The sequence below is a fragment of the Electrona antarctica genome, assembly GCF_951216825.1.
Source record: "Electrona antarctica genome assembly, chromosome: 21".
Lineage (NCBI taxonomy): Eukaryota > Metazoa > Chordata > Actinopteri > Myctophiformes > Myctophidae > Electrona > Electrona antarctica.
Window position 1 is genome coordinate 9430573 of NC_136802.1, and position 144179 is coordinate 9574751.

The window sequence follows — 144179 nt, forward strand, 5'->3', positions numbered from 1 at the left end:
AATGTCCCTCACTTCTGGTCTGGCCCATGGACTATATAAGTACATATTGAGAGGATTCTTTTTATACATAGGGTAAAAAAAAGCAAGTTATTTTACTCTTACTTGAGTAACATGTTGACTGAGCTACTTGTAGTGGAGTAAATTTGACCAGGTTGTATTTGTACTCAAGTACTGGGGTCGAGTACCCTGAAGCACACATACTCACAGGTGCTTAGAGCATAATGCCATGCTGTCGAGCAGCTATCAGGCTGGTCGTGACTCGTGACAAAGAGCTGATTATATTTTTGTGTGTTTTGGAACAGGAAGAACTTGCCAAGTTAGTTGTGCGCAGCATCAAAAAAGCTGCATTGCATTTCGAGGTAAGTTGCATCTCTTGAACCCCCAAATAAAAATAAAACGCATATATTAACGACACCCCCAAGTGTCTTATTGCCCCTTTTTCTGGGCCAAATTTCACATTATGACTCAACACACTGTGAACTTGTAGATCTGCTTTGTTTACAAGCTCACTGCATCGCAGCATGATGCGTTGTGAACTTGTAGATCTGCTATTTTCAGCAGTGTCAAATCTCTCATTACAGGAACAGCAGAATGAGATGAGGAAGCTTGAGCTGCTGTGGTTGGACAACATGGAGGAGCAGTTGAAGCAGAGGAAGGCGTGTCTGACTGAGCTGCAGAGGCAGATGGCGATGGAGTTGGATATCGTGAAACATGATAAGATGAACACCAAAGAGGAACTGTTTGTGCTGATGGTCACGCATGAGCAGAACAGGCTTGATAGGACGCTCTCTCTGGCCGCGCTAGAGAGCATACTTGATCGGACGTCGGTGACGAAGGAACATCAGGATATCAAGTCAAAGTTGGATAAATTGTCTATGAAGTATGAATCTGAGACGAATACCGAGGACAGGAACATGGCTCTCGCTATGCAGGACAGCAACCTGGAGATGATCGAGGAGAAGGATGGGAAGGAATATATCAAAGGTCTCCAAACGTTGGAGGAGATGAGGGTACATAATCAGTTTGAGGAGATGAGGGAGCAGGAGTGGTGGATGGAGACACCGGATGAGAAGAACACGAAGATGATGGAGATTTCGGAGAGGATAATGGAGAAGCTGAGGGGGTTGGCCCTAAAGGAGGAGGTGGAGAAATTGACGAGTACTGAGATTAAGCAGTTGGATACGATGTCGACGATAACTAAGGACGACATGGACCAGATGGAGATGTGTATAATCACAAAGTTGGAGGCGTATATGAATAACATACTCCAGGACAGGAGGTCCTCGGTAGATGATGGCATGTCTGAGGTGACAGAGGTGATAGAGAAGAGGTTAGCGAGTCATACTCGCAGGGTGATATCTAGGCTGACTAAGAACACAACGGAGTTTCAGAGGCAGATTGAGGAGATGAACATGCAGAAGATGTATCCGAAGCAGGCGGAGAAGAGGAGGGAGACTGAGAAGATAGAAATGCAGATGCAGCGGAAGAAGATGGAGAAGGAGCATGAGCATGAGCGTGAGAAACGTCAGATGGAGGAGCATGAGCGTGAGGAACATCAGATGAAGATGGAGCATGAGCTTAAGGAACGTCAGATGAAGATAGAGCATGAGCGTGATGAACGTCAGATGAAGTTTTGGCATGAGTTTGGGGAAAGTCAGATGGAGGAGCATGGGCGTGAGGAACGTCAGATGAAGATGGAGCATAAGGGTGAGGAACGTCAGATGAAGATGGAGCATGAGCGTAAGAAATGTCAGATGAAGATGGATCATGAGTGTGAGGAACGTCAGATGAAGATGGAGCATGAGCTTGAGGAAAGTCAGATGGAGGAGCATGAGCGTGAGAAACGTCAGATGAAGATGGAGCTTGAGAAAAGTCAGATGAAGGAGCATAAGCATGAGGAACGTCAGATGAAGATTAACCATGAGCGTGAGGAACGTCGGATGATAAGGTTGAATAAGAATGATTTGGAGAGGGAGAATAATCAGACACCGGCGATGAAGAAGAGGATCATTTGGCTGCACAAGATGGAGATGAAGATGACGCAGGAGATGAACAAGATCGAGCTGAGCATGATGGAATGCATGTATAAGAAGAAGAAGAAGATGATGGACCTGTATCAGAACGGGCTTATGACGAAGGATAAGGTGAAGGATGAGCTGAAGAAGAAGATGGAAGAGATCCTTGATTCGATGGTTGTGGTTGTACATTATACGGAGAAGAAGGTGGTGAGGTGCATGGGGATGAGTGAGGCAACGATAACGCTGGAGATGTGCCACATAAAGTCAGAGATGAAGCGGAGCATGATGTCGGGGATAACGAAGCAGATGAAAAAGATGCTGGGTGTGTACTGTGTAGCACTTGACCTAGCCTTGTCAACCTTACTGTACATGTGTATGCAAAGGCTAAACGTATGTAATTTAGATAGCATTATGTAATTTAGATGGCATAGCATATTTCTCCTAGTTTATTGAAATAATGTCATGTCCAGTGCATAGCCTGCTGCAGGCCTGGTTGAATAGATTCAAAATACATTTTAAAGCTCTTGCTACTGAAATGAATTATTTATATGGAGAAATCCCGTCATTTAACATGCATCTCAAGTGAAGGGCTAATTGTTAAAAGCACAGGTAGAACAGTCAAAGGTTATGCTAAAAGGATGACAATCCCCAGTGGCTTATCCAGGCCGTTCACTAACCTATTGCTGTGTTATTGTCCTGTAGGTGACCAAATCCTGCAGAAAATTAAGCCGGGACAGCAGGAGAAGATCAAAGACATGGTGGACACTTTGAGCAACACTTTGAGCAACTTTGAGCTGCTCCAAATGCTGGTATCTCCAGTGTTGCTCACTAGTAAGGTGATTATGATGATGCATTTTATTCATTAATGAACACAAGGTTCAAGGTTCACTTTATTTGTCATTTCACATGTTTGCACATGAAAATCGTACTCAGGACCAGCAGTGTATATTAAAACCTATAAATAAAATAAGCATAAAATCCTAAAGTGCAGTGCATTAAAACTGAGCAGCATATTAAGAAATATTAATAACAGCTTTATGAACAGGGGGAGGGGAGGGAGTAGTGCTCACTCCATCATCATCCACGAGGTGCCGTGGATTTTGACGGACTGTGGCCGGTGAGTCAGGAAGTTCAGGAACCCAGTTGCAGAGGTTTGGTGTTAAAACCTCTTGAGCCCCATTGCCCCCGCCGGCGGGGGCAGCGGCTATCCATCTCATCAACAGCTTTCAGGGGGTAAATGGAGACCCAATTGGTCTCCGGTTCCAACTCCGATGTTTTTGATTTTCCCCCCCTGGACTCCCCTGGGGTTTAAGAGGTTAATCCGAGCAGCAGCAGTCTGCGGAATAATGGTGTTAAACGAAGAACTGAAATCCAGAAACGGCAGCCTGACATATGAGTCCCCCCCACTCCAAATGGGTGAGAGTGATATGTATGACAGACGACACTGCATCTGAAGTAGAGCGCCTCTTCCTGTAGGCATATTGGTGTGGGTCCACATTACTGTCGATGGTATTCCTTATGTGGGCCATGACCAGCTGCTCAAAGCATTTCATAACTATCTGTGTGGGAGCCACTGGCCGAAAGTCATTCATGCTCTTTGCTGCTGCATTTTTGGGCACCGGGATGATGGTACTAGTCTTTTTTTCACCCAGTGTCAATTATCTAATGTAATCCTGGGCGCTACACTTCCTCTGCCAACCTTGGGGGGCAGCGGACTGACCTCATGCTTCCTTCTATGCATGAGTAGTCCAAGCTGCTCACCTGACAGGGGAGAGTTTCACCGGCCGGACGTAGCACGTGGAAGGAACACGTTATTCTGACCAGTTCCTTTCCCCTCCATCAGGTGCCCCGGCTGCCCAGGGGGAGGTAGTTTAGAGACCATGATTACTGCATGTTTGTTGTGAGGGTACCTACCCTAGGGGACACAGGGAGAACATGCAAACTCCACACAGAAAGGCCCTAGTCAGAATGGTACTAGTCTTAAAGGCGTAGTGAAACGGAAATGGTGGACATTTTATTTTGAAGTTTCAGACGGTCTCAAGTTGAAACACCGCTATGAAGTTTCTGAACCAATCAGAGCGTCGCATCCCTTCAGGCGATGGGACGGTAGCTAGGGAATGTTGCTATGCTATACGCAGCAGCGTGGTGTGTGTTTGTTTACAAATCAAATAGACAGCCAGCTGTACCAGTTTACTGTTATGTGGCTTATTTCTACCCTATAATGTTTTCAGATACATATTTTAGCGTGATGATTAAGTTGAAACCGAGTAATACACTGTCTGGATGTTATCTGGAATGGGAATAAAAACGGAGGATTTCTGTAATCAATAGCAGCTGTGCTGCACGGATGCGCACATATTGGAGAGGATACGGGTGAGCTTCATTTTTATTGGCTTTTATCGATGTTGGCCACGACACGTCATCACGCAGCACGTTTTCGTTTTCAGGAAGTAATAAAAAATATATTTTTATGGACTTTTGATATAAAAACACACAAAAATGAGAATTTTCCCATTTTTTTTGGCATCCATTGTTAGGTATGCTCATATGATGACCACGGAGATGGTCTAAAAGTGTGAAAAACGTATTTTTCATTTCACTACACCTTTAAGACACACCGGTAGCACCGCATGGGAGAGTGAGATATTTACAAATATCTGTCCAGACTTCTGAGAGTCTGTGCCTGAGCACAGACTCTCAACACCCTACCTTCTGAGAGTCTGTGCCTGAGCACAGTCCCTCAACACCCTACCTTCTGAGAGTCTGTGCCTGAGCACAGTCCCTCAACACCCTACCTTCTGAGAGTCTGTGCCTGAGCACAGTCCCTCAACACCCTACCTTCTGAGAGTCTGTGCCTGAGCACAGTCCCTCAACACCCTACCTTCTGAGAGTCTGTGCCTGAGCACAGTCCCTCAACACCCTACCTTCTGAGAGTCTGTGCCTGAGCACAGTCCCTCAACACCCTACCCTAACCCTGAGCACAGTCCCTCAACACCCTACCCTAACCCTGAGCACAGTCCCTCAACACCCTACCCTAACCCCGAGCACAGTCCCTCAACACCCTACCTTCTGAGAGTCTGTGCCTGAGCACAGTCCCTCAACACCCTACACCCTACCCTACACCCTACCCTGAGCACAGTCCCTCAACACCCTACACCCTACCCTACACCCTACCCTGAGCACAGTCCCCCTACACCCTACCCTGAGCACAGTCCCTCAACACCCTACCTTCTGAGAGTCTGTGCCTGAGCACAGTCCCTCAACACCCTACCTTCTGAGAGTCTGTGCCTGAGCACAGTCCCCCAACACCCTACCAAGAGTCTGTGCCTGAGCACAGTCCCTCAACACCCTACCAAGAGTCTGTGCCTGAGCACAGTCCCTCAACACCCTAACCCTGAGCACAGTCCCTCAACACCCTACCTTCTGAGAGTCTGTGCCTGAGCACAGTCCCTCAACACCCTACCTTCTGAGAGTCTGTGCCTGAGCACAGTCCCTCAACACCCTAACCCTAACCCTGAGCACAGTCCCTCAACACCCTACCTTCTGAGAGTCTGTGCCTGAGCACAGTCTCTCAACACCCTACCTTCTGAGAGTCTGTGCCTGAGCACAGTCCCTCAACACCCTACCTTCTGAGAGTCTGTGCCTGAGCACAGTCCCTCAACACCCTACCTTCTGAGAGTCTGTGCCTGAGCACAGTCCCTCAACACCCTACCTTCTGAGAGTCTGTGCCTGAGCACAGTCCCTCAACACCCTACCTTCTGAGAGTCTGTGCCTGAGCACAGTCCCTCAACACCCTACCAGGATGAGAGTCTGTGCCTGAGCACAGTCCCTCAACACCCTACCAGGATGAGAGTCTGTGCCTGAGCACAGTCCCTCAACACCCTACCTTCTGAGAGTCTGTGCCTGAGCACAGTCCCTCAACACCCTACCAGGGATATTATCTGGGCCTTCTGAGAGTCTGTGCCTGAGCACAGTCCCTCAACACCCTACCCTACACCCTACACCCTACCCTGAGCACAGTCCCTCAACACCCTACCTTCTGAGAGTCTGTGCCTGAGCACAGTCCCTCAACACCCTACCTTCTGAGAGTCTGTGCCTGAGCACAGTCCCTCAACACCCTACCAAGGATATTATCTGTCCAGACTTCTGAGAGTCTGTGCCTGAGCACAGTCCCTCAACACCCTACCAAGGATATTATCTGTCCAGACTTCTGAGAGTCTGTGCCTGAGCACAGTCCCTCAACACCCTACCAGGGATATTATCTGTCCAGACTTCTGAGAGTCTGTGCCTGAGCACAGACTCTCAACACCCTACCTTCTGAGAGTCTGTGCCTGAGCACAGTCCCTCAACACCCTACCTTCTGAGAGTCTGTGCCTGAGCACAGTCCCTCAACACCCTACCAGGGATATAGTCTGTGCCTGAGCACAGTCCCTCAACACCCTACCAGGGATATTATCTGAGAGTCTGTGCCTGAGCACAGTCCCTCAACACCCTACCAGGGATATTATCTGGGCCCGTTGCTTTTCAGGGATGTATGCGCTGTAAGGTCCTCCTCACCACCTCAGCAGACACGGTGAGCGGCAGCTGATCCGGTGGAACACTGAGCCTGGTGCTAGGGGAGGTGGTGTTGGCAGCCTCGAACCGGGCATAAAACGTATCGAGGGCATCTGGGAGAGATGCAGCTGAGCCGGGGCATTCAACATCCCTCTTGCCGTAGTCAGTGATGTTTTTTATTCCCCTCAACATGCCCCGTGTTTTTTTTTTAGAGTAGTGTCCCTGAATTCTTTGAGCATACTCCTCTTTTTCTCTCTTAATTCCAGCATCCAAATTCCTCCTTGCTGCCCTCAGGGCTGGCGCATCCTCAAATCTGTAGGCTGCATCCCGCTCCTTCAGAAGGTGCCTCGCCTCTCCATTAAACCAGGGTTTCTGATTGGGGTGGATGGTGATCCTCTTGGCAACTGTGATGTCATCGATGCATTTACTGATTTAACCACAAACGGTTGAGGCATATTCCTCTTGCTCAATCCTGCCCTCTTTTGTTGCAGCCTCCTTAAAGATCTGCCAGTTCTCTCAAAGCAGTCTTGGAGCATGGGAACATGTGCATTGTGCTGTACTAGGCCACACAGTGATTTCCTTTTGTGTGGGCTTATTTTGGAAAGAGTCCCAGTTGGGGGCAGGGCAATACTCTGTATGCCCTCTGTTTATTGGTATACACTTGGTCCAGCGTGTTGTTACCTCTGGTTGCTATGGCAACCTGAACCTGTTGCCATAGAACTGAAGAAGAAGAAGAAAAATAAACACAAAAACAATAAGTGACCAAAGTCACTGCGTGACTTCTTGGTCCCTTAACTAGGAGTGTGTGTGATGTTTGTTGCAAAAAAATAAACACCATCATGATGCTGATTTGACAAATGTCAAGTGGCATTGCTTCCTCAGCGTAATGGGAATATGTCAATGTGTGCACCATTTCACGGCACTCGGGAGCTGCAGTCATGATTTGCAGCATTTTGTACGAAATGGGCCACTCCTGAGAACTTTGGAAGGCAATCTTAGCCAATCAGTGTAGAATCTGAGAAATCCAACACATCTTGATCACATGATTACAGAGATCATGGGCTCCGTTTTCGTCACCGCTAAACCCCTTATTCATAAACTTCTTTGCCTTTTTTTTTTACTTTTTTGAAAAGTTCAACTAGCCAATCTACATTGACACGTTGTGAGCTTGTAGACTGGCCATTTTAACGATTCAAAAATGTTTTGCAAAATAGTAAAAAAGGCAAAGAAGTTTAGGGTTAAGGGGTTTAGCGGTGACGAAACTACAACTATAAAGTTGTACACAGATTGATGCAGTTGTTGGTACAAATCAGGAATTGCCCGGTTGTAGCGCCACTGTAACGAAGACTCTGACTAGGACGTTGGGCTATATGATATATGACATGTTTAGTATGACAATCCCTATATTTGGGCCCGAGCCGACCTAGTGCTGATATCGATAGATATGGTAGAACCATATATGGATAGAACCATATATGGATAGATCTAACTGGCTTAGTCATCGTGACAAGCCTGGTCGGAGAATATATATAGGGTCGGCTTCAGGGAGAAGGCAGAAGTCAAAGCATCCTGGTTTAAGTTCTAACCGGACACCACTGCGGGGGTCCTAAGCTAAGTAATCAGCAATACAGGCAGCCTTGAGCTATTTTATATGGTCCTTCTTGAGTACGGATTAGGGCTTACCGCAGTAACGGGATGCTGAAGTCTTCCAGACACATACGAACCAAGGTGTCTGGCTTTACAACCCATATACCTTGAATAGCTTATATGACTCAGTGGCAAGATTCTAACCAGATGGTAACCCAGTTGCTGCCAGAGTCTGAACACTCTGGCAGTCCTGGCTGCTCCGCAGGTGAGCAGCAGTATCTCGAAGTTGTGAGATCCACTCTGTTGCCGCCAGAGCATGAACGCTCTGGTGGTCCTGGCTGCTTCTTAGGTGAGCAGCAGCGTCTCGAAGCTGTGAGATCCACTCTGTTGCCGCCAGAGCATGAACGCTCTGGCGGTCCTGGCTGCTCCTTAGGTGAGCAGCAGCGTCTCGAAGCTGTGAGATCCACTCTGTTGCCGCCAGAGCATGAACGCTCTGGCAGTCCTGGCTGCTCCTTAGGTGAGCAGCAGCGTCTCGAAGCTGTGAGACCCACCCAGTTGTCGCCGTCAGAGCACGAACGCTCTGTCGGTCCTGGCTGCTCCGTAGGTGAGCAGCAGCGTCTCGAAGCTGTGAGACACACCCGGTTACCAGAATCTGGATGCCTGAATCTCGGAGCCGTGAGACCTCCCCGGCCCTTAGAGTCAGAGAGCACTGGTGATGTGCAGGAGAGATAGAGCACTGGTGATGTGCAGGAGAGATAGAGCACTGGTGATGTGCAGGAGAGAAACTATCGGTCTTAGAGGGAGAGAACTGGTGATGCAGGAGAGAGAGAGAGAGAGCACTGGACATGATCACCTCCCTGAAAGTAGCCAGGGATGAAGTGATGGCGTGGTGTTGTAGACGCCAGGGTTGAAGTGATGGCGTCGTGTTGTAGACGCCAGGGTTGACGTGATGGCGTCGTGTTGTAAACGCCAGGGTTGAAGTGATGGCGTCGTGTTGTAGACGCCATGGTCGAAGTGGTGGCGTGGTGTTGTAGAAGCCTGGGTCCGAAGTTGTGAACCACCTTTGATACGATCAAGAGGGCGTTACTTCAAACTGGAACTGCATGTGTTGGCTGACTCTGACCCATTGACAGGGAACGCCCGTAATGGGTGGCATGTGATTTGATCTTGAGGTTTTTATGACCCACCGTAACATCAAAGGAAGAAAGCGGGAAGCTTGGACGCCCTCAATGGGGTGGCTTGAATGGCTGACGTTTGCTGTTCAAGCCTCAGTATTCTTGTATTGGGGTGGCCTGAGGGGTCTACTGTTCAAGCCTTCTTGATATGGTACAGATTTCCATGGGAAATCTGGGGGTGGCAATGAATGTAACGAAGGCTTTCACCTAGAGCTTAACGAAGGCTTTCACCTAGAGCTTCATGTGTCATCGTGTAACGAAGGCTTTCACCTAGAGCTTCTGGTGGATATCATGAGAGCATTGTCTGGACAGCATGATGATGCAAGGGCATCGGAGCTATATCAACCCTCCCATAGATGTTGGAGCAGTCGGAGGACGGCAGAGGCTTCGTTCACCGATAGGATATCGAGATGAAAGTGCAAGCTGACAGACCAGAAGTCCAGGTTCATAGGGACCGAAGTAGTCCAGCAAGGAGGCTGGACGGTCACTCTTGCAGAAATGACCATGAGCATAACCGGAGACGAACAGTCATCATGCATGGTACGGTAGTAGCACCCAATTCTGCCGATCGTACACCAAGTAACCAGCAAGACGGCAAGAAGCCGTATGTCAGTACTGTAATAGCGGCACACACCATCTTGGGGTATGCGGCAGGTTCAAACGACTGAGTTTAATGGCGAAACGAGATTTGATATGACAGATGAAGCTGTGTTATCAGCAATGGACATCGTCATGCAGGCAAGAAACTGTAAACTACAGACTAGGAGTGAAATGTGGTGGAAGGCACCCTCTGGCTCTTCACAGTATTAATAGGAGCCGGACCCGGTTGAACCGGAGAGCAGATGAACCTTTGCGGAACCCTAGGACACCTAAGATCGAGACAGGACAGGATTTACAAGAGGAATTACCACAGCCAGCAATCTTGACTATAGCAGGAGAGTCCTTGCATGTGGGCTATCCACCGCCTAAAGGGAGAAATGTCATGTTAAAGGTGTGCAAAGTTCTAATTTGCAATTGTGGCAAAGTAATGGAAGTATATGCAGTTCTGGATGATGGTTCGGGGCGAACCATTTTGTTACACACAGTTGCCAAGCAGGTCGGATTGAGGGGTCAACCTGAAGAGTTGCGTATCAGAATCATGAGAGATCTTCAAGTTTTGCACGGGGTGGCTGTATCTTCCGAGGTATCTCCTGCCGTACAGCCAAACCAAGTCAATAATATTGAGGGAGCATTGATCGCCAAATAGCTTGGATTGTGAGCATACACAGATCGTCAGCAGACTAATGGAGAGAGATTAACATCTTCGAGAGCCTCCCTTGCTGGATAACTACCAGGCCTGGCCTGTTGGAACCTAGCCGAAAGAAAGGACAATTGTCTGAGTCTTCTGGATGCGGTATAGATTTCAACGTGAAATCTGGGGTGGCTGTAACGAAGACTCTGACTAGGACGTTGGGCTATATGATATATGACATGTTTAGTATGACAATCCCTATATTTGGGCCCGAGCCGACCTAGTGCTGATATCGATAGATATGGATAGAACCATATATGGATAGATCTAACTGGCTTAGTCATCGTGACAAGCCTGGTCGGAGAATATATAGAGGGTCGGCTTCAGGGAGAAGGCAGAAGTCAAAGCATCCTGGTTTAAGTTCTAACCGGACACCACTGCGGGGGTCCTAAGCTAAGTAATCAGCAATACAGCCTTGAGCTATTTTATAGCCACCATGAGGCTGTTTTGGAAAAAAGTAAGTGGCATGGCATCCTCGGCCTAGTGGAAATGTGCGTCTATAATTTCATGGAAATTGCACACAGTGTGTGATTTGTGGCATTTTGTTTGAAACGGACCAATCATGCGAGCTTTGGAAGCCAATCTTAGCCAATGAGTATGGAATATGGGAAATGGTGCAGAATCCATGTTGATCACATGACTAAGGAGATAGTGTATACCGAATTGCGTGATGTATGGATGAAATGTGTACGAGTAATCAACAGAAATGTGTTTTGCCCAAATGGGCCTCATGGTGAGACTAAAAAAACAGCAGAAACTGCAGAAAAGGCAGTGAATAAGTCAAAACAGTGAGGACATGAATAACAACACAGAATTCAAAATCAACTAAAAGCAAGTGTGAATAAATAGGTCTTGAGCTTTAAAGCTGTCTACATAGAGGCTGATTGTCTTTAGGTGTAATGGGAGTTTATTCCAAGCCGTCGGGCCGTAGAAGCAGAATTTCTGCTCCACCGTGTTTTTTACTGTGTTTTTTTCTCCATACATGACCCTTTGTGTTAACTGTACTGGACGATAAATGTCTTTGTTATTGGTTGTGACTGATGTGTTGTTTTTTTTCCAGCTGAAAGAAATAGGTGCTGTGTTTGAAGAACAACTGGCTATACAGTGGATCTAAAGAAGTCTAAAGAAGTAAAGAACTGAACCCCTTCAGGTTAGCTCTAACATCTAAATCAACATTATTAAGGGACCAAGAAGTCACGAAGTGACTTTGGTCACTTATTGTTTTTGTGTTTATTTTTCTTCTTCTCCTTCTTCTTCTGCCAAAAATAGCTGTTCTGGCTGAACCGTGCAGTCGGTTTTCGCGAAACCCGGTAATCTGATAGAGGGCCATGCCAAACGGTGACTATGCGAAACCCATCAAGATTGGCCTAATGGTGGCGCTATAGCACTCAATTGATGCAAAACTTGCAAACTTTGAACGTGCATATCTCATGAACCGTTTGACCGTTGTCAATGACACTTTTATACCCATATGTGTCTCCTCATGCCGAACAACTTGCATATGCGGACTTTTGACCTCTGACCTTTAAATCACCTGCCATTTTGAATTATATGAAAAACAGTTAAAACGTATCTCCTCCCAGGATCTTTGACCAGTACAGTAGTACATTTTCTTTAAGTGAAAAAATGAAGTTTTTATGGGCTAATGAAAATTGCTGTTTTGTGAAACCTAATACCTACATGAATACTGGATGATGTTACTGTTAAGAATGAGTCAACTGACTGTGTCTGCATAGCTCAGTCGGTAGAGCTCTCACCTTTGGACCACAGGGTCACTGGTTCAAATCCAGGTAGCGACAATTCAGCCTGTGATTCGTATTTGTGCATATTGTTCTTATTGCGCATTGTTCTTCTTCTATCTTGGTCCCGCTTTATCGCTGCTTGCAGCTATATTTATTATTATTATTATTAAAGAACTGAACCCCTTCAGGTTAGCTCTAACATCTAAATCAACATTATTATTATTATTATTATTATTATTATTAAAGAACTGAACCCCTTCAGGTTAGCTCTATCTAAATCAACATTATTATTAAAGAACTGAACCCCTTCAGGTTAGCTATCTAAATCAACATTATTATTATTATTATTTAATAATAATAATAATAATAATAATATTAAAGAACTGAACCCCTTCAGGTTAGTGCTAACATCATAACCAACATTATTATTATCATTATTATTATCATAGAACTGATTTACAGGCAAAACTAAGAAGCATTTACAATTCTGACGTCCATTGTCTTCAAAAATCACACCCGTGTGAACTGAGTGGTGCAATTCCCCCCCCCCCCCCCCCTCTCTCTCTCATTAGCTGGAAACAGTGCATCTCTCTGTCTCCGTTTCTGGCACAACAGCGCCCCTACTGGTATTCATGAGTCACACACAAACATAGTCACACACAAACATGTCACAGGTCACATACATTGCTGACACCACTCAAAAATGAGACGATTCATCTCAAGGGGTTATTCCAATTTCCCAATAAAGAATTTCAAATATAAAGTATCTTGGCTTTTTAGGGAAAAGCATGCACCGTTTCAAAGAGATATAAGGCCGTTTTACAAGGGCTAAAACGAAAAGGTTCTGAATTTTGTATTTGGTAGCTTATTCATAACATTTGTCTGCTTGCTTCTTGGCACTAAATTGAGTGCCAAGAAGTCCACCAAACGAGTCAATAGCAACCAACAGCAGAATAAGCTGTTTGGGTTAGTGAATGTTTGGCACATTTTTCATGGGTACGACCCCTAACAATGATGTTAACATGACCCCTAACAACCCCTTCCAACCGTATGAAAGTTATTGCCTAGAAGCATTTTTACTACAGGGAAATAACTACCGGTATCCACCAAACACACATTCTCTAACTTTGTGTTATGGATTAGAGGAGTTCTCAGTCGCCACGACTGATTTCAGTCATTTGGAATGGATTCCATAATAGTCTGCATAACTTCTATAGAAGCTTGTCAATCACTGCAAATATGCAATCTACAAGCTTGTATTTGCATGCATACTTTCGGTTATTTGTTATTTTAACAGACATTGAATCGAACATTTTCCATCAGTTTTAGTCAACGAAATGAACACTGGTACAGTACACAGAACAGAAAGGCTAAACCTTTGATTTTTCTTACAGGACTCATCATCCTGCGGGAAACAGATTTTCTGAAGGAGGAAAAGAGAAAAAAGGAACAAAAATAGTTGACCCTTTTTGGTAATTAGCCATTTCATTAATGAGTAATAAAACGTTTTGTTGTAAAGTGGTGTGATTTTGGAAAAAAAGGAAAGAAAATGTTTTTTCTTTTTTTTTGGAGAAAATAAACGTTTTGAAATGAAGTTCATTCAACCTGTCTTTGTCGCATTTATTATCCCACACAAAAGTACATTTCAACTCGCTGCCAAATACTGTAGGCCTACCATTATTTGAACCATCCACCAATAGTTTAATCCAGTGGTCCTCAAACTTTTTCACTTCACTTCACTTTCATACCCCCAAAATATGTATTTGGCCATGGACCCCCCTTTGAAAATAATTTGTTCCAGGGACCACCCAGAAGCAAAGACTTGAGTTAAAAATGTTCGCTTTAAAAATGTATACATTCAATGATTTGCACCAATTCTTTTTTCTTCTAAATAGCAGAGGTACAAGCTCATAGTGCAGCGGTGGGCAACTTTGACAATGGAGAGGGCCACTATATTTCAACACTCACTCCCTAGGGCCATATATTACGGTCGTCGCAAAAATAGCCGATCTACAAGCTCAAAACGCGTCGCGCTGCGACGCGTTTTGAGCTTGTAGATCGGCTATTTTTGCTATATTCGAATTGAAATCTTTTTGCTATTTTTTTAATCAGAATCCTGAAAATTAATATTTTTCATTTCAAATGCCTTTAATTATACTTGTGTTGAAGCATTGAGCTACTAGTTTTGACTGAAGTAATTAAAGCGGGTCATGTTTGCATGTTGTGGAATTGTAATCAGCTGAAACCAATATTATATCAGAATTCTGACATTAACCTGAGGGCCGCATTAAGTGAAGGTGGGGGCCGCATGTGGCCCCCACCGGGCGCTGACGCGCCCGGTGGAGATGGACAGAGATGCCTGGAGATCGCTTGTTGACGGCCTATGCCCCAGAAGGGGCAGAAGGCGTAAGTAAGTAAGTAAGTAAGTGATGTTGGCCGATGGTGGCCGTTTTTTTGTAATTTTTGTCAGTTTGAGAACCACTGCTGACTGCTCTGAAGGACTAAAAACGCATACAAAGCACAACAGAGTGCATGTGTTCATTTGTGTGTTAATTTCGTCAACTAAAACCATGACGAAAAATGTTCGTTGACTACCTTTTTCATCACTAAAATGAAATAAAAATGAAATAAAAACTAAGCCATGATGTAAACTAAGACTAAGTATGCTGTCAATTTCGTCAACAAATAATAGTTTTGGCGCCGCTCTATAACAATGACTGATAGCGCTAGCGCTCCACCTCCAATTTACATGTCTCACCTATACTGGAATTTTGCTTGTCTGTCCTTCAAAGCAGCAAACTTATCAATGACACTTTCATTGAAATCCGGAAAGTTCTGAATGAGTTCCCTCTCCATGGAAAGCATGGCCAGTGCATTCAAATGTTCCTGTCCCATTGTGTTTCTCAGAAATGCCTTGATTCTCTTTAAGGTGGGGAAACGTCTCTCAGCTTCAGCTGTTGTCATGGAAGTGGCTATGAGGATGTTCAACAGAGCCACAGTCTCCTGCAGGTCATACACCAGGAGAAGCTGATAGAGCGCCATAGCAGCCTTTGAATTCGGGACTATCGTATATCACAGGGGTTCTCAACGTTTTTGGCCGGGGACCCCCGGAAATGCTTTGGCAATATCTCGGGACCCCCGCCCCGCCCCCTCCCGAACCCCAATATAAATTGACTGCTACAATAACCTTAACGCATTTTGGGCGGGAACCCCTTTTGGTGTTTTAAGCATTATGTTATAATTTAGCTATTGAAAAATAGCAGATCTACAAGCTCATAGCGCGCCACCGAGTGGCGCGCTACGAGCTTGTAGGTCTGCTATTTTTGAAAGATCGTGAAAATAAAATTTAAAAAAAATCTCTCTTTTATTTTTTTTGGAAATAATTTGGGGACCCCCCAAAATAATTTGGCGACCCCCCGAGGGGTCGCTACCCACGGGTTGAGAACCCCTGGTATATCAGGGACAGTTCAGTCTTGAGTTGGGCCGTGTTCAGCATGGGGTAGGCTATGCTCTTGCGGCGATGTTCAGAGCCTCAACAGGGAATCTACGGCGGTGGTCTTTAAACATGTGTCCTTGGAGCAGTGTGGCACTTACAAGGTGGTCAGTGAAGGAGAACCTTTGTGTGGCGTGGGTCAGGATAGTGTCGCAGACCTGTCAAAAATAATAAAAAATATATATGAATTAGAATTATATACATTTTAAAATGTTTAATATATATATATATATATATATATATATATATATATATATATTGTAACCTCTGTGCCCAGAGTCACATTGTTTCTATGTATTTTTTGTTTGCTATGCTCCATTTTGATGTACTTTATTATTTTCTACCAATCCACTACTCTGAGATTTATCCGCTGGACTATAGGCTACAAGAGGCCAGTGAGATGCATGTGTTGCTATGGCAACAAGCAGTGATTGAGAGACCCCGCCCACAGCTCACCTGGCTGATTGAGTGATGGGCCGTCACAATGTTTGGGCCACCTGGAGAGTTTGACTCTGTCAGTCCAGAGTGGAGGTGAACAGAGAGTGAGACAGTCTACTGAGAAGCAAGAGTTTTCCCAAGTCTTGGTATATTATTGTATTTGGATCGTTTGGATATCTACCATTGGATATAGAGACCTTTCTTTCCTTTTTGGAGTATTTTTCCCTGGATATTGGATTTCTAAAGGACCAGACTTTGCGAAGGAGTTTAAGGATGGCCAGAGGAGACTGGCCACACTCCGTGCATACTACAGACTGGTTTGGATTTTGATTTATTTTTGGACACATGAGTTTAGTTTTGGACAGTGCCAGGACACTTGGAATTTACACCCATCCCTTTTGAGGCAGTTTTATTTTATTTTGATTTGATTAAGTGAACATTTTGTTATTAAACTTTATTTTGCTTGCTTTTAATAAATTACAATTAAACTTATTTACTGATTCTTTGTTATTCTTATTCTGAACTGACCCACCACCTCCCTCATTTTGCTATAATACATTTTTATCATTTCAAAACGAACACACACACACACACACACACACACATAAATTCTGTAAATTATGACCGTTAGTGATTGATCATTCTACCGGTATTTACTATTTATAGGATCAAAGTAGGCCTCTTTCTGCAGCCTGCACCAACTCACACAATGGCAATTTTGTTGCTGCTGCAAGATGCTCAAAGTGTGGTCCTGGGGACCTCAAGGGGTCCTTGAGGAAGTTCCAGGCAGTCCACAGCAAAATATGGGACATTTTTACTACTTTAATCCCATTTTATACTTTGAAAATAGCCAATCTACAAGCTCACAACACGTCCCATTACTGCCTATTTTGAGCATGTACAGTCTGGTTCCCTTCCTTCCTTCCAGAGAGGTACCTATGGATGTCACTAGCTCGTAGGTACCTTTGGGGGCCACTCCCCCGAGGGGTGTGGTTTTGCCTTAAGGGGTGTGGTTAACCCTTCTTTTTTTCACGCACTGTGTAATATAGTAGGTGGACAGTAGGTGTCAGACCAGAGCTCTTTACTCTATACTACTCTATTCTTATAGCTGGCATATAGCAAATTGTAATTTGCACTGTTCATTCCACTACATGTGTTTACATGTAATACATGCAAACACATGTATGTACTACTCCACTACATCTCATAGGCATGGAGTAAATTACTTTTACTACACTACAATTATTTTAAAACTTGTTTTGTTACTTTGTAGATTTTTGATCACATCACAAACACCCACATTCATTTTAGCCATATAGCTACACAAGCTTGTGAGCTTGTACATCTGCTATTTTCCAAAAGATTTATATATATTTGAAAATTTGAAATGATACATTATGCATAAAGTGTCATTTCTACTTGTTACTTTTGTACTTTTACTCAAGTAAATGTTGCATTACAAACTTTTACTTGTATTTACCAAAGTAGTACTTTTAGTGCTTTTTCCAGGGGTATTTGTTTTCTCTTTAAAACATTTCTGGGGTCTACTCAGGTTTTTAAGTGAGTTAATTCTTAAGGTGCTAAATTAATTACATTAATTACATGTCTGTCTTGCAAGGCAGTTTGTAATCCCCCAAACCCCACCAAACAAAGAGTTAATTTGGCCTAGTATTATTGCTGGGGGGGGGCAGCAAGGCTGTGCTCACTGTCAGCATCTAGTTAACATTTTTTCTTGTTCTGAGCAGTGCTCAGTGTATTCTCTGTTTAGGGCCAGATAGCATTCTAGTTTACTATGCTTTAGTGTTGCTTTTTTCCAATGTGTCAATAGCTTTCCCGTCTTATTTGTTTTAGTACAGTGGATTTTCTATCTGGTGGCTCTTGCAGAGTTCCAAGGCCAGCTGGCTGAGGGGGCATCTCTCTAGAGTTTTGCTGTGTGCCTTGTTATGGAGTGCATCTGGGTCACTTTCTTTTAGGGGGTTGTAAAATTAATAATCCTGCCCTGCATGCATTATTTAATTAATCATATCCACGTTGACAACGTTTGTAATAAACCAACCCGTTTTTAAATCCGTCAAGATTTGAGCGAGTTATGACTGTTTTTGTTTGAGCTGCCATTGAACATACTGTACTGTCGTCCCGAAGCAAGATGGCCGCCGAGTGAACTACGTCAGAGACTCCACCTTGAGCCATATAGCCTTTATACATGTCTATGGTCTCTATAGCTGTATGTAGGAGGGGCCTTTTATATATGTCTATGGTCTCTATAGCTGTATGTAGAGGGGTCTTTTTTGCCACATCACAGAAATTGCATTTCCATTCATGCCAATGGACTCTGGTTATGGGACTACAGCGTTGACAGACAGCCCCTTCAACCAATCAGAGACTCTGGTTGTTCAGATTATAGCTATCTACGATTTAACTTGCTAAGTTGATAGCATCGTGGTTCATAGCTATCCCTACTGAAAGGGTCACAACTGCACAAAGAGTAATGTCTTTACTCAAACTGTCTAAATAATATAACTCAAGTGTCTTTTATACTTTTATTGTCGTTTAACAAACATACATTTAAACACATGAACTAATTATCTAGGATTGGTTTAAGGGTTAGTTTTAACCCAGTTTAGGTTAGACGTTTAGTTAGGTTTAGTTAGGTAAATAACCTGCATAAATGAGACGGAGATACACATAGCATTCGTCAATTACAGGCAGGTTACAACACATGGATAACACATTATTCATTGATTATTAATAGTTTGCATTATGTATCAATAATTACCATTGGTCTATGTGAGCTGTGTTGTTCATCGTACGGTTGGCACGAGGTGTGGACTCCTGTTGATGTTACTAGAATCTGAGCTACTAGAGTCCTCGCAGGGTTTATAAAAACTCTGTTCGGTGGAGACCGCCCTGTAGGCGGTTCCGTACCAGCTTGGCATCATTGGCTGCTGAGCACATTGTAACAGCCTTTCTATTGGTTGAAAGACCAGGAAGTATTTCCCCACTGACATGTGATAGCCATGAGGTCTGGCTGTCCTCTCTCTTCCCTTGGGAGGCGGAGGTGTCACATTTCACACCTTCCTGTTAACTTGCTTTGCCAGCAGTAATGGTGACCTCTTGTCGAGTCAACTCTGGTATAGTACCTTCATTATTGAACAATATCAATATCATGGATATTTCCACACTGGTTATGGGACTACAGCATTGACAGACAGCCCCTTCAGCCAATCAGAGACTCTGGTTATGGGACTACAGCATTGACAGACAGCCCCTTCAGCCAATCAGAGACTCTGGTTATGGGACTACAGCATTGACAGACAGCCCCTTCAACCAATCAGAGACTCTGGTTATGGGACTACAGTGTTGACAGACAGCCCCTTCAACCAATCAGAGACTCTGGTTATGGGACTACAGCATTGACAGACAGCCCCTTCAGCCAATCCGAGACTCTGGTTATGGGACTACAGCGTTGACAGACAGCCCCTTCAACCAATCAGAGACTCTGGTTATGGGACTACAATGTTGACAGACAGCCCCTTCAACCAATCAGAGACTGGTTATGGGACTACATCGTTGACAGACAGCCCCTTTAGCCAATCAGCCTCACCAAAACAACCACAACAACCACACAGGAATGACCAATAGGGTCTGAGCAGGTTGGAGCTGACCAATAGGGTCTGAGCAGGTTGGAGCTGACCAATAGGGTCTGAGCAGGTTGGATCTGGGTAGAATCTAATAAAAACCCACATGGGAATTAAAGCCCATTTGTGATTTTTTTCATAGCCTGAGCACAGAACGTGATGAGAGCGTGTGATTTGTATTTATTACTTGTCAAATTATTTCAGTCATCAATGTTTATCGCTCATTGTGTTTATTGTGTATAGCTTTTTTCTTTGTTTTTGGGCTTGACCCCGGGGATCCTATAGCTGCTTGCAGCTATATTTATTATTATTATAGAATATGGATAATTGCTATGGACTTGGATGGTTTTAATTACTATGGACTTAGACTTAGATGTTTTTTATTACTATGGACTTAGACTTAGATGGTTTTTATTACTATGGACTTAGACTTAGATGTTTTTGAGTGGTGTAAACCACTCCTACAACTGGCTTTGTTAGTTTACGTGTCTGTCTGTCTGTGCTCAAAAAATGAGCATGGTTGATGCTGATTGGTTGATGCTGATTTCATTACGTCAGACATTACGTCAGACCACAGCTGATCAGGCTATATAATACCTTACACAACTCAGTTCACACAGGTGTGATTTTTTTATTACTATGGACTTAGACTTAGATGGTTTTTATTACTATGGACTTAGATGGTTTTTCATCTCAACTGCTCATTATGGCTTCCCAGCAGCACCGCAATGCCCAAATATGGGGTTCCTGACATACATACTTATGTACTGTGACCTCACTGGTATGATACGACCAATCACAGCCAGTATGATAAAAAGCACTGGAGCCTCAGAGAGAGTTCAGATTGAATCAACTTCTCCAAGACTCAACTCTTCACCTGAGATCTCTACCAGGCTGTTATCTTCAAGACTCTTTCCACCAAGACTCAACTCTTCACCACAGATCTCTACCAGGCTGTTATCTTCAAGACTCTTTCCACCAAGACTCAACTCTTCACCTGAGATCTCTACCAGGCTGTTATCTTCAAGACTCTTTCCACCAAGACTCAACTCTTCACCACAGATCTCTACCAGGCTGTTATCTTCAAGACTCTTTCCACCAAGACTCAACTCTTCACCACAGATCTCTACCAGACTGTTATCTTCAAGACTCTTTCCACCAAGACTCAACTCTTCACCACAGATCTCTACCAGACTGTTATCTTCAAGACTCTTTCCACCAAGACTCAACTCTTCACCACAGATCTCTACCAGACTGTTATCTTCAAGACTTTTTCCACCAAGACTCTAGAATCTAGAAGCGTACTTACTCTATAAGGGTGACCGGGCTCTCCTTTTCTTTGGCTCTTGAGCTCTTCGTTCTTCTACAGAGCAGGAAACCAACAGGTTTACTTAAATTCACCATTAACTGTTAAAACATGCTTTCCTGGACGTTGCATCATAAAGGATCACCAAAGGAAGATGGTGCTGCTGTAGCATTGAGACACCAGCTGTACTACTTTGGAATGATCAATGACGAGAACCACAAGGATGAGGTTGGTGTGCAGGCCTTCAACACACTGACTTTACTCTGGAGGCAGTTGGCCCCAGTGACCTCTGGAAGAGGAGTACCTCACTTTGAGGTTCCCTCGCGCTGGGGCCACACAGCTGTGCTGATTGAAGATATTGTCTACCTCTGGGGAGGGTGTCAGTTTCTGTACTTCTCAGACGAGCACAACAACGTGCTTTATGCATTTGATGTTGACACCCACACATGGTTCAAACCACAGGTTTCTGGGTCAGTTCCAGAGGAGAGGTGGAACCACTCAGCCTGTGTGTTGGGGAAGGTCATGTTTATCCATGGAGGAAAAACCAAGCTGACTGGAGAGACTAATGACATCTACAAGTTGGACACCAGCACGATGGTCTGGTCTGTAATTAACACCAGAGGAACTCCACCTCCTGAGTCATCAGGTCACTCTGCAAGCATCATTGGGACAAAGATGTTTGTATTTGGAGGCTGCTGGTTTCAGTACTACAACACCATCAGAGTGTTTGACACAGAGACCAACTACTGGGTGACAACACCTTCTGCACAGCCTCTTCGAGAAGGACGTTGTAATCATTCAGCCTTTACCTACAATGGAGAGCTGTACATATTTGGTGGTTACTGTGAGGAAGGAGACCTCAATGATGTGTGGAAATTCAGTCCAGAGACCTTCTCCTGGAAGAAGGTTGAGCCCAAGGGGAAAGGCCCGTCTCCGACGTTTAATATGTGCTGTTGCATGGTGGGAGATCGTGCCATCCTCTTTGGAGGATACCCCACCTCTGATGACCTGTCTGTCTTAGACTTCAGTCCTAGCCTCAAGACATTATGTAAGCTAGCAGTTATTCAGTACGGTCTGGAGCAGTCTGGACTCCCACACAACATCAGGTGGGAACTGGCAGCCATGACTAGCAACAGCAACGGAAAGAATAAAACATGAAAACAAAACAAAACAAAAAACAAACAAACACTAAATCAAAGTTAGTGAGCTGGTAGTAATGACTACCATCTTCCACAACAGACGTTTTGTAATAATCCAAAGATAAATGATGACAGGAGATGCAGTCAAATAGACCCCTGACTGAAACCCTGTCTGTTAGCCATGGGTCAAATATGCCTTTATCCAGGCCCGTTCCCAGGCCTTATCAGGAAGGAATCATGCTGCTGAAATATGTTTCCCACTGAGTTTTTTAGCGGTCTAGGCCTTACATTAGACGTCGAAACAACGTCATTTCAACGTCTATGTTTAGGCCTCCCAGCAGGTCAGTCATGCCCAAATATGGAGTCCCTGATACGTCATACTTATACTGTACCTGTGAGTGTCCAAATAAGTCAGAACTATAATTCATGATTAATTTATTAAATTATTTTTAATTCATATTCAGCATTTTCTTTCTCTCCCTGAATTTGTGCACGTGTCTCATATGCATGGCTATGTGCGTGCATGTGCGTGCGCACACACATGCACACGCGTGCCTGCAATACGTGCATGCCCATACACACGCCCTGCATGGCTATGTGCGTGCATGTGCGTGCGCACACACATGCACACGCGTGCCTGCAATACGTGCATGCCGGGAAGCAGTTTTCTGTCTGGTGGTTGTGCTTGTTAGTCCCAGAACTAGCTGGCTGAGGGGAACCCAACCTAGTAATTTGAGAAATTCTAGTAAGATTAAAAGTATTTTAGCAACTTAGTTGTAGTGTTACTTTTAGTAGCAAATTCTGATTTAAGCTCAGTCTTTGAACAATCCATTGAACTTTAGGCCTGCCTAGGCTACTTAAACTATCTAGTCTTAGCCAACTAAAAATTAACACTGGCATAAAATAAACTAAAACATAGTTACTATTGCAAACCAGCACTATAGGCGAGAGAGAGAGAGAGGGGCACTTAAAATGTTTGCCTGAGAGATGTAGTAAAGAGATGTAGTAAAAGTTAAAATGAAATCAAATTTTAACTCAGTAAATGCATAGTTACTTCAGTTCTGACCACTGATAGAAAAAGAAAAGAAAAAACATTTCCCCACCCCCACCATGCAGGCACATCTGGCTGGAGGACCATGTGTCCCAGACTGTTGCGTTCCCCAGGTTCTATGTTCCCCACCATGCAAAAAAGGTTCTTTGTTCCCCACTTAGAATACACCTAAACCTAAACCAGAAATCTAACCTAGTAATTTTAGTAATTCTAGTAAGACTAAAAGTATTTTAGCGACTTTTCAAGATGGCGGCAAGCTAGACGGACGTGTGTCTCTCAACTCCGCAGCTTGTTACAAATTATTTAACAAAAAAAAACAGACTAATGGAAAAGTGAGCAGTTTTATTTAAGCAACCTGATGAATAACAAAAGAATGCCCAAACGAGGTGGCAAAAACCAAGCCAAGTTGAGCTTTGGTTCCGCTGGGTCCAAGGAAAGCGGGGAAGCTTGATGATTTGAACATGGTGGACCCTATTGGAAACAAGTGTAATGCTTAATTGGGTCGTCCACTCACAGTTAACAGCCTTTGTATTGAGTTTGTGCTTGAAATGTACTGTAATTCTGCAAACTGTTAATAAATTCTTCAATCAATCAATCAATCAAAGCTAATGCTAGCAACATGGCTGGGGCTGAGAGCTCGGGAGCTGAGGTGGAAGACACGGGCCGTCACTCAGAGAGTGCAAGTTGCTCTATTCTCGAGGCTATCAAGGAGATGAAATCCGAATTCTCACAAAAGTTAGATTCAGTCATGTCGGCGATTGAAGGTATGAAGAAAGAGGTCGGAGATTGCAAAGAACGAGTCAAAGGTGCGGAGACTCGCATCTCTGGCACTGAGGACATTGTTGCTAGCTTACAGACTAAGGTCCAGGACCTGGAAAAGAAATACAAGCAAATGGAGCTAAAGGTTCTGAGCGGAGAAACAAGGTCCAGAAGATCCAATGTGAGATTGGTAAATTTGCCAGAGAAGACAGAGGGTTCTGATGCTTGTGACTTTCTCGAGCAGTGGCTGGTAAAAACATTGGACTTAACGTCGAAGCTAACCATTGAAGTGGCCCACAGGATTGGGCCGAGAAGAGAAGACAACGCTCCTCCGAGGACTCTCATCATGAAATTCCTGGACAATAGAGACAAGGTGAAGGTGATGAGGGCTGCTCGAAGGGCCAAATCAAGTACGGGGATACATCTATAAAACTCTACCCGGACATGGGACTCGGGCAATCAATTAATACAGTTGCAACCACTATATTAATGGCAATTATTTCATACAACTTAAGTTAAAAAAATCTGAACTATCCCTTTAAAGGGAAACTTAGCTGATGTTGAACCTAAATCCGATTGCTTTAATCGTCATATGAGGTGATTGTGACGTGAGAAAATGTGTCATTTTCCAAAGCGGCGTGTATAAAACCCCAGTCTGTAGATCTATCTTCATGTTTACCTACCACTCTCTTTCTGGAAGTCTTGCTTGTACTTAACCTTAACCTCAATCTACATCGTTTCATCAACTCGTCTCCGCTTCGGCCTGCCCATCTCATCTCTCCATCTTTGTGTTGTTTTCAATTCAGAGGACGACCCCTTCCTCCTGTACGCAGCATTGCATTCTGGGAACCACTGTCACACCTAACAGAAGAGTCCACTTCCAGGTGAGAGGAGAGGAGACTGAAGAGGGGGAAATGGAGCTAGTTGACTGTCATTCAAATCAATGTTAATTTTGTCAACTAAAAACTATGATAAAAATATCCGTCGATTACCTTTTTTCATTGACGAAAATGTAATAAAAACTAAGCTATATATATAATGACTAAGCCTATTCACATATAAGGTTATATATTATATATTGTTTCGTCAACAAATAAAAACTAGACTAAAGTGTTAGGGATGGAGATCTCTGACAATTTGAAGTCAACTTTACACTTAGTCGACTAAAGTCTTATGATATTTAGTCGACTAAAGTCTTGTGATATTTAGTCGAAAAAACTACAACCTTTCAGATGACTAAAATATGACTAACACCATACATTTCAGGGGTAGAGTGGCCGGATCGTAACCGCAAGGTTGCCAGTTCGAAATTGCAAAGTGTGGTTGCCTACATCGCACCGACTCCATTGGGGACCTTCAAACCTCCATAAATCGGACTCCAGGATCGCTGTCCTTGGTGGATATTCTGCCAGTACAAGTATACAGTATAAGCCCATGACATATATGTTCATAATATAGACATGAATGAACAAAGTCAGTCAGGATCGGGATGTATTATTGAGAATTCCACTCTTCAAAGTCGGCGCTCGTAGTCTCGTAAAGGCAGTGACGTCCCTTAAAAGCGACAGGTTCTCTGTCTGCCGTCTCCCTCTGCTCTGTTAACATTATGGGTAACTCATTCAAGTGGTAAATTAAATGTGAAATAGATCCTCTATTGAGAAAACAACAATATATGTTGACAAAGACATACATTTGGAAACATATTTTTATTCAATATAGTCTTCAGTTCATGTCGTATTCTTTTAAAAGTAGGCTAACTACAGTTGAATTTCAATGGACTTCTATGGGCCAGAAGTGGGGCCGCTGTCTCATTTGGGTGCGTGAAATTTAGTCCCTGTGTGTCTATGCATAGGGTTCCCATTCCAAGGAAGCTCTGAGAAGGAAGAGAGTCACGTGACTGGGCTGTGCCATGATACTTTCATGGACACTTTCATGGGAGCCAAACTCACACCGGAAGTGCAATGAATACATGGCAGTGAATGGAGCCAGCTGGACCAGCTCATAACAAACATTATTTATGAACAATTGAGACCTTTTGTAAAGTAATAACGTCTGGAAAATAACAGAAGACATATTATTGTCTGCTGTGTTGTTATTCGATGTGTACACTGTGTAATTTTTTATAGAGGTATGGTATCTAAAGAGCACAAAGTACCTTTCTGAACGCACCAAGTATCGCAAGACTTCCCACCGTTTCCTGTCTGGCAGCCAAATCTCGTGATACTTCGGAGCCAGAAACGATACCTGCTGCTGTTTAGATCCTCAGATAAAATTATATACTGTGCACTCTGTGCACATCGAAAAGTAAGTGATTAGAAAACAACCTGTGATTTGTCTTCTGTTATTTTCCAGAAGTGATTACTTTACAAAAGGTCTCAATTGTTCATAAATAATGTTTGTGATAATTTCAGAGCTGCCAAAACGGTCAAGCAAAGATTAAAAATACTCAACGGTTTCTGCGCCAAAGGAAACTTCGCCGAGGTTTCCGTTGTCTCCTATGCCCGATATATGCTTCTTTTGGAAAAAATCACTATCACACACACAGCGCAGCAAAGGGGTTTGCGTCGGTTTGTATTCTATAATTACCATATAGATTAAGACACATGGGAAGGGACCCTATGTACAGTGTAGTGTAAACAAACAGAGGGTCCCGAGAGGGGCTAATACATTGTGTGAACAAAAGGCTATTAGCCCCATCTGGTGACCTGGGGTGACACCAATACATGTGAACATGATTGACTAGAATACATAGAACATGATTGACATCTCAACTCTGATTGTATACCCATGATTCTGATTAAATACATGATTCGCATGATTAGAGGCAATGCCAGAGATTATTTACAGCATGATTTGACGATTATATAAAAATAGAGAAAAGTAGAAAAAGTTTAAAAACATTTTGACAATATTGAAAGCAGCTATAAGTAGAACCCCAAATAGCCCTATAAGGGCTGTAAATGGTCACCTTAAAGGACGGTAATAGTGTCTACACCAATTTCCAAAATCTGTCTTATTTATAAAAGACAGAACCAGAAAAAAGAGAGAAAACAAAAATACACATGAACTCTATACAATCCTCTATTGGCAATATTTAAATAAATGGCCTAATGTCAAACTCTTCATTGCACGGGTGCCATAGTTTTAAGGTAGTGGATTCACCATAATTCTCTTTAAGAGGAGATTGTCCATATCGCCACCTCATCTTGGAAGGCGTACTTTTTCTATACCCAGGTATCTTAAAGATGAAACATTTTCATCCCCATTTCTGATGGTACTGATGTGTTGTGCAATGCGCATTTTCAATGCACGTTTTGTTTTCCCGACATATGTCCCACAGGGACATCTGAGCAAATAAATTACATGAGTAGTTGTACATGTTATTTTGCCCCTTAGTTTTCCTGTTGATGGGTGATAGAAAAAATGACATTTCTCTGTGAAGTGACATTGAGCACACGGCCCACAGGCACTCTTTGAAGAATGCCGGCTCACTGCATGAACGGCCTGTTCGCGCGGGCTCACGCTGCTGCTTGCAAAACTCCTGAACTGAGCTTGTGCCACATCATGAGTCCTGGCAATGTCTATTGCTCTATCCAAAGTTAGATCGGACCCGACATTGAGCAGCTTCTCTCACACTTGGTGAATTAATCCCAAAGACCACACGTCTCGTACCATCTCTTCACTGTCGTGATAGTTACAGTCCTTAACAAGCAGTCTCAATTCTGTCACAAACTGTTCAAAAGGCTTGTTAGCTCCCTGTACTTTCTCTTGGAACTGGTATCTAGCGAAAGTCACATTCACTTTGGTCTCTACATATGCTTTGAAGCGGTCATAGTATGTTTTCAATACTTTACGTTCCTCCTCTGTAAGTGTCCATGTATTGTAGACATCCCGGCCTTTATCTCCAATCCAGAGAAGCAAGTAGCTGCACTTTTCCTCTTCACTCTTCTTTTTGAAAGGAGCAAAGGACCAGAACATAGGGAGACATATAGCCCCTTTCAGGACCCTCGGTTACCTTTTCTGAATTTTGGACGTACGGTACCCTAGGGTCCCTGACAGCTTATTCCACCCTCCATAGGATGGAGATGTACATACACTCTGTTCACGGAGTTGAGTGTTGGTGAGATGTTTCAAAGATGCATAACGCAGCTATAGGAGACAACGGAAACGTGGGCGAAACTGCATTAACCGCCGAAGCCGTTAAGTATTTTTAATTTTTTTGAAGTTTTGGCTTCTCTGAAATTCTCTCCTCTTCCTTGACTTCCTTATTGACTTCTTGTACCGCCTCCCGCACCAGGGCAGGGTGGTCGGTGCAGAGATGTCGCCGCTCAGGAGGCGGTACAATGGGAAGTCAATAAGGAAGTCAAGGAAGAGAGAGGAGAGAGAAGTTCAGCGAAGCAAAACTTTAAAAAAAGATTAAAAATACTTAACGGCATCGGCGGTTATGCAGTTTCGCCCACGTTTCCGTTGTCTCCTATAGCTGCTGTTGTGAATTATATCCATGCTGTCAGAATGGCAGCCTCTGGTGGACATTCCCCATTCCCTGCATCCACAATCACACATGTGTTTGCCATCACACCACTCAACTCATTAGCCAACCAGTTTAGGTGTGCCCTATATAACCAGCAACTCACCCCACACTCCTCACTCTCCAGCCTTCACACAGGCAACATGCAGCACCTGCAGATCTCCCTGAGTCTACCCACTACTCCAGCCATGCGTACTTGAGCCTTTGTTCTGCTTTGACTTTAATATATTATTTGTATACAACATGTTGATCGGTTATTGCTCACTTTGCCATAACGTTTAGATAATGCTGTATTCTGAGTACTTTGCCATTGCACTAGTATAGTTGCTAATGTATTCCTTTGTTTGTAGAAACCATGGTGAACGGAGAATAAACTGCCACATTGTTAAGCTATACTTTGGTGTCACAATCTCTCTGACCGGGGATACTTGGGTGGTCAGCTCATAGCCCACAAACACAACCAGAGAATATTTAATAGCTGCGTTATGTATCTTTGAAACATCTCACCAACACTCAAGCGGCGCCGCCGCTCTCCGTGAACAGAGTGTATGTACATCTGCATCCTATGGAGGGTGGAAGAAGCTGTCGGGGACCCTAGGGTACCGTATGTCCAAAATTCAGAAAAGGTAACCGACTCCTGAAAGGGGCTAGGAGACATATCACTTCGTCATATGGTTATTATTGTATTTGTCAAACCGCAAATACAATTTGTCTAATAAAAAAGCAATGGAAGTATTAATTTCTTTCAAAAGTATTTTAGGGGAAAAAAGTTGTATTGTTAGTGTTTTTTGTATATATTGTTGTGTGGTCATTAGTGGTGTTTTATTTTTGTTTGTGATTAGTGCTGTCCAGCGATTATATTATATGCTACTCTATGCATATATGGGACAAGAGTGAGAGTTAAAAAAAAACACTGGTCCATAGTACCAGAGCTAGCCGCAGCCCTCATTAAATCGAATGCCATATTGACCATGCTTGCACCTTCTCCATCCCTATTCTCTATATCACTAAAGACTACGCTTCAGACCTCCCAAAACAATCTGATTCGAGTCATTCGACTACTTCTCGCCTCGGCCTGGGGGATGACTCACCATTCCATTTGGCTAGTTTGGGACGGCTCAGGGTAGAAGGTAGGCCTACTGGTGGCCTAGACTCTCGTATCGTTTTTCATTTTCCCATATTTAAACAAGTCTCAGTGCTTTTCAGTTTATTTTCCTCGTAGAAGTTTTTGTATTGACTTGTGCTTTCGTTTGAAGTGTACCCATTCTACATAGGAAATACAATTTCCAATCTCTCTCTCTCTCTCACACAAAATATTTGAGTTCAATGAGTTGAGCTTGGAAGTTGGAACTATTTTTCTTAATACTAGAACGCAATATCACTCCGCCTTCTACAACGCTTTGCATGCACGGTGTGGATGTAGATGTAGATGTAGACTAGAGCCTCAGCCTCGTATCACTCCGCCTCACCTTCCCATCCCCGGGAAATTGCCAATTTCAAGAAGCTGGAAGCACAGACGCACATTTGGTCGTACAACAAGTAAGTTATAATTGTGAATAATGTTTTACAGCAAATGTTTTTATAGTTTAAGTGTGAGTGTTGTGTTGGGGTTGTATTTGAGTACATTTAGCGAATTCAGAGATATAATTTCCATATTTTCCGTCACACAAGAGATTGTAGGCTACAAGCTACATCTTTTAGCTGCTTGCTAACGGCTAACTTTATTTGATGTCATCTTCTAGCCTATAGGCTAATAAACAAGACTTAAAATAGTGGCTGATTTCAACGGTGCACGTTAGTCAACAGTGTTGTTCATGCGGCGCGAAGCGAAGCGTTGTGAGCTTGCAGATCAGCCATTTTCACTAGTTAGTATGGTAGTTTGGGTCCCAGATACACGGTGACAGGTAGGTCGCCCTTTCCATCTCCCCCGCTTTTTTCCGCCGACCTCACGCTGACCGCTCGGTGCGGCCGTACTTCAAGTTCTTGTATTCTTTATTTTGCTTTACTGAGAAAAAGGCGAAAAATCCTGCTTGGGGCGCCAGATTGCTCAGGACCGGCCCTGCTCTCGTCTCTCTGGTCTCTCTCTCTCTCTCTCTCTCTCTCTCTCTCTCTCTGGTCGCTGCAGCTCAGAGGCGAGACTCGTACCTGAGCAAGGAGCAGGAGAGCCGTCTTCCCGGACACTGGCTGAAGAGTAAAGGAGCTTACAGCACCATGGCCGACGCGCTGTGGCGCCTCCGAGACTTGATGCTCCGAGACTCTCTGAACATCCGACAGTCCTACCACCAACTGTAGACTAGTGGTGGGGGGGGGGGAACCCCGAACCCCGAACCCCAGGGGTCCTTGAGGGAGTTCCTGGGGAGTCCCCACTCCCCAGCTATCAAGTGTGGAACCAAATGGACCCTTATGGGTCTGTAACTCTGAGAGTGTACAAATATGTACACTCTCAGAGTTAAATTAACGTTGATTTTACAATATAAGTTGGGGGTCCCAGAGATAGAAATGCCATTTAAATGGGGGGGTCCGTATAGACTAATGCATGTCAAACTGGGGGGTCCTTGAAATTAAACGGGTTGAGAATCACTGCTAGAGCCGTACAAAAAAACTTCTCTTATGGGGGGTCCCTGGCATTATCTCTTCAAATGGGGGTCCGCTCCGCGGGGCTGATTTGTGTCAAGAAATGGAACAGTTTGGTAACCATGCACTGCTGTAGATCTGTAGACCTGATGCTCAGAGACTCCCTGAGCATCTGGACAGTCTTACCACTTGTAGATCAGTTGATTCTCAGCCACGGGTTGAGAGATGCATTAAAGCCACGGATTCACGGATCCCCGTTTTTTGTATACCGTTTTTTATTGACTTTCTTGGGACTTCAGTCTACACTGTAATAGATTACAGTAGACTTCAGTCTACACTGTAAAATCCTCAGTGTTCATTTAAACCGCAGGCTCGTTAAGGGTCCCATTTAGGCCTGACCTCAAAATTTAAAACAATTCTTCTAAATCCTCCAGTTTTCTGAAATCAATATTTTCACGATTTTTCAAAAATAGCAGACCTACAAGCTCGTAGCGCGCCACTCGGTGGCGCGCTACGAGCTTGTAGATCTGCTATTTTTCAATAGCTAAATTACAACATAATGTTTAAAACACCAAAAGGGGTTCCCGCCCCAGAATGGGTTAATTGGGTCCGTTTGAACCCTCGAGAGTTCACAGGGATGTTTCACGTTCAAATGGAATAAAGTATAAAAGAAAACCCACAAAATAAATGTAAAAAGTCATAGAAAACCACGTATTAGAACAATATCAGTCACCTGAACTACGGATGGATGTCTTCAATGAAGCTATCATGGTTCAAAATGGAATTTGAAGTTACAAACATGTTGTGAAATGTATTTATTTTTAAAGGACCATTCACACTGACCACTAGAAATATAGACATTTAGTTTTACGAATCCTTCTCAAGTGTCAAGTGGACGGCAGAATTCACACACCGACTATAAAATAAAAATACAATATAGTTACAGGCTTTTCTCATCAAGGTCCATTATTCATTAATTCGGCATTTGAGCCACCGACCGCCATTTGTTGAGATTTAGCCTCTCGGACCCAAAACTAAAGAATTAATATTTTGTCCTACAGTTCCATGCTGTATTGATGTTGGTACCATTAGGAGAGAACAGGCTGTATTGATGTTGGTACCATTAGGAGAGATAACAGGCTGTATTGATGTTGGTACCATTAGGAGAGATAACAGGCTGTATTGATGTTGGTACCATTAGGAGAGATAACAGGCTGCATTGATGTCGGTACCATTAGGAGAGATAACAGGCTGTATTGATGTTGGTACCATTAGGAGAGATAACAGGCTGTATTGATGTTGGTACCATTAGGAGAGAACAGGCTGTATTGATGTCGGTACCATTAGGAGAGATAACAGGCTGTATTGATGTTGGTACCATTAGGAGAGATAACAGGCTGCATTGATGTCGGTACCATTAGGAGAGATAACAGGCTGTATTGATGTCGGTACCATTAGGAGAGATGACAGGCTGTATTGATGTCGGTACCATTAGGAGAGATAACAGGCTGTATTGATGTCGGTACCATTAGGAGAGATGACAGGCTGTATTGATGTTGGTACCATTAGGAGAGATAACAGGCTGTATTGATGTTGGTACCATTAGGAGAGATGACAGGCTGTATTGATGTTGGTACCATTAGGAGAGATAACAGGCTGTATTGATGTCGGTACCATTAGGAGAGATAACAGGCTGTATTGATGTTGGTACCATTAGGAGAGATAACAGGCTGTATTGATGTCGGTACCATTAGGAGAGATAACAGGCTGTATTGATGTTGGTACCATTAGGAGAGATAACAGGCTGTATTGATGTTGGTACCATTAGGAGAGATGACAGGCTGTATTGATGTTGGTACCATTAGGAGAGATGACAGGCTGTATTGATGTTGGTACCATTAGGAGAGATAACAGGCTGTATTGATGTCGGTACCATCAGGAGAGATAACAGGCTGTATTGATGTCGGTACCATTAGGAGAGATAACAGGCTGTATTGATGTTGGTACCATTAGGAGAGATAACAGGCTGTATTGATGTTGGTACCATTAGGAGAGATAACAGGCTGTATTGATGTTGGTACCATTAGGAGAGATAACAGGCTGTATTGATGTTGGTACCATTAGGAGAGATAACAGGCTGTATTGATGTTGGTACCATTAGGAGAGATAACAGGCTGTATTGATGTCGGTACCATTAGGAGAGATAACAGGCAAACGTTGATCAAAAAACTATTCTTCTACATTCTCTTAATTGAGAGTTAAATGTCTAATAAGGGTCCATTTGGTTACCCCCCTCATGGACCCCTGGTGGTCCCCGGACCACTGAGGTATAGTTCTAGTGCTCGGTGTGACCCGTTAAGTGTCCCATTTGGACCCCCGGGTGGTCCCCGGAGCCGACCGTTGAGAACCTTTTGCTGTAGAACCCTGAACACTGTTCCCTTCCTGTGCACACGTACCTGTTCACTGTTAACGCTGACCGCAATATGCTCTTTAGAAAGGATGAGATGCCATAGCACCATAGAGTCCAGCCTCATTCATAGTCTGGATTTAGAAAGGATGAGATGCCATAGCACCATAGAGTCCAGCCTCATTCATAGTCTGGATTTAGAAAGGATGAGATGCCATAGCACCATAGAGTCCAGCCTCATTCATAGTGGTGAGGTGACCACCGAACTACAACATGACGTCACTGAGCCGCGGTGAAGAGCAAACCACCGCCCCCAGCCCTTCTCTCTGTTTTTACTCACCACCGTTCAGCGTTATTTCAGCTTCGGTGGTCACCTCACCACCGGAGAGAGGTGGTCACCTCACCAGCGGAGCGGTGGTCACCTCACCACCGGACAGAGGTGGTCACCTCACCAGCGGTCACCTCACCAGCGGAGCGGTGGTCACCTCACCACCGAAAATCCAGACTTAAGGCCTATTCATAGTCTGGATTTTCGGTGGTGAGGTGACCACCTCTCTCCGGTGGTGAGGTGACCGCTGGTGAGGTGACCACCGGAGCTGAAATAACGTTGAGTGGCGGTGAGTAAAAACAGAGAGAAGGGCTGGGGGCGGTGGCGGTGGTTTGCTCTTCACCGCGGCTCGTGACGTCATGTTGTAGTTCGGTGGTCACCTCACCACCGAAAATCCAGACTATGAATGAGCCTTTATACATGACTCTATGCCATAGAACCAATACTTTTATAGTGAACCAATAATTTTATACAGTATTTAATAATAGCAAAAATAAGCTTGATCTAGATTTGTGTTTGAGTGTGGTTGTTTTTTTCCCTCTGTTTTTTATTTTATTTTCTATCTTCCTTTTTTATTTTTAAATCATGATGATCTGCAAAATAGATGTTTTGGAGTTATTAACGCTGCCAAAAATAAACTTGAGAGCATTAACTCAACGTCAAAGTCGTACGATTTGTGTCACACGTTACCGTTAATATGATTACGATTTGTCACACGTTACCGTCAATATGATTACGATTTGTATCACACGTTACCAGAGAAATGTGTCAGAGAACCATAGTTATATAGTGTCGCAGTCCCGCCCCCTTTCATGACGACGCCAGGCCCAGTCCCGCCCCCTGTCATGACGACGCCAGGCCCAGTCCCGCCCCCTTTCATGACGACGCCAGGCCCAGTCCCGCCCCCTTTCATGACGACGCCAGGCCCAGCCCCAGGGAGGTCCTCGACGCACGTCCCACTGGGAGGAGACCCCCGGGGCAGACAAAGGCGCAGTTGGAGGAAACACATCGACTCACTGGCCTTGGAACGTCTCGGAATCCCCCCAGGAGGAAGTCACTAATGTTGCTCTGGAGAGGGAAGTCTGGAGCACTCTGGTGGAGCTGTTGCCCCCGCGACCCGACTACGGATAAGTGGTTGAAGATGGATAAAGTAATTTACTGCAATCAAACATGACTTCTCTGTGTGGATGTACGGACTGTCAAGGCCAGAAAGTAGTTTTTTGCCACTCGGTAGGCGTTCCCGCATACCCTCTGTTCTGGCTGAACCGTGCAGTCAGTTTTCCCAAAACTTGGAAATATGGTAGAGCGAGGGCCATGCCAAACGGTGAGGACGCGAAGCCCACGACCATTGGCCAAAGGGTGGCGCTATAGCACTCAATTGAAAATGCTAACTTTGAACAGGCATAGCTCATGAACCGTTTGACCGTCGGCAATAAAATGTCGATACACGTATGCGTCTCCTCATGCCGAACAACTGTCGTTCTCTGACCTTTAGATGTCCCACCATTTTGAATTATATGAACCCATTTTGACCTGAGATCAGATTCTAAAAATGTCTTCTACATCCTGACAGTTTTCTGAAAAAGCTATGTTTCTATGTCAGTCGTTCTTCGATTTTTCAAAAATAGCAGACCCACGAGCTTGTAGATCTGCTATTTTTCAATAGCTAAAGCATAACATAATGCTAACACCAAAAGGGGTTCCCGCCCAGAATGGGTTAAAAACAGTTCAAATCTCCTTACTCCCAGGATCCTCGATCGAAATGCATGCAAGTTTCTACACACAAGTTATGACCAATATCTAATACATGTTGGGCATTTGCTTTTAAGTTTAGAAATGTAGGTTTTATGGAAATTATTCTGCCCCTAATACATAACATTGTTGAGTGCTGCAACCACTCCAATGAACAGCTATGTTTAAAGTACCAATAGGGGGTGCTGTTGCACCACTCTCTTCAGACTACTGGTAGCCCCACATCAGCAACATAATTGTCTGGGTGATTTTCACCCAGGTTTAGTGTCCTAGGGGTTAAAGTCATTTACAGTAATACTAATTCATTATACTGTGGTGTGGATGAGGTTGAATGTTGTCCATCTGAAGCTAATTTGACCTGTTTGTGTCCAATTGTTTACCAGAAGTGTACTAATAATGTTCCCTGACTGAAAGATCACATGGTTGTAAATGTATGCATTGTAATGTCCACAGTCCGACTGGTGTGGGTTTAAATTTATTGACCAATAGAGATTTACAGAAAGGGACAATTATGTCAATATGACTGAAATATGCAAATATCAGCCTGTACTTACTATTCAACAACTTATAGAAATATAATGATAAAATACATTTAACCAATAAACATGAACCTAAAGTGATTTAAACACCAACCAATGTAGAAATATGTTCATATAATATTAATACAAATGTAGATCTGTACAACTCAAAAGTTAAGTTTTAGTGATCTGAGCTGAATGATTCACTGAAAAGAACAACAATGCTCATCACTACTAGTTGTGTGAGCTTGTAGATCTGCTATTCATCCGTGTGACACCGGTGTGTGCAACAAAGTATAACTCAAGCCTAATAAAGTTTTCATCTATGAAACATCTTCATCTCTCACACTCCTCACATCACCAGTGTCTGCCTGGCTGGGAGCAGAGCTGCTCATGGTGTCATGTCCTGAAGAGGGCGCTATTGGTCCAGGATATCTGTTCAGCCAATCTGAGACCTTGGCAGAAGGTGTGTCACCACTCACTGCAACACAAGACAACAAACACACCACCACACATTTACAATTAGAATAAAAACACAAACCCTCACATTTTGTTCTAAATGGTGGTATGGCCGACTTACTGGTAGGCCTACTGTAGCCTAGGGGATATTTCTCATGCCTATTATTATAACGGGCTTAAAGAGACAACGAGAGAGCTTTACAACAGAAAGCCAACTATTAGAGGACTGACTTAATTAGGGCATTTGAACACTGATGCCTGTCAGTCACAATGTGGGACAGGGTCTCAGTTTGAACACTGATGCCTGTCAGTCACAATGTGGGACAGGGTCTCAGTTTGAACACTGATGCCTGTCAGTCACAATGTGGGACAGGGTCTCAGTTTGAACACTGATGCCTGCCAGTCACAATGTGGGACAGGGTCTCAATTTGAACACTGATGCCTGCTAGTCACAATGTGGGACAGGGTCTCAGTTTGAACACTGATGCCTGTCAGTCACAATGTGGGACAGGGTCTCAGTTTGAACACTGATGCCTGTCAGTCACACTGTGAGACAGGGTCTCAGTTTGAACACTGATGCCTGTCAAGTCACAATGTGGGGCAGGGTCTCAGTTTGAACACTGATGCCTGTCAGTCACAATGTGGGACAGGGTCTCAGTTTGAACACTGATGCCTGTCAGTCACAATGTGGGACAGGGTCTCAATTTGTGGGACGCCTGAAAAGTCTTGGAAATGAGAGACTCCACGCAACGGCCGGGGGACATCTGGTCACCCTAAATGTTCATCTCAGAGCAGCCTACTAATCATTCTTTAATGAAAATGCATCCAATCTTGTTATTTTATGAAATGCACAAACACACATTTGAGTAAGTAATGTATGTCCACATAAGAGGACAACAGTAAGACTCACTACTTGGTTCTTGTGGCTCCGTCATCACAAACGTCAACATCGTCTCGATCAGCTCCTCCTCTCTCTTCTTCCATTCTTCTGCTGTTAGAGTTTTAACTCCTGTCAGTCTCTCAAACAGAGTCTTCTTGTGTCGTGTCTCCTTGTCACAATATCAACAGGAAAGAGAGGGACATTTTTAATTAGTGAAAAAGCACAAATATCATCCCGATATATCAGATAGATGGTATATCAATCATCAGTACTTCAATCTGATTTATCTTCCTATATAAAAACAACAATGGACAAATATGATCAGTTACATTTTAATTTATAACCAAAGCTCTTAGTTATCAACAAAGTGTTATGCTATGTTGATTAATGTAATACATAGACCACAATGGAAACACTTACATCAGTCTCTGCCTGGCTTGAAACGACACTCATGGTGTCAAATCCTGAAGAGCGAGTTCCTCCACTCACTGGAACACAAGACAACAGACAGCAACACATTTACACTGACAATATAAACACACTCACTGGAACACAAGACAACAGACAGCAACACATTTACACTGACAATATAAACACACTCACTGGAACACAAGACAACAGACAGCAACACATTTACACTGACAATATAAACACACTCACTGGAACACAAGACAACAGACAGCAACACATTTACACTGACAATATAAACACAGACAGCAACACATTTACACTGACAATATAAACACACTCAATGGAACACAAGACAACAGACGGCAACACATTTACACTGACAATATAAACACACTCACTGGAACACAAGACAACAGACAGCAACACATTTACACTGACAATATAAAATTAAAAACAACTGGATGTGAAAACCCTACATGACACTGTTCCTCTTGACCTCTTACACACAAAAGGTCATCACACGCACACAAACGCGCATGCAAGCACACACGCAGGAACAATGCCAATATGCTGCAGACAGGATATTGATACTCACTACTCGGAGGAAGGTGCACTTTGCTGTTCCTTCTCCTGACAGCTGGCAGGGTTGATTCTTCTAGCCCCGTCACCACAGACTGGAAATACAATGAAACATAAAGTATCGAAATGAGAACTTAAATGTGTGTGATTAAAGTCAGACTAAAGTTTCATCTATGAAACATCTTCCTCTCTCACACTTACATCAGCATCAGTGAAGGTTGGAGCTCCACTGGCGGTGTCATATCCTGAAGAGCGACTTCCTCCACTCACTGGAACACAAGACAACAGACAGCAACACATTTACACTGACAATATAAACACACTCACTGGAACACAAGACAACAGACAGCAACACATTTACACTGACAATATAAACACACTCACTGGAACACAAGACAACAGACAGCAACACATTTACACTGACAATATAAACACACTCACTGGAACACAAGACAACAGACAGCAACACATTTACACTGACAATATAAACACACTCACTGGAACACAAGACAACAGACAGCAACACATTTACACTGACAATATAAACACTCTCACTGGAACACAAGACAGAAACACATTTACACTGACAATATAAACACAATCACTGGAACACAAGACAACAGACAACACATTTACACTGACAATATAAACACACTCACTGGAACACAAGACAACAGACAGCAACACATTTACACTGACAATATAAACACTCTCACTGGAACACAAGACAACAGACAGAAACACATTTACACTGACAATATAAACACAATCACTGGAACACAAGACAACAGACAGCAACACATTTACACTGACAATATAAACACACTCACTGGAACACAAGACAACAGACAGCAACACATTTACACTGACAATATAAACACACTCACTGGAACACAAGACAACAGACAGCAACACATTTACACTGACAATATAAACACACTCACTGGAACACAAGACAACAGACAGCAACACATTTACACTGACAATATAAACACACTCACTGGAACACAAGACAACAGACAGCAACACATTTACACTGACAATATAAACACACTCACTGGAACACAAGACAACAGACAGCAACACATTTACACTGACAATATAAAATTAAAAACAACTGGATGTGAAAACCCTACATGACACTGTTCCTCTTGACCTCTTACACACAAAAGGTCATCACACGCACACACGCAGGAACAATGCCAATATGCTGCAGACAGGATATTGATACTCACTACTCGGCGGAAGGTGCCCTTTGCTGTTCCTTCTCCTGACAGCTGGCAGGGTTGATTCTTCTGGCCCCGTCACCACAGACTGGAAATACAATGAAACATAAAGTAAAGAAATGAGAACTTAAATATTTGTGATTAAAGTCAGACTAAAGTTTCATCCATGAAACATCTTCCTCTCTCACACTTACATCAGCATCAGTGAAGGTTGGAGCTCCACTGGCGGTGTCATATCCTGAAGAGCGACTTCCTCCACTCACTGGAACACAAGACAACAGACAGCAACACATTTACACTGACAATATAAACACACTCACTGGAACACAAGACAACAGACAGCAACACATTTACACTGACAATATAAACACACTCACTGGAACACAAGACAACAGACAGCAACACATTTACACTGACAATATAAACACACTCACTGGAACACAAGACAACAGACAGCAACACATTTACACTGACAATATATACACACACTGGAACACAAGACAACAGACAGCAACACATTTACACTGACAATATAAACACACTCACTGGAACACAAGACAACAGACAGCAACACATTTACACTGACAATATAAACACACTCACTGGAACACAAGACAACAGACAGCAACACATTTACACTGACAATATAAACACACTCACTGGAACACAAGACAACAGACAGCAACACATTTACACTGACAATATAAACACACTCACTGGAACACAAGACAACAGACAGCAACACATTTACAATGATATATCCAAAAGGTCAGCAGAGCATTCAGCACAGAGCATTTTGTGCACGCACGCACGCACGCATGAACAATGCCAATATGCTGCAGACAGGATATTGATACTCACTACTCGGAGGAAGGTGCACCATGCTGTTCCTTCTCCTGACAGCTGGCAGGGTTGGTTCTTCTGGCTCCGTCGTCACAGACCTGCTCATCCTCTCTATCATCTCCTGCTCTCTCTTCTTCCATTGTTCTTCTGTTCTTCCTCTCAGTCTTTTAATGAGTGTCATCTGTCCAAAGTGTCCTCTGTCCCTCATCACCATGTCTTCTATTTTCTCCATCAGCTCTGTGACTTCTGAAATGTCCACTTTCTTGGAGTTTAGAACATGGTACCTGTAGCCACATTTCTCCAGGATCCTCCTCAGAGGTTCTCCTTCAGCCTCGATGTACTCCTCAACACGTCTCCCTCCCAGCCACCATCCCCATGTGAACAGAACCAGAGCGCGTCTCCAGACTCTGTCCCCCAGCAGCTCCATGTGTTCCTCCACTGATCTCCTGTCAGCTTCACATAAACTGGACCAGACAGGAACATTCACCAGGACAGCGTGGGGTCCAGGAGAACACAGAGTCGCACCGTGTAGAAGGACGTCTTTGGTCTTCTGTGATGGAGGTGTAGTCGACCAGTCTGGACAGTTCACCACACTCACTTTTCTTCCAGCAACTCGTCTCTGTTGTCTGACACATTCTGTCACTTTAGTCTGGGTTTTAAACTCCTGGAATATGAAGTTTACTGTATGTTAGTCATAATAATAATCAAAACATTCACTCTATTCTGTCCTCACTGGAGTTGCTCTTAAATCTTACCAGATATTAACTCACTGAATGTATATATTCTCATTTACTTTGTCTAAAGCCCAACACACACCGTCTGTGATGCGGGTGCGCAGCGACGCGGCACAGTATTGCCGCGCGTCACAGCAACACCCACAGGACGCGGCGCGCTACCGCGCGGCTGGCCAGCCACGCCCACGGATTCCCGGATGGAGGCCGCGCGGCAACGCCTGGGAAATAGAACAGCGGCGTATCGGAGCGTCAGGCGAGGCGTGAACGTGCGCCAGCGCGCGTCTGACGCCGCCGGTGTGGGATAGGTTCAATGAAAATAACGGAGGCGGCTGTTTTGACACGCGGCGTTCACAGACGGTGTGTGTTGGGCTTAACAGTGACAGTAATATGGGATTAATATCGTTCATTAATCTGAATTCTGAAACGAACAAATCTCTAAAAGTTTAAACTCTGTGTCTGAAAGCTGTTCATTTGACATTCTATCTTCTCCACAGGATGTTCAGAGCAGTTTATTAACACATTCATCCATTTAGACCTGACGTCCACATTTAAAAAATATCTTCTAAATCATGACAATTTTCTGAAAAGCCTCATGTTTCTGTATCAGCGGTGCTCAATATTTATTGTCAAGGACCCCAAAGATTATATGTAATTGGCCGCCAACCCCCATCTCAAAATATGTTGTTCCAGGGACCCCCCCCCCCCCCCCCCCCCCCCCCCCAGAAGCAAAGATGAGTTGAAAACGTTCGCTCTGAAAGAATATATATTCAAAGATTTGCGCCGCATTTTTGCGATTTTTCAAAAATAGCAGACCTACAAGCTCATAGCGCGGCACTCGGTGCCGCGCTATGAGCTTGTAGATCTGCTATTTTTCAACAGCTAAAGCATAACATAATGCTTGAAACACCAAAAGTGGTTCCCGCCCACAATGGGTTAAGATGCTGATTCTACAAATGCCTTCTAAATTAGTAGTTGTTACATTTTCAAGATAAATAAAAACTATAAATAGCAGAAGTGACGTAGGATGAGCTGTACATCTGCTATTTATGAATAGACGTACGATGAGCTGTACATCTGCTATTTATGAATAGACGTACGATGAGCTGTACATCTGCTATTTATGAATAGCCGCACAAATCTAAAATGACACATTTCTGTGTATTGATCAGTGACACTTCACTGATCACATGATCAATAGACATTCATGACAGCAGATATACAGTATATATATATATATATATATATATATATATATATATATAGTATAATATTATATACTGTTACATTATCTTCAGAAAACATATTTGATCTCTTTACTGTTTATTAACTTAGAGTGAAGTCATTCATTATAATTATAACATCACATTCATATAATATTCCTCACCTTGCGTGGAGTTCGTTTAAACACACCAGACTTCTGCAGTATGAGATCTCCAGCTCTGCTTCTCTGAGCCTGTTCTCCACCAACCAGCATCACCTTCACCTCTGGTAGACTCTGATGTTCTCCTGACGCACGCACGCACGCACGCACGCACACGCACACACACACACACACACTAGTGAGATTAAACTGCATAAATGATTGCACTAAACTGACCACAGAACAATACATAATGTATCATTTGAAGTTATACTGACTAGTATCATGTGATCAATTATGTAAATGAGTTGAAATGCATTAATTAAAGCACCAATACAATAATATAATGTTCATTAGATCAGTTCAATGGAGGAACAAGTACTGTTATTTAACCCATTAAAACCAGGAAAGGATCCATGCACACACACACACACACACACACACACACACACACACACACACACACACACACACACACACACACACACTAGTGAGATTAAACTGCATACATGATTGCACTAAACTGACCACAGAACAATACATAATGTATCATTTGAAGTTATACTGACTAGTATCATGTGATCAATTATGTAAATGAGTTGAAATGCATTAATTAAAGCACCAATACAATAATATAATGTTCATTAGATCAGTTCAATGGAGGAACAAGTACTGTTATTTAACCCATTAAAACCAGGAAAGGATCCATCCATGCGCACACACACACACACACACACACACACACACACACACACACACACACACACACACACACACACACACACACACACACACACACACACACACACACACACACAGAGATGAACATCACCTTCAAACAGAGCTTTCAGAGCAGTTCTTTGTCTCTGTGTCTTGGTCATCAATGTGTGGACATGTTCCTCTCTGATCTTCTTCCTCTCTGACGTCGTCTCTGAAACATCTCCACCATCTTCATAGTGTCCACCTCTGTTTCCTGCCACCATCTCCTCCATCTTCTGCAGCAGCTCTGTGACCTGAGTGTCATCTGTCTTCTGGTTGTTGAAGACATGGTACCTGTTCCCACATGTGTCAAGAAGCCAGCGGAGGTCTTCTCCTTCAGCCTCGATGTGCTGCTCGATGCTTCTGTCTCCCAGACGGTCTCCACAGGTGAACAGGACTATAGCATGACTCCACGCGCTCTGTGACAGAAGGGTCATGTGTTCCTCTACTGCTACTCTCTGTGCTTTGGTGAATGCATAACGAAGAGGAACGGCCAGAAGGACAGCATGTGGTCCAGGAGGACAGAGAGACACACTGTCCTGGATCTCCAGTCTGTCCATCTCTGAGGTGTCCTGTAGGGGATGGTTGTAGTACCAGCCTGGTGAGTCCACCACTGTCACATGTCTCCCTGCTACGCTACCCTGTCTCACCTCACACTGCACTGACCTCAGTTCAGTTTGAAAACCACTCCCTCCCAGAATGGTGTTTCCTGCTGAACTCTTCCCAGAGTCGTACCTTCCCAGCAGCAGAATCCTGAGGTCAGTCAGTCCTGTCAGAGAAAACATTGTTTACTTTCACTTTGACAGCTTCTTATTTAAAAACTGGAGACATATCATTATTTCATCATTCATCGCAGTACAAATGGCAAACAATAGCAGATCTACAAGCTCACAATTAACACAATATGTTTTGAGCTTGTAGATCTGCTTGGAAATGTTCGCCTACAGTGTAATGACATGCCCATATTAGGAATGATGATTGATTAAGAACCAGGATGCAATGTCCAGGAAATTATATGTTGTTCCTAATATCTAATTCATAATATCTAATTAGGTTTGTTCAGTGTACAGTTCAGAATGTCCACCAGGAGACATCATAGAATAATACTAACGTACGTACATTACTACTTAGACTACTGTGTGTGTGTGTGTGTGTGTGTGTGTGTGTGTGTGTGTGTGTGTGTGTGTGTGTGTGTGTGTGTGTGTGTGTGTGTGTGTGTGTGTGTGTGTGTGTGTGTGTGTGTGTGTGTGTGTGTGTGTGTGTGTGTGTGACTGTGTGTGTGTGTGTGTGTGTGTGTATGTGTGGGTGTACCAGTATCTTTTGGAAGTCCAGTGGTTCGTTTCAGAGAGTCTGTCCTCCTTTGTTCTGCTCTTCTGCTGATAGTTCTCTCCTTCTCCTTCAGTTCCTCTGAGACGTGTTCTTCTGTCTCATAGTGACCACCACTACTCTTCACCATCTGATCTATCTTCTCCATCAGCTGTGTGACCTGACTACCATCTCCTCTGTCACTGATGTTAAGAACATGGAAGCGGCCTTCACATTTCTCAGTGAGATATCTTAATTGACGATTAGATCTAATGAGATCAGGTCTCATGTTGGTTTTATCAGCTACAGTGAACACCATAATAGCGCGTTTCCACACTCGGTCACTGAGGAGAAGACTCACATGCTCCTCCGCTGACAGATCTGTTCCTACATTTGGGGTGTCCAATGGCAGCACTAGGACGAAGGCATGTGGTCCTGGAGGACACAGACTCACACTATGTTGGATTTCTAACTGGGTCAGTTTTGGGGTCAGATCTAGGGGACGAGAAGACAACCATCCTGGAGTGTCGACCACACTGACCTGTCTCCCTGACACTAACTCTTGTCTCATGACACTCTTAGTTGTGTTTGTTTTAAAACCATCTCTGCCCAGGATGAGGTTTCCTACTGAACTCTTTGCACTGGGTCTACCTCCACGTCTTCCCCCGATCAGAACAATGCTCAGTTCTGACGGCTCGCTGTTCTTCCCTGGTTGGAGAAATAAACATAATATTGATAAAAATCACAGATGTGACTAAACCAGTATCAGTTTGTTGGTTTCATCTGATTTAGACCTGAGGCCGATTCTACAAATGCCTTCTAAATCAGTAGTTCTCAAACGTTTTCAAGTCAAGGAAAATATTCCACATTTTTATTATTCCACATTTTTCAAACACTCAACACTGAGGCGTGTCATGCTGTGAGCTTGTAGATCTGCTATGCTATAGATCTGCTATGCTATAGATCTGCTATCCTATAGATCTGCTATGCTATAGATCTGCTTTGCTATAGATCTGCTATCCTATAGATATGCTATGCTATAGATATGCTATCCTATAGATATGCTATGCTATAGATATGCTATGCTATAGATCTGCTATGCTATAGATATGCTATCCTATAGATATGCTATCCTATAGATCTGCTATGCTATAGATCTGCTATACTAGAACCTCTGTTCTAAATCCTAAGAGTTTTCTGATAAAACTACATTGCTATCCAGTATATATAGGCCTATATATACGTTTAGCTGAACTGTAAAACCACACAGATCCTTTCCCAGTTCTAAAGGGTTGATAGAACTCACCAGTGATGGAAGCTGAGGTTCCACTGGCCATCCTGTCTACAGCTGTTGGTTGAACTGTAAAACATTAACATACAGTAAGTTACAATAATCTGCTGTTATTATAGGTTTGTTGTCATTACTGTTATATTGTTATATCACACATTGGACAATATAATGAATATAATATATTTAGACCAGCGGTTTTCAAAGAGGGACCTGCACCAAATGGACCCTCAGGTCCATTTGGTTCCAGTTCATGGTAGATTTCAGAACCACTGCTAGAGATGAACAGACTCTAAATGTGTCTCCATCACAACATCTCTCTCACATGTAATAGTTCTCTGACCGACACCATGTCAACATTAGTGTGTCCACACTAGACCTACTGATTCATTATTTAGAGCCTGGATTCACACATTAATTTTGACTGAACTAACCACAGAGCTCTGTGTGCGTGCGTGTGTGCGTGTGCGTGCTTGCGTGCACATAAACATTACTAATAATATAACTGTTACAGTGATAATCACATTCCTCACTGTCTGTCATTTTCCACACACACACACACACACACACACACACACACACACACACACACACACACACACACACACACACACACACACACACACACACACACACACACACACACACACAACCCCAGCAGCAGGTGAAAGCAGATGTTAACAAGCCTTTCTTGTTGTTCTAACCTCGTATCCACATTCATTACAAAAAAAAGTGGTGAAAATAGCAGATCCACAAGCTCAATACACGTAGTATCGCAATGCATTGTGAGCTTGTAGATCTGCTATTTTCCGCTATTTTCCAGGGACACATGGCGGCCCAGTGATGATACTACGATGTGATTGGACACTAGACTGGCCCAGTGATGTTACTATGATGTGATTGGACACTAGACTGGCCCAGTGATGTTACTATGATGTGATTCGACACTAGACTGGCCCAGTGATGTTACTATGATGTGATTGGACACTAGACTGGCCCAGTGATGTTACTATGATGTGATTGGACACTAGACTGGCCCAGTGATGATACTACGATGTGATTGGACACTAGACTGGCCCAGTGATGTTACTATGATGTGATTGGACACTAGACTGGCCCAGTGATGTTACTACGACCTGATTGGACACTAGACTGGCCCAGTGATGATACTACGATGTGATTGGACACTAGACTGGCCCAGTGATGTTACTATGATGTGATTGGACACTAGACTGGCCCAGTGATGTTACTATGATGTGATTGGACACTAGACTGGCCCAGTGATGATACTACGATGTGATTGGACACTAGACTGGCCCAGTGATGTTACTATGATGTGATTGGACACTAAACTGGCCCAGTGATGTTACTACGATGTGATTGGACACTAAACTGGCCCAGTGATGGTTACTATGATGTGATTGGACACTAAACTGGCCCAGTGATGTTACTACGATGTGATTGGACACTAGACTGGCCCAGTGATGTTACTACGATGTGATTGGACACTAAACTGGCCCAGTGATGGTTACTACGATGTGACACTAGACTGGCCCAGTGATGTTACTACGATGTGATTGGACACTAGACTGGCCCAGTGATGTTACTACGATGTGATTGGACACTAGACTGGCCCAGTGATGGTTACTACGATGTGATTGGACACTAGACTGGCCCAGTGATGTTACTACGATGTGATTGGACACTAGACTGGCCCAGTGATGTTACTACGATGTGATTGGACACTAGACTGGCCCAGTGATGTTACTATGATGTGATTGGACACTAAACTGGCCCAGTGATGGTTACTACGATGTGATTGGACACTAGACTGGCCCAGTGATGGTTACTACGATGTGATTGGACACTAGACTGCAGGTCAAAACGTCAACAGCAACTTCTACTTCGTTAAAGGGCCACTTCACCTCTTTTGCAACCAGAACTTATTTTAATGATGTTTAGGACACAATAAACACTGTCCTGGGTGGAAAATGCAGTCTCACTTCCTTCCTGGACTCAAATTGTGCTGCTGTTATCTACTACAAATACTATTATTATTGACTGATTGCAGTTTCTTTCAGCGGTGGAATGGCCCTAGGCCTGACGTCGGAATTAAAAAAAAGTCTTCTGAAAGAATATATATATATTCAAAGATTTGTGCCGGATTTTCACGATTTTTCTAAAATAGCAGACCTACAAGCTCGTAGCGCGCCACTCGGTGGCGCGCTACGAGCTTGTAGATCTGCTATTTTTAAATAGCTAAAGTATAACATAATGCTTAGTAAAAACACCAAAAGGGGTTAAGGATTACATTATAAAAAGCATGCAGCCAGAAGACAGAGTCCAGTAAATAAAATAATAAACATGTCAAACCAAGTCAGATCAGGATAAACAACAGGTATAAAGTGACAGGTGAATAAAAGCAGATTAAACATCAACAGAACCTCTCTGGACTGAAGGGAGTTCTACTCAATAAAGTCCATCTGGGACATTGATTCTGAATCCACTACAAGCATTAGTTTAGATCTGGGACTCTGACAGGATTCTGAATCCACTACAAGCATTAGTTTAGATCTGGGACTCTGACAGGATTCTGAATCCACTACAAGCATTAGTTTAGATCTGGGACTCTGACAGGATTCTGAATCCACTACAAGCATTAGTTTAGATCTGGGACTCTGACAGGATTCTGAATCCACTACAAGCATTAGTTTAGATCTGGGACTCTGACAGGATTCTGAATCCACTACAAGCATTAGTTTAGATCTGGGACTCTGACAGGATTCTGAATCCACTACAAGAAATTAGTTTTGCACGAAAAACACTCCTTGGGCTAAAAACGGCCATATTAGCTGTCACAAATGTGATGAGGTCATCACATTTGGGCAAGTGGCCGAATTCAGCCCAAGGAGTGTTTTTCGTGCAGAACTAATACTTGGAATGCATTCAGAATCATGACCACCCCCCCCCCCCCCCCCTATAGAATGCATTCAGAATCATGACCCCCCCCTAGTTTGACACGTCACATGCTACTGAAAGCAGAATGACATTTAGAAATGTTTTTCTTATATAGGTTGTTAATAGTACTCCAGCTTTCAGCCGCTGTTTTTGATTGATTGATTGAAATATTTATTAACAGTTTGCAGAATTACAGTACATTTCAAGCACAACTCAATACAAAGACTGTTAACTGTGAGTGGACGACCCAATAAAGCATTACACTTGTTTACAAGAGGGTCCACCTTGTTCAATTCATCAAAACATTTAGAGACGTACAAATAGACACTTCTATATAGCCAGGCAAAGTTTCCCAAGGTCGACGGCCTCGGGCACCGTAGCTAAATCATTAGAGCAGCCCTGGGCGACAAAATGTGGAGCTTTTAGACAAATTAGTGCAAAATCACCCTTTTCTCTCCCTAAGCTCCTCCACTATGAGGACATTCAGAGCAACATTGATTTAGATGCAGGTTTAAATCACCAAGCAACACTCTCTCAATGATGACAGAGGTTAAACTTAAAAGGTCACTAGAATCAGACAAATAGGAGCTGCTAAAACCAGGATACAATAAAACTAGAAAAAGTGCCCTTCTGGGCACAGGTCTCCACCAGGAGGATAGGAGTGTGTGTGTGATGTTTGGCAAAATGTTTAGGAGCAATATAAACGTGTGTGTGTGACGCGGCTTGGCCTGTTGTAGCGCCACCATGAGGCTGATTTGAAAACTGTCAAGTGGCATTTCTTCCAAAGCCTAGTGGGAATATGCATGCAGTTTCACCACAATCGGACGCTGCGTTGAGTAGTTGTGGTGATTTGTACAAAACGGATACAAAACGGGCTACTCCTGAAAGGTTTAGAAGCCAATCGTATCCAATGAGTTAGTTAATGAGGATTATGAGAAATCAAACAAACCCGTCTTGATCACATGATTATGAAGAAGATTTGCGTGAAATTTGGATAATATTAGAAAATGTGTTTTACATATGTCGGCCTCCTGGTGGCGCTATAAAGAGCAGATGTGAAAAATTCCAGGCAATGGTTTTTCCTTGGCCTCTAGGGAGTTGGCATACAAAGTTATCCACAGATCCGTGCAGTTAGAGGTAAAAACACTTTTCGGCCAGTTATAGCGCCACCATGAGGCTGAGTTGAAAATGTTCATGTGGCATTTCTTCCTCGACCTAGTGGGAATGTGCGTGCACAATTTCACGGAAATCACACGATGTGTTCATGATTTGCAGCATCTTTTTTGAAACTGAGCACTCCTGCGAATCAGGATGGAGTCTGAGAAATCTGAAAGACCCGTTTCGTTGAATGGCTCTAGAGAGACTGTGTACCAATTTGCGTGATGTTTGGACAAAATCTGTAGGTGTACTGTCCAAAAACTTGTTTTGCACAAAGCGGCCTCCTGGTGGCGCTATAACAGGCCGTTCTGGAAATGTTGGGGCAGAGGTTCATCGTTGGCATACAGGGAGTGTGTGTGCAAAATTTGGCATCGACCGGGTTAACGGTGCCGGAGATTAGCTGTTCACAGACGGAAGGACGGACGGAAACACACACACGGACGGACGGACGGACGGAGTGCAAAACATACTCTCTCCCCATGCCTTCGGCCTGGTGGAGACAATTACTATAAAAAGGGGTTGGTGTGCCCCCCTTTGGTTATAGAAGGTATGCACCTGATATCATCATCATACCTGGAAGATATGCCCCTTCTGAGTGGAAAACAATACTTTCTGGCCTTGACCCAAGAGGCCAATAGCAAGAGGTGCCAACTTTGCTTTACTTCCCCGTATCTGCGTGAAGTGGGCAGACAGCCAGACACATGATTAGGAGACAGGGAGCAGGTTGGAGTCTATTCATTATTAGGAGACCGGGAGCAGGTTGGAGTCTATTCATTATTAGGAGACAGGGAGCAGGTTGGAGTCTATTCATTTCCAATGGGAGAGTGAACGTGAACACAGCTTATGATCCATTCTTAACTCCATGGTCACTGAACTAAATACTGGACACAATCATCACAAGGCACACACTGTTTCCAAGATGTTCATACTGAAATGGCTTTTGTTTTGTTTTGTGAGACAAATCAGGAGAGAATTGACTTTGTTATGGACCTTTCTTTATGCCAGAAGAGTCTCTCTGTCCATCTGTAGTCTGACTGGTGACACACAGAGGCTCTGTATGGCCCCATAGGAGATTAATATTATGATGTGAAATTAATGGACATTAAAAGTGAAATAAAGCGTCTGTTACTTCCAATGCTTAATAATATATCTTTTGCCCTGACAGCCCATACATCCAAACAGAAAAGTCCTATCTGATTGACAGCCCATACATCCAAACAGAAAAGTCCTATCTGATTGACAGCCCATACATCCAAACAGAAAAGGCCTATCTGATTGACAGCCCATACATCCACACAGAAAAGTCCTATCTGATTGACAGCCCATACATCAACACAGAAAAGTCCTATCTGATTGACAGCCCATACATCCACACAGAAAAGTCCTATCTGATTGACAGCCCATACATCCACAAAGAAAAGTCCTATCTGATTGACAGCCTATACATCCACACAAAAAGTCCTATCTGATTGACAGCCCATACATCCACACAGAAAAGGCCTATCTGATTGACAGCCCATACATCCACACAGAAAAGTCCTATCTGATTGACAGCCCATACATCAACACAGAAAAGTCCTATCTGATTGACAGCCCATACATCCACACAGAAAAGGCCTATCTGATTGACAGCCCATACATCCACACAGAAAAGTCCTATCTGATTGACAGCCCATACATCAACACAGAAAAGTCCTATCTGATTGACAGCCCATACATCAACACAGAAAAGTCCTATCTGATTGACAGCCCATACATCCACACAGAAAAGGCCTATCTGATTGACAGCCCATACATCCACACAGAAAAGTCCTATCTGATTGACAGCCCATACATCAACACAGAAAAGTCCTATCTGATTGACAGCCCATACATCAACACAGAAAAGTCCTATCTGATTGACAGCCCATACATCCACACAGAAAAGGCCTATCTGATTGACAGCCCATACATCCACACAGAAAAGGCCTATCTGATTGACAGCCCATACATCTGATTGCATTAAAGGACGTTAACCTCATGTTGCCACTCCCTTTATGCATGTTCACCCTGATATTAATTTAAAACAGCTACACTGATATTAATCTAAAACAGCTACACTGAGCTACATCACTGGCTTCAGGCCTGAACAAAGTCCATCTGGGACTCTGACAGGATTCTGAATCCACTACAAGCTTTAGTTTAGATCTGGGACTCTGACAGGATTCTGAATCCACTACAAGCATTAGTTTAGATCTGGGACTCCGACAGGATTCTGAATCCACTACAAGCATTAGTTTAGATCTGGGACTCTGATGGGATTCTGAATCCACTACAAGCATTAGTTTAGATCTGGGACTCTGACAGGATTCTGAATCCACTACAAGCATTAGTTTAGATCTGGGACTCTGACAGGATTCTGAATCCACTACAAGCATTAGTTTAGATCTGGGACTCTGACGGTATTCTGAATCCACTACAAGCATTAGTTTAGATCTGGGACTCTGACAGGATTCTGAATCCACTACAAGCATTAGTTTAGATCTGGGACTCTGACGGTATTCTGAATCCACTACAAGCATTAGTTTAGATCTGGGACTCTGACAGGATTCTGAATCCACTACAAGCATTATATTATTAAAAGCAGTATACAAAACTACAAAAGAGTTCTTTAGCCTGTTTATCTTATATTTAGGGACTCTAACCCGCCTCATGGAGGGCAACAGTTGATATTCATCATTTAAAACATTTAAGGGCTCAGGAGATAATAGACATGCGTCAAAGGCCGACGGGCTCGGGACTCGAACCTGCGACACGCCGTCAGGCTGGGTTGCCGTCCGAGGTGCCTGTACCGCTCAGCCGCGGCCCAGGCCGTGAGTCCAGTGTTCTGCTGGACCTTTACTGTATCACTTTATTTAGGGCAGTGCATATTAATGGACACAATAGTGGACCACAATGGAAACAAGCCAAGGCTTTTTTGTGTCTACGTCCATTTGGCGTTTTTTAAAATGTCATTTTCTGTAATTTTCTTAAACTGCCAATAAAGTATTCTATCTACATTAATGTTAATTTAATGTGAATATGACGGATTTGGCAAGGAAGCTATAGTTTTCATCTGCAGTCCCACAATACAAAAAAACTAAAACAATATAATACATTACATTGGGAAACAAGTATACAGGAACAATGTATGTAGGTGCATACGGTTTAGCAGCGTTTTTATAGGGCAATATATTTGCAAACAAAGTAACTTGCTTTCAAATAAGTCAGGACACTGTCAGAGTGCACGTGGTGGACCCTCTTGTAAACAAGTGTAATGCTTTATGGTGTCGTCCACTCACAGTTAACAGTCTTTGTATTTAGTTGTGACTGAAATGTACTGTAATTCTGCAAACTGTTAATACCGGTACATATTTCAATCAATTAATCAATGGTCAGGTAGGACACCTACTGGACGACAAGAGGTACTGCATAAATCTCAAAGGAAAACTATCATTCCCAGACATGTCCTCTCCATTATAGTTACAGAGTGACAGAGTGTCTGGGACAGACCCTCAGGCATCCCACAAACTGAGACCCTGTCCCACATTGTGACTGGCAGCCATCAGTGTTCAAACTGAGACCCTGTCCCACATTGTGACTGGCAGCCATCAGTGTTCAAACTGAGACCCTGTCCCACATTGTGACTGGCAGGCATCAGTGTTCAAACTGAGACCCTGTCCCACATTGTGACTGGCAGCCATCAGTGTTCAAACTGAGACCCTGTCCCACATTGTGACTGGCAGCCATCAGTGTTCAAACTGAGACCCTGTCCCACATTGTGACTGGCAGGCATCAGTGTTCAAACTGAGACCCTGTCCCACATTGTGACTGGCAGCCATCAGTGTTCAAACTGAGACCCTGTCCCACATTGTGACTGACAGGCATCAGTGTTCAAACTGAGACCCTGTCCCACATTGTGACTGACAGGCATCAGTGTTCAAACTGAGACCCTGTCCCACATTGTGACTGACAGGCATCAGTGTTCAAACTGAGACCCTGTCCCACATTGTGACTGACAGGCATCAGTGTTCAAACTGAGACCCTGTCCCACATTGTGACTGACAGGCATCAGTGTTCAAACTGAGACCCTGTCCCACATTGTGACTGGCAGCCATCAGTGTTCAAACTGAGACCCTGTCCCACATTGTGACTGGCAGCCATCAGTGTTCAAACTGAGACCCTGTCCCACATTGTGACTGGCAGCCATCAGTGTTCAAATTGAGACCCTGTCCCACATTGTGACTGGCAGCCATCAGTGTTCAAATTGAGACCCTGTCCCACATTGTGACTGGCAGCCATCAGTGTTCAAACTGAAACCCTGTCCCACATTGTGACTGACAGGCATCAGTGTTCAAACTGAGACCCTGTCCCACATTGTGACTGACAGCCATCAGTGTTCAAACTGAGACCCTGTCCCACATTGTGACTGACAGGCATCAGTGTTCAAACTGAGACCCTGTCCCACATTGTGACTGACAGGCATCAGTGTTTAAACTGAGACCCTGTCCCACATTGTGACTGGCAGCCATCAGTGTTCAAACTGAGACCCTGTCCCACATTGTGACTGACAGGCATCAGTGTTCAAACTGAGACCCACATTGTGACTGACAGGCATCAGTGTTCAAACTGAGACCCTGTCCCACATTGTGACTGGCAGGCATCAGTGTTCAAATTGAGACCCTGTCCCACATTGTGACTGACAGGCATCAGTGTTCAAACTGAGACCCTGTCCCACATTGTGACTGACAGGCATCAGTGTTCAAACTGAGACCCTGTCCCACATTGTGACTGACAGCCATCAGTGTTCAAACTGAGACCCTGTCCCACATTGTGACTGACAGGCATCAGTGTTCAAATTGAGACCCTGTCCCACATTGTGACTGGCAGCCATCAGTGTTCAAACTGAGACCCTGTCCCACATTGTGACTGACAGCCATCAGTGTTCAAACTGAGACCCTGTCCCACATTGTGACTGGCAGGCATCAGTGTTCAAACTGAGACCCTGTCCCACATTGTGACTGACAGGCATTAGTGTTCAAACTGAGACCCTGTCCCACATTGTGACTGACAGGCATCAGTGTTCAAACTGAGACCCTGTCCCACATTGTGACTGGCACAATGATTTCATCTGATCTAACGTATTAAGACCTGAGGCTGATTCTACACATGCCTTCTAAATCAGTAGATCTCAAACGTTTTCAAGTCAAGGACACCCAGAATGATGTGTATTTGGCTGCGGCGGACCCCCCCTGCTCCATCGGAAAATATGTTTCCAGGGACCCCCAGAAGAGAGGATTTGTGTTAAAATATACAACATTTTAATATGAATGCATTTTTCCAACACTCAACACTGAGGATTGTTCTAATAAACCTTGCAGCGTGGCACAAAGTGACGTGCTGTGAATTTGTAGATCTGCTATGCTATAGATCTGCTATGCTATAGATCTGCTATCCTATAGATCTGCTATGCTATAGATCTGCTATACTAGAACCTCTGTTCTAAATCCTAAGAGTTTTCTGATAAAACTACATTGCTATAAAGTATATATAGGCCTATATATATGTTTAGCTGAACTCTAAAACCACACAGATCCTTTCCCAGTTCTAAAGGGTTGATAGAACTCACCAGTGATGGAAGCTGAGGTTCCACTGGCCATCCTGTCTACAGCTGTTGGTTGAACTGTAAAACATTAACATACAGTAAGTTAGAATAATCTGCTGTTATTATAGGTTTGTTGTCATTACTGTTATATTGTTATATCACACATTGGACAATATAATGAATATAATATATTTAGACCAGCGGTTTTCAAAGAGGGTTCAAATGGACCCTCACAGGTATGTAACTCTGAGAGTACATATGGAACCAAATGGACCCTCACAGGTCTGTAACTCTGAGAGTACATATGGAACCAAATGGACCCTCACAGGTCTGTAACTCTGAGAGTACATATGGAACCAAATGGACCCTCACAGGTCTGTAACTCTGAGAGTACATATGGAACCAAATGGACCCTCACAGGTCTGTAACTCTGAGAGTACATATGGAACCAAATGGACCCTCACAGGTCTGTAACTCTGAGAGAGTACATATGGAACCAAATGGACCCTCACAGGTCTGTAACTCTGAGAGTACATATGGAACCAAATGGACCCTTACAGGTCTGTAACTCTGAGAGTACATATGGAACCAAATGGACCCTCACAGGTCTGTAACTCTGAGTGTACATATGGAACCAAATGGACCCTCACAGGTCTGTAACTCAGAGTACATATGGAACCAAATGGACCCTCACAGGTCTGTAACTCTGAGAGTACATATGGAACCAAATGGACCCTCACAGGTCTGTAACTCTGAGAGTACATATGGAACCAAATGGACCCTAACAGGTCTGTAACTCTGAGAGTGTAGATATGGAACCAAATGGACCCTCACAGGTCTGTAACTCTGAGAGTACATATGGAACCAAATGGACCCTCACAGGTCTGTAACTCTGAGAGTACATATGGAACCAAATGGACCCTCACAGGTCTGTAACTCTGAGAGTGTACATATGGAACCAAATGGACCCTAACAGGTCTGTAACTCTGAGAGTACATATGGAACCAAATGGACCCTCACAGGTCTGTAACTCTGAGAGTGTAGATATGGAACCAAATGGACCCTCACAGGTCTGTAACTCTGAGAGTACATATGGAACCAAATGGACCCTAACAGGTCTGTAACTCTGTAATAATAATAATAATAATAATAATCACAGCAGTGTAATTATTTAACTAAATATGCAGATAAGTAAGACTGTAGGTATAGACCGTGTTCACGCACGGACGCACGCACGCACGCACGCACGCACGCTACATTCTTCTCTAATGATGTTGTTCCATGTGTACATGGTTGTATGTGGGTAGGAAACCTGTTTGACAACCTCTCTGTCCCTCCTGTCCCCGTCGTGCTCAAACCAGGAAACATTTATTATTATTATTATTATTATTACTACTATTATTATTATCAACTATCTACTGCAGGTTCCCAAACATTCTAACCCTTTGACCCAAAAGAGAGAATGTTTTCTCTCCGAGACCCAAACTAGAGAAATCACTTCACGCTGTGTTGTGAGCTTGTAGATCGACTGTGTTGTGAGCTTGTAGATCGACTGTGTTGTGAGCTTGTAGATCGACTGTGTTGTGAGCTTGTAGATCGACGGTGTTGTGAGCTTGTAGATCGACTGTGTTGTGAGCTTGTAGATCGACTGTGTTGTGAGCTTGTAGATCGACGGTGTTGTGAGCTTGTAGATCGACTGTGTTGTGAGCTTGTAGATCGACTGTGTTGTGAGCTTGTAGATCGACTGCGTTTGTGTGAGACACCATCTACTCGCTGAAGATAACATGTGAGCATTCCTCCATAGCTAAACCCAATTTAAAACTTCCTTTAACTTGAACTACATTGAATGTAGGCTGTAGACCATTATGGAAGAACATTTGCACACACACGCACGCACGCACGCACGCACGCGCGCGCGTGCACACACACACATAGTCATTATGAAAAACCTTCTCAAAACAATGATTTTGTACTTCAAAACAATGAGTATTTTACCTTATTGGTTGTGTGACAGAAAGGTGCTGAGTGGATTCCAGCTGCGTGAGGCGTTGCTTCTGGAATGTGTTGTATTCTAAAAGCATAAAGAGAATGATAGCAGTCAATAATGGAAACACGACAGTATAAAAACATGCTCTACTTTGACACATAATATGATATTACCTATAATTACGACACCCTCCTCTCTCTACTGTCTGCTGGCTAGTGTTTCTGACATTTACAAATGTAAGACCACGCCTTTCTGGTCCACGCCTTCATCACCTCAAGAATAGATCACTGCAACGCCCTCTTCTCCGGTTTACCATCAACAGCAACAAATGCTCTTAGATTAGTCCAAAATGCAGCAGCTAGAGTATGAATGAATGAATGAAAAACTTTATTCCGAACATTTTAAAAAATTAGACAAAAGTCAGAGAATTAAAATAAGTTCAATATAGAACAAATAAAATAATATTCCAAAAAAGAAAAAAAACAAAAAAAAAAACAAGCCTCACTGGCTGCAAGTATAATTATTATTATTATTTTTTTTTACTTTTATATGTTCGGAAAGGAGTAGGGAGAAGTTAAAAAACGTATATAACCCTACCCCTTAATAACTTAATTTCATCGTCATCGCTTGACGTCATTACCTAAATACCAACATGGTATAAACTAAATAAATAATTCACAACAGAGAAATTAATTGCATAATTAACTAATATAACTAAACTAAACAAAATACATACATACATGGATGCACCTGGGACGTATCCTCAGTGATGTATCCTAAGGTCATCGGGGTTTCGGGTCTCGCAACATCATACCCCTCACTCAGGTGACCCAGCCGGGGTGATCAAGTCCCGACTTACGTCCCAGTAGCTACCCTCGATCAGTCCCATTAGGGAAAAACCAGGGCCACTCAATCCGTTCTTCCTGAACTACTCTGCCGGGACTGGGAGGTACCATTCTGGCGCGTGGAAGGACTAGGCTCTGTGGGTTGACTCCTGTCCGGGCCCCTCCTACGTCTCACCAGGTCCACTCCTGCTCTCACCAGGTCAGGCCCTGTGCGTTGCACCAGACTCCCAGCACCAGGCACTTTATTCAGGAATAGTGGATTCTCGAGCCGCAACAGTTCCGCAGGCTCCACCTTGCCCTTGGTGGTGCCGCAGGCGCCGCTTGAGGCTTGAATGGCCCTCCTAAAGGCCTCACCATGGGTTTGTTGGGCTTCTTCCTCACGGAAGACACAGGCTGGGGCGCCAACCCATACTGCTCCCGGGTGCCGTCTAATTTCCGGCTGCCACCCGTCTCTCCGGTGGTCACCAGACTATTCCTGGTTGTCACGTAGTCTGTTCCTATGAGTCACTATAAATAGAATAACTAAACAAAATACATACATACATGGATGCACCTGGGACGTATCCTCAGTGATGTATCCTAAGGTCATCGGGGTTTCGGGTCTCGCAACATCATACCCCTCACTCAGGTGACCCAGCCGGGGTGATCAAGTCCCGACTTACGTCCCAGTAGCTACCCTCGATCAGTCCCATTAGGGAAAAACCAGGGCCACTCAATCCGTTCTTCCTGAACTACTCTGCCGGGACTGGGAGGTACCATTCTGGCGCGTGGAAGGACTAGGCTCTGTGGGTTGACTCCTGTCCGGGCCCCTCCTACGTCTCACCAGGTCCACTCCTGCTCTCACCAGGTCAGGCCCTGTGCGTTGCACCAGACTCCCAGCACCAGGCACTTTATTCAGGAATAGTGGATTCTCGAGCCGCAACAGTTCCGCAGGCTCCACCTTGCCCTTGGTGGTGCCGCAGGCGCCGCTTGAGGCTTGAATGGCCCTCCTAAAGGCCTCACCATGGGTTTGTTGGGCTTCTTCCTCACGGAAGACACAGGCTGGGGCGCCAACCCATACTGCTCCCGGGTGCCGTCTAATTTCCGGCTGCCACCCGTCTCTCCGGTGGTCACCAGACTATTCCTGGTTGTCACGTAGTCTGTTCCTATGAGTCACTATAAATAGAATAACTAAACAAAATACATACATACATGGATGCACCTGGGACGTATCCTCAGTGATGTATCCTAAGGTCATCGGGGTTTCGGGTCTCGCAACATCATACCCCTCACTCAGGTGACCCAGCCTGGGTGATAATAGTGTAAGTCATATATATTTATAAACATGTATATGCTCTATAATGTATTAAATTCTATATAACATATTATCAATACAAAATACTCTATATATTCCATATAATACATACATTCGGCACATCATATATATATTCCTATATACATACAAGTACAATTATCTAAATGATATGTCTGTGTCATTGTAACTCTTCATCTCTATACCTCATAATAATGCATTCTATATCTTTTTTTTAACTGGTTCACACTTGAGCATTGCTTGAGTTCCACATGCATACTGTTCCATAGTTTTACTCCACATATTGAAATACAAAATGATTTTAGTGTTGTCCGAGCCACTCTGGTTTTTAGATTTAGTTCCCCCCTTAAATTATAGCCCCCCTCTCTATCAGAGAACATCACCTGAATATTTCCAGGGAGTTGATTATTCCTTGCTTTGTACATTATAAGGGCAGTTTTATATTCTATTATATCCATGAATTTTAAAAGATATGAGTTTAAAAATAATATATTAGTGTGATCTCTATATCCAGCATTATGTATAATTCTTATAGATCGTTTTTGAAGTATAGTTATTGCATTAAGTGAAGTTTTCCCCCAAACCTCTGTACAGTAGTTTAGGTACGGCAAAACCAGGGAACAGTATAGCATACGTAGTGACTTATAGTTCAAAAGGTGCTTTGCTTTATTTAAAACTGAAAGACTTCTAGATAATTTATTATATATATATTTAATATGAGACTTCCAGTTAATTCTATCATCAATTATTACACCAAGAAATTTGTTCTCAGAAACTCTCTCAATTTCAACACCATCTATCTGTATATTTACTTGATTCTCTATTTTGTAATTACTGAATATCATTAGTTTTGTTTTAGCCAGATTTAGTGACAATTTATTCTTATCAAACCACCTTTTTAACTTGCATAATTCTGAAGTGACCAGGTCCAATAGCTCAACAAAAAATGTTAAAACTACCATTTTCAATATATTAGACACATCACACATATCATTTATATACATAAACAGTTTAGGACCCAATACCGACCCCTGGGGGACTCCACAAGCAATGCCCAAGCATGAAGAGACAGACTCACCCAACTTCACAAATTGTTTCCTGTCACTTAAATAGCTTCGCACCCAATTTAATACTCTTCCTCTAATCCCATATCTTTCCAATTTATTAATTAATATGTCATGATTAATAGTATCAAATGCTTTTTTAAGATCTATAAATACTCCAGCTACATACTTATATTCATCTATGGAATTAGTGATCTCCTCAATCGAGTCCATCAATGCCATTGCTGTTGATCTGTTTGCTCTAAATCCGTATTGACTGTCACTGAGTAGACTGTGTTTTTCAATGAATGTATCTAATCTATTGTTGAACAGTTTTTCTAAAATTTTGGAGAATTGTGGAAGTAACGATACAGGTCTGTAACGGGGGGGTCTGTAACGATACAGGTCTGTAATCTGTGAAGTTGTGTCTGTCTCCAGATTTAAACAGTGGTATGACTTTAGCTATTTTCATGCCGTTTGAAATGATAAATTGCAGATGTATGTCAATGGTTTAGAAATCCCTTCAATTATCTTCTTTACTAGTTTCATATCTATATCATTACAGTCAGTACTCACAATGGAAAAAGGAAAATTGACCACATCACGTCAACAATCATAGCACTACACTGGCTGAATACAGGATCACACCATAGCACTACACTGGCTGAATACAGGATCACACCATAGCACTACACTGGCTGTATACAGGACAACACCACACCATAGCACTACACTGGCTGAATACAGGACCACACCATAGCACTACACTGGCTGAATACAGGACCACATCACACCATAGCACTACACTGGCTGTATACCCATAGCACTACACTGGCTGAATACAGGACCACATCACACCATAGCACTACACTGGCTGTATACAGGACCACACCATAGCACTACACTGGCTGAATACAGGACCACATCACACCATAGCACTACACTGGCTGAATACAGGATCACACCATAGCACTACACTGGCTGAATACAGGACCACACCATAGCACTACACTGGCTGTATACAGGACCACACCATAGTACTACACTGGCTGAATACAGGACCACACCATAGCACTACACTGGCTGAATACAGGACCACATCACACCATAGCACTACACTGGCTGTATACAGGACCACACCATAGCACTACACTGGCTGTATACAGGACAACACCATAGCACTACACTGGCTGTATACAGGACCACACCATAGCACTACACTGGCTGAATACAGGACCACACCATAGCACTACACTGGCTGAATACAGGACCACACCATAGCACTACACTGGCTGAATACAGAACCACACCACACCATAGCACTACACTGGCTGAATACAGGACAACACCATAGCACTACACTGGCTGTATACAGGACCACACCATAGCACTACACTGGCTGTATACAGGACCACACCATAGCACTACACTGGCTGAATACAGGACCACACCATAGCACTACACTGGCTGAATACAGGACCACACCATAGCACTACACTGGCTGAATACAGAACCACACCACACCATAGCACTACACTGGCTGAATACAGGACAACACCATAGCACTACACTGGCTGTATACAGGACCACACCATAGCACTACACTGGCTGTATACAGGACCACACCATAGCACTACACTGGCTGTATACAGGACCACACCATAGCACTACACTGGCTGTATACAGGACCACACCATAGCACTACACTGGCTGTATACAGGACCACACCATAGCACTACACTGGCTGTATACAGGACCACACCATAGCACTACACTGGCTGAATACAGGACCACACCATAGCACTACACTGGCTGTATACAGGACCACACCATAGCACTACACTGGCTGTATACAGGACCACACCATAGCACTACACTGGCTGAATACAGGACCACACCATAGCACTTCACTGGCTGTATACAGGACCACACCATAGCACTACACTGGCTGTATACAGGACCACACCATAGCACTACACTGGCTGTATACAGGACCACACCATAGCACTACACTGGCTGTATACAGGACCACACCATAGCACTACACTGGCTGTATACAGGACCACACCATAGCACTACACTGGCTGTATACAGGACCACACCATAGCACTACACTGGCTGTATACAGGACCACACCATAGCACTACACTGGCTGTATACAGGACAACACCATAGCACTACACTGGCTGTATACAGGACAACACCATAGCACTACACTGGCTGTATACAGGACCACATCACACCATAGCACTACACTCCACCACCTCGGAGGAAAGCCTGGTCTGTGTTACCAAATCGCTGTGTGAGAAGACAAAAACTGCAGGTTACAACACTTTTTTTGTTGTTTTTCTTCTTTGTAATTATTTGTTTGGTCCAAAATATTGTTTGTGTTGTCATGAGTTGTCACGACTCGAGTTGGCTTTGTCCGTGGCGTAACCGTCTTTAAATAAATACTTTAAGAAATGTCTATGGGAAAAATGCATTGGGTTTCATTTCCTGGTCCATGGTAGGGGGCGGGATTGTGACGCTCTATAGGCCTATGCAGTACGCTAGTTTTTTATTCCTAGGATAGCTCAGGTTTAGGAGCGCTCGTTTTACCCCTCCGCCACATCTTTTACTACCGTGGATTTTTTAATAGTTTTTGGATTAAGGTTGGTGAGGGGTACGTTAATAGTTTTTGGATTAAGGTTGGTGAGGGATGCGTTGCTCCCCTGCTTGCGGTTATGTTTAGGTTAGAGTTAGAGATACTTCTTCTGCTATTGTAACCAGAGGCTATTGGTACATACTAGACGGACCACAGACTTATTAAAATATACAATCTTTATTGGAAAATGCAATATATACAAATATTACGAGCAATTTATACCAAAGTTAACAATAAAAGAAGAGACAGATTAAATCATACAAGAACATTAGCTTTCCCTATTATCAATAAAACCTACAGCTTAATTCAGTATGGCTAAAGCAGTGACCACTGACTCGTGACCACATCTGTACAGGAAATGGAAATGAACACAATGAACATACACCATGAACGCCTGTTACCATACAAAATGAATACATATAGCTGGGCTATCAATATATAACCTAAGGACTCACCAAAGACAAACTGCTACAGCTGAGCACCCGTAAATTAATACATAGATGTGGGTTCTCAACCAGCCTCTCGAAAACACAAATAAACACATCAACGCTAAAGAGAGAGAGAGAGAGAGAACTTACACTTTAATAAAAGCGTGGACGACGCCCCAAACATATGACAATGGCCAGCACTCCGTTCTCATTGCATCCCTCTGTGGAAACCATGACACGTTGCCTACTAACAAATTATAAACATTACCCCAGTACAAATAACCGGAACCAAAGCAATACCTTTTCAGTGTGAGTTGCTAACTCCCTGCCTCCTCTCCTTTCCTCGTCGGAACGGACTGTCGTTCCTACGGGATACCGATTCAGTTTGGTTAACTAAACATACTGCATGTCACACTTAGCGATCACAGAAGCAAGCTCAGAAAGGGATTTATTTTTTCTCCACCGCAAGAAAAATACTTTTAGTTACTCGCCAAGAGTAAACCCCATAGACAAGATCTTTCCTTCCGGTGAAAAACAATCCCTTTCTGGGAGTTCCGAGCATGCTGGGAACTGGAGTTGTGGTGTTTTAAAGATGAGGTGCCGTGATTTTTTTCCCCACCCTAATACATCATCATCATCATCAGGTATTATTTGTTATTATTATATAAGGATTAAGAATGTATTCAAAAAAGTGTACAGTATTTGTATTTATGTGGACATGCCCACCAGTTCATTAAGTATGCCTGGTTTGCCTGGTGGGTGGTGGTGGGGGGGGGGATAATATTATATCACTTTTTTCATTGTAGTCCTGGGATGTAGTACCACCCATGGTGTATGGCCGGGATGGGAAATGTAGTTCAACAGGCCCATCCCCATGTTTTACAGATTTAAAGGCCCACCTCTATGTTCTTTGGATCACTGGGTCCATCATCCGGATGAGTTAAAGCTCTACTGAATCATTCCTAGTGCTACAAATCTATCAATCATATACCGTATGTCCTGGGTTCCGTCACACACCAGGTGGCGTTTGGAGCCTCTCGGCTCTTCTTCACACACCAGGTGGCGTTTGGAGCCTCTCGGCTCTTCTTCACACACCAGGTGGCGTTTGGAGCCTCTCGGCTCTTCCTCAGACTGAACCCTGCAAAGGAAAGGAAGCCAAGAAACCTGTTGAAGTTAGCTGCCATACTACTATTTGGCCAGGAGATGGGGCCGTTGCCCAGTGCCAGCCGTATTTGGAATAGATGGCCAAATAGCTAGCGGATGTTGACATCGGCTTGAACCAGAAGTGAAAGTCGGCGTGGTCACATGTCTTATCTGGGCCTTTCTATACTAGCGATCCATTTTATTATCATAATTAAGTCAATCTAAGGTGTAATCAAGCGCCGAATATCGCATTTTTTATGAGCCACAATGCATATAGATACGGCTTGTGCGCGTGCACGGGAGTGCACACAGGATTTTTGGCAGTTTTTACGTGAAAATCGCTCGGCGCTAGCTAAAAATGCTGCAACATGCTATTGCTAACGTGATGCTAATCAAACGGGGATTAGCGCTGATTAAACAAAACTCGCCATTACGGCTCTGGAATGCGGGACAAAGGGTCACCAGAGATTTCGACCCAGGACAACTCGCCCAACCGCAAATTCGAGTCCGTTCGACCCGTTTTTACCGGGTCGAATTATCTTTACTTTACTTTACTTTATTTGTTTATTTAGACAGGACAGAGCATATTAATGAACGTCACATGAACGTAAATACACCGGGATTAGCAAAGATGCTAATTTTCATCCGCAGTCCTCACACAAAACAGAAAAACAGAAAACAGACAAACGGTGTAACCCCTAGAGGGTAGTAGAGTACAAGGTGACGGTGGTGATTAAGATTGAGTATATTTAAGAGTAAATATTGTAAGCATGCTCCCCCAGTTGCATACTTTTTTAAGAAGGTTTTTTTGTAAACCTTGCCAGTCCGACCCCGTGTGGCATCGTGTTCACCTCAGCAACAGCTGCCAGCAGCTGGGTGATGTCCAACTCGTTCATTGCATAGGCATCCCATAGTTTTCAAGTCAAAAATAGTAGTATATACAAAAAAATGTGAAATAAAATGTATATTACAAAAAGGCTGAGTCTGATTGAATGTGCACTATTTCAGTCATAGAAAAACAAGTTATCAAAAATAGTTATATACAAAAAAAATGGGGGAATAAAAAAGAGAAAGGAGACCAGGCACTGTTTTAGTTTATTTGATCAACTCACAGTACAAGCACACATTTATACAATCTTACATCCATCAGTGTTTGAGGTGATCAAAAGGAAATAGGCAGAAGCTAAAAGCTTATGATATAGCCTATCCTCCTTAAACATGATTAAGGACACGGTCATATGCTGTGTACATATTCACCTTGTAAACAAAATGTAAGTAAGATGAAATATGCAATATAAATGAAATCCCAAACATGATTAAGGACACGGTCATATGCTGTGTACATATTCACCTTGTAAACAAAATGTAAGTAAGATGAAATATGCAATATAAATGAAATCCCAATTATAATATTTGCATCTCATATATGATGCCTAATTCTCCATATTCAAGATTTAAGATGGGGAACATATACAGTTGGAGGGGGGTACAGCATTGTGTAAACAGAGCTATGTTACATTGTGTCGTTCTATATGGGAGAATAAAATGAGTGCAAGAATAATTGTCAGACAACACAGAGCTGCTGCTAATGTGTAGACTGAACGTCACTTTATGACTGAATGACAAAATAATCATTTCCATAACACATACAAATAATATAGTGTATTCAAATCACAGCATACAATCAATAAAGGCATTACCATTATAGCTATAACTTTTCTTATATATCATACTTTTATACTTCATGTGATTATTCACAAAACCCCACTAGCAAAAAACGTCATACTCTGCTATGGGGATGAGGATGGTGGCTGCTAGCCTTAGGAATGTGATCGTTGATGGCCTGTGTCTCTGTGGGTGGCTCCCTTTAGCCTCCATTAGCCTCCATTAGCTTTGTAATTGTTTGGTAAATAAAAACACCAACACAATAATTGTTTGGTAAATCAATGTACATATTATTATTATTATGTCTCTGTCTCTCTCTCTCTCTCTATGTCTCTCTCTGTCTCTCTCTCTCGCGGTCCGGGTCGAAAAGTCAGGTCCAAGCGGGTCGAGAGCGGGTCGAATTGTCCGGGTCGAATCGTCCTGGGTCGAAATCTCTGGTGACCGGACAAAGTAAGGGTAATTCATTCAACATTCTGGGATGTTATCATATGACTGAATGGGTTTGGGATGTTATCAGATGACTCGTTAAACTGAATGGTTTCAGGATGTTATCAGATGACTCGTTAAACTGAATGGTTTCAGGATGTTATCAGATGACTCGTTAAACTGAATGGTTTCAGGATGTTATCAGATGACTCGTTAAACTGAATGGTTTCAGGATGTTATCAGATGACTCGTTAAACTGAATGGTTTCAGGATGTTATCAGATGACTCGTTAAACTGAATGGTTTCAGGATGTTATCAGATGACTCGTTAAACTGAATGGTTTCAGGATGTTATCAGATGACTCGTTAAACTGAATGGTTTCAGGATGTTATCAGATGACTCGTTAAACTGAATGGTTTCAGGATGTTATCAGATGACTCGTTAAACTGAATGGTTTCAGGATGTTATCAGATGACTCGTTAAACTGAATGGTTTCAGGATGTTATCAGATGACTCGTTAAACTGAATGGTTTCAGGATGTTATCAGATGACTCGTTAAACTGAATGGTTTCAGGATGTTATCAGATGACTCGTTAAACTGAATGGTTTCAGGATGTTATCAGATGGTTTCAGGATGTTATCAGATGACTCGTTAAACTCCGTCATGCATCAGCCCTTTATCAACACCATGCCATGGAGCCAGTATGGACATTTACTACATATTGACGTTTGTCGTCCGGTCGTGTTGTCCTACTACTCATCATCATCATTTTTCGACCGCGGTCGAGATCATGGATTTCACGATGCCACGCCAGACTTCCTGTTGAGATCATGGATCTCACAACGCCACGCCAGACTTCCCGGTCCTTCATTTCCATCCTCAGTTCCTGCTTTACTGATGCACGTGTCCCTAGCGATAGGGACAGTTTTCTACCTCTGGTCTGCTTCGAGGCAGGACTCGAAGAAGAAGGGAAGATATAACCTCATTGTCAGCTCTGTAGCAGTGGCCGGCAAACTGTGTTCTTCTGGATCGGACTAGTGTAGAAAAACGGGGAAGGTTGCTGTATATTAGATTAGTCGATGGGTGGCTCTTCCAAGACAGATTTTGTGCTCTCATTAGAAGGCGGGAGTGTAAGTGCCATCCAGCCGTTTCTCTAATTTCTTTGAAAGTGTCCATCAGTGGCGTGCACAGACATTTATAGGGGCAGGTGCTCAAGTGAAAAAAAGGGCACCTTGTGCAGCGTGTGGAAACGGCCGGTTGCCTTAATAGTGTGAGTTTTATAGATTGTGGGGCCTAAATAATATATTAGAAGCTTTTTATCAAGAATTGATCAATGTCACCATGGTCCACATACTGTACAGTGTACACTGTACAAAATAAGAAAGGGCACATTGCGCTCTAGCACCCCCTAGTGTCTATCTGTGCACGCCACTGGTGTCCATGTCTCGGAACCATAGAGTAGAATACTAAACCTATAGAGCGTCGCAGTCCCCCCCGCCCCCCCCCCCCCCCCCCCCCCCCCCCCGAGAGACCCGGAAAAGTATTCCCTGTTCATTTTCCTCTTAGACTTTTCAAAAAGTATTAATTTATTTAAAGACGTTTACGCTGCGGACAAAGCCAACTCGAGTTGTGACAAATCATGACAATAAACACAACCTCAGTCTTAACGGGGCCACGTGAGTAAACACAAAGCGAAGTTCTCGTATTATCGCAGTGTCGCCAGCATGTTTCTGCCTCGGGCAGCAGTATAGTTTCACTATGTTTCACTATGTTTCTGCCTCGGGCAGCAGTATAGTTGTCTCCACCAGGCCGAAGGCATGGGGAGAGTATGTTTTGCACTCCGTCCGTGTGTCCGTCCGTCCGTCCTTCCGTCCTTCCGTCCGTCTGCTATCAGCTAATCTCCGGCACCGTTGGCCCGATCCATGCCAAACTGTGCATACACACTCCCTGTATGCCAACGACGAACCTCTGCCCCAAATATTCCTCAACGGCCTGTTATAGCGCCACCATGAGGCCGATTTAGGCAAAACACATTTCTGTAGATAACTCGTACACATTTTATCCATACATCACACAATTCGGTATACACTATCTCCATAGTCATGTGATCAACACGGATCTGCACAATTTCCCATCTTCCATCCTGATTGGCTAAGATTGGCTTCCAAAGCTCACATGATTGGTCCGTTTCGAACAAAATGCCACAAATCAAACACAGTGTCCAATTTCCATGAAATTATACACGCACATTTCCACTAGGCCGAGGACAACATGCCACAATTTTTAAAACTTATTTGGATGACCCTAAGGATCATTAAAAAACCTAGAATGATTTGCATTTTTAGCTTAGATTGACTGGCCTAACATGAAGAGCTCCTATAGCGCTCTGATGCACACTAAAGGCTAGTAAGAAGGGTTTCTAAGTTTGTTGCATGCGGGTGTCATGCACTGCAAATAGACCATTTGTGTTACACGTCGCAGCGTCACATTGCCACATGCACCACATTGCGTGCGAAGGCGTTTTGACCTATGCTTTTACACACTATCCAACTTCCAATTTCTACATTCTAACGATGACTGGGACCATATGATGTCTGCGTTTTGACAAAGCGAGAGAGTGCTGTGAAACTATATTAAGGAACCAAAGTTAAAAGACAAAAAGAAAAAAGCAGTGAAAAAGGAAGTCTCGCTTTGTTGTTAAAACCCAGATCATATATCTCTCTCTCTCATCTAAAAGCAAGTTAAAGCTGCAATCCACAACATCCATGTCCTACTGGGGGATTCGAACCCGGGTCTCCGAGTCCTGCGTGAGAGACCAACATTTTTGGTTTGGATTCAGGCAGTACCACTTGCCAGCCAGTAGGTGTCCTACCTGACATCAGGGTGTAAATGTCTCAATGGAACTGTGGAGCTGTGCTACTTTGAAAATAACGCTTTATTCTTAAAAATAAGTTCCAGATTGCAGCCTTATATACGCATGTCTATGAATTGATTGCATAGGGCCTAAATGGAAACAAGACCGCGAGGACCTTTTTTTTGGTGCTATCCCTTTTGGACTAAGTGTTTGACTGTAGACTCTGTTGCGGTTTATACATTCTGTCTAATAAACTATTCAATCAATCAAAAACAGCTACATCTACATTGTATATTTTGAATCATAATAATCATAAATTCATAACACAGTATAGGGATGTCCCGACACTTTTTGTTCCCGATCCAATACCACAATTTCTGTGTTAGCTGATACCCGATACCGAATACCAGAGAATATTTATAATAATAAAAAGAAAATTACTTATTTTATCTCGTGTTGTTAATAGCAGAATCCTCACTCAAATGTGCACTTGCAGTTTGGGCAACTCGAAAGCAAACTCCACATGCCCCAACATTTTATTTACCTGCCATAGTGTCAACCCCTTACCCCTGTGGCGGATCGGTGGTTAGACTGGCATATTCGCCGATACCGATAAGACCAGAAAGGTACTTTTCCGATACCAATACAGTATCGGGACATCTCTAGTTCTGTATCATCATCATCACCATCATAACGTGGAAGGAACACGTTATTCTGACCAGTTCCTTTCCCCTCCATCAGGCGCCCCGGCTGCCCAGGGGGAGGTAGTTTAGAGACCATGATTACTGCATGTTTGTTGTGAGGGTACCTACCCTAGGGCAGGGGTTCTCAACGTTTTTGGCCGGGGACCCCCGGAAATGCTTTGGCAATGTCTCGGGACCCCCGCCCCGCCCCCTCCCGACCCCCAATATAAATTGACTGCTACAATAACCTTAAACCATTTTGGGCGGGAACCCCTTTTGGTGTTTTAAGCATTGTTATAATTTAGCTATTGAAAAATAGCAGATCTACAAGCTCATAGCGCGCCACTCGGTGTGCTCAAAATAATTTGAGCACAGTCCCTCAACACCCTACCTTCTGAGAGTCTGTGCCTGAGCACAGTCCCTCAACACCCTACCAGGGATATGAGAGTCTGTGCCTGAGCACAGTCCCTCAACACCCTACCTTCTGAGAGTCTGTGCCTGAGCACAGTCCCTCAACACCCTACCAGGGATATTATCTGGGCCCGTTGCTTCTGAGAGTCTGTGCCTGAGCTCAGTCCTCAACACCCTACCAGGGATATTATCTGAGAGTCTGTGCCTGAGCACCAGGCCCGGTTCTTCCTACAGGCCGACGAAGCAACGGCTTCGAGCGCCATGGGGGAGGGGCGCCAAAAAAAACAACAAAAAAAAACATTTTTTTTTTTTTTTTTAACTTTTTTTTTTTTACTCTGTCCCAACTCTGTCTGCCCAGTGTCCCCCCAGTGTCCCCCCAGTGCCCCCCCAGTGCCTCCCCAGTACCTCCCCAGTGTCTCCCCAGTGCCAGTGTCCCGCCAGTGCCTCCACAGAGCCTCCCCAGTGTCCCCACAGTGCCTCCCCAATGGACCCCCAGTGCCTCCACAGTGTCCCCACTGTCCCCCGAGTGCCTCCACAGTGTCTCCTCAATTTTTGGGACAGAGATTTTTGGGGAAAAACAACAAAAAAAGTGTTGTAACCTGCCGTTTTTTTCTTCTTTCTAATTATTTGTTTGGTCCAAAATATTGTTTGTGTTGTCATGAGTTGTCACGACTCGAGTTGGCTTTGTCCGCGGCGTAACCGTCTTTAAATAAATACTTTAAGAAATGTCTATGAGGAAAATGCATTGGGTTTCATTTCCTGGTCCAGGGTAGGAGGCGGGACTGCGGCGCTCTATATTACTGTAGGTCCAGTGGCAGACTGATGAATGGTCTGTCCTCTAGTCTGGAGCCTGACTGACTGTCTCCTGACAGTACACATCAATGATGCACACTCTACCACAGGGGTTCTCAACCCGTGGGTCGCGACCCCTCGGGGGGTCGCCAAATTATTTTAGGGGGTCCCCAAATTATAAAAAAAAAAAAAAAAGATTTATTTTTAAATTTTATTTTCACTTTTTTTCAAAAATAGCAGACCTACAAGCTCGTAGCGCGCCACTCGGCTAAATTATAACAATGCTTAAAACACCAAAAGGGGTTCCCGCCCAAAATGGTTTAAGGTTATTGTAGCAGTCAATTTATATTGGGGGTCGGGAGGGGGCGGGGCGGGGGTCCCGAGACATTGCCAAAGCATTTCCGGGGGTCCCCGGCCAAAAACGTTGAGAACCCCTGCTCTACCACAGCAGTACGGATACTGGATAATACGTTGTGGGTTTGTGCTTTGCGGATAGTAACCCTCACTTGGGTCTAGGTAAACATGACGGCTCAGCCAAAGAAGGCCAAGACCTGCTTGCACTAAAAGCCTGATTTATATATACCGTGGTTGCACATCACACACCAAAAATAGCTGCTAAAGAAAAAGTGCCCCTCGTGGGCACAGGCACCCCATTCGACTGTTTCAGTGCATAGAATATGCGAAATCAACCGTCATCAGGACCATGCAATGGGCCCAGTATGGACATTTTCCACATACTCACTGTTTCAGTATGTCATTATCACCTATTGTGACGGGTGATAATGGTATTTTTGTGTCACTGATGTCAAGGCTGATGTGAGGCACCGCCGAGCGAGGCGCTAGCCGAGCGAGTCGCCGTGCCGAGCGTTGCGAAGGCCACCAGACCCGACTCAGCGCTGTCCGAGTTACGTCCCGATAGGCAGAGAATAGTATATATTAGTAGCCCCTAGTTTCCATGCACCGACAATAGAGTTGGAAATGACATGTGACACCACAATGTCTAGTATGCCAGTATGGCCATATTGGCCGTATTCCAACTCATAACGGTTGATTTTGTCTATTTAATACAGTGATAGCGAGTGACTGCAGTCTAAATTGGGCCTTAGATGTTTTGCTATGAAGGCCTCTTACCTCACTTGGGCATGGTGCTTTGAAAACAGTACTAATGATGATGATGGAGTCTCCCGTCGATCTGACACATGAGTAGACAAACTAGACAAGAAGTTCATTCCTTTTTGCGTGACTCCTCATGTGGGAGCGTAGCCCTATCACTGGGACACACAGATACTGCAGGGAATTTTGTCCAGTGTTGAGGTGAGAGGTCCACGTTTCGCAACTCCACCTTTCCCTGTCGGCAGCTGTATCCTCCCAGTTTGCTGCATCAATGTTGCAGCTCCCGAGGTTGGCCTTCAGGGTGTCTCTGAAGCGGAGAAGGGGTCTTCCCAGCCCACGCTGTCCCTCCTTCAGCTGACCGTAGAGCATTCGGACAACATGACCTGCCCACCGGAGCTGGGCCTTGATGACCAGGCTTTCAACACTGGGTAAACCACACTTCTGCAGGACCTCAAGGCTACAGGATACTGAGAAGTGGTTCACAATGTGCTGGATGTCTATCCAGTATCTGGAGTTTATAGCTGTCAGTGCAACAGTGGAAACAGTACTACCATATTACAATGCTCTGTGTGACAGTGTGTGTGTGTGTGTGTGTGTGTGTGTGTGTGTGTGTGTGTGTGTGTGTGTGTGTGTGTGTGTGTGTGTGTGTGTGTGTGTGTGTGTGTGTGTGTGTGTGTGTGTGTGTGTGTGTGTGTGTGTGTGTGTGTGTGTGTGTGTGTGTGTGCGTGCGTGTGCGTGTGCGCGCGCGTGCGTGCGCGTGCGTGCGCGCGCGTGAGCATGTGCGTACCATAGATAGAGCGTAAAACAAAATTGTGTACAATTTCATGGCGGGGATACGTAGCCTATGTCTGTGAATTTACTCTAATTAATTATATAATGAATAGTGGAGAAATAAATATGAGGCTTGGACAATTATGTGACGGCTGCTTTTGGAAACATATGGGGATGTACACAGTGGGAATTGTGCAGGGCGGCGGTGGCTCAGGGGTAGAGTGGCTGGACCGCAAGGTTGCCAGGTTCAAACCCGGGCTCCCCCAGAGTTAGTGTCGAAGTGTCCTTGAGCAAGACACTGAACCCCTAATTGCTCCTGGTGTGCAGGTTGGTGCCTTGCATGGTTTCCGCTGCCATCGGTGTATGAATGTGTGTGAATTGGTGAATGTAATGCACAATATATGTAAAGCGCCTTGGATAAAGGTGCTATATAAATGCACCATTTACCATTTACAGAGAGAAGTGAGCATGTTCTCTGAAGTGCTAGATGCCTGATACACTGGGGTAATGTGGGGGACCCGTCCCTAGCTGCTCAGACCTTTTGATTTGATCTTTATTTATCTTGAACAAATACATACAAAAGTACAGAAACCTTTGCATACATAATCAACACAATAAATAAGAATGTCCTATACCCCCCCCCCCCCCCCCCCCCCCTCGCTAAAACGAAAGCAGCAAAATTAACACTCATCTTTTACTTTCTCTAATAACAACCTAAAACATGAACCTTGGTTGGGAAAAAAAAGTGTCCTTTAAGGTCAGATAGATTTTAAGGACACTATTGCTATCAGTGTGTAGCCTGGCTAATAAACCAGACTAATATCACACAACACTGTCGCGGTAATCCGCTGGTAGGCAACTTTTTTTTGCCAACGGCTGATTCGGTCTGGTTTATTAACCAGGCTAATACCGCGACAGTGTTGTGTGATATTAGTCTGGTTTATTAGCCAGGCTAAATCAGTGTGGGCAGCGCAGTACACTATGGCAGTACCCAAGACCAACAAGAGGGGGCAGCAACGCGCCGACGGGTGCCCAGTGTGACGGCCCGGGGGGAAATCCAGAAGACGAAGAAGAAGGACAAGCAGGAAACAGAATTGTTGTGGAACATCTTCAGCTAAGATGGCGGAGGAGCAGCAGCAGGAACAACCATCACAAGTGGAGCTGGAGGGTGAGAGAGAAAAACACTATGAACAGCACGACAGGAATGTTTAAAAAACACACAACGCGGCGGGCTAGTCTCTTATCTCTCTGCGGTCAGATGTCACGACGACACCCGTGGCTGTTCGGCAGGGGAACTGTCTGTTGTCACTGCAGCGTCCCCCCCAAATAATCCCAAATAAATCCGGTATAAACAAGATCAGGGGCCAGATGCTGCTGCTGCTCGGCTAGCAGGCTAACTGCTAACGTAGCTCACTGCTACACAAAGGAGGAAAAATATCCCTGATAAAATGACATTATGGTGTTTTTTTATGGCTCTTGGGAGTGTTTAATAAAAGCGTAAACGAGCTCCCGAAGACATGTTAGTTTAGTGTACGTCCTCAGTGTACGCGGTGGTTCTTCCCCGGCGAGGTTGTTTATTAGTTCCACGTCAAAAACATATTGTACTGTTAGTTGTTTTTTGTTTGTGTTAGTGTCATTTCCACTGCAGAGCTGACCCGATTGATTGATTTTATTTCACAGTATGGGTTACATTTCAAACGAAAGCACAAGTCAATACAAAAACTGTTACTCTGTGTGGACGAACCATGATGAAGCACTGTACTTGTTTACAACAGGGGTCCACCATTTTCAATTCATCAGAGACCCAGAAACTTACTATAACAAGGCAACTTGTGTTATGACAACAAAGGCATTGGTATCTTATGCCAAGGTAGAAGAGTAGACAGTCATCATGGCACAAAGGTAACTTTTCTTAAAACAAAACTGTTATCAAAACACTATGAAAGAAAGAACATAAAAAACACACTAGCCATTATATCCACAAAGATGGCAACTGTCAAAAGACCACAGTGACAGTAAAGAAAATGAAAATAGTTTCATTATATAGATATTTCCACTGTTACCTTACATTATTCCACAAAATGGTTTTTTTTTTAATGAAAAGGATATGTAACACTTTGTAATGTGAGGTATAATATTGATTGAAGACGTCCTAAGATAATCGATAAGGGTGAATGTCTCACATTACCGGTTCGCGTTAGCTGAGCTTTGTCGTCCAGCGATTAATGTCATCTTTAATGCGTATTAGGCCCACTGCCAAAGGCACAAGTGGCAGCGGTGGTCGAACGGTTTGCGGAGCGGTCTTGATACCGGAAGGTCGCCAGTTCGAATCCCCGGACCGGCACGTTAAAATTACCACCGCTGAAGTGCCCTTGAGCAAGGCATTGAACCCCTACCATGAAATGTTCTATGAGCAGGGTGTGGCTGTAAACAAGCATCTCGAGCTTAGTCCACTTCCCTGGGTAAACAAAGAACTTTACTTTGCTTTGCTTACCTTTATTCATTTTTGTTCCCTTCTCTCTCTCTGCCAGCAGGAGTTAACTGCCTCGCATATGATGAAGCCATTATTGCTCAGCAAGACAGAATTCAGCAAGAGGTGAGAGCTGTCTCATTTTATCAATGCCAAATGGAATTGTTTACACCAGTGGATTTCAACCAGTGGTCCTTGAGGGGGTTCCAGGTGGTCCCCACGCAGCTAAATGATGGAGAGTTGGCAACCAGATGGATCATTATTTAGATCTTTAACCCATTTTGACCTGAGATCAGATTCTAAAAATGTCTTCTACATCCTGACAGTTTTCTGAAAAAGCTATGTTTCTATGTCAGTCGTTCTTCGATTTTTCAAAAATAGCAGACCTACAAGCTCGTAGTGCGCCACTCGGTGGCGCGCTATGAGCTTGTAGATCTGCTATTTTTCAATAGCTAAAGCATAACATAATGTTAACACCAAAAGGGGTTCCCGCCCAAAATGGGTTAACTCTTGAGAGTGTAAAAAATCATGAACGGGTGCATTTGGAGTATGTAAAATTATTCTTATTTTGATCGTCTGCCTTATCTGTCCTATGGTACCGCTGTCAATACAGCATGGAATTGTGGACAAAATCTTATCCAACAACGACAACATATTCTTTGGTTTTGGGTCTGAGAGGCCAAACGTCATCAAATGGTGGTCCGTGGCTTAAATGCTTATGCAGAATGAATAATGGACCCTGATATGAAATAGGTTGAAAACCACTGGTTTTACACTTTACAGACGAAGATTTTATACCACTAATAATCTACATACGTGCTCTGCTCTGTGTGCCTGTCTGTCCAGATTGCCACCAGTAATCCTTTAGTGTCTGCCAGACACGAGCTGTCAATTCTGCAGTCGGAGTATGCCCAGGAGGACACTATTTACCAGCTCAAGATCAAGGTTAGTCTAACCTCACCAAACGCTTCCTTCAGATGACTGCGCTCACACTGTTTCTGACTGTGACAAGAACCATACTTCGATGCATGTCATTGTGCACATGCTTGTTTGGCCATATAACGTACATAAACATTTTTCTAGAGATGTCCCGATACTGTATCGGAAATATTATTAGCACCATTTGTCACATTTCTTCATGGTGTTATCAACGACAGATTGACAGCACCTAGTCTAGAGTGGCTTATCTTATCGTGGCTTTCAATGTGCTCAACTTCAGGCCTGAAAAGGCACGTTCCACCACACTACCCTCTATGATAGGGAGTGCAAGAGCAAGTTTGTGTATGTCTGGGGGTTGAATACAGCCATGAGCTGAGAAAGAGGGAGTCACGCCTCTGATTGGCATACCGAACGCCCCCTTCCGTTACGTACCCGGAAGCTTGGCAAGCTTCCGCTATGCTTCGTAAGGAATCTCGGGAAAGCTTGCCTCCATTTTGCCTTCCCTCGGGATACAGAAGCCTCAGAGCCGGAAGAGGTGTCTACCTTTTATATGTCTGTTTAGAACGGCCTCCCAGTCCCATGCACAGTAGTCGGGTATATTTTTGCCATTTTGGTTTGATTGTCAGACCTGGGATTGAGAAATAACACAGGTACGAATGGCTGAGTAAGCAGCGTGCGTCCTTTTAGTCAACAATGGACTAATCCCTTTGCGAAAGGGCTGTCAATTATGTCTGTTATGTATCCAGCACACATTTGAAGTGAACCATGCATCATATTACAAGTCACCTCATGTGCTCATTGTGCTGAGCTGGTCCGACTGGTGTGGTGTTGTGTCGTACTAGCTCAAACAAACCAGGTTTGATGCAATGAAGGCCCGTCGAGATTATGTATTTTTGAGATTTTAGAGAGAGAAGTCATTGTGAAATCCTTTAAAACAAATTTGACATGTTGTGAAACTAATGTTATTAATTACCGGGTAATAGAGATTCTGTTTAGAACAATAAAGATAATATTTCCATTTGAGTCCTGGAAAATGTAAACATAATGTAACTTTGATATAAAAAAAATTAACCTTACATTACAAAGAAATCACAGTATTCTTCAGTATTTCCCTCACTCAGTATTCAGCTGATGTTGCGAGACCCGAAACCCCGATGACTTTGGGATACATCACTGAGGATACGTCCCAGGTGTATCCATGCAATGTTTTTTAATTCTTAGTTCTATTTATAGTAGCCTCGGAAACCCAGACGTTTTTATTTCCAGGGAGGAAAAAAAAGTCTGAGTCCACTTCAATTCGGCATAGAGTAGCGCAAACGTCGATCACTCTCTGCTGATTTCTGATCGTCTGCACCTTTGTTAAATTGACGCACACATGTACACTGCACATACACACTCCTCACGCTCTCTGTCGCTCTTATTAATTAGTATCATGTCGCGCAGCTGCGTCTAGATTCTCCCGACGGATTCTGCCGGAAGCTGCCTATGCCATAGAAAGCATAGGTGGACACCAGGCTAATTTATAGTAACTCATAGGAATACGAATAGACTGTGACAACCAGGTATAGTCTGGTGACCACCCGAGAGATGGTTGGCAGCCGGAATGTAGACGGCACCCGGCAGCAGTATGGGTTGGCGCCCCAGACTGTGTCTTACGTGAGGAGGAGGCCCAACAGCCCACGGTAAGGCCTTTAGGAGGGCCATTCAAGCCGCAAGCGGAGCCTGCAGCACCACCGTTCCCCTGCCAGTGGAGCCTGCGGAACCATTGCGGCTCCTGAATGAAGTGTCTGGTGCAACGCACAGGTCCTGCGCTGCACCTGGTGAGAGCACGAGTGGACCTGGTGAGACGTAGGAGGGGCCCGGACAGGAGTCAACCCACAGAGCCTAGTCCTTCCACGCGCCAGACCTCCCAGTCCCGGCAGAGTAGTTCGGGAGAGGTGGAGTGTGTGACCCTGTCTTTCCCTAAAGGGGCTGATCGTGGGTAGCTAGCTACTGGGACGTAAGTCGGGACTTGATCACCCCGGCTGGGTCACCTGAGTGAGGGGTATGATGATGCGAGACCCAAAACTCCGATGACCTTGGGAAGTTGGGATACATCACTGAGGATACGTCCCAGGTGCATCCATGCAATGTTTTTTAGTTCTTTGGAATATACTAGGCAGTAGGCAGTATGTCAAGTAAACCACGAGGGACAAAAATGCTATGGTCCTTTAAATGTTTCACGCTGAGGAAGGCCTGCGGGCCGACGCGTCCGTCATGTATGATCTGTTGGGCATTTGACTAAATAAACAAGAAATCCTCCTAGTGCTGGTGATCTTTTCTAAGACACTATTTCTGCCAAAGCCGTGCACCCGATACACGATAACTGTGAACTGAGTTCTTCTGATGAATGCTCGGCAGAGTCTGCTCGCCTTTCTCTTGTTCAAGTCCTTTGTTAAACGTTGAAATCATGTCATGTGCTTGTTTGTTTGTTGCTTTTAATCAGGACCTACACAAAAAATATTCCTACATTCGGAAGACGCGGCCGGACGGGAACTGCTTCTACAGAGCGTTTGGCTTCTCACATCTCGAGTCCCTGCTGGAAGACAGCAAAGAACTTCAAAGGTGAATGTTATGAGAATTCCACCAGAGGATGTTTTCTTCCCAAGCCTCATAAGTCCACAATGTTATGTTTGTTATTCTCCAGACTTGTCCCCAACCCTAGCCTCTTAGGTCTCGTACCAGACTTGGCCAGTAATAAAATAAAAACATAACGTAAGGTACAACTACTTTTAATATCTGGCACAAATTCAACCAATACAGCATGTAGTTTGATAGATATTTGCACTGTCTGTCTCCTCAGGTTCAAAGCAGTGGCAGCTAAAAGCAAACTGGACCTGGTTAATGAGGGCTTCACTGAGTTTACCATTGAAGACTTCCACAACACTGTGAGTTCAGTTCACTGCCTCTCTGTAACAAGACATGTTGTCGTGGCCACCGAGTGCAATCAGTCCGGAAGAGACACACATCCTGCGGTTTAACCCATTATGGACGGAACCCCTTTTGGTGTTTTAAGCATTATGTTGTACTTTAGCTATTGAAAAATAGCAGATCTACAAGCTCGTAGCACATCACCGAGTTCCGCGCTACGAGCTTGTAGGTCTGCTATTTTTGAAAAATCTTGAAAATGTGGCACAAGTCTTTGAACGTATATTCTTTCAGAGCGAACGTTTTTAACTCAAATCTTTGCTTCCGGGGGGTCCCTGGAACATCATATTTTCAGATGCCTATTACATATAATCTGTAGATTTAAGAGTTATTTCGCTTTTTCAGTCAGTCTGTATACAAGAAGTGAACGGCAGTGCGCATGCGCAAAACCGGTCTAGGATCGCTGAAGAAGGAAAGGCCAAGCAAAAAAAAAGAGAGAAAGAAAACAGCGATCCCGTTTGATATCAATAATAAAGCTTATATGGCGGAGCGTTCCGTCAGAAGCAGTTGACGGTTGGATTTTAATTGGCGGAATGTTCCTACATGAGCAGTTTTTGTGTCAACAACAGGTCTGCTCATGAGGGACGCGTAAAAAAACAACAAAGCTAAACAGAATCCAGGTCTGGTCAGTCGCGTGCGTGCGTGTGCATGAAACGAGCACGCGCGCAACAATTTCACGGGACCGCACTCATGTAAATATGCTTGTGTTGTGTCCCCCCCCCCCCCCCCCCCCCTCGACCTCTCCGCGTGTACAGAAACAAACGCAGGTCTCATTGAAAATGAATTACTAGGCGTGCTAATCGCTGCCTGTTTGAAAGGAATCTTTTCAAATAAATTGGCAGTGGGAGCATGCTTTACAGCAGGGGTGGGCAACTGGCGGCCCGGGAGCCACATGCGGCCCCCACCTTCACTTAATGCGGCCCTCAGGTTAATGTCAGAATTCTGATATAATATTGGTTTCAGCTGATTACAATTCCACAACATGCAAACATGACCCGCTTTAATTACTTCAGTCTAAATTAGTAGCTCAATGCTTCAACACTCGTATAATTAAAGGCATTTGATTTCAATTCGAATATAGCAAGCAAAAATAGCCGATCTACAAGCTCAAAACGTGTCGCAGCGCGACGCGTTTTGAGCTTGTAGATCGTCTATTTTTGCTACGACTAATATATGGCCCTCTGGAGTGAGCGTGGAAATATAGTGGCCCTCTCCATCGTCAAAGTTGCCCACCCCTGCTTTACAGCTTACGGCCACATGATTATAACACGGCTAATGCTGACGCTCAGTGCTCTTGTTTCCTTCTCACCCCTCAGTTTATGGACCTGATAGAGCTGTGTGAGAAACAGCCCAGTCTCCAGGAGGTTCTCGGCTCCTTCAACGACCAGAACGTGTCGGACTATTTGGTGGTGTACTTGCGACTGCTCACGTCAGGCTACCTCCAGCGAGAGCACGCCTTCTTCCAGCACTTCATAGAGGGAGGGCGCTCCGTCAAGGAGTTCTGCCAGCAGGTGGGTTCTCCTTAACCAGTGCACTGCATTTGATCAAAACTTGTATGTATGTATACCCAGACCTAGTAATAAGGGCAGAGGTATGGATAAATATGACGCAATACTGTACCTCCACTGCTGTGTTGACTGATATTTCCGTTCTTGAATTCTTGTATTTGTTTTACTGAGGTTGAGGTTAGGAATAAGGTTCGGGTAAGACAGTTTTACTGAGGTTAAGAGGAATAAGGTTCGGGTTGTAGGACTAGTAGCATGCCAAAGTTTGTGCTATTGCCATTGAGAATGCATTGGGCGTTTAAGTTAAATAACTCAGAAACTACAAATAATTTCAAAGTAAAAAGTTCCAGCATTTGTCTCCACAGTAAGCTGAATTATAAAATGTGTGAATGGAGTTTCTCTGTGACAGTGATTTTTTGACGTACCATAGAGCTGCCATTGAGCCCCATTATAATTTTCTCAAATTTGAAAGCACTATATTTCTAAAACTATGAAACATTTCAAAGATTCCTTTTCAGGCAAACATGTCCACCGTAAGATGAACCTAAATAGGTTTGAATGGGGTTTCTAGGTGTAAGTATGTAGGACTAGTAGCATGCCAAAGTTTGTGCTATTGCCATTGAGAATGCATTGGGCGTTTAAGTTAAATACGGGGGGGACATATTTTGACAGCCTGTCATAATTTCTCCCCCCTCCCTATTCCAAAGCCCCCCCGGGTACATTATATATTTAAACTATTTTCAGCAATGGTACACTTATTTTTTCAGTGGGTAGATCTTGTTGAGCTGGTCATTTTGAAAGTAGATCTCACGTCATAAATGTGTGGGCACCCCTGGGTTAGACAGTTTTACTGAGGTTAAGATTAGGAATAAGGTTAGGTTTACCTTTTCAAATATATATATAGTGTACAGGTGCTGAACGACTACGCACACTGGAGAAGGAAGGGAAGTTCGCATTGTGTAGATCGTAGAAAAAATTATTCGCTTGACATTTCAACTAGTTCTACATGATTCTTGCTCAAACGTGATCTCAACTCCACAGGAATTGAGATCACAATTCTCAAACGATTCTCATCTTTTTCCATGAAAATATTGGGTCCTAATAATAAGTCTTTAGTCTGTAGTTGCTGAACATTACTACGTTCAAAATGTGGCACCTGGAGCCAACTGCTGTGGCTTTAAACAGACAACATCAAAGTGCTTGACCTAAACCTCTCTTAAAGTATTTCTCTTGTAACAAAAACATAAGAGTAACTAAAATAAATTGGACAGCCAACTAGTGCTGCACCATTCTTGCTCAATTTCAGAAATGAGATTGCATACCGTAAGTAAATAATTCAGAGGCTTATTGTCTGTATCAGCCAGGGTGCGGGGAGTGAGTCTATCCTCGTTTCAATGCGCTAGACCTCTGGGAGATGGATTGCTGAGGTGGAGCGCAACGCCTACCATCAGCTCCCAGTACTTACCGCACAGACTTCAAGCCGTGCTCCTCATGCGCTGAGTTGGCGGTGCCGGGGGATCGAACCCATGACTTTGCGGCCGAAAGGCGAGTGTTCTACCCACTGAGCTACCACGGACACCGATTGCATAGGTGTCTGAATCTAGATCTCAATCTTTTTTTCCAATTAATTGTGTAGCACTAGTTTCAACCCAAGCTGGTTTGATTGATTGAACACTTTATTGGCTGAAATGTAATCAGTACAGGGTACAGTCAAACAGAAATGTAATCAGTACAGGGTACAGTCAAACAGAAATGTAATCAGTACAGGGTACAGTCAAACAGAAATGTAATCAGTACAGGGTACAGTCAAATAGAAATGTAATCAGTACAGGGTACAGTCAAACAGAAATGTAATCAGTACAGGGTACAGTCAAACAGAAATGTAATCAGTACAGGGTACAGTCAAACAGAAATGTAATCAGTACAGGGTACAGTCAAACAGAAATGTAATCAGTACAGGGTACAGTCAAATAGAAATGTAATCAGTACAGGGTACAGTCAAACAGAAATGTAATCAGTACAGGGTACAGTCAAACAGAAATGTAATCAGTACAGGGTACAGTCAAACAGAAATGTAATCAGTACAGGGTACAGTCAAACAGAAATGTAATCAGTACAGGGTACAGTCAAACAGAAATGTAATCAGTACAGGGTACAGTCAAACAGAAATGTAATCAGTACAGGGTACAGTCAAATAGAAATGTAATCAGTACAGGGTACAGTCGAACAGAAATGTAATCAGTACAGGGTACAGTCAAATAGAAATGTAATCGGTACAGGGTACAATCAAACAGAAATGTAATCAGTACAGGGTACAGTCAAATAGAAATGTAATCGGTACAGGGTACAGTCAAACAGAAATGTAATCAGTACAGGGTACAGTCAAACAGAAATGTAATCAGTACAGGGTACAGTCAAATAGAAATGTAATCAGTACAGGGTACAGTCAAACAGAAATGTAATCAGTACAGGGTACAGTCAAACACATCCGAAAGGGATCACCAGGGATCAAGGATGCCAGGGATTTTGCATTTTTTGAGGGAGGGAGTCAGGGCATTCCACACTTGTGTGGCAGTGCTTTAGAAGGAGAATATGGTCTTCATCAAGCTCTTTTCATGCACAGCCTGTTAGCCACCATACAAACTAAGCACCCTTTCTCTTCCCCCCCCTTCCCCCACCAGGAGGTAGAGCCGATGTCTAAAGAGAGCGACCACATTCACATCATCGCCTTGGCGCAGGCGCTGGACGTGTCCATCCTGGTGGAGTACATGGACCGGGGCGAGGGGGGAACGGTCAATCACCACGTCTTCCCCGAGGGCAGCGAACCGCGCGTTTTCCTCCTCTACAGACCCGGCCATTATGACATCTTATACAAATAATAACTAACCCTGCTGCCCTCAAACTACCCCCTCCACCGAACAACAGATTCTCCTCATCCATCCCCCCCTCCACCCCCCACCACCCCGGTAGACGACAACAGTGGGTAAAAACAAAAAAGACCAAAAAAAGAGAAAAGAAAACAGCCACGTTTACGATGCATATATTATGTGTACGAAGATTACACTTATTTGAGAGGAAGAACTAAATATGTAAAAAAAAAAGAAAAAAAAGAATGATACGTTACCTTATCCCTCACTCCAAAGTTTTTCTTTGCCCCCAAATCATCACAAAATGGTTAATTAAAAAAAAGAAAATGTAAAAGAAAAAAAAAATCTTTGGAAGAATAGAAGTGACTCCAGGCATTTAGAGTTGTACAGGTTTTTTTTTTTTTGTGGTTGTAAATGTTATCTACTTGCTTTTTTGTTGGATTATTTTCCTTTGTTACACTGCGTTTCATTGAGTTTTATTAAAGGGATTTACATCTTAATTTTTGTGTGAAGTTGACTTATTTAAGAGAAAAGTTAAGCATTTTTAACTAATGATTAATTTACTGAACATTCCATGCATGTACTGCAGGTATTTGACTGAAAATATTAAAAACGGGTACTTTGATCATGGCTGCTTTTGAAAAAAATGGAAATCCTTCATGATACACATGTTGCCAGGTGGACAAAGAAAAGTAACTGGCCATGATGTCCACAACAACCATGATCTGTGGACAGAGTTGGTCTTTGTCAACGAAAGTTTGCATGCTGCAGTTGTGCAGCCAAGATACCAAACAATTCACCAGCAGATGGCGCAGGGGGACGATTGGATAATGAGTTCAAGCTAGTCGGTGTAGTTGGTATCTTAGCCCCGAAGGAACAACTAGTTTTTACCAATACATTTTATTTGACACTCATACATATGTATAAATATTCTGTGCTAATTTCCAAATATATATATAAAGCTAAACCTAGAGTTTAATTTCAGTAGAGTGACTAGAATCAACTTTGGTTGGTAAATGAATCATATGTACCACTGAAAAACTGAAACGGCTCAAATCAAGATATTAAACCAGTGGTTTTCAACATTTTTTCATATCAAGGCCCATTATTTATTGGCATTCGATTTGATCCACGGACCAGCATTTGATGAGATTTAGCCTCATAGATCCACAACTGAAGAATATTTTGTTGTCGTTTATGTACAATAATTCCATGCTGTATTGATGTTGGTACCATTAGGAGAGATAACAGGCAAACATTGATCAAAATAACAATTATTCTACATTCTCTAGTTGTGTAAATGCAGATGTTTAACAATAATGTAACTCTTGAGAGTGTAAAATAAGGGTCCATTTGGTTTCATTTTATGCTCTCAAGAGTTAAAGATCTATAAGGGTCTATTTGGTTACAAACTCCATCATTTAGCTGGGGACAAGGACATACAATAGAGGGTATGCGCATGTTTAAAGTGAATGGCACATCGAGTGGCAAAGCAACATGCAAAGTGAGTTTACATTGTTTAATGTTGTTTAATGCAATCAGATAGGACTTCTCTGTTTGGATGCATGGGCTGTCAAGGCTGAAAGTCGTTTTTTGCCACTCAGTAGGCATTCCTGCATAACTTTCGGGTTTGATGATGATGTCACGCGCATACTCTCTATTCTGTATAACAAATATGTCACCACGTGCGGTTGTTTTGGCAACCAATTAGCCAATTACAGCCCAGCCGGCCGGCGGCCATACAGGCTATGGGATCTCAAGTTGACGTGAAGGACAGCAAGCATGGCTCTCTTCTCAAACAGACTAACGTGTTGTTTGCACAGCAGGCGACTATGGAAAGCTGTGACAGTGGCGGCATGTGTTCGCCACCATTCTTCTCTAATAGGTACGTTTGGTTGAATGTGGGTTTTCATTTGTTTACCCAAAGTTATGTATCACAAACACGAAATGCATTAGCTAGCTAACATTAGCTAGCTGTCACTAGGTCACTGGGTTAATGCATAGAGTTATACATATGACTGGGTTTATGTCTGTGGTTTATGTGTAAACTGTAATACACTGTTGGTTGAGTTTTGTTGCAGGCTGAAAGCTAATTCTAAATTCTATCAGTAGCCTATATAGTTCTAGTTCTGTGCAGCTGTGTTCAGCTGTTTTTGACAGTGTATTTGTATTATCAGTAATGTACTGATTTATGAAATTTGTATTTCACAGTATGCAGAATGGGTACATTTCAAACGAAAGCACAAAATATACAATATAAATACAACAACTGTTACTTTGTAGACGACATCATGATTAAGCATTATACTTGTTTACAACAGGGTCCACCATGTTCAATTCATCAGAACATTTAGAGACTACAAATATACACTTCTATTAAAAGAAAAACAGCAAATCATCATATAAAGAAAGGGAAAAACATGTACAGTGTGGGGAGAAAGGGGTGGGGGGGGTGGGGGAGCTCAGACTTAATTTACAGAGGCAAGTTCCGAATTGCAGCTGCTCTATAGGTGCTCTTTGAGAGCGGTTTTGAAGGAGTCAAGGGATTCACATGTCTTAATGGCTGTTGGTAGGGCGTTCCACATTTTAATGGCATAGGAGCGAAATTAATGTAATCCCTTGTTTGAGCCGAATCTGGGTTATATATATATATATATATATATATACATACACACACACACACTGTATGTACTATATATGCTTTTAACATATTGCCATTTCCTTCTTCTAATTCATAGCTGAACTAATTGAGAACATGGACAAGAAAGCCACCTGGGACCGGTTCTACACGGAAAACGCCAGTGCTACGCCAGCAGCCTTCAAGAACTTTGAGTGGTTCTTTGGTTTTGACTCGGTCCGCAGCTTCATCCTGCCAGCCCTGCAGTCCCTCCAGTCCCAGAGCACAGGTACGGGTACCACCAGCTTGCTCCGAGTCCTGGACCTGGGCTGCGGAACCTCCGCGGTGGGGCCTTCCATATACAGGCACTCCCCTGTCCCCGTCCACGTCACCTGTGCGGACATCTCGCCCGTGGCCGTAGCTCTCATGCAGCAGCAACAACACGCACAACAGGCCCTAGAACCTCAGAACCCTCGTTCCCGGCTCGACTTCCTGGAGCTGGACTGCACGGAGCTCCACGGGCGTTTCGGCCCACGCAGCCTGGACCTCATCGTGGACAAGGGCACCGTGGACTCCCTGCTGCGGTCCAGGGAGGGGAGCGGGAAGGCCGGCCACGTGCTGGGCCAGTGCCTCAGGGCTCTGCGGAGCTCCGGGTCTCTGCTCCAGTTCTCCGACGAGGACCCGGACGCCAGGCTGCCGTGGCTGGAGACGGAGGCACGGGGAGGACAGGGGGAGGAGGAGGAGGGGGGGCTGGCGGCAACCGTGACGGTGCATGACGTCGGGGAGTTGCGGGGCGTGTGCTACTACTGTTACCAGGTCGTCCCTCGCCCCCGTGGTGTATAGTTACTAGTTTGTTAATTGTTGTTGCAGTTGACTGGGGAGTAAACACGTTATATAACTGCAGTTAATTTCCTTCTTTTCTTGACAAAAAGAAATTACAGTTACCGTCTGGGGGTCCCCGGAACATCCAGACCCCCAAGAACGGGGCCAGGGGGCCGCCCCGGCTCCGGCGAGCCGCCCCGCGTCCGAAACGGTTGAGAAATTACAGAGTTACCGTGTGGGGGTCCCCAGGGGGTCCCTCTACTCTACTGTACTGTCACTGTGTCAGTGTGTGAGTGTGCTATTTCCGTGCTCGGACACAGCCAGAGACACACAAAGCTCCGTATAGGAGTGGTTGCACCACTCAAAAAGACTGTAGTGTTGCTCTCATCTTATTGCACAAATCCAGTGCGTGTTGTTGATCAGATGTGGAAGAGAATTATTATATTAGTACTTTCCCCATTAAGACCTGAGAGGCCGATTCTACAGATGCCTTCTAAATCTGCGTTCTCACACCGAGTTAAAAAATAGCAGCTGTACAAGCTCGCCGTGTGGCACGAAGTGATGTGAGCTTGTATATCTGCTATTTTTCACTAGCAGACTGGTTTTAATGGGTTAAAATACAGTAACAGTATAACGCATAGGTGATAGTCTATGTTGAATGAAGTCCCTTTTCCTGTCCAGTACAGCTTAATAGCCGTTCATAAAGTCTATACACGTGCACAAACACAATGCAAAATACTTGACGAGCAGCTTTTCATTTATACAGTCGTCCTTTATCAGAGCCAGAGTTTATCTTACAGAATTATGTACATAATCTCGGCCATGTGTTTTTATACCTTGGCACCCAAAGGGGCCACAGGGTTGGCCTATATGTATAGACCCAATATCAGACCACATCACACGTGCATGTGCATTGTGCAATATGAGATTGTAGATTGTCTATTTTCGGGGAAGATATTTAGTGTGACGCAGGAGGGGGCCTAGTAGCTAGTATAGAGCCTGGGAGACTCCAGCCAACTAAATATAGGGTTTAAGTGGGTAAAATAAAATGTTAATAATGATGTCCGTTTCATGTATGTGGGTCATTGCAGCTCTGTTCATCAACGCTGAGGCTCCCCATACCTCTTTTGTAGTCATCCTTTTAGGCATCATCCTCCTAGTAAACCAGCTGGGTGCACAGGTGGGTAAAACTCAACAAAACTGGTTGGTCTACTACTCTTATCAATGAATACCACCTCAATGTCGTTCTTGAATGTAAGTACAGTAGTATGTCTACTGGCAAAACAAAATGATGGCATTTTAAGTTGTTGCTCCTTCCATGTGTGAATGTATTCTAATGGCACTAGTAGCGTTCTTATGAGTTTCTTTATTCATGAAACTAATAGACAGCAGCAGTCCATCTACAGTAGGTGGACTGCTGCTGTTTATTCGTATTTGTGTATTCGCGAGCATGGATGTCTATCATAGTTTTCAATAGGTATTCTTTCCTGCTTGTCCAGACTAAAGTGCAATGTCAGAGTTTTCTCAACAATTAAAACATGCTCAGAAGTGTTATGATATGTCTCCATTTAGGGGTTAGTGTGGATGCTATACGTAGGTGCAAAACAAAAACAGCCCTATTCGCCCTGGATTAAAATAACATATCCTCAGACTGTGGTCAATATTGCAAATGACCAGATGTTCCCAGTACTCACATATGCAAGGATGCATCATTTACATTCAAAGATTGGTGCATAATTACCATAGACCATCACTGGTACATGGTTTCAACTGGGTTAAGGTTTGTTGTTATAACAAAAGCAAATCTGGGAAGAGAAGCGGCAATAGGAATCCTGCTTTAATTTAAATGTTTTGAATAAGAAATGGTCAGTTCTCAAGAATAATTTGTTTCCCTATCTGTCCCTTGGCCTGTATGGAATGATCTTATAATATAGAGCATTGATCAATTTATAGATTTACCGATATTCTCACAATAAAATAACAGTTTTATTCATTTTATTTAATGTTAGAAAGATATACAGTATTTAGTTGGAGTCTAACTAAATACTGTATATCTTTCTAACATTAAATAAAAGGGTAGAAAGGGTCTAACTAGAGTGCCCACACTTTTTGACTTGAGAGCTACTTTCAAAATGACCAGCTCGGCAAGATCTACCCACCAAATCAATTATTATACCATTGCTGAAAATAGTTTAAATATGTACCTGAGGGGGCTTCGGAATAGTAGAGTTCGTGTTACATACAGTATAAGACAAATGCACTGGGGGAGAAATGTTGTTTTTTTTTAATCGTTTTTTTTCTTCAATATATTTAAATTAAATACTCTTTAGGGGCATGTCATGTGATCTACCTGCACAGCCTTCGTGATCTACTGGTAGATCGCGAGCTACCTTTTGGGCACCCCTGAACTAGACCCTTTCTCATAGCACAAATCCTACAGTCTGTCAATCTTTAGCCTTGTTTTGAACAAGCAATGTCGTATCATATATATAGGCAAAGCACTGTGAAAATGCACACAAAATGTGTATTGAAGAGAGTTATACTTTGACGTTCTAACGCTATAGCCTTTTGGACCAGAGCTACCGATGGCAGAGGAAACCAAGCAAGGCACCAACCTGCACATCGGGAGCAATCAGGGGTTCAGTGCCTTGCTCAAGGACACTTTGACACTACTATAACTCTGGGGAAGCCCGGGATCGAACTGGGAAACCTCCCGGTTCGGTTCCCATCCGGCTGCTCTACCGGCCACTTTACCCATGCCCCGACATAATCTGGTCCTTGGTCTGCCAGGGGGTCTCCACCCTGTGGGACGTAAACTATGTTTTCTTTGTTTGCCAAATGGGCAGAGGTGGCTTAGGGATAGAGTGGCCGGATGGGAGCCGCGAGGTTCCCAGTTCGAACCCGGCTTCTCCAGAGTTAGTGTCGAAGTGTCCTTGAGCAAGACACTGAACCCCTAATTGCTCCTGATGTGCAGGTTGGTGCCTTGTATGGTTTCCTCTGCCATCAGTGTATATGAATGTATGGGTGAATGTAATAATGTGAATGTAATAATAATGTATAATGGTAAATGGTGCATTTATATTATAAATGCACCATTTGGTAACCAAATGGCCACTGGTAGATTGTTTCAATTGCATAAGACTGTATTTTAAAATAGTCCTACTGTAGGTCATGGAAGAACATGGTGAGCATTGTATTTACCACCTCAGTCTACAGTAGATGAGAGGACTGCTCCGTTGTCCTACTGTACCGTACTTCATGTTGTACTTTTGGAACACTGAAGAAAGCTGAAATGACCACAGCGATAACCATTGAATGATGATGCTACTGTATTGATGAGGTTGGACCATCAATACTCTCAAATTCCTGTAGTGATTGATTTGATACCTTTGTGTTGGCTACTATTAACCCATTCAGGCCTGACGTCGAAATTAAAAAAAAAAAAGTGGCGCGCTATGAGCTTGTAGATCTGCTATTTTTCAATAGCTAAATTATAACAATGTTTAAAACACCAAAAGGGGTTCCCGCCCCAAAATGGGTTAATGGTTAATGTGGTTAAACGCTAACGTGACATGGATGCGTTCCAGGTCTCAATGGATTAAGTACTTTTTTGTTTTGGCTTATCTGCCTTTTATTGATAGTATATGATTAGTATCAAATGAAGATAGACAGGAAAGAAGGAGAGAGAGAGAAGGGGAGAGACACGCAGCAAAGGACGTCATGAACGGAACTCAAACATGCGCCTGGACCACTTGGCCAGCGGGCGCCCCCAGTATCTTTGAATTCATCCCAAATGTCGATCTGTTTTGACATTTTTTTTTAAACCCTTATTGCAGTACCAAAAAACATGTCCTGGCTGCACTACACCGATGTTTTCAATTTCCCTAAACACGATTGCAAATGTCTTCAGATTGCACGAGAGCACTGTTTAACTCATCCATCGCCAAGGACTTATTTAACTTCTTTTTCATGATGTCCTGGAGCGCCAAGGATGTGTTTTTCGTGTTTTATAACATGGTAAAAAAAAAATATATATATATATAAAATAAAATAAAAGATATATGGTGGCGGTCAGGGCCTTTTGGCGCCCCCTAGTGGCGATGGATGAGTTTTAAGTAAGTAAATGTAAACGCATGTAAAACATCAGGCGTTGACCAAAGTGTATGCTCCTTGTGGGTATAAATATACTCACCTGAGGAGGGGACACTGCACCTGGTCTCTCAATCTGAAGGAAGACGGGACAGTGGACACACCATGATTAAAGAGGAAGAACTGGCAGTGTAGACAGTTTCAACGTAGGTAAGTAAATTATGATATTCTTTTCTAACCCAATAAGAACTTGTGCTTGATGAAAAACACCACTTCACTACCAGTGTTAATTTTGTTGACTAAGACTAAAGACTAAGTCGACTAAGGTTTTTGATATTTAGTCGACTAAGACTAGACTAAGACTAAACAATTTCAGAAGACTAAATGGTGTGTTATTCAAAAGACTAAGGGCCGATTCACACTCCTATTTTACCTCTGTTTCGGCACTGTAGTGCCGAAATGATTTTGGCTCGTCAGAAATTTTCAGTAGCACCGAAGAGCCGACTTTAGGACGGTACCCGCCCCCCCGAACCTCAAATGACGTCACATTGTAGGCTCTACAGAGCCGAGCCGACTTTTATTCGGTTCTAAAATAGGAGTATGAATCGGCCCTAAGACTAAATCAAAATATTCTGAAAAAATTAACACAGTTAACTACACTACAATAAAAATGTATAGTTTAAATCTGTGCACCTTTCGTTCCCTGTCTATAGGCCTACCTTTAATTTCCTTCAGCTGATTTTGTAATCTAAATGAAATTAAACAAATAGAACTGGAAAAATTACGAGATTTGTTTTGAGTAAAAGTGGGAAAAAAAATGACTGTAGGCCTAATGCACTTTAATTCTCTCTGAAAAGCCATTTGTTTTATTTAAAATACCTAATAATTTATGTTAACTGTGTTAAGAACATAATCTTGCCTCTTTCATTGAAACACCCTGGTCTCAGGTTGTTGTGAATTGGCTTTTCTAAAGGATGCAAATTTGATCCACTTTGATTGGATAGTCTAAAACCTTTAACAATATCTCTCGTATGTTTTGTTTAGAGGATTCAGAGTTTCTTATGAATGTTGAGGAAAGTGAGGTGAAGATGCTTCTGCTAATCCTTCTGCTCTCAGGTGAGGTTTACTTTCAGAGACATTAAAGAGACCATACTGGTGGTGTTCGATGTTTAGCACGTTTAATTCTAAACTCATACTTTGTATACTTTCTGTTACTGCTGTGCTGGTAATAATTACCAGATTGTGGTATTGTTTCATCCAAATGTCCTGGTGATAAATCCACCTTCAAGTTCTTTTTTTGTTTGTTGCTATAATATTTATGTCACTGCTAGTGCTAAGAAGTCATGGACCTTTGATTTTAGTTCAGTAAATCAAAAAGTTCAAAGGGTTTCTGTTCAAAATTCACTTTTAATGGCTATCAAGTCAAACTGTGCTTTCAGCAGAATTATAGCTCAACAATAATACAAAATCCACTGTCAAATGATACTGAAACCAAAGTTTTCAAAAATCCCTTTCAATTCAATTCAAACCTTTTATTTATTCTCGAAAGACATTGAGGTCACCCTCATTTGCAGTGTCGTCGAGATACAACATCATACAACCTTTCAAAGCAATAAACAAAAACGGAACAGAACAGAAACATTTCCTCATCGCGTGAAAATTAGAAAGTATTTTAACACTTAATATGGAATGACATTTCTGCTGGGTACATTCATATGAATGTCAATAATTATTGGCTTTATTCTTGAGTGTAATAATTGCTGTTTGATTTATTTTAGCTACTTTGAAAGTTGTATAATACGTTTTTGACCGGAGAAGGGGTGGGAATAAATTAGTGTAGCGGCCTATAGCCTACTTCTTCCTACTCCACTCCATTACACATGTAATATTTAATTTGTTGTTTATTTTTGTATTGGTTATAATTGTATTTTATTTTTATTTGATTATTTGTGACTGATTGTATGACATCAGTCAGTCAAATGTGTGTTAAAATGAGAGTACTCCTCTTCTCCCCAGGGTTCGGCATCATCCCTTCTTATTCCTACCACGACTATGATTTTGTCCACCACAAAAAGAGCTGGTTCGCCGCACTGAACTACTGCAGTGAGAGGGACACTACCTTGGCCACAGTAGAGGATGAAACCCAACAGTCCATTTTGGATCAAATAACCACACCATCCAACACAGGATTGGTCTGGCTAGGACTGATGCTCAATACGTCTTATTGGTGGTGGTCAGTAGATGACACAAAACAGCCTTGCCAGTTTTATAACTGGGGAAATGGACAACCATCTGAGAACACATTGATGAATTGTGTCGTTATGTATGCCAATGGACAATGGAGTAACACCCGGTGTTCAGAAAATTATCTTTACTTTGTTTGCTTCACTCGTGAGTATTTGAAGCACTGTAAACTAATAGCTGCATCTTGTTTTTAAATAATACCGAATAAGTTACAAAATCTCATCTTTCCCAACTAGAAACGGGGGACAACAAAACCTACCATATTGTGCGAAAGCACGGAACAACATACGCCGACGCCAGGGAGTACTGTCAAACACATCACAAGGATTTGGCTGTAATAGAGACTCCAGGTGAGAATGAAGAGGTACAGAAGCTCTTGAACGGAGTAATCGGAGGGTCATGGATTGGCTTGACAGGAAAGGAATGGGTATGGCCTTCGCCTACCAACTTCAAACCCTTCCGTAATTGGGCAGAAGGACAACCCAAAACCCCACCAGTCTGTGTGGCAATGGATCTCTCCACAAACAAATGGCAGACCCAAAGATGTGGCACCGCACTGCCTTTCATCTGCAATGCAGGTGAGGAAAATGCATAGGCTACTGTGTTTACCTTTAAGAGAATGAAATCAGTTTTTCATCACTGATTTTCATCTTGATATTGTGTGTGTGCGTGTGCGCCCAAATGAACATATCTGCATGTGTGCCCCTCTGTGTCTGCATATGTACGTTCTAAGGCCCCAGATGGACTGTGCTGAAGATGAGGATGCAGATACAGAGTGAAGCGGACTTGGCAGATCCAGCTATACAAGCCCAACTTCTTCAGCAGGTACGGCAGTGACGTATGATGATGTTTTATTTTTTGTTTTGTTTAGTTTAGTATAATGTTGGTTACATATTATTATTAGACCTGACATTGCACATTGTCTGAAATCAGGAAATCATTTATGTTATATATGGTACTGTATTACATCATTCATTGTATTCTCTCACAGCTGAATATGGCTCTAGGGAAACAGGTGTCTGAAGTCAAACTACGCTGGATCACGCCACCACAAAAGAAGGCTAAGAAAGGAAAAGACGAACTATAGATTGTGTGACTATCTACAAAGATACTGTGTGTTTTGTTTTGTTTTTACTGAGACTGTACATTGTTTGTGTAGTTACAAATCTGTAAGGTTATAAATCCTTTCCCTGGTAAAAATAAAAAATAAATCTATAGGATTCAGACAGAAAAGATTGTGGAACCAATCCCTTAGATCTCCATATAATGGAGCTGACCTGTTCTGACATTCCAGATGTTGATCCTTCCCTACCCGTCCTTCCTCTTCGATGTATCACTTTTGACTGATACCTGTCCATTCAAACTCAAGACGCCCCAAAGTTATCAGCGCAGCCGTGCCCGGCAGCCGGCGAAAACTAGAGTTCTCAACAGGCCCGAAAATTAAGGCCTGGCCCTACCTGGTCCCTAACTGGGCTGACCATACCCGGTCCGAAAACGTCAAAAAAACAAACAAAAAAGGTCCATATATGGGCATTCCCAGACCTGTAGTTTCAGATGCCACCTCGCCCTCAGGGTGTCTTATTGGTTATCTCATAGGAATGTATCTAATAAGATTGGTCCCAACTTTTCTATTCGATTTGTCTACTGGAATCCTATACTGTATGACTTCTTAAGTAGGGAGCTTCTATTTTCTTACAGAATGATCTCCTGTAGGCCTATTCACATTTACAAATAGGATTTATAAACATTGTGCTAATCATACATACGACGTAGATGTGTGAGTACTTAAGTCACATAAGTCGTATGTGACAACTTCGTGCTTACCATAATATCACATTGACATCTGGCTTAATTCTCCTGGCTGATGTCGTAGTCCCAGGCAGGGATGTGTTGTCCTTGTTTTGTCTTTGCCTTGTCGGTGTCTCTGCTCTGTGAGTGTGCGTGCGTGTGTGTGTGTGTGTGTGTGTGGGCGACTGGGCGTATACAGTACATGTAGGTGTGGCTCCAGTTACCACTTGGCTCACCTGTTCCCAGTTCGCTCATTCTCACCAGTTCAGCGCACCTGCCTGCCATCACCTACACAGTCTATAATCTTCTATCGCCGCATTATTATTATTATATTTGCCAGATTGTTGGACAACCACAGTGGTAGTAGATGTGTCTAGATTCTGTCTAGATTCTGTCTAGTCTAGAATCTAGATGGTAAACTATTTGTACTGATTGTTCCCTGCATGTGAACTTAAGTATTCTTAGTGATTTTGCCTGTACTGATTGTACTCCTCAGATCTCACCCTCCTGCCTGCTGCCTGCCTGCCCACTTGCCTGCTGTTTTTGTATTGAGTTGTGCTTTCGTTTGAAATTATACCCATTCTGCATAATGTGAATACATTCATCAATCATCAATCAATCAATCCACCTTTCCCTCCTCACTCCAAGTTTGTGTGAATAAACACCCTTGAACTGTAAGGACGTTGTCTGTGTCTGCATTTGGGTCCGCCATGCAGTTCTTGGTATCGTGACGACTGACTTCTCCACGTCAGTGCATTTTTTAACGTTTACTACACCAGTGGTGTAGTAAACAAGTGAAAGTCTGGTACTCAAAATGTGCTTGAGTAAAAGTACAAAAGTATCCATCAGCATCAAAATGTACTTAAAGTACCAAAAGTACTCATTGTGCAGAATGTCCCATTTCACGAGTTCAAAATGTAGATATAGTGCTATATCATGTGCCACCCCTTATCCTTTATCTCTAAACTTATTTTTCCATGTTTTACTATTTTGAAAAACATTTTTAAATAGTTCAAATAGCCGATTTACATATAGATGTAGATCGGCTACTATTTTAAAATGTTTTCAAGATAGTAAAATATGGCAAATAAGTTAAGAGATAAAAGGTAAGGCGCGCCCAAAATAAGGCCCAAAATATATTTTTGAAATAGCCGGTCTACAAGCTTGTATATCTGCTATTTTCAAAAGGCTGAAATATACATGGGGCTACTGGTTAGTGTGTTTTGTAATAATAATCAAAATCTACAAAGTAACTACAATTTTCATAAAATGTTCCTCTGAGATGTAGTGGGTGTAGAGTATTGACAACTGTAAATACCAAAGAAAGTAAAATTACCGGAAAGATTATGTACAGTACTTGAGTGTACATGTACTTTGTTACCTTACACCACTGGTTTACACTTTCTCACTTCTGCTTTGGAGATTCCAGATTTGAATTGGAGCTTTGGTAGTCAAACAGGGTTTTGATACTATACCGTTTGCCATACCGTGTTATGAAATTATTTCTGTAGTTGAGGAGAAGGTTAATAATGTCTTCACATAATATAGTAGTCTATGACTAAGTTATAAGTTATACAGTTATAATAGTCTTTATTACTTAGATTTTTGCTTCAATAATAGAATGAGGTGGCTCAGTGGTCCAGGCACCTTGGCCGGCAGCCCAAGTCTGGCAGTGTGCTCGACTCCCGATCCCGACGGCCTTTACTGCATGTCACTCCCCCATCTCTCTCCCCCATTTCCTGTCAGCCTACTGTTTGTCCCTCTATAAAAAATAAAGGCGAAAGCCGCAAAAAAAACTTAAAGATATAAAATAGAATGCGATGGTGGAGGAATTGGTCAAAATTCTCACTAGCATACAGAGGCCCCTTGACATGGGATTCCAATTTGGGTATGATTGGATGTTTCGTTAATGATGTATGGCTTTTGTTTGTTAGACATATGCCCACCCACATTATATTTAAGGCAATTACAGGCAAACGGTATCGGTATGGAGTATCAAAACCCTGTTCGACTACCAAAGCTCCAATTCACTTTTTTGTTTTAAATATATTTATTGGTAGCAGGTTTCAACAATTTAAGTTTCCAATTCACTTTTAAGCAATGAAATAAATTGTTATATATATTACACACTGTAGTTCAGGGCTATTTTTAAAACAGAAATATAATTTTATTCAAGAGTTTGTATCATGTTATCATTGCTAAACCAAAGTAACAATAAAATGCATTCACATGGAAGCACACAAATGCCTCTACAAGACATGATGACACCCACTCACTCAGTGTCATTTACCCAGAGATACTTCCGGGTCCTACCTTTGTGTCGCTTTTGTGTCCCCATAGAGTTGTACTGTGTCCCTCTGTCGGACTAAATCTGAGACGAAAACAACCACGGAAGTCTAATTTTACCGCTTTCCTTCAACAACAAAGCTACTGGTCTCCCAAATCTGGCTGTGACAGGCCGTCTGCCCCACACTGAATTTTATTTTATTTCATTGTGTCAACTAAAATCTCCATTAGAGATCATATTCATGCGAACTAGATTCAACATACTCAACCCTGCACACCTGACTACAAAATTACATCGGACTTAACACCCTCCGCGCCATTGCTGTAGATCTAGGTAAATCAAAGCCTATTTTTTAATACTACGCTTATACCGCCATTGCCGTTGATTAATGGCAATTGCGCTTTTATAGCGCATTCGATCGATCAAGCCATAATGCTACTTACGTTAGCATCGGGTAGCTATAGCTGTTGTTGTCACAAGACTGGGTCGTCCATCTTAGATCATCAGCACCATAATAATCCATTCTATCTGTTTATTTCAATCGCCTGTAGTTCCTATTCCTTGTCCCAGATGGCATTTTTGGTCAAAACAACGTTTCTTTGATGGCACAGAGCCGACGATGGGGACTCCTCGGGAGCCCCGGCATAGATCCATCTTGTAAACAACAGTCGTCCTGAACTTCCTAGTTTAAGCTCACTTCCGGAAGTCTGGATATGTGGCTTTTCAAAATAAGAGCTCAACTGGGAAAAATGCTGGCGTGAATTAGATCCTAATTTTTCAATAAATGCTAGCGGGCTAAGTGTTAAATACAGAATAACAAAAAGGCCTCTGCCCGTTCTCTGGACAGGGACCCTGACCAGTGTCCAAATATGGAGCTGGCCTGTTCTGACATCATTCTGATGTCTGCATAGACTCCATATTTGGGCATGCCTGACAAAGAACTCCATATATGGGCATGAAAGGGACATATTTGGACATGCCTGACAAAGAACTCCATATATGGGCATTAATGGGAAAAAGACATAATATCTGTGTGCGGCATGCATTTCCAACTTGCATCGTTCCAAGTAGCCCAGTGCCCAACGGGCACCACTGTAGAGGCCCCACGGGCACCGCTGTATAGACTCCAACGGGCACCGCTGTAGAGGCCCCACGGGCACCGCTGTAGAGGCCCAACGGGCACCGCTGTGGAGGCCCCACGGGCACCGCTGTGGAGGCCCCACGGGCACCGCTGTAGAGGCCCAACGGGCACCGCTGTAGAGGCCCAACGGGCACCGCTGTAGAGGCCCCACGGGCACCGCTGTGGAGGCCCAACGGGCACCGCTGTAGAGGCCCAACGGGCACCGCTGTGGAGGCCCAACGGGCACCGCTGTAGAGGCCCAACGGGCACCGCTGTAGAGGCCCCACGGGCACCGCTGTAGAGGCCCAACGGGCACCGCTGTGGAGGCCCAACGGGCACCGCTGTAGAGGCCCAACGGGCACCGCTGTAGAGGCCCAACGGGCACCGCTGTAGAGGCCCCACGGGCACCGCTGTAGAGGCCCCACGGGCACCGCTGTAGAGGCCCAACGGGCACCGCTGTAGAGGCCCAACGGGCACCGCTGTAGAGGCCCCACGGGCACCGCTGTGGAGGCCCCACGGGCACCGCTGTAGAGGCCCAACGGGCACCGCTGTAGAGGCCCAACGGGCACCGCTGTGGAGGCCCCACGGGCACCGCTGTGGAGGCCCCACGGGCACCGCTGTGGAGGCCCAACGGGCACCGCTGTGGAGGCCCAACGGGCACCGCTGTGGAGGCCCCACGGGCACCGCTGTAGAGGCCCAACGGGCACCGCTGTGGAGGCCCCACGGGCACCGCTGTGGAGGCCCCACGGGCACCGCTGTGGAGGCCCCACGGGCACCGCTGTAGAGGCCCAACGGGCACCGCTGTAGAGGCCCCACGGGCACCGCTGTAGAGGCCCAACGGGCACCGCTGTAGAGGCCCCACGGGCACCGCTGTAGAGGCCCCACGGGCACCGCTGTGGAGGCCCCACGGGCACCGCTGTGGAGGCCCCACGGGCACCGCTGTGGAGGCCCCACGGGCACCGCTGTAGAGGCCCCACGGGCACCGCTGTAGAGGCCCAACGGGCACCGCTGTGGAGGCCCCACGGGCACCGCTGTAGAGGCCCAACGGGCACCGCTGTGGAGGCCCCACGGGCACCGCTGTGGAGGCCCCACGGGCACCGCTGTGGAGGCCCCACGGGCACCGCTGTGGAGGCCCCACGGGCACCGCTGTGGAGGCCCCACGGGCACCGCTGTGGAGGCCCCACGGGCACCGCTGTAGAGGCCCCACGGGCACCGCTGTAGAGGCCCCACGGGCACCGCTGTAGAGGCCCAACGGGCACCGCTGTAGAGGCCCAACGGGCACCGCTGTAGAGGCCCCACGGGCACCGCTGTAGAGGCCCAACGGGCACCGCTGTAGAGGCCCAACGGGCACCGCTGTGGAGGCCCCACGGGCACCGCTGTGGAGGCCCCACGGGCACCGCTGTGGAGGCCCCACGGGCACCGCTGTGGAGGCCCCACGGGCACCGCTGTGGAGGCCCCACGGGCACCGCTGTGGAGGCCCCACGGGCACCGCTGTGGAGGCCCCACGGGCACCGCTGTGGAGGCCCAACGGGCACCGCTGTGGAGGCCCAACGGGCACCGCTGTGGAGGCCCCACGGGCACCGCTGTGGAGGCCCCACGGGCACCGCTGTGGAGGCCCCACGGGCACCGCTGTGGAGGCCCCACGGGCACCGCTGTAGAGGCACCACGGGCACCGCTGTGGAGGCCCCACGGGCACCGCTGTGGAGGCCCCACGGGCACCGCTGTGGAGGCCCCACGGGCACCGCTGTGGAGGCCCAACGGGCACCGCTGTGGAGGCCCCACGGGCACCGCTGTGGAGGCCCCACGGGCACCGCTGTGGAGGCCCCACGGGCACCGCTGTGGAGGCCCCACGGGCACCGCTGTGGAGGCCCAACGGGCACCGCTGTGGAGGCCCCACGGGCACCGCTGTGGAGGCCCAACGGGCACCGCTGTGGAGGCCCAACGGGCACCGCTGTGGAGGCCCAACGGGCACCGCTGTGGAGGCCCCACGGGCACCGCTGTGGAGGCCCCACGGGCACCGCTGTGGAGGCCCCACGGGCACCGCTGTGGAGGCCCCACGGGCACCGCTGTGGAGGCCCCACGGGCACCGCTGTGGAGGCCCCACGGGCACCGCTGTGGAGGCCCCACGGGCACCGCTGTGGAGGCCCCACGGGCACCGCTGTGGAGGCCCCACGGGCACCGCTGTGGAGGCCCCACGGGCACCGCTGTGGAGGCCCCACGGGCACCGCTGTGGAGGCCCAACGGGCACCGCTGTGGAGGCCCCACGGGCACCGCTGTGGAGGCCCCACGGGCACCGCTGTGGAGGCCCCACGGGCACCGCTGTGGAGGCCCCACGGGCACCGCTGTGGAGGCCCAACGGGCACCGCTGTGGAGGCCCAACGGGCACCGCTGTGGAGGCCCAACGGGCACCGCTGTGGAGGCCCAACGGGCACCGCTGTGGAGGCCCAACGGGCACCGCTGTGGAGGCCCAACGGGCACCGCTGTGGAGGCCCAACGGGCACCGCTGTGGAGGCCCCACGGGCACCGCTGTGGAGGCCCAACGGGCACCGCTGTGGAGGCCCAACGGGCACCGCTGTGGAGGCCCAACGGGCACCGCTGTGGAGGCCCAACGGGCACCGCTGTGGAGGCCCAACGGGCACCGCTGTGGAGGCCCAACGGGCACCGCTGTGGAGGCCCCACGGGCACCGCTGTGGAGGCCCAACGGGCACCGCTGTGGAGGCCCACCGGGCACCGCTGTGGAGGCCCCACGGGCACCGCTGTGGAGGCCCCACGGGCACCGCTGTGGAGGCCCCACGGGCACCGCTGTGGAGGCCCCACGGGCACCGCTGTGGAGGCCCCACGGGCACCGCTGTGGAGGCCCCACGGGCACCGCTGTGGAGGCCCCACGGGCACCGCTGTAAAGGCCCCACGGGCACCGCTGTAAAGGCCCCACGGGCACCGCTGTGGAGGCCCCACGGGCACCGCTGTGGAGGCCCCACGGGCACCGCTGTGGAGGCCCCACGGGCACCGCTGTGGAGGCCCCACGGGCACCGCTGTGGAGGCCCCACGGGCACCGCTGTAGAGGCCCCACGGGCACCGCTGTAGAGGCCCCACGGGCACCGCTGTGGAGGCCCCACGGGCACCGCTGTGGAGGCCCCACGGGCACCGCTGTGGAGGCCCCACGGGCACCGCTGTAAAGGCCCCACGGGCACCGCAGTGGAGGCCCCACGGGCACCGCTGTGGAGGCCCCACGGGCACCGCAGTAGAGGCCCCACGGGCACCGCTGTGGAGGCCCCACGGGCACCGCAGTGGAGGCCCAACGGGCACCGCTGTGGAGGCCCCACGGGCACCGCTGTAGAGGCCCCACGGGCACCGCTGTGGAGGCCCCACGGGCACCGCTGTAAAGGCCCCACGGGCACCGCTGTGGAGGCCCCACGGGCACCACTGTAGAGGCCCCACGGGCACCGCTGTGGAGGCCCCACGGGCACCGCTGTGGAGGCCCCACGGGCACCGCTGTAAAGGCCCCACGGGCACCGCAGTGGAGGCCCCACGGGCACCGCTGTGGAGGCCCCACGGGCACCGCAGTGGAGGCCCCACGGGCACCGCTGTAGAGGCCCCACGGGCACCGCAGTAGAGGCCCAACGGGCACCGCTGTAGAGGCCCCACAGGCACCGCTGTGGAGGCCCCACGGGCACCGCTGTGGAGGCCCCACCGCTGTGGAGGCCCCACGGGCACCGCAGTAGAGGCCCCACGGGCACCGCTGTAGAGGCCCCACGGGCACCGCAGTAGAGGCCCAACGGGCACCGCTGTAGAGGCCCCACAGGCACCGCTGTGGAGGCCCCACGGGCACCGCAGTAGAGGCCCCACCGCTGTAGAGGCCCAACGGGCACCGCTGTGGAGGCCCCACGGGCACCGCTGTGGAGGCCCCACGGGCACCGCTGTGGAGGCCCCACGGGCACCGCTGTAGAGGCCCCACGGGCACCGCAGTAGAGGCCCAACGGGCACCGCTGTAGAGGCCCCACAGGCACCGCTGTGGAGGCCCCACGGGCACCGCAGTAGAGGCCCCACCGCTGTAGAGGCCCAACGGGCACCGCTGTAGAGGCCCCACAGGCACCGCTGTGGAGGCCCCACGGGCACCGCTGTGGAGGCCCCACGGGCACCGCTGTAAAGGCCCCACGGGCACCGCAGTGGAGGCCCCACGGGCACCGCTGTGGAGGCCCCACGGGCACCGCTGTGGAGGCCCCACGGGCACCGCAGTAGAGGCCCCATGGGCACCGCTCTAGTCTATATATAAATGCACCACGTCTCTGTCTGTCTGTACGTGTGTATGTCTGTATAATGCACATAATTCGAGAACCGTTCGCCCCACCGACTTTGTGTGTGTGTGTGTGTGTGTGTGTGTGTGTGTGTGTGTGTGTGTGTGTGTGTGTGTGTGTGTGTGTGTGTGTGTGTGTGTGTGTGTGTGTGTGTGTGTGTGTGTGTGTGTGTGTGTGTGTGTGTGTGTGTGTGTGTTCTTGAGAATGGTGAGTTCTCAAGAATAATTTGTTTCCCTATCTGTCCCTTAATGGCCTGAATGGAATGATCGTATAGAGCATTGATCAATCATACACAATATTCTCACAATAAAATATCAATATTTATTTTATTTAATGTTAGAAAGATACTGAAGCACTGAGAAAACTGTTTCTTTGTCCTTTTTTTCTTTCCAAACTTGACTACGGTAGCGTTAAGAAGCAAACGTTTCGGTCCTAGGACCTTCGTGCCGAAACGTTTGCTTTTTAATTGCACTTTGAGCACAGAGCACTTTATGAGCATGATAAAATAAAGAAAAAATATTTTTCTAAGTCTCAGTTTAAGGAGTTTTACTTCTATTTTCCATACGGTGAGCGAGTCTTTTCCTGTCAAAGTTTCCCTTATGTTAGAAAGATATACAGTATTTAGTTAGACCCTTTCTCATATCACATATCCTACAGTGTGTCAATCTTTAGCCTTGTTTTAAATAAGCAATGTCATTTTGGCTAACATGACACAATATCGCAGCATTGTGTCGGCAAAGCACTGTGTGGAAATGCACACAAAATGTGTATTTGTGTCACTAGCCCTAACCTCAGTCTTAACCAGCCACGTAGGTCGCTAGCCCTAACCTCAGTCTTAACCAGCCACGTAGGTCGCTAGCCCTAACCTCAGTCTTAACCAGCCACGTAGGTCGCTAGCCCTAACCTCAGTCTTAACCAGCCACGTAGGTCGCTAGCCCTAACCTCCGTCTTAACCAGCCACGTAGGTCGCTAACCCTAACCTCAGTCTTAACCAGCCACGTAGGTCGCTAGCCCTAACCTCAGTCTTAACCAGCCACGTAGGTCGCTAGCCCTAACCTCCGTCTTAACCAGCCACGTAGGTCGCTAACCCTAACCTCAGTCTTAACCAGCCACGTAGGTCGCTAGCCCTAACCTCAGTCTTAACCAGCCACGTAGGTCGCTAGCCCTAACCTCAGTCTTAACCAGCCACGTAGGTCGCTAGCCCTAACCTCCGTCTTAACCAGCCACGTAGGTCGCTAACCCTAACCTCAGTCTTAACCAGCCACGTATAGGTCGCTAGCCCTAACCTCAGTCTTAACCAGCCACATAGGTCGCTAACCCTAACCTCAGTCTTAACCAGCCACGTATAGGTCGCTAGCCCTAACCTCGGTCTTAACCAGCCACGTAGGTCACTAACCCTAACCTCAGTCTTAACCAGCCACGTATAGGTCGTTAGCCCTAAACTCAGTCTTAACCAGCCACGCAGGTCGCTAACCCTAATTTCAGTCTTAACCAGCCATGTATAGGTCGTTAACCCTAACCTCAGTCTTAACCGGCCACGTATAGGTCGTTAACCCTAACCTCAGTCTTAACCGGCCACGTATAGGTCGTTAACCCTAACCTCAGTCTTAACCGGCCACGTATAGGTCGCTATTCGCTAACCCCAACCTCAGTCTTAACCGGCCACGTATAGGTCGTTAACCCTAACCTCAGTCTTAACCGGCCACGTAGGTCCGACTAACGGGAGGTCGGACTTATGGGCAGTCCCTGAATATACTGTGTATTGTAAAGGCATACTGCTGTGAAGGACGGTAACAGGGGTGTCATGTAGTCGGCTTCATCAGACTTCACCTTTTTTATTTCTATCAATCCATCCATTTTCAACCGATTATGCGGAATCAGGAGTTAGTGTCGAAGTGTCCTTGAGCAAGACACTGAACCCCAAATTGCTCCCGATGTGCAGGTTTGTGCCTTGCATAGTTTCCTCTGCCATCAGTGTGTGAATGTGTGTGAATGTAATGCACAATCTATGTAAAGCGCCTTGGATAAAGGCGCTATATAAATGCACCATTTACCAAATGGTCACTGGTAGATTGTTCCAATTGCATAAGACGTAAGTGTATTTTAAAATAGTCCTAATGAAGGGGTTGGACGATACGATATATACGTCTGTGACGATATTAGGCCCTCGATAATGATAAAATATATTGCAAGAGAGAGAGATACATCAACGATATATCAGGATATCTGTAACTGAAAATGAAAAAATAACCATAAAAGGCAAAAATCTGGAATTATGTATTTATTCCAAAATCTTACAAGATTACAAGACATCTGTGTTTCCGAGGCTACAAACTGGCCAATAAGTACACAAATCTTGCCTCGTCCAAACACTAAAACACTGACTGAAACTACTTTTGGAACACTGAAGAAAGCTGAAATGACCACAGCTATAACCATTGAATGATGCTGCTGCTGTATTGATGCGGTTATCAATACTCTCAAATTCCTGTAGTGATTGATGTCCATGTCCTGGCTGTACTACACTTGATGTTTTCAATTTCCCTAAAGACAATTGCAAATGTCTCCAGATTGCACGAGAGCCTTATACTAAGGCTTAAGAGGATTAAGTAAGTAAATTGTATTTATAAAGCGCATGTAAAACATCAGGCGTTGACCAAAGTGTATGCTCCTTGTGGGTATAAATATACTCACCTGAGGGGACACTGCACCTGGTCTCTCAATCTGAAGGAAGACGGGACAGTGGACACACCATGATTAAAGAGGAAGAACTGGCAGTGTAGACAGTTTGAACGTAGGTAAGTACATTATGATAATAATTGTTTCTAACTAGTGGTGGAAAGTACTTTCACTCAACTACATTTATTTGAAGACTTTAGTTACTAGTTAACTTTGTAGATTTGGATTATTATTATTACAAAACATACATTAACCCAGGGCTTAAAGTTCTCAGTCCTGGGGACTGATTTCAGTCCTGAGGATCTCATAGGGGTCATTTAATGAGATCAGTGCAGATTTGCAAAAAAAACATTTTCAGTCTTGGTATTGTTTTTGGCTTTAAGCCCTGCATTAACCACTTCAACCCTACATACATTTCTGCCATTTGAAAATAGCCGATCTACAAGCTCACAATGCATCACATCGCGGCGCATTGTGAGCTTGTAGATCTGCTATTTTCAAATGCTTTTTATACAGGTTTATACATTAGAAAACTTGTGAAACGGGACATTCTGCATAACAAGTACTTTCTACTTTTAAGTACATTTTGATACCAAATAATAAAAAATAGTAAATTTTGAATTCTGGACTTTTACTTGTAACAGAGTTCTACATTGCAGTATTGATACTTTTACTTAAGTAAGAAATGTGAGTACTTTTTCCACCACTGTTTCTAACCAAATAAGAAATTGTGCTTGATGAAAAACACCACTTAGCTACACTACAATAAATAATGTTTAAAGTTTTAAATTAAAAGGTGCACAACCTTTCGTTCCCTGCAGGCCTACCTTTTGTTCAATGGATTTTATAATCTAAATGTAATGAAACAAATGGAACTGGAAAAATTTGTTTTGAAAAAAAACCAAGTCAATAAATTGACGTATAGGCCTAATGCGCTTTCTCTCTGAAAAGCCATTCATTTTATTTAAAATACCCAATAATATGTTATTGTTAATAATTAGTTAAGAACATAATTTTGCCTCTTTCATTGAAACAATAAAATACTCGGGTCTCAGGTTGTTGTGAGTTAGCCTTTCTAAAGGATGCAAATACTTGGATTGGATAGTCTATCTCAAAAACCTTTAACAATATCTCTTGTATGTTTTGTTTAGAATTCAGAGTTTCTTGTGAATGTTGAGAAAAGTGAGGTGAAGATGCTTCTGCTAATCCTTCTGCTCTCAGGTGAGGTTTACTTTCAGAGACATTAAAGAGACCATACTGGTGGTGTTGGATGTTTAGCACATTGAATACTAAACTCATTGCATACTTTCTGTTACTGCTGGAATTAATTACCAGATTAATTAGATTTTAGTGCAGTCAATCAAAATGTTCACAAGGGTTTCTGTTCAAAATGCACTTTTAATGGCTATCAAGTCAAACTGTACTTTCAGCAGAATTGTAACTCAACAATGATACATAACCAGAAAAGGAAATGGTGACAAAATTAAAAAAAATAAACACTTTTTTTAACACTTAATACGGAATGACATTTTTGAATAATATTTATTGGCTTTATTCTTGCGTGTAATTATTATAACAAGGGCAGGGGTGACACCCATTTGTCCTTTTGGGGAATTATAACTGTAATTGCTGTTTTATTTTATTTATTTTAGCTACTTTGAAAGTTGTATACGTTTTTGACCGGAGAAGGGGTAGGAATACATTAGTGTAGCGGCCTATAGCCTACTTCTTCCTACTCCACTTTGCACATGTAATATTTAATTTGTGTTTTTGTATTGATTATAATTGTATTTTTATTTGATTATTTTTGCATGTATGAAATCAATCAGTCAGTCAGTCAAATGTGTGTTAAAATGAGAGTACTCCTCTTCTCCCCAGGGTTCGGCATCATCCCTTCTTATTCCTACCACGACTATGATTTTGTCCACCACAAAAAGAGCTGGGTCGACGCACGGAACTACTGCAGTGAGAGGGACACTACCTTGGCCACAGTAGAGGATGAAACCCAACAGTCCATTTTGGATAAAATAACCACAACATCCAACACAGGATTGGTCTGGCTAGGACTGAAGTTCAATTGGTCACGAGGGGAATGGGTATGGACCAAACCCTTCCGTAATTGGGCAGAAGGACAACCCAACAGCCCACCAGTCTGTGTGGCAATGGATCTCTCCACAAAGAAATGGCAGACCCAAAAATGTGGCACCGCACTGCCTTTCATCTGCAATGCAGGTGAGGAAAATGCATAGGCTACTGTGTTTTGCCTTTAAGAGAATGAAATCAGTTTTTCATCACTGATTGTGTGTGTGTGTGTGTGTGTGTGTGTGTGTGTGTGTGTGTGTGTGTGTGTGTGTGTGTGTGTGTGTGTGTGTGTGTGTGTGTGTGTGTGTGTGTGTGTGTGTGTGTGTGTGTGTGTGTTCTCTAAGGCCCCAGACGGACTGTGCTGAAGATAAGGATGCAGAGTGAAGCGGACTTGGCAGATCCAGCTGTACAAGCCCAACTTCTTCAGCAGGTACGGCAGTGACGTATGATGATGTTTTGTTTAGTATAATGTCGGTTACATATTATTATTATTAGACCTGACATTGCACATTGTCTGAAATCAGGAAATTATTTATGTTTATATATAGTACTGTATTACATCATTAATTGTATTCTCTCACAGCTGAATATGGCTCTAGGGAAACAGGCGACTGATGTCAAACTACGCTGGATCACGCCACCACAAAAGAAGGCTAAGAAAGGAAAAGACGAACTATAGATCGTGTGACTATCTACAAAGATACTGTGTGTTTTGTTTTGTTTTTACTCTGAGACTGTACATTGTTTGTGTAGTTACAAATCTGTAAGGTTTCAGTTATAAATCCTTTCCCTGGTAAAAAAATAAATCTATAGGATTCAGACAGAAAAGATTGTGGAACCAATCCCTTAGATCTCCATATAATGGAGCTGACCTGTTCTGACATTCCAGATGTTGATCCTTCCCTACCCGTCCTTCCTCTTCGATGCCTCCCTTTTGACTGAAACCTGTCCCTTCAAACTCAAGACGCCCCAAAGTTATTAGCGCAGCCGCGCCCGGCAGCCGGTGAAAACTAGAGTTCTCAACAGGCCCGAAAATGAAGGCCTGGCCCTACCTGGGCCGTAACTGGTCCCTAACTGGGCTGACCATACCCGGTTCGAAAACGTCAAAAAACAAAAAAAAAAGGTCCATATATGGGCATTCCCAGACCTGTAGTTTCAGATGCCACCTCGCCCTCAGGGTGTCTTATTGGTTATCTCATAGGAATGTATCTAATAAGATTGGTTCCAACTTTTCATTTTCTATTCGATTTGTCTACTGGAATCCTATACTGTATGACTTCTTAAGTAGGGAGCTTCTATTTTTTTTACAGAATGATCTCCTGTAGGCCTATTCACATTTACAAATAGGATTTATAAACATTGTGCTAATCATTCATGAAAACTGTCTGGATACATACGACGTAGATGTGTGATCTGACATATGTAGTAAGTCAATTGGCAGGCAAACATTAGCCTATAAGTTTTGTAAAACAAAATGTGTGGTCCTGGTAAGGGGTGGAGACAGCTGCTCCATTCAAATGTATTAACACATTTGCTCAACACTACCCCAAATGAAGTGGAAAAACAACACAGATACATAAAAGTATTTGATGATGATATAACACCAAACTTCCTTCTCACAAAGACAAAGATGAGTCTAGTTTGTAATCTTAGCTCGACTGCAAGCCCAAATAGATGTAATTGTGTTGCTATTCACACTGCGGTAAAACATGCCATAATGCTGAGACAACTTTGTGCATATAATAGGCCTACCATAATATCACATTGACATCTGGCTCAATTATCCTGGCTGATGTCATAGTCCCAGGCAGGGATGTGTTCTTGTCCTTGTTTTGTCTTTGTCTTGTCGGTGTCTGTGCGTGCGTGTGTGGGCGTATAGGTGTGGCTCCAGTTACCACTTGGCTCACCTGTTCCCAGTCCCCTTATTCTCTAGCCTGATTATCAGACGGAAGCACGCAGTCCACTCAGAGAGTGGGCGGGGTCTTTGGTCTGGATCCAGGCTCTCACCAGTTCAGCGCACCTGGCCTGCCTGCCATTGGCTCATCACCTACACAGTCTATAATCTTCTATCGCCGCATCGCCATTTGCCAGATCGTTGGACAACCACAGTGGTAGTAGATGATGTGTCTAGAATCTAGAAAGATAGTAAACTATTTGTACTGATTGTTCCCTCTGAACTTAAGTATTCATATAGTGATTTTGTTTTTGCATGTTGGATTTTGCCTGTACTGATTGTACTCCTCTCCTCCACCTCAGATCTCACTCGCCTGCCTGCCTGTTGCCTGCCTGCCCACTTGCCTGCCTGTTGCTCTGCTCTTCCTGACTTCTATCCCTTGAATCCCTAGACTCCTTCAAACCTCTCAAAGGGCACCTACGGACGGCTGCAATTCGAAACTGGCCCCCGTAAAGTCTGAGTCGTCCCCCCCACCCCCTTTTTCCCTTACTGTATATGTTTTTTTTCCCTTTTTTATATGATGATCTCCTGTTTTTTTCCAGATATATATAGCAGTGTATATTTGTACGTCTCTAAATGTTCTGATGAATTGAAAACGGTGGACCCTGTTGTAAACATGGTGTCGTCCACGGTAACAGTTTTTGTATTGAATTGTGCTTTCGTTTGAAATGTACCCATTCTGCATACTGTTAATAAATTCACCAGAACACATCTCTCTGTATTTACTAAGCACTGTTTCGGTGGTCACCTTATCACCTATAAATGGAGTACAAGGTCTCGCTTCGTTTTTCCAGTGAGGAGACGGTCGGCGGCCCAAGCAGAGATTGATCAATGCCGACATACAGAGAGTTACAGTAGTTTAATCTGGATGAGATTAATGCGTCAATAACCCTCTCAAGGTCATTTAGAAAGAGATAAGGTTCAGTCCTGGCTAGAAGTCAGATGAAAAAAGCTGGTTTTGACGACAGAGCTAAGCCATTTGTCCAATTTGAAGGCTACATCAAAAGTGATACCAAGGACGGATGGGAGAGTCCAGGCCAGAAATGATGATTTCTGTCTTTGAGATTGAGGCCATCCAGGATTGAATGCGTGTGGATTATAATTGTTTATTATGACTTTTTTACTAATAGAGGCAGGTCGATTTGAATATCATCCACAAAGCAGTGAAATGATATGTTGTGTCTGGTTATGATTTCCCTCACTAGGCTCAGTATGTAAAGTAAAAAGAGCAAGGGCCCCAATATTGAACCCTGGGGGACTGGGGGGACTGGGCCTGAGAGGGCCCAGAGGGGCCTTATTAGAAGAAACAATCCTCATTATTTGTAACCTTATTTCCAGTATACATATTGTTGTTCATCTCATGTTATTCATCCTCGTGCCCTGGCTATGATATTACATGACGTAAGAACCAAGACGTCTCTCTTAGGCCTGATAGCTTTTGTTTATGGTACAGCTTGTCCTTGTAAGCTTCCTTGTGCTGGTGGCAGAACGACTGTACCACAGGCCTGTCCGTACTCAATGTACATCTCCTTTGGCCACGCATGTATTAAAGCATGTGGTTCTCAACCTGTGGGTCCCCACATTTTTGGGGAGTCCCCAGATGACAGAGAAGTCACAATTTAAGCAATTTTCTTTTTGAAATATTGGGGCCAAATATATTTTCTATCCCAGATAAAATTTGTAACCCATTTTTCACCCCTGTGTCAATTATCTAATGTGATCCTGGGCTCTACACACCCTCCGCCAACCTAGTCCCCATATATGGAGGACATGGGGAGAGCAACGGACTTGAACTCATGCTTCCTTCATGCCTGAGTGTCCAAGTTGCTCCTTTACACCTGACAGGGGGGAGTTTCCCTGGTTTCACAGATGATTTCACAGATGATTTTTATTTCCTACACAAAATTAAATTCCCATTGACAATGAATGGATGATGATTTTATTTTATTTTTCCAGAAAACGTAGGCCAGGACATAGGGCCGATTCATACTCCTATTTTACCGCTGTAGTGCCGAAATGATTTCGGCTCGTCAGAAATTTTCAGTAGCACCGAAGAGCCGACTTTGTAAGGACGTACCCGCCCCCCCGAACCTCAAATGACGTCACATTGTAGGCTCTACAGAGCCGAAACGACTTTTATTCGGCTCTAAAATAGGAGTATGAATCGGCCCTTAGAAGACATTTTTAGAACCGGCCTCAGGACTATAATGGGTTAATTAATGATATATCCTATTCCTTGTCCCAGATGGCATTTTTGGTCAAAACAAGTTTCTTTGTGCACGCACATGGCCAAATGCTCTCGCGCACATCTGAAATCTGTCACGCACAGACACAGACGCTGGTGTAAAAAAGTTTTCTTTAAAAAAAGAATTGTGTGTCCCCCGAGTATCATCTACACTACAGTATAATACCTATCCCAAGTCGACATTTGCCCACACTTTATTTAGATTACACAGGTGAGGCGACAGACAGGTCTCCTCCCCTCCTTTTATTACTCTATGGTCTCCTCTCCTCCTGTGTTTGACTGCGCGGCGAGTGGGGACCTTAGAGGTGGAGACTTAAGATTGCGTTTCTTGGACCCGTGCGTTGATGGACATTTAGATTTAAAAGTCGAACAGATGGAAGTGTGGATAAAAGCACGGCTGTGCGCAACAACGAGAGGGGGACTAACGTTAGCTTTGCGTTAGCTGGTTAGCTAACGTGGTTATCACTACAGCACAACAAGCCCCCAGTCCGGTGTACTTGTGAATGAAACATGTGGAAGCTAACGTTAATCTCTAGCGGTCTAGCCCCATATGGAACCTCTCTCTGTAATTCTCCAATCTGTTAATACATCGTTCAATCAATCAATCAATCAATCCCTCTGCTATGTAGAGGTACATAGCCCATAGCTGGCGTAGTAGGGGCCATAAGGGGCTGCTGACGTTCGACAATCTGAGAAACTAGGAGTTCAAAGACACACCAACAAGTGTGTGTGTGTGTGTGTGTGTGTGTGTGTGTGTGTGTGTGTGTGTGTGTCCCAATAAAGTTTTTACGTTTTCTCATGCCCCCCATGTAAAGCACAATTGAGTATTCATATACCAGTCGTTCTCAACCTGTGGGTCCCCTCGTGATTTGGGGGCCATGGATTTTGGCCAGGCAGAAAATATATTACTATATGTAGTAACCATCGACTGGGCAGCTTTGATGCGTGTGGGTAGATTGTTCCAGAGCCTGTATGGGGCAGCTTTGATGTGTATGGGAAGATTGTTCCAGCCCCTGCAAAGGCCTGGTCAGTCAGCCCTGATTCTGTTGGTCTCTGCCTGCAGGCACCTCTAGCAGCAGCTCTGGCTGGAGAGTCCGAAATGAGATCTGCGAGGGACGGGGGTGACAACCCATTTCGAATTTTAACAGCATATATACATTAATCTTATCTTTGAGGTTAGAGTTACTGTATGTAGTCGTAAAACCACGCACGGACAGGCTTCCAGTTCCAGTCATAAGAGGAGGCGATCCTGTTATAATAGAAATAATTTGTTTTACTCTAAATAAAACAATTCACCACTCAATTCACCTGGCATCTTGGTTTTTACAAGACACAAGACAGTTCAGCTTTGATTGATTGATTGAAGTATTTATTAACAGTATGCAGAATGGGTACATTTCAAACGAAAGCACAACTCAATCCAAAAACTGTTACTGTGGACGACACCATAAAGCATTACGCTTGTTTCCAATAGGGTCAACCATTTGCAAGGGATGCATCATTTACATTCAAAGATTGGTGCATAATGAATTACCATAGACCATCACTGGTACATGGGTTCAACTGGGTTAAGGTTTGTTGTTATAACAAAAGCAAATCTGAGATGAGACGCTGCAATAGGAATCCTGCTTTAATTTAAATGTTTTGAATAAGAAATGGTCAGTTCTCAAGAATAATTTGTTTCCCTATCTGTCCCTTAATGGCCTGAGTGGAATGATCGTATAGAGCATTGCTCAATCATACACAATATTCTAACAATAAAATATCAATATGTATTTTATTTAATGTTAGAAAGATATACAGTATTTAGTTAGACCCTTTCTCATATCACATATCCTACAGTGTGTCAATCTTTAGCCTTGTTTTAAATAAGCAATGTCATTTTGGCTAACATGACACAATATCGCAGCATTGTATCGGCAAAGCACTGTGTGGAAAGGCACACAAAATGTGTATTTGTGTCGCTAGCCCTAACCTCAGTCTTAACCAGCCACTTAGGTCGCTAACCCTAACCTCGGTCTTAACCAGCCATGTAGGTCGCTAGCCCTAATTTCAGTCTTAACCAGCCATGTATAGGTCGTTAACCCTAACCTCAGTCTTAACCGGCCACGTAGGTCGCTGACCCTAACTTCAGTCTTAACCAGCATGTAGGTCACTAACCCTAACCTCAGTCTTAACCGGCCACATAGGTCACTAACACTAACCTCAGTCTTAACCAGCCACGTAGGTCACTAACCCTAACCTCAGCCTTAACCGGCCATGTGGGTCACTAACCCTAACCTCAGTCTTAACCAGCCACGTAGGTCACTAACCCTAACCTCAGTCTTAACCGGCCACGTATAGGTCGCTATTCGCTAACCCCAACCTCAGTCTTAACCGGCCACGTATAGGTCGCTATTCGTTAACCCCAACCTCAGTCTTAACCGGCCACGTATAGGTCGTTAACCCTAACCTCAGTCTTAACCGGCCACGTATAGGTCGTTAACCCTAACCTCAGTCTTAACCGGCCACGTATAGGTCGTTAACCCCAACCTCAGTCTTAACCGGCCACGTATAGGTCGCTATTCGCTAACCCCAACCTCAGTCTTAACCGGCCACGTATAGGTCGTTAACCCTAACCTCAGTCTTAACCGACCACGTAGGTCCGACTAACGGGAGGTCGGACTTATGGGCAGTCCCTGAATATACTGTGTATTGTAAAGGCATACTGCTGTGAAGGACGGTAACAGGGGTATCATGTAGTCGGCTTCATCAGACTTCACCTTTTTTATTTCTATCAATCCATCCATTTTCAACCGCTTATGCGGAATCAGGAGTTAGTGTCGAAGTGTCCTTGAGCAAGACACTGAACCCCAAATTGCTCCCGATGTGCAGGTTTGTGCCTTGCATAGTTTCCTCTGCCATCAGTGTGTGAATGTGTGTGAATGTAATGCACAATCTATGTAAAGCGCCTTGGATAAAGGCGCTATATAAATGCACCATTTACCAAATGGTCACTGGTAGATTGTTCCAATTGCATAAGACGTAAGTGTATTTTAAAATAGTCCTAATGAAGGGGTTGGACGATACGATATATACGTCTGTGACGATATTAGGCCCTCGATAATGATAAAATATATTGCAAGAGAGAGAGATACATCAACGATATATCAGGATATCTGTAACTGAAAATGAAAAAATAACCATAAAAGGCAAAAATCTGGAATTATGTATTTATTCCAAAATCTTACAAGATTACAAGACATCTGTGTTTCCGAGGCTACAAACTGGCCAATAAGTACACAAATCTTGCCTCGTCCAAACACTAAAACACTGACTGAAACTACTTTTGGAACACTGAAGAAAGCTGAAATGACCACAGCTATAACCATTGAATGATGCTGCTGCTGTATTGATGCGGTTATCAATACTCTCAAATTCCTGTAGTGATTGATGTCCATGTCCTGGCTGTACTACACTTGATGTTTTCAATTTCCCTAAAGACAATTGCAAATGTCTCCAGATTGCACGAGAGCCTTATACTAAGGCTTAAGAGGATTAAGTAAGTAAATTGTATTTATAAAGCACATGTAAAACATCAGGCGTTGACCAAAGTGTATGCTCCTTGTGGGTATAAATATACTCACCTGAGGAGGGGACACTGCACCTGGTCTCTCAATCTGAAGGAAGACGGGACAGTGGACACACCATGATTAAAGAGGAAGCACTGGCAGTGTAGACAGTTTGAACGTAGGTAAGTACATTATGATAATGTACTTATGATACACATGTATAATATATTATATAGTATAGTATGTATAGTTTACATAGATACTCCACTGTTACGTTCTTAGTTTACGCATGATTCATGATAACTACTTTTTATATATGTGATGTATGCCATGCTTTTGTTATTGCTTAATGTAAGTCGCTCTGGATTAAGAGCGTCTGCTAAATGCCTAAATTGTAAATTGATAATAATTGTTTCTAACCAGTGGTGGAAAGTACTTTCACTCAACTATATTTATTTGAAGACTTTAGTTAACTTTGTAGATTTTGATTATTATTATTATATTACAAAACATACATTAACCACTTCAACCCTACATACATTTCTGCCATTTGAAAATAGCCAATCTACAAGCTCACAATGCATCATATCGCGACGCATTGTGAGCTTGTAGATCTGCTATTTTCAAATGCTTTTTATACAGGTTTATACATTAGAACACTTGTGAAACGGGACATTCTGCATAACGAGTACTTTCTACTTTTAAGTACATTTTGATACCAAATAATAAAAAATAGTAAATTTTGAATTCTGGACTTTTACTTGTAACAGAGTTCTACATTGCAGTATTGATACTTTTACTTAAGTAAGAAATGTGAGTACTTTTTCCACCACCTGTTTCTAACCAAATAAGAAATTGTGCTTGATGAAAAACACCATTAAGCTACACTACAATAAAAAATGTTTAAAGTTTTAAATCTGTGCACCTTTCGTTCAATATTTGTTTTGAAAACCAAGTCAATAAACTTGGTTATTGTTATTGTTAATAATTAGTTAAGAACATAATTTTGCCTCTTTCATTGAAACAATAAAATACTCGGGTCTCAGGTTGTTGTGAGTTGGCTTTTCTAAAGGATGCAAATACTTGGATTGGATAGTCTATCTCAAAAACCTTTAACAATATCTCTTGTATGTTTTGTTTAGAGAATTCAGAGTTTCTTGTGAATGTTGAGAAAAGTGAGGTGAAGATGCTTCTGCTAATCCTTCTGCTCTCAGGTGAGGTTTACTTTCAGAGACATTAAAGAGACCATACTGGTGGTGTTGGATGTTTAGCACATTGAATACTAAACTCATTGCATACTTTCTGTTACTGCTGGAATTAATTACCAGATTATTTTGATTTTAGTGCAGTCAATCAAAATGTTCAAAAGGGTTTCTGTTCAAAATGTACTTTTAATGGCTATCAAGTCAAACTGTACTTTCAGCAGAATTGTAACTCAACAATGATACATAACCAGAAAAGGAAATGGTGACAAAATTTAAAAATAAACACTTTTTTTAACACTTAATACGGAATGACATTTTTGAATAATATTTATTGGCTTTATTCTTGCGTGTAATTATTATAACAAGGGCAGGGATGACACCCATTTTTCCTTTTGGGGAATTATAACTGTAATTGCTGTTTTATTTTATTTATTTTAGCTACTTTGAAAGTTGTATACGTTTTTGACCGGAGAAGGGGTAGGAATAAATTAGTGTAGCGGCCTATAGCCTACTTCTTCCTACTCCACTTTGCACATTTAATTTGTGTTTTTGTATTGATTATAATTGTATTTTTATTTGATTATTTTTGCATGTATGAAATCAATCAGTCAGTCAGTCAAATGTGTGTTAAAATGAGAGTACTCCTCTTCTCCCCAGGGTTCGGCATCATCCCTTCTTATTCCTACCACGACTATGATTTTGTCCACCACAAAAAGGACTGGGTCGCCGCACTGAACTACTGCAGTGAGAGGGACACTACCTTGGCCACAGTAGAGGATGAAACCCAACAGTCCATTTTGGATAAAATAACCACACCATCCAACACAGGATTGGTCTGGCTAGGACTCTGGCTAGGACGCGGAAGGTCATGGATTGGCTTGACGGAATGGGTATGGCCCTTCCGTAATTGGGCAGAAGGACAACCCAAAACCCCACCAGTCTGTGTGGCAATGGATCTCTCCACAAAGAAATGGCAGACCCAAAAATGTGGCACCGCACTGCCTTTCATCTGCAATGCAGGTGAGGAAAATGCATAGGCTACTGTGTTTGCCTTTAAGAGAATGAAATCTGTTTTTTCCATCACTGATCGTGTGTGTGTGTGTGTGTGTGTGTGTGTGTGTGTGTGTGTGTGTGTGTGTGTGTGTGTGTGTGTGTGTGTGTGTGTGTGTGTGTGTGTGTGTGTGTGTGTGTGTGTGTGTGTGTGTGTGTGCGACTGTGTGTGTGTGTGTGTGTGTGTGCGTCCAAATGAACATATCTGCATTTGTGCCCCTCTGTGTCTGCATGTGTGTGTGCATGTACGTTCTAAGGCCCCAGACGGACTGTGCTGAAGATAAGGATGCAGAGTGAAGCGGACTTGGCAGATCCAGCTGTACAAGCCCAACTTCTTCAGCAGGTACGGCAGTGACGCATGATGATGTTTTGTTTAGTATAATGTCGGTTACATATTATTATTAGACCTGACATTGCACATTGTCTGAAATCAGGAAATTATTTATGTTATATATGGTATTACATCATTAATTGTATTCTCTCACAGCTGAATATGGCTCTAGGGAAACAGGCGTCTGAAGTCAAACTACGCTGGATCACGCCACCACAAAAGAAGGCTAAGAAAGGAAAAGACGAACTATAGATTGTGTGACTATCTACAAAGATACTGTGTGTTTTGTTTTGTTTTTACTGAGACTGTACATTGTTTGTGTAGTTACAAATCTGTAAGGTTTCAGTTATAAATCCTTTCCCTGGTAAAAATAAAAAATCTATAGGATTCAGACAGAAAAGATTGTGGAACCAATCCCTTAGATCTCCATATAATGGAGCTGACCTGTTCTGACATTCCAGATGTTGATCCTTCCCTACCCGTCCTTCCTCTTCGATGCCTCCCTTTTGACTGATACCTGTCCATTAAAACTCAAGACGCCCCAAAGTTATTAGCGCAGCCGCGCCCGGCAGCCCGGTGAAAACTAGTTCTCAACAGGCCCGAAAATGAAGGCCTGGCCCTACCTGGGCCCTAACTGGTCCCTAACTGGGCTGACCATACCTAATCCATGCTTGGATGACCAACCCCATACATCCCATAATCCCATCGACTCAGCACTATTTAGCTCTATCTGGATGGGGAAAACACACATGTACATGGTCCGAAAATGTCAAAAAACAAACAAAAAAAGGTCCATATATGGGCATTCCCAGACCTGTAGTTTCAGATGCCACCTCGCCCTCAGGGTGTCTTATTGGTTATCTCATAGGAATGTATCTAATAAGATTGGTTCCAACTTTTCATTTTCTATTCGATTTGTCTATTGGAATCCTATACTGTATGACTTCTTAAGTAGGGAGCTTCTATTTTCTTACAGAATGATCTCCTGTAGGCCTATTCACATTTACAAATAGGATTTATAAACATTGTGCTAATCATACATACGACGTAGATGTGTGAGTACTTAAGTCACATAAGTCGTATGTGACAACTTCGTGCTTACCATAATATCACATTAACATCTGGCTTAATTCTCCTGGCTGATGTCGTAATCCCAGGCAGGGATGTGTTCTTGTCCTTGTTTTGCCTTTGTCTTGTCGGTGTCTGTGCTCTGTGAGTGTGCGTGCGTGTGTGTGTGGGCGTATAGGTGTGGCTCCAGTTACCACTTGGCTCACCTGTTCCCAGTCCCCTTATTCTCTAGCCTGATTATCAGACTGAAGCAAGCAGTCCACTCAGAGAGTGGGCGGGGTCTTTGGGCTGGATCCAGGCTCTCACCAGTTCAGCGCACCTGCCTGCCATTGGCTCATCACCTACACAGTCTATAATCTTCTATCGCCGCATCGCCATTTGCCAGATCGTTGGACAACCACAGTGGTAGTAGATGATGTGTTTAGAATCTAGAAAGATAGTAAACTATTTGTACTGATTGTTCCCTGTGAACTTAAGTATTCATATAGTGATTTTGTTTTTGCATGTTGGATTTTGCCTGTACTGATTGTACTCCTCTCCTCCACCTCAGATCTCACTCGCCTGCCTGCCTGTTGCCTGCCTGCCCACTTGCCTGCCTGTTGCTCTGCTCTTCCTGCCTTCTATCCCTTGAATCCCTAGACTCCTTCAAACCTCTCAAAGGGCACCTACGGACGGCTGCAATTCGAAACTGGCCCCCGTAAAGTCTGAGTCGCCCCCCCCCCCCCACCCCCTTTTTCCCTTACTGTATATGTTTTTTTTTCCTTTTTTATATGATGATCTCCTGTTTTTTTTTCAGATATATATAGCAGTGTATATTTGTACGTGTCTAAATGTTCTGATGAATTGAAAACGGTGGACTCTGTTGTAAACATGGTGTCGTCCACAGTAACAGTTTTTGTATTGAATTGTGCTTTCGTTTGAAATGTACCCATTCTGCATACTGTTAATAAATTCACCAGAACACATCTCTCTGTATTTACTAAGCACTGTTTCGGTGGTCACCTTATCACCTATAAATGGAGTACATGGTCTCGCTTCGTCTTTCCAGTGAGGAGACGGTCGGCGGCGTTCTGGATCAGCTGCAAGCGCCCAAGCAGAGATTGATCAATGCCGACATACAGAGAGTTACAGTAGTTTAATCTGGATGAGATTAATGCGTCAATAACCCTCTCAAGGTCATTTAGAAAGAGATAAGGTTCAGTCCTGGCTAGAAGTCAGATGAAAAAAGCTGGTTTTGACGACAGAGCTAAGCCATTTGTCCAATTTGAAGGCTACATCAAAAGTGATACCAAGGTTTTTTTTTTCATGACGGGGAGAGGACGGATGGGAGAGTCCAGGCCAGAAATGATGATTTCTGTCTTTGAGATTGAGGCCATCCAGGATTGAATGCGTGTGGATTATAATTGTTTATTATGATTTTTTACTAATAGAGGCAGGTCGATTTGAATATCATCCACAAAGCAGTGAAATGATATGTTGTGTCTGGTTATGATTTCCCTCACTAGGCTCAGTATGTAAAGTAAAAAGAGCAAGGGCCCCAATATTGAACCCTGGGGGACTGGGGGGACTGGGCCTGAGAGGGCCCAGAGGGGCCTTATTAGAAGAAACAATCCTCATTATTTGTAACCTTATTTCCAGTATACATATTGTTGTTCATCTCATGTTATTCATCCTCGTGCCCTGGCTATGATATTACATGACGTAAGAACCAAGACGTCTCTCTTAGGCCTGATAGCTTTTGTTTATGGTACAGCTTGTCCTTGTAAGCTTCCTTGTGCTGGTGGCAGAACGACTGTACCACAGGCCTGTCCGTACTCAATGTACATCTCCTTTGGCCACGCATGTATTAAAGCATGTGGTTCTCAACCTGTGGGTCCCCACATTTCTGGGGAGTCCCCAGATGACAGAGAAGTCACAATTTAAGCAATTTTCTTTTTGAAATATTGGGGCCAAATATATTTTCTATCCCAGATAAAATTTGTAACCCATTTTTCACCCCTGTGTCAATTATCTAATGTGATCCTGGGCTCTACACACTCTCCGCCAACCTAGTCCCCATATATGGAGGACATGGGGAGAGCAACGGACTTGAACTCATGCTTCCTTCATGCCTGAGTGTCCAAGTTGCTCCTTTACACCTGACAGGGGGGAGTTTCCCTGGTTTCACAGATGATTTCACAGATGATTTTTATTTCCTACACAAAATTAAATTCCCATTGACAATGAATGGATGATGATTTTATTTTATTTTTCCAGAAAACGTAGGCCAGGACATAGGGCCGATTCATACTCCTATTTTACCGCTGTAGTGCCGAAATGATTTCGGCTCGTCAGAAATTTTCAGTAGCACCGAAGAGCCGACTTTGTAAGGACGTACCCGCCCCCCCGAACCTCAAATGACGTCACATTGTAGGCTCTACAAGTCTACAGAGCCGAAACGACTTTTATTCGGCTCTAAAATAGGAGTATGAATCGGCCCTTAGAAGACATTTTTAGAACTGGCCTCAGGACTATAATGGGTTAATTACTGATATATCCTATTCCTTGTCCCAGATGGCATTTTTGGTCAAAACAAGTTTCTTTGCGCACGCACATGGCCAAATTGCTCTCGCGCACATCTGAAATCTGTCACGCACAGACACAGACGCTGGTGTAAAAACGTTTTCTTTAAAAAAATAATTGTGTGTCCCCCGAGTATCATCTACACTACAGTATAATACCTATCCCAAGTCGACATTTGCCCACACTTTATTTAGATTACACGGGTGAGGCGACAGACAGGTCTGGGTCTCCTCCCCTCCTTTTATTACTCTATGGTCTCCTCTCCTCTCCTCCTGTGTTTGACTGCGCGGCGAGTGGGGACCTTAGAGGTGGAGACTTAACAGCAGCAGCAGGCAGCAGTGCAGTCAGTGTTAACAAACCCCAAGAACCAGATAAGATTGCGTTTCTTGGACCCGTGCGTTGATGGGACATTTAGATTTAAAAGTCGAACGGATGGAAGTGTGGATAAAAGCACGGCTGTGCGCAACAACGAGAGGGGGACTAACGTTAGCTTTGCGTTAGCTGGTTAGCTAACGTGGTTATCACTACAGCACAACAAGCCCCCAGTCCGGTGTACTTGTGAATGAAACATGTGGAAGCTAACGTTAATCTCTAGCGGTCTAGCCCCATATGGAACCTCTCTCTGTAATTCTCCAATCTGTTAATACATCGTTCAATCAATCAATCAATCAATCCCTCTGCTATGTAGAGGTACATAGCCCATAGCTGGCGTAGTAGGGGCCATAAGGGGCTGCTGACGTTCGACAATCTGAGAAACTAGGAGTTCAAAGACACACCAACAAGTGTGTGTGTGTGTGTGTGTGTGTGTGTGTGTGTGTGTGTGTGTGTGTGTGTGTGTGTGTGTGTGTGTGTGTGTGTGTGTGTGTGTGTGTGTGTGTGTGTGTGTGTGTGTGTGTGTGTGTGTGTGTCCCAATAAAGTTTTTACGTTTTCTCATGCCCCCCATGTAAAGCACAATTGAGTATTCATATACCAGTCGTTCTCAACCTGTGGGTCCCCTCATGATTTGGGGGCCATGGATTTTGGCCAGGCAGAAAATATATTACTATATGTAGTGACCATCGACTGGGCAGCTTTGATGCGTGTGGGTAGATTGTTCCAGAGCCTGTATGGGGCAGCTTTGATGTGTATGGGCAGATTGTTCCAGCCCCTGCAAAGGCCCGGTCAGTCAGCCCTGATTCTGTTGGTCTCTGCCTGCAGGCACCTCTAGCAGCAGCTCTGGCTGGAGAGTCCGAAATGAGATCTGCGAGGGACGGGGGTGACAACCCATTTCGAATTTTAACAGCATATAATACATTAATCTTATCTTTGAGGTTAGAGTTACTGTATGTAGTCGTAAAACCACGCACGGACAGGCTTCCAGTTCCAGTCATAAGAGGAGGCGATCCTGTTATAATAGAAATAATTTGTTTTACTCTAAATAAAACAATTCACCACTCAATTCACCTGGCATCTTGGTTTTTACAAGACACAAGACAGTTCAGCTTTGATTGATTGATTGAAGTATTTATTAACAGTATGCAGAATGGGTACATTTCAAACGAAAGCACAACTCAATCCAAAAACTGTTACTGTGGACGACAGCGTAATGCTTTATGGTGTCGTCACGACACCATAAAGCATTACGCTTGTTTCCAATAGGGTCAACCATTTGCAAGGGATGCATCATTTACATTCAAAGATTGGTGCATAATTAATTACCATAGACCATCACTGGTACATGGGTTCAACTGGGTTAAGGTTTGTTGTTATAACAAAAGCAAATCTGAGATGAGACGCTGCAATAGGAATCCTGCTTTAATTTAAATGTTTTGAATAAGAAATGGTCAGTTCTCAAGAATAATTTGTTTCCCTATCTGTCCCTTAATGGCCTGAGTGGAATGATCGTATAGAGCATTGCTCAATCATACACAATATTCTAACAATAAAATATCAATATGTATTTTATTTAATGTTAGAAAGATATACAGTATTTAGTTAGACCCTTTCTCATATCACATATCATACAGTGTGTCAATCTTTAGCCTTGTTTTAAATAAGCAATGTCATTTTGGCTAACATGACACAATATCGCAGCATTGTATCGGCAAAGCACTGTGTGGAAATGCACACAAAATGTGTATTTGTGTCGCTAGCCCTAACCTCAGTCTTAACCAGCCACTTAGGTCGCTAACCCTAACCTCGGTCTTAACCAGCCACGTAGGTCGCTAGCCCTAACCTCAGTCTTAACCAACCACGTAGGTCGCTAGCCCTAATTTCAGTCTTAACCAGCCATGTATAGGTCGTTAACCCTAACCTCAGTCTTAACCGGCCACGTAGGTCGCTGACCCTAACTTCAGTCTTAACCAGCATGTAGGTCACTAACCCTAACCTCAGTCTTAACCGGCCACATAGGTCACTAACACTAACCTCAGTCTTAACCAGCCACGTAGGTCACTAACCCTAACCTCAGCCTTAACCGGCCACATAGGTCACTAACCCTAACCTCAGTCTTAACCAGCCACGTATAGGTCGCTATTCGCTAACCCCAACCTCAGTCTTAACCGGCCACGTATAGGTCGTTAACCCTAACCTCAGTCTTAACCGGCCACGTATAGGTCGCTATTCGTTAACCCCAACCTCAGTCTTAACCGGCCACGTATAGGTCGTTAACCCTAACCTCAGTCTTAACCGGCCACGTATAGGTCGTTAACCCTAACCTCAGTCTTAACCAGCCATGTATAGGTCGTTAACCCTAACCTCAGTCTTAACCAGCCATGTATAGGTCGTTAACCCTAACCTCAGTCTTAACCAGCCATGTATAGGTCGTTAACCCTAACCTCAGTCTTAACCGGCCACGTATAGGTCGTTAACCCTAACCTCAGTCTTAACCGGCCACGTATAGGTCGTTAACCCCAACCTCAGTCTTAACCGGCCACGTATAGGTCGCTATTCGCTAACCCCAACCTCAGTCTTAACCGGCCACGTATAGGTCGTTAACCCTAACCTCAGTCTTAACCGGCCACGTAGGTCCGACTAACGGGAGGTCGGACTTATGGGCAGTCCCTGAATATACTGTGTATTGTAAAGGCATACTGCTGTGAAGGACGGTAACAGGGGTATCATGTAGTCGGCTTCATCAGACTTCACCTTTTTTATTTCTATCAATCCATCCATTTTCAACCGCTTATGCGGAATCAGGAGTTAGTGTCGAAGTGTCCTTGAGCAAGACACTGAACCCCAAATTGCTCCCGATGTGCAGGTTTGTGCCTTGCATAGTTTCCTCTGCCATCAGTGTGTGAATGTGTGTGAATGTAATGCACAATCTATGTAAAGCGCCTTGGATAAAGGCGCTATATAAATGCACCATTTACCAAATGGTCACTGGTAGATTGTTCCAATTGCATAAGACGTAAGTGTATTTTAAAATAGTCCTAATGAAGGGGTTGGACGATAAGATATATACGTCTGTGACGATAATATTCGATATATTGCGATATTCAATATATTGCAAGAGAGAGAGATACATCAACGATATATCAGGATATCTGTAACTGAAAATGAAAAAATAACCATAAAAGGCAAAAATCTGGAATTATGTATTTATTCTAAAATCTTACAAGATTACAAGACATCTGTGTTTCCGAGGCTACAAACTGGCCAATAAGTACACAAATCTTGCCTCGTCCAAACACTAAAACACTGACTGAAACTACTTTTGGAACACTGAAGAAAGCTGAAATGACCACAGCTATAACCATTGAATGATGATGCTGCTGTATTGATGCGGTTATCAATACTCTCAAATTCCTGTAGTGATTGATGTCCATGTCCTGGCTGTACTACACTTGATGTTTTCAATTTCCCTAAAGACAATTGCAAATGTCTCCAGATTGCACGAGAGCCTTATACTAAGGCTTAAGAGGATTAAGTAAGTAAATTGTATTTATAAAGCACATGTAAAACATCAGGCGTTGACCAAAGTGTATGCTCCTTGTGGGTATAAATATACTCACCTGAGGAGGGGACACTGCACCTGGTCTCTCAATCTGAAGGAAGACGGGACAGTGGACACACCATGATTAAAGAGGAAGCACTGGCAGTGTAGACAGTTTGAACGTAGGTAAGTACATTATGATAATGTACTTATGATACACATGTATAATATATTATATAGTATAGTATGTATAGTTTACATAGATACTCCACTGTTACGTTCTTAGTTTACGCATGATTCATGATAACTACTTTTTATATATGTGATGTATGCCATGCTTCTGTTATTGCTTAATGTAAATCGCTCTGGATTAAGAGCGTCTGCTAAATGCCTAAATTGTAAATTGATAATAATTGTTTATAATAACTTTAGTTAACTTTGTAGATTTTGATTATTATTATTATATTACAAAACATACATTAACCACTTCAACCCTACATACATTTCTGCCATTTGAAAATAGCCAATCTACAAGCTCACAATGCATCATATCGCGACGCATTGTGAGCTTGTAGATCTGCTATTTTCAAATGCTTTTTATACAGGTTTATACATTAGAAAACTTGTGAAACGGGACATTCTGCATAACGAGTACTTTCCACTTTTGGTACTTTAAGTACATTTTGATACCAAATAATAAAAAATAGTAAATTTTGAATTCTGGACTTTTACTTGTAACAGAGTTCTTCATTGCAGTATTGATACTTTTACTTAAGTAAGAAATGTGAGTACTTTTTCCACCACTGTTTCTAACCAAATAAGAAATTGTGCTTGATGAAAAACACCATTAAGCTACATTACAATCAAAAATGTTTAAAGTTTTAAATCTGTGCACCTTTCGTTCTTTTTTTTCAATATTTGTTTTGAAAACCAAGTCAATAAATTGACATATAGGCCTAATGCGCTTTCTCTCTGAAAAGCCATTCATGTTATTTAAAATACCTAATAATATGTTATTGTTAATAATTAGTTAAGTCAAAAACCTTTAACAATATCTCTTGTATGTTTTGTTTAGAGAATTCAGAGTTTCTTGTGAATGTTGAGAAAAGTGAGGTGAAGATGCTTCTGCTAATCCTTCTGCTCTCAGGTGAGGTTTACTTTCAGAGACATTAAAGAGACCATACTGGTGGTGTTGGATGTTTAGCACATTGAATACTAAACTCATTGCATACTTTCTGTTACTGCTGGAATTAATTACCAGATTATTTTGATTTTAGTGCAGTCAATCAAAATGTTCAAAAGGGTTTCTGTTCAAAATGTACTTTTAATGGCTATCAAGTCAAACTGTACTTTCAGCAGAATTGTAACTCAACAATCATACATAACCAGAAAAGGAAATGGTGACAAAATTTAAAAATAAACACTTTTTTTAACACTTAATACGGAATGACATTTTTGAATAATATTTATTGGCTTTATTCTTGCGTGTAATTATTATAACAAGGGCAGGGATGACACCCATTTGTCCTTTTGGGGAATTATAACTGTAATTGCTGTTTTATTTTATTTATTTTAGCTACTTTGAAAGTTGTATACGTTTTTGACCGGAGAAGGGGTAGGAATAAATTAGTGTAGCGGCCTATAGCCTACTTCTTCCTACTCCACTTTGCACATTTAATTTGTGTTTTTGTATTGATTATAATTGTATTTTTATTTGATTATTTTTGCATGTATGAAATCAATCAGTCAGTCAGTCAAATGTGTGTTAAAATGAGAGTACTCCTCTTCTCCCCAGGGTTCGGCATCATCCCTTCTTATTCCTACCACGACTATGATTTTGTCCACCACAAAAAGGACTGGGTCGCCGCACTGAACTACTGCAGTGAGAGGGACACTACCTTGGCCACAGTAGAGGATGAAACCCAACAGTCCATTTTGGATCAAATAACCACACCATCCAACACAGGATTGGTCTGGCTAGGACTCTGGCTAGGACGCGGAAGGTCATGGATTGGCTTGACGGAATGGGTATGGCCCTTCCGTAATTGGGCAGAAGGACAACCCAAAACCCCACCAGTCTGTGTGGCAATGGATCTCTCCACAAAGAAATGGCAGACCCAAAAATGTGGCACCGCACTGCCTTTCATCTGCAATGCAGGTGAGGAAAATGCATAGGCTACTGTGTTTGCCTTTAAGAGAATGAAATCTGTTTTTTTCCATCACTGATTGTGTGTGTGTGTGTGTGTGTGTGTGTGTGTGTGTGTGTGTGTGTGTGTGTGTGTGTGTGTGTGTGTGTGTGTGTGTGTGTGTGTGTGTGTGTGTGTGTGTGTGTGTGTGTGTGTGTGTGCGCGACTGTGTGTGTGTGTGTGTGTGTGCGTCCAAATGAACATATCTGCATTTGTGCCCCTCTGTGTCTGCATGTGTGTGTGCATGTACGTTCTAAGGCCCCAGACGGACTGTGCTGAAGATAAGGATGCAGAGTGAAGCGGACTTGGCAGATCCAGCTGTACAAGCCCAACTTCTTCAGCAGGTACGGCAGTGACGCATGATGATGTTTTGTTTAGTATAATGTCGGTTACATATTATTATTAGACCTGACATTGCACATTGTCTGAAATCAGGAAATTATTTATGTTATATATGGTATTACATCATTAATTGTATTCTCTCACAGCTGAATATGGCTCTAGGGAAACAGGCGACTGATGTCAAACTACGCTGGATCACGCCACCACAAAAGAAGGCTAAGAAAGGAAAAGACGAACTATAGATTGTGTGACTATCTACAAAGATACTGTGTGTTTTGTTTTGTTTTTACTGAGACTGTACATTGTTTGTGTAGTTACAAATCTGTAAGGTTTCAGTTATAAATCCTTTCCCTGGTAAAAATAAAAAATCTATAGGATTCAGACAGAAAAGATTGTGGAACCAATCCCTTAGATCTCCATATAATGGAGCTGACCTGTTCTGACATTCCAGATGTTGATCCTTCCCTACCCGTCCTTCCTCTTCGATGCCTCCCTTTTGACTGATACCTGTCCATTAAAACTCAAGACGCCCCAAAGTTATTAGCGCAGCCGCGCCCGGCAGCCCGGTGAAAACTAGTTCTCAACAGGCCCGAAAATGAAGGCCTGGCCCTACCTGGGCCCTAACTGGTCCCTAACTGGGCTGACCATACCTAATCCATGCTTGGATGACCAACCCCATACATCCCATAATCCCATCGACTCAGCACTATTTAGCTCTATCTGGATGGGGAAAACACACATGTACATGGTCCGAAAATGTCAAAAAACAAACAAAAAAAGGTCCATATATGGGCATTCCCAGACCTGTAGTTTCAGATGCCACCTCGCCCTCAGGGTGTCTTATTGGTTATCTCATAGGAATGTATCTAATAAGATTGGTTCCAACTTTTCATTTTCTATTCGATTTGTCTATTGGAATCCTATACTGTATGACTTCTTAAGTAGGGAGCTTCTATTTTCTTACAGAATGATCTCCTGTAGGCCTATTCACATTTACAAATAGGATTTATAAACATTGTGCTAATCATACATACGACGTAGATGTGTGAGTACTTAAGTCACATAAGTCGTATGTGACAACTTCGTGCTTACCATAATATCACATTAACATCTGGCTTAATTCTCCTGGCTGATGTCGTAATCCCAGGCAGGGATGTGTTCTTGTCCTTGTTTTGCCTTTGTCTTGTCGGTGTCTGTGCTCTGTGAGTGTGCGTGCGTGTGTGTGTGGGCGTATAGGTGTGGCTCCAGTTACCACTTGGCTCACCTGTTCCCAGTCCCCTTATTCTCTAGCCTGATTATCAGACTGAAGCAAGCAGTCCACTCAGAGAGTGGGCGGGGTCTTTGGGCTGGATCCAGGCTCTCACCAGTTTAGCGCACCTGGCCTGCCATTGGCTCATCACCTACACAGTCTATAATCTTCTATCGCCGCATCACCATTTGCCAGATCGTTGGACAACCACAGTGGTAGTAGATGATGTGTCTAGAATCTAGAAAGATAGTAAACTATTTGTACTGATTGTTCCCTGTGAACTTAAGTATTCATATAGTGATTTTGTTTTTGCATGTTGGATTTTGCCTGTACTGATTGTACTCCTCTCCTCCACCTCAGATCTCACTCGCCTGCCTGCCTGTTGCCTGCCTGCCCACTTGCCTGCCTGTTGCTCTGCTCTGCCTGCCTTCTATCCCTTGAATCCCTAGACTCCTTCAAACCTCTCAAAGGGCACCTACGGACGGCTGCAATTCGAAACTGGCCCCCGTAAAGTCTGAGTCCCCCCCCCCCACCCCCTTTTTCCCTTACTGTATATGTTTTTCTTCCCTTTTTACTTTTTTATATGATGATCTCGTTTTTTTTCAGATATATATATATATAGCAGTGTATATTTGTACGTCTCTAAATGTTCTGATGAATTGAAAACGGTGGACTCTGTTGTAAACATGGTGTCGTCCACAGTAACAGTTTTTGTATTGAATTGTGCTTTCGTTTGAAATGTACCCATTCTGCATACTGTTAATAAATTCACCAGAACACATCTCTCTGTATTTACTAAGCACTGTTTCGGTGGTCACCTTATCACCTATAAATGGAGTACAAGGTCTCGCTTCGTCTTTCCAGTGAGGAGACGGTCGGCGGCGTTCTGGATCAGCTGCAAGCGCCAAAGCAGAGATTGATCAATGCCGACATACAGTAGTTACAGTAGTTTAATCTGGATGAGATTAATGCGTCAATAACCCTCTCAAGGTCATTTAGAAAGAGATAAGGTTCAGTCCTGGCTAGAAGTCAGATGAAACTAGAAAAAGTGCCCTTCTGGGCACAGGTCTCCACCAGGAGGATAGGAGTGTGTGTGTGATGTTTGGCAAAATGTTTAGGAGCAATATAAACGTGTGTGTGTGTGTGTGTGTGTGTGTGTGTGTGTGTGTGTGTGTCGCGGCTTGGCCTGTTGTAGCGCCACCATGAGGCTGATTTTAAAACGGTGAAGTGGCATTTCTTCCAAAGCCTAGTGGGAATATGCATGCACAGTTTCACCACAATCGGACGCTGCGTTGAGTAGTTGTGGCGATTTGTACAAAACGGGTACAAAGCGGGCTACTCCTGCAAAGTTTAGAAGCCAATCGTAGCCAATGAGGGTGGATTATGAGAAATCAAACAAACCCGTCTTGATCACATGACTATGGAGAGCATGTGTACCGATTTGTGTGAAATTTGGATAAAATCTGAAGGAGTAATATTAGAAAATGTGTTTTACATATGTTAGCCTCCTGGTGGCGCTATAAAGACCAGATGTGAAAAATTCCAGGCAAAGGTTTTTCTTTGGCCTCTAGGGAGTTGGCATACAAAGTTATCCACAGATCCGTGCAGTTAGAGGTAAAAAAACGTTTCGGCCAGTTATAGCGCCACCATGAGGCTGAGTTGAAAATGTTCATGTGGCATTTCTTCCTCGGCCTAGTGGGAATGTGCGTGCACAATTTCACGGAAATCACACGATGTGTTCATGATTTGCAGCATTTTGTTTGAAACTGAGCACTCTTGCAAACTTTGGAAGCCAATCTTAGCCAATCAGGATGGAGTCTGAGAAATCTGAAAGACCCGTTTCGTTGAATGGCTCTAGAGAGACTGTGTACCAATTTGCGTGATGTTTGGACAAAATCTGTAGGTGTACTGTCCAAAAACGTTTTTGCACAAAGCGGCATCCTGGTGGCGCTATAACAGGCCGTTCTGGAAATTTTGGGGCAGAGGTTCATCGTTGGCATCCAGGGAGTGTGTGTACAAAAGTTGGCATCGACCGGGTTAACGGTGCCGGAGATTAGCTGTTCACAGATGGACGGACACACGGACGGACGGACGGACGGACACACGGACGGACGGACACACGGACGGACGGACACACGGACGGACGGACGGAGTGCAAAACATACTCTCTCCCCATGCCTTCGGCCTGGTGGAGACAAAAAGCTGGTTTTGACGACAGAGCTAAGCCATTTTGTCAAAAGTGATACCAAGGTTTTTTTTTTCATGACAGGGGGAGAGGACGGATGGGAGAGTCCAGGCGAGAAATGATGATTTCTGTCTTTGAGATTGAGGCCATCCAGGATTGAATGCGTGTCGGGCACTCCTGCAGTGGATTATAATTGTTTATTATGATTTTTTACTAATAGAGGCAGGTCGATTTGAATATCATCCACAAAGCAGTGAAATGATATGTTGTGTCTGGTTATGATTTCCCTCACTAGGCTCAGTATGTAAAGTAAAAAGAGCAAGGGCCCCAATATTGAACCCTGGGGGACTGGGGGGACTGGGCCTGAGAGGGCCCAGAGGGGCCTTATTAGAAGAAACAATGCTCATTATTTGTAACCTTATTTCCAGTATACATATTGTTGTTCATCTCATGTTATTCATCCTCGTGCCCTGGCTATGATATTACATGACGTAAGAACCAAGACGTCTCTCTTAGGCCTGATAGCTTTTGTTTATGGTACAGCTTGTCCGTACTCAATGTACATCTCCTTTGGCCACGCATGTATTAAAGCATGTGGTTCTCAACCTGTGGGTCCCCACATTTCTGGGGAGTCCCCAGATGACAGAGAAGTCACAATTTAAGCAATTTTCTTTTAAATATTGGGGCCAAATATATTTTCTATCCCAGATAAAAATTGTAACCCATTTTTCACCCCTGTGTCAATTATCTAATGTGATCCTGGGCTCTACACACCCTCCGCCAACCTAGTCCCCATATATGGAGGACATGGGGAGAGCAACGGACTTGAACTCATGCTTCCTTCATGCCTGAGTGTCCAAGTTGCTCCTTTACACCTGACAGGGGAGTTTCCCTGGTTTCACAGATGATTTCACAGATGATTTTTATTTCCTACACAAAATTAAATTCCCATTGACAATGAATGGATGATGATTTTATTTTATTTTTCCAGAAAACGTAGGCCAGGACATAGGGCCGATTCATACTCCTATTTTACCGCTGTAGTGCCGAAATGATTTCGGCTCGTCAGAAATTTTCAGTAGCACCGAAGAGCCGACTTTGTAAGGACGTACCCGCCCCTCCGAACCTCAAATGACGTCACATTGTAGGCTCTACAAGTCTACAGAGCCGAAACGACTTTTATTCGGCTCTAAAATAGGAGTATGAATCGGCCCTTAGAAGACATTTTTAGAACCGGCCTCAGGACTATAATGGGTTAATTAATGATATATCCTATTCCTTGTCATAGATGGCATTTTTGGTCAAAACAAGTTTCTTTGTGCACGCACATGGCCAAATGCTCTCGCGCACATCTGAAATCTGTCACGCACAGACACAGACGCTGGTGTAAAAAAGTTGTCTTTAAAAAAAGAATTGTGTGTCCCCCGAGTATCATCTACACTACAGTATAATACCTATCCCAAGTCGACATTTGCCCACACTTTATTTAGATTACACAGGTGAGGCGACAGACAGGTCTCCTCCCCTCCTTTTATATATGGTCTCCTCTCCTCCTGTGTTTGACTGCGCGGCGAGTGTGGACCTTAGAGGTGGAGACTTAACAGCAGCAGCAGGCAGCAGTGCAGCCAGTCAGTGTTAACAAACCCCAAGAACCAGATAAGATTGCGTTTCTTGGACCCGTGCGTTGATGGGACATTTAGATTTAAAAGTCGAACGGATGGAAGTGTGGATAAAAGCACGGCTGTGCGCAACAACGAGAGGGGGACTAACGTTAGCTGGTTAGCTAACGTGGTTATCACTACAGCACAACAAGCCCCCAGTCCGGTGTACTTGTGAATGAAACATGTGGAAGCTAACGTTAATCTCTAGCGGTCTAGCCCCATATGGAACCTCTCTCTGTAATTCTCCAATCTGTTAATACATATTTCAATCAATCAATCAATCAATCAATCCCTCTGCTATGTAGAGGTACATAGCCCATAGCTGGCGTAGTAGGGGCCATAAGGGGCTGCTGACATTCGACAATCTGAGAAACTAGGAGTTCAAAGACACACCAACAAACGTGTATGTGTGTGTGTGTGTGTGTGTGTGTGTGTGTGTGTCCCAATAAAGTTTTTACGTTTTCTCATGCCCCCCATGTAAAGCACAATTGAGTATTCATATACCAGTCCTTCTCAACCTGTGGGTCCCCACATGATTTGGGGGCCATGGATTTTGGCCAGGCAGAAAATATATTACTATATGTAGTAACCTTCGACTGGGCAGCTTTGATGTGTATGGGCAGATTGTTCCAGCCCCTGCAAAGGCCCGGTCAGTCAGCCCTGATTCTGTTGGTCTCTGCCTGCAGGCACCTCTAGCAGCAGCTCTGGCTGGAGAGTCCGAAATGAGATAGGCGAGGGACGGGGGTGACAACCAATTTCGAATTTTAACAGCATATAAATACATTAATCTTATCTTTGAGGTTAGAGTTACTGTATGTAGTCGAAAAACCACGCACGGACAGGCTTCCAGTTCCAGTCATAAGAGGAGGCGATCCTGTTATAATAGAAATAATTTGTTTTACTAAAGAAAACAATTCACCACTCAATTCACCTGGCATCTTGGTTTTTACAAGACACAAGACAGTTCAGCTTTGATTGATTGATTGAAGTATTTATTAACAGTATGCAGAATGGGTACATTTCAAACGAAAGCACAACTCAATCCAAAAACTGTTACTGTGGACGACACCATAAAGCATTACGCTTGTTTCCAATAGGGTCAACCATTTGCAAGGGATGCATCATTTACATTCAAAGATTGGTGCATAATGAATTACCATAGACCATCACTGGTACATGGGTTCAACTGGGTTAAGGTTTGTTGTTATAACAAAAGCAAATCTGAGATGAGACGCTGCAATAGGAATCCTGCTTTAATTTAAATGTTTTGAATAAGAAATGGTCAGTTCTCAAGAATAATTTGTTTCCCTATCTGTCCCTTAATGGCCTGAGTGGAATGATCGTATAGAGCATTGCTCAATCATACACAATATTCTAACAATAAAATATCAATATGTATTTTATTTAATGTTAGAAAGATATACAGTATTTAGTTAGACCCTTTCTCATATCACATATCCTACAGTGTGTCAATCTTTAGCCTTGTTTTAAATAAGCAATGTCATTTTGGCTAACATGACACAATATCGCAGCATTGTATCGGCAAAGCACTGTGTGGAAATGCACACAAAATGTGTATTTGTGTCGCTAGCCCTAACCTCAGTCTTAACCAGCCACGTAGGTCGCTAACCCTAATTTCAGTCTTAACCAGCCATGTATAGGTCGTTAACCCTAACCTCAGTCTTAACCGGCCACGTAGGTCGCTGACCCTAACTTCAGTCTTAACCAGCATGTAGGTCACTAACCCTAACCTCAGTCTTAACCGGCCACATAGGTCACTAACACTAACCTCAGTCTTAACCAGCCACGTAGGTCACTAACCCTAACCTCAGCCTTAACCGGCCATGTGGGTCACTAACCCTAACCTCAGTCTTAACCAGCCACGTAGGTCACTAACCCTAACCTCAGTCTTAACCGGCCACGTATAGGTCGCTATTCGCTAACCCCAACCTCAGTCTTAACCGGCCACGTATAGGTCGCTATTCGTTAACCCCAACCTCAGTCTTAACCGGCCTCTCTGGAGAATCTAAGTACATTTTCTAATGTAAAAATGTGACAGACCAATATTATTATGAAGCAAACAAGATGGTAAATCAGCTCGAACAGATAGAACAAACCTTACCTTGAGAAAACAAAAGTTGTAGACTTCTTAAATTACCTCTGTTAACATGTAGTGTCTATGGAGTGACATCACGCTATCACCACTAACGCGGAAAGGGGGCGTATTAAGGGGGCGGGGAAATTCTGTGAGATAGGCCTCTTATGGGCAGTCCCTGAATATACTGTGTATTTGTAAAGGCATACTGCTGTGAAGGACGGTAACAGGGGTGACATGTAGTCGGCTTCATCAGACTTCACCTTTTTTATTTCTATCAATCCATCCATTTTCATCCGCTTATGCGGAATCAGGAGTTAGTGTCGAAGTGTCCTTGAGCAAGACACTGAACCCCAAATTGCTCCCGATGTGCAGGTTTGTGCCTTGCATTGTTTCCTCTGCCATCAGTGTGTGAATGTGTGTGAATGTAATGCACAATCTATGTAAAGCGCCTTGGATAAAGGCGCTATATAAATGCACCATTTACCAAATGGTCACTGGTAGATTGTTTCAATTGCATAAGACGTAAGTGTATTTTAAAATAGTCCTAATGTAGGGGTGGGACGATATTGGTACCTCACGATACGATATATACGTCTGTGACGATATTAGGCCCTCGATAATGATAAAATCGCTTCAATATATTGCAAGAGATTTCATCAACGATATATCAGGATATCTGTAACTGAAAATGAAAAAATAACCATAAAAGGCAAAAATCTGGAATTATGTAAGTATTCCAAAATGACCACAGCTATAACCATTGAATGATGATGCTGCTGTATTGATGTGGTTATCAATACAAATTCCTGTAGTGATTGATGTCCATGTCCTGGCTGTACTACACTTGATGTTTTCAATTTCCCTAAAGACAATTGCAAATGTCTCCAGATTGCACGAGAGTGCAAGTAAGTAAGTAAATTTTATGTATAAAGCGCATGTAAAACATCAGGCGTTGACCAAAGTGTATGCTCCTTGTGGGTATAAATATACTCACCTGAGGAGGGGACACTGCACCTGGTCTCTCAATCTGAAGGAAGACGGGACAGTGGACACACCATGATTAAAGAGGAAGCACTGGCAGTGTAGACAGTTTGACCTTTGGTAAGTACATTATGATGACTTTCACATTGTGAGCTTGTAGATCTGCTATTTTCAAATGCTTTTTATACAAGTTTTTACATTAGAAAACTTGTGAAATGGGACATTCTGCATAACGAGTACTTTCTACTTTTAAGTACATTTTGATACCAAATAATATAAAATAATACATTTTGAATTCTGGACTTTTACTTGTAACAGAGTTCTACATTGCAGTATTGATACTTTTACTTAAGTAAGAAATGTGAGTACTTTTTCCACCACTGTTTCTAACCAAATAAGAAATTGTGCTTGATGAAAAACACCACTTAGCTACACTACAATAAATAATGTTTAAAGTTTTAAATTAAAAGGTGCACAACCTTTCGTTCCCTGCAGGCCTACCTTTTGTTCAATGGATTTTATAATCTAAATGTAATGAAACAAATGGAACTGGAAAAATTTGTTTTGAAAAAAAAAACAAGTCAATAAATTGACGTATAGGCCTAATGCGCTTTCTCTCTGAAAAGCCATTCATTTTATTTAAAATACCCAATAATATGTTATTGTTAATAATTAATTAAGAACATAATTTTGCCTCTTTCATTGAAACAATAAAATACTCGGGTCTCAGGTTGTTGTGAGTTGGCTTTTCTAAAGGATGCAAATACTTGGATTGGATAGTCTATCTCAAAAACCTTTAACAATATCTCTTGTATGTTTTGTTTAGAATTCAGAGTTTCTTGTGAATGTTGAGAAAAGTGAGGTGAAGATGCTTCTGCTAATCCTTCTGCTCTCAGGTGAGGTTTACTTTCAGAGACATTAAAGAGACCATACTGGTGGTGTTGGATGTTTAGCACATTGAATACTAAACTCATTGCATACTTTCTGTTACTGCTGGAATTAATTACCAGATTATTTTGATTTTAGTACAGTCAATCAAAATGTTCAAAAGGGTTTCTGTTCAAAATGCACTTTTAATGGCTATCAAGTCAAACTGTACTTTCAGCAGAATTGTAACTCAACAATGATACATAACCAGAAAAGGAAAAACAAAGTGACAAAATTAAAAAAAGAACACTTTTTTTTAACACTTAATACGGAATGACATTTTTGAATAATATTTATTGGCTTTATTCTTGCGTGTAATTATTATAACAAGGGCAGGGGTGACACCCATTTGTCCTTTTGGGGAATTATAACTGTAATTGCTGTTTTATTTTATTTATTTTAGCTACTTTGAAAGTTGTATAAGTTTTTGACCGGAGAAGGGGTAGGAATAAATTAGTGTAGCGGCCTATAGCCTACTTCTTCCTACTCCACTTTGCACATTTGATTATTTTTGCATGTATGAAATCAATCAGTCAGTCAGTCAAATGTGTGTTAAAATGAGAGTACTACTCTTCTCCCCAGGGTTCGGCATCATCCCTTCTTATTCCTACCACGACTATGATTTTGTCCACCACAAAAAGAGCTGGGTCGACGCACGGAACTACTGCAGTGAGAGGGACACTACCTTGGCCACAGTAGAGGATGAAACCCAACAGTCCATTTTGGATAAAATAACCACACCATCCAACACAGGCTTGGTCTGGCTAGGACTGACTTTGGCACGAGAGGAATGGGTATGGCCTTCGCCTACCAACATCAAACCCTTCCGTAATTGGGCAGAAGGACAACCCAAAAGGGGTTGGTGGCCTTTAGGGTTGACCTCCTGTGTGGCAATGGATCTCTCCACAAAGAAATGGCAGACCCAAAAATGTGGCACCGCACTGCCTTTCATCTGCAATGCAGGTGAGGAAAATGCATAGGCTACTGTGTTTGCCTTTAAGAGAATGAAATCAGTTTTTCATCACTGATTGTGTGTGTGTGTGTGTGTGTGTGTGTGTGTGTGTGTGTGTGTGTGTGTGTGTGTGTGTGTGTGTGTGTGTGTGTGTGTGTGTGTGTGTGTGTGTGTGTGTGTGTGTGTGTGTGTGTCCAAATGAACATATCTGCATTTGTGCCCCTCTGTGTCTGCATGTGTGTGTGCATGTACGTTCTAAGGCCCCAGACGGACTGTGCTGAAGATAAGGATGCAGAGTGAAGCGGACTTGGAAGATCCAGCTGTACAAGCCCAACTTCTTCAGCAGGTACGGCAGTGACGTATGATGATGTTTAGTTTAGTATAATGTCGGTTACATATTATTATTAGACCTGACATTGCACATTGTCTGAAATCAGGAAATTATTTATGTTATATATGGTATTACATAATTAATTGTATTCTCTCACAGCTGAATATGGCTCTAGGGAAACAGGCGTCTGAAGTCAAACTACGCTGGATCACACCACCACAAAAGAAGGCTAAGAAAGGAAAAGACGAACTATAGATCGTGTGACTATCTACAAAGATACTGTGTGTTTTGTTTTGTTTTTACTCTGAGACTGTACATTGTTTGTGTAGTTACAAATCTGTAAGGTTTCAGTTATAAATCCTTTCCCTGGTAAAAAAAAATAAATCTATAGGATTCAGACAGAAAAGATTGTGGAACCAATCCCTTAGATCTCCATATAATGGAGCTGACCTGTTCTGACATTCCAGATGTTGATCCTTCCCTACCCGTCCTTCCTCTTCGATGCCTCCCTTTTGACTGAAACCTGTCCATTCAAACTCAAGACGCCCCAAAGTTATTAGCGCAGCCGCGCCCGGCAGCCGGCGAAAACTAGAGTTCTCAACAGGCCCGAAAATGAAGGCCTGGCCCTACCTGGGCCGTAACTGGTCCCTAACTGGGCTGACCATACCCGGTCCGAAAACGTCAAAAAACAAACAAAAAAAGGTCCATATATGGGTATTCCCAGACCTGTAGTTTCAGATGCCACCTCGCCCTCAGGGTGTCTTATTGGTTATCTCATAGGAATGTATCTAATAAGATTGGTTCCAACTTTTCATTTTCTATTCGATTTGTCTACTGGAATCCTATACTGTATGAGTTCTTAAGTAGGGAGCTTCTATTTTTTTTACAGAATGATCTCCTGTAGGCCTATTCACATTTACAAATAGGATTTATAAACATTGTGCTAATCATTCATGAAAACTGTCTGGATACATACGACGTAGATGTGTGATCTGACATATGTAGTAAGTCAATTGGCAGGCAAACATTAGCCTATAAGTTTTGTAAAACAAAATGTGTGGTCCTGGTAAGGGGTGTAGACAGCTGCTCCATTCAAATGTATTAACACATTTGCTCAACACTACCCCAAATGAAGTGGAAAAACAACACAGATACATAAAAGTATTTGATGATGATATAACACCAAATTGCCTTCTCACAAAGACAAAGATGAGTCTAGTTTGTAATCTTAGCTCGACTGCAAGCCCAAATAGATAATAGATAATTGTGTTGCTATTCACACTGCGGTATAACATGCCATAATGCTGAGACAACTTTGTGCATATAATAGGCCTACCATAATATCACATTGACATCTGGCTTAATTCTCCTGGCTGATGTCGTAGTCCCAGGCAGGGATGTGTTCTTGTCCTTGTTTTGTCTTTGTCTTGTCGGTGTCTGTGCTCTGTGAGGCCTCATTCACACGTACCAAACACCAATCAAGCAATGTTTGGTCGTTTTTTTGTTTTTTTGGGCCACCACAATGCTTTTCCAATGGGAGTCACATGGTTTGATCCAACATTTGTGTTTGATCGCTGATTGCTGATTGCTCCCCCCTCATCAAACAAAAATGTTTGGTCAAACCATGTGACTCCCATTGAAAATGAATTGGAGCAGCAATCAAAAAGCAATCAGGCATCCCACACGGACCGAACATTTGTTGTGTAGGTGTGAACTAGGCCTGAGTGTGCGTGCGTGCGTGTGTGTGGTGTGTGTGTGGGCATATAGGTGTGGCTCCAGTTACCACTTGGCTCACCTGTTCCCAGTCCCCTTATTCTCTAGCCTGATTATCAGACTGAAGCAAGCAGTCCACTCAGAGAGTGGGCGGGGTCTTTGGGCTGGATCCAGGCTCTCACCAGTTCAGCGCACCTGGCCTGCCATTGGCTCATCACCTACACAGTCTATAATCTTCTATCGCCGCATCGCCATTTGCCAGATCGTTGGACAACCACAGTGGTAGTAGATGATGTGTTTAGAATCTAGAAAGATAGTAAACTATTTGTACTGATTGTTCCCTGTGAACTTAAGTATTCATATAGTGATTTTGTTTTTGCATGTTGGATTTTGCCTGTACTGATTGTACTCCTCTCCTCCACCTCAGATCTCACTCGCCTGCCTGCCTGTTGCCTGCCTGCCCACTTGCCTGCCTGTTGCTCTGCTCTGCCTGCCTTCTATCCCTTGAATCCCTAGACTCCTTCAAACCTCTCAAAGGGCACCTACGGACGGCTGCAATTCGAAACTGGCCCCCGTAAAGTCTGAGTCGTCGTCCCCCACCCCCTTTTTCCCTTACTGTATATGTTTTTTTTCCCTTTTTTATATGATGATCTCCTGTTTTTTTCCAGATATAAGTGTATATTTGTACGTCTCTAAATGTTCTGATGAATTGAAAACGGTAGACCCTGTTGTAAACATGGTGTCGTCCACAGTAACAGTTTTTGTATTGAATTGTGCTTTCGTTTGAAATGTATACCCATTCTGCATACTGTTAATAAATTCACCAGAACACATCTCTCTGTATTTACTAAGCACTGTTTCGGTGGTCACCTTATCACCTATAAATGGAGTACATGGTCTCGCTTCGTCTTTCCAGTGAGGAGACGGTCGGCGGCGTTCTGGATCAGCTGCAAGCGCCCAAGCAGAGATTGATCGATGCCGACATACAGAGAGTTACATTAGTCTAATCTGGATGAGATTAATGCGTCAATAACCCTCTCAAGGTCATTTAGAGAGAGATAAGGTTTAGTCCTGGCTAGAAGTCAGATGAAAAAAAGCTGGTTTTGACGACAGAGCTAAGCCATTTGTCCAATTTGAAGGCTACATCAAAAGTGATACCAAGGTTTTTTTTTTTCATGACAGGGGGAGAGGACGGATGGGAGAGTCCAGGCCGGAAATGATGATTTCTGTCTTTGAGATTGAGACATTTTGAGGCCATCCAGGATTGAATGCGTGTCAGGCACTCCTGCAGTGGATTATAATAGTTTATTATGATTTTTACTAATAGAGGCAGCCAGGCAGGTCGATTTGAATATCATCCACAAAGCAGTGAAATGATATGTTGTGTCTGGTTATGATTTCCCTCACTAGGCTCAGTATGTAAAGTAAAAAGAGCAAGGGCCCCAATATTGAACCCTGGGGGACTGGGCCTGAGAGGGCCCAGAGGGGCCTTATTAGAAGAAACAACCCTCATTATTTGTAACCTTATTTCCAGTATACATATTGTTGTTCATCTCATGTTATTCATCCTCGTGCCCTGGCTATGATATTATATGACGTACGAACCAAGACGTCTCTCTTAGGCCTGATAGCTTTTGTTTATGGTACAGCTTGTCCTTGTAAGCTTCCTTGTGCTGGTGACAGAACGACTGTACCACAGGCCTGTCCGTACTCAATGTACATCTCCTTTGGCCACGCATGTATTAAAGCATGTGGTTCTCAACCTGTGGGTCCCCACATTTCTGGGGAGTCCCCAGATGACAGAGAAGTCACAATTTAAGCAATTTTCTTTTTGAAATATTGGGGCTAAATATATTTTCTATCCCAGATAAAATTTGTAACCCATTTTTCACCCCTGTGTCAATTATCTAATGTGATCCTGGGCTCTACACACCCTCCGCCAACCTAGTCCCCATATATGGAGGACATGGGGAGAGCAACGGACTTGAACTCATGCTTCCTTCATGCCTGAGTGTCCAAGTTGCTCCTTTACACCTGACAGGGGGGAGTTTCCCTGGTTGGACGTAGCACGTGGAAGGAACACGTTATTCCAACCAGTTCCTTTCCCCTCCATCAGGGGGAGGCAGTTTAGAGACCAGGATTACTGCATGTTTTTTGTGAGGGTACCTACCCTAGGGGACACGGGGAGAACATGCAAACTCCACACAGAAAGGCCCTTTCGCCAAATTTAAGCAATTTGAAGAGCCTTATAATTCCTAGGACGTCTGGAGACGTCTTGGGCACACATACATAAAAATACCCGTGTGAAGTGAGGGGCGCTCTTATCATCAGGGATGTGTGAATCTTTGGGTGGCCCACAATTCGATTCAATTCAGGTTCTTGGGGTCACGATTCGATTCAAAAACTATTCTCTATTCATTTACATTCTCGATTCAATACATAGGATTTCATCAGTATCTACTCCAGTCTTCTGGCCTGTATGTACTGTACATTTAGTATAAAGCTTTTATTGTAAAGGTTTTATCAACTGAATGATGGAAACACACAAAGTTAAATCCAAGACAGCAACATGTTGTCTAATTTATTTATGCTTGCACAGTATTTGTACAAAATGTTTTAACTTCTGACTGAGTCTGACTCTCTGTTACTTCTTCTCACTCAGTTACCAGAACAATACAATAATTTAAAAACTGCTGTAAAATAAATAAAATGTTAGGCTTAGGCTAGCTGGTAGTACAAATGCAGACATGCACGATATGCAGAAACCCGCATAATGTATTGCACAAGTACTTTTTAACAGTGTACAGAGACTACAGACACACTAGCTCACAGTCTCACACTAAAGAGTTGCCTTGATTCAAGTAATTATGTCAATGATGGCCAGCTGGACAGTGACATGATGCT

At 43.8% G+C, this 144179-nt stretch overlaps 5 protein-coding genes across 6 annotated transcripts; 4 read left to right on the forward strand and 1 right to left on the reverse strand.

Annotated features, from left to right (window-relative positions):
* The first annotated feature begins 972 nt into the window (after window positions 1–972).
* LOC306913864 (uncharacterized protein) lies at window positions 973–13845 on the forward strand. The gene is made up of 4 exons (XM_079490676.1): window positions 973–2340; window positions 2721–2854; window positions 11686–11775; window positions 13762–13845. The coding sequence occupies exons 1-3, from the start codon at window positions 1005–1007 to the stop codon at window positions 11737–11739; spliced, it is 1524 nt and encodes a 507-aa protein (XP_079346802.1). The 5' UTR covers window positions 973–1004; the 3' UTR covers window positions 11740–11775; window positions 13762–13845.
* A 7919-nt stretch (window positions 13846–21764) lies between these two features.
* On the forward strand, window positions 21765–22400 carry LOC306913841 (kelch domain-containing protein 3-like; the record flags this gene model as incomplete). The annotated part of the gene is made up of 1 exon (XM_079490651.1): window positions 21765–22400. One exon carries the CDS (start codon window positions 21765–21767, stop codon window positions 22398–22400), a length of 636 nt encoding a protein of 211 aa, XP_079346777.1.
* Window positions 22401–36621: 14221 nt separating this feature from the next.
* Window positions 36622–73597, reverse strand: LOC306913842 (GTPase IMAP family member 8-like; the record flags this gene model as incomplete). Its single annotated transcript, XM_079490652.1, has 11 exons — window positions 36622–36779; window positions 37668–37806; window positions 38058–38125; window positions 40715–41360; window positions 42815–42936; window positions 43623–44318; window positions 44861–45289; window positions 45506–45562; window positions 65132–65278; window positions 73279–73307; window positions 73458–73597. 11 exons carry the CDS (start codon window positions 73595–73597, stop codon window positions 36622–36624), a joined length of 2631 nt encoding a protein of 876 aa, XP_079346778.1.
* Window positions 73598–75068: 1471 nt separating this feature from the next.
* LOC306914197 (ubiquitin thioesterase OTUB1-like) lies at window positions 75069–85247 on the forward strand. 2 transcript variants are annotated; one of them, XM_079491177.1, is made up of 7 exons: window positions 75069–75167; window positions 76534–76595; window positions 77316–77414; window positions 79894–80012; window positions 80251–80335; window positions 81692–81886; window positions 84562–85247. In XM_079491177.1, exons 1-7 carry the CDS (start codon window positions 75119–75121, stop codon window positions 84757–84759), a joined length of 807 nt encoding a protein of 268 aa, XP_079347303.1. In that variant the 5' UTR covers window positions 75069–75118; the 3' UTR covers window positions 84760–85247. The 2 variants fall into 2 exon arrangements, with proteins under 2 accessions (XP_079347303.1, XP_079347302.1); XM_079491176.1 differs by having other exon boundaries at window positions 75088–75167; window positions 76531–76595.
* A 1216-nt stretch (window positions 85248–86463) lies between these two features.
* On the forward strand, window positions 86464–89247 carry cskmt (citrate synthase lysine methyltransferase). The gene is made up of 2 exons (XM_079490510.1): window positions 86464–86632; window positions 87486–89247. The coding sequence occupies exons 1-2, from the start codon at window positions 86530–86532 to the stop codon at window positions 88205–88207; spliced, it is 825 nt and encodes a 274-aa protein (XP_079346636.1). The 5' UTR covers window positions 86464–86529; the 3' UTR covers window positions 88208–89247.
* The last annotated feature ends 54932 nt before the right edge of the window (window positions 89248–144179 follow it).

Bases quoted from the DNA above. Each gene is read 5' to 3' on its own strand.
- LOC306913864 (XM_079490676.1), top strand. From the start codon at position 1,005: ATGAGGGTACATAATCAGTTTGAGGAGATGAGGGAGCAGGAGTGGTGG. The intron at 2,341-2,720 runs GTGTGTACTGTG...ATTGTCCTGTAG, and splicing joins GCAGATGAAAAAGATGCTGG to GTGACCAAATCCTGCAGAAA. The intron at 2,855-11,685 runs GTGATTATGATG...TTTTTTTTCCAG, and splicing joins CAGTGTTGCTCACTAGTAAG to CTGAAAGAAATAGGTGCTGT.
- LOC306914197 (XM_079491176.1), top strand. From the start codon at position 75,119: ATGGCGGAGGAGCAGCAGCAGGAACAACCATCACAAGTGGAGCTGGAG. The intron at 77,415-79,893 runs GTTAGTCTAACC...GCTTTTAATCAG, and splicing joins TTTACCAGCTCAAGATCAAG to GACCTACACAAAAAATATTC. The intron at 81,887-84,561 runs GTGGGTTCTCCT...TTCCCCCACCAG, and splicing joins TCAAGGAGTTCTGCCAGCAG to GAGGTAGAGCCGATGTCTAA.
- cskmt (XM_079490510.1), top strand. From the start codon at position 86,530: ATGGCTCTCTTCTCAAACAGACTAACGTGTTGTTTGCACAGCAGGCGA. The intron at 86,633-87,485 runs GTACGTTTGGTT...TCTAATTCATAG, and splicing joins CCACCATTCTTCTCTAATAG to CTGAACTAATTGAGAACATG.